The sequence below is a fragment of the Phyllobates terribilis genome, unplaced genomic scaffold, assembly GCF_046119375.1.
Source record: "Phyllobates terribilis strain yellow unplaced genomic scaffold, ASM4611937v1 Scaffold_1__5_contigs__length_1240528914, whole genome shotgun sequence".
Taxonomy (NCBI): domain Eukaryota; kingdom Metazoa; phylum Chordata; class Amphibia; order Anura; family Dendrobatidae; genus Phyllobates; species Phyllobates terribilis.
The window spans coordinates 173,752,494-173,896,672 of NW_027362761.1; the positions used below are offsets into that span (position 1 = coordinate 173,752,494).

The 144,179-nt window shown below is 45.7% G+C and overlaps 1 protein-coding gene across 3 annotated transcripts; it reads left to right on the top strand.

Moving 5' to 3' along the window:
* Positions 1-7,264: 7,264 nt before the first annotated feature.
* On the top strand, positions 7,265-117,686 carry FXN (frataxin). Of its 3 annotated transcripts, none has more exons than XM_073652600.1 (6): positions 7,265-7,505; positions 20,324-20,415; positions 55,355-55,501; positions 83,057-83,177; positions 112,402-112,499; positions 117,355-117,686. In XM_073652600.1, exons 1-6 carry the CDS (start codon positions 7,401-7,403, stop codon positions 117,494-117,496), a joined length of 705 nt encoding a protein of 234 aa, XP_073508701.1. In that variant the 5' UTR covers positions 7,265-7,400; the 3' UTR covers positions 117,497-117,686. The 3 variants fall into 3 exon arrangements, with proteins under 3 accessions (XP_073508701.1, XP_073508711.1, XP_073508721.1); XM_073652610.1 differs by lacking the exon at positions 55,355-55,501 and adding an exon at positions 81,233-81,295 and having other exon boundaries at positions 117,355-117,685; XM_073652620.1 differs by lacking the exon at positions 55,355-55,501 and having other exon boundaries at positions 117,355-117,676.
* Positions 117,687-144,179: the final 26,493 nt, after the last annotated feature.

Sequence of the window (144,179 nt, forward strand, 5' to 3'; positions counted from 1 at the left end):
TGCCAGATAATCTTCTTCTCTCATGATGCCATCCATTTTGTGAAGGGTACCAGTCCCTCCTGCAGCAAAACAACCCCACAACATAATGCTGCCACCCCCGTGTTTTACAGTTGGGATGGTGTTTTTAGGCTTTCAAGCTTCTCCCTTTTTCCTCCAAACGTAATGATGGTCATTATGGCCAAAAAGTTCAATTTTAGTTTCATCAGACCACAGGACATTTCTCCAAAAATGAAGGGTTTTTTATGTTTCTTTTGGAGTAATGGTTTCTTCCTGGCAGAGTGGCCCTTCAGCCTATGTTGACACAGTACTAGTTTCACTGTGGATATTGACACAATCTTACCAGCTTCCGCCATCGTCTTCACAAGGTCTTTTGCTTTTGTCCTTGGGTTGATATGCACATGTTGGACCAAAGCACGTTCATCTCTGGGACACAGAACCCGTCTCCTTCCTGAGTGTTATGATGGCTGAACATTCCCATCTTGTTTGTACTTGCGTATAATTGCTTGTACAGATGAACGATTGCACCCAAGGATGAGCCAGACTTGTGCAAGTCCACAATTTTCTTCCTGATATCTTGGCTGATTTCTTTAGACTTTCCCATGATGCTACACAAAGAAGCAGTGTGTTTCAGGTATGCATTAAAATACATCCACAGATGTGTCTCTAATTAACTCAGATGCTTCTAAACACATGACATCATCATATGGGCAGTCCAGAATTGTTTAAAGGCATAGTAATCTTAGTGTATGTAAACTTTTGACTTTGCAGTAATAAAAATGCCTTAAAATATTCTCTCTCTTTTATTATTCTGGCATTTGGCAAATATTAAAAATTATGGTAATCCTAATTGACCTAAAATGGGAAAGGTTTATTCTGATTTCATGTTAGATATTGATAAAAACATGCATATGTGTCTTTTATATAGTGTATGTAATCTTCTGTTTTCAACCGTATACATATCCCTTGACCTGGGCTGGGCCCCATAGAGAGATATTGTTATGATCTGCAACAAGTACTAAGGAAAGAAAGGGAAAAGCTATCCCTACAGTAAGACTAAGCTGAATCCCTACGATGTAGCGGGCTGCCTGTTCCTTGCGAACAGACCCGCCTTAGTCCGCGGATAGTCTGAACGAAGACCTATAGCATAAAGGAAGGGGTCCCTAAAAGAACTAAAGATTGGAACAAAAATGGGACACCTCCTGAACAGAGAAGGTTGTTGCAGAACACAAAAAGATAAACTGACAAAAAGGTACTAAAGGTCCCAGAAGGACCAAGCAAACTAACTGAGATAGGCACAGAAGCACCTGGCTAGCAAAACAGTCAAACAACACTGAAGTCCAGCACAGCCAAAAGGGCGGAGCTGGAATATATAGGCAGATGGTCACATGACCGCAAAACACAAGATGGAAAAAACAAACAGGAGTATTCTAACAGATATATATATATATATATATATATATATATATATATATATATATATATATACTGTATATATACTGTATATATATATATATACAGTACAGACCAAAAGTTTGGACACACCTTGTCATTTAAAGATTTTTCTGCATTTTCATGACTATAAAAATTGTACATTCACACTGAAGGCATCAAAACTATGAATTAACACATGTGGAATTATATAGTTAACAAAAAAGTGTGAAACAACTGAAAATATGTCTTATATTCTAGGTTCTTCAAAGTAGCCACCTTTTGCTTTGATGACTGCTTTGCACACTCTTGGCATTCTCTTGATGAGCTTCAAGAGGTAGTCATCGGAAAGAGTTTTCACTTCACAGGTGTGCCCTGTCAGGTTTAATAAGTGGGAATTCTTGCCTTATAAATGGGGTTGGGACCATCCGTTGTGTTGTGCAGAAGTCTGGTGGATACACAGCTGATAGTTCTACTGAATAGACTGTTAGAATTTGTATTATGGCAAGAAAAAATCAGCTAAGTAAAGAAAAACGAGTGGCCATCATTACTTTAAGAAATGAAGGTCAGTCAGTCTGAAAAATTGGGCAAACTTTAAAAGTGTCCCCAAGTGCAGTTGCAAAAACCATCAAGCGCTACAAATAAACTGGCTCACATGAGGACCGCCCCAGGAAAGGAAGACCAAGAGTCACCTCTGCTTCTGAGGATAAGTTTATCCGAGTCACCAGCCTCAGAAATCGCAGGTTAACAGCAGCTCAGATTAGAGACCAGGTCAATGCCACACAGAGTTCTAGCAGCAGACACATCTCTACAACAACTGTTAAGAGGAGACTTTGTGCAGCAGGCCTTCATGGTAAAATAGCTGCTAGGAAACCACTGCTAAGGACAGGCAACAAGCAGAAGAGAGTTGTTTGGGCTAAATAACACAAGGAATGGACATTAGACCAGTGGAAATCTATGCTTTGGTCTGATGAGTCCAAATTTGAGATCTTTGATTCCAACCACAGTGTCTTTGTGCGACGCAGAAAAGGTGAATGGATGGACTCTACATGCCTGGTTCCCACCGTGAAGCATGGAGGAGGAGGTGTGATGGTGTGGGGGTGCTTTGCTGGTGACACTGTTGGGGATTTATTCAAAATTGAAGGCACACTGAACCAGCATGGCTACCACAGCATCTTGCAGCGGCATGCTATTCCATCCAGTTTGCGTTTACTTGGACCATCATTTATTTTTCAACAGGACAATGACCCCAAACACACCTCCAGGCTGTGTAAGGGATATTTGACCAAGAAGGAGAGTGATGGGGTGCTACGCCAGATGACCTGGCCTCCACAGTCACCAGACCTGAACCCAATCGAGATGGTTTGGGGTGAGCTGGACTGCAGAGTGAAGGCAAAAGGGCCAGCAAGTGCTAAGCATCTCTGGGAACTCCTTCAAGATTGTTGGAAGACCATTTCCGGTGACTACCTCTTGAAGCTCATCAAGAGAATGCCAAGAGTGTGCAAAGCAGTCATCAAAGCAAAAGGTGGCTACTTTGAAGAACCTAGAATATAAGACATATTCTCAGTTGTTTCACACTTTTTTGTTAAGTATATAATTCCACATGTGTTAATTCATAGTTTTGATGCCTTCAGTGTGAATGTACAATTTTCATAGTCATGAAAATACAGAAAAATCTTTAAATGAGAAGGTGTGTCCAAACTTTTGGTCTGTACTGTATATACAGTATATATATATATATATATATATATATAATATATACCCCTTGTCCTAGGCTGGACCCGCACCATGCCGCATCCACAGAAGAAGTACAAAAAGGCTTACCTGCCTGCTCTCCCAGCGGTGTTCTCTTCCTTCAGGTCCGGTGCCGTTGTGTTGAAATGGTCGCCGGCAGCGCCGTGCATCTGTCGCAGGCAGCGCATGACAGTGATGTCATACGTCGGTAACGTCACTGTCATGCGCCGCTTGCGATGGGCGCACTGACGTCAACTGCCGGCAGCCATGTTAACTATTGCGGTGCAGTCTTTCTGCTCTGCAATACATTTCAACGGACACACATTCAGTTGAAACCAGCGGGCCCCCTCTACATATTGCTCGGGGGCCCGGTGAGCCATTCCGACCCAGTACCTACCTGTTGTCTTTCTTTATATCCAGTGTTAATATAATGAGATTTGTTACTGTTCCTTTGCTAACTAATGTATTTATGTACATTAGACTCACTTCTCCATACCTGTGTCTAACATTTGCCTCTATCCCCTAGAGCCAAATCTAAATCCCAGTCCTCCACTGACTCCCATCCTACTGGTGTTCTCCTCCTTTGGTTCCTATACCCATCCCCGTCCAGCTCCATCATCTGTGTGCAATGCTATACCATTCACAATCTCTGTGGAACGCACCCCTGTTATTGATACACAGTGGAACGCTAAAATGCCAATCACGTGTCCTTCTAGGACCTTCCACGCTACCCGCAAAATCACTTCCAGTCGTGCAGGACCTTCCGACGTCACACACCATGTCACTTCTGGTGACGCAAATCACTCCCATAGGCCACAAGCTCTTCACTGCTCCTGCCCCATTGTTTTTTATACTCGGGCTTTCATTTCCACACCACATGCCACAGAACAAGCTGTAGATGCAGTGCTCCGAATGCTGTCTCCTCTCTTTTTCAGATCACATGGCTGGTATGTTCCTAGACTCACACTCTGTATAACCTATCTTACTTGTATTTACTCACTTATGGTCAATTTACTTATTATCCACAGAAGATTATATTATTGACAACAGCACACACACCTTTGCTCACAACTAGCCTTGAGCTACCGGGTATGAACCTTATATATGTTTTATTCTTTATTTTCTCTTTAGCTTCATCCTATTCCAGACTCTTTAGCAATCCTTTGAGATTATCCACCGCATTTTTGTTTGTTTATATCTGATTGACAGATTTATTTTGTATATTTATTTATTTTTCTTTATGTTCATAAATTTTCATTTCATTTGATTGCAGTACTGATGAAGGTCCTTGTGGACTGGAACGTTTCTTACTCTGCACCATTTTCTATCATTAAATTACTCAAGAATTGCAAAATCCTTTGAGTGCCAAGTTTCTTCTACACATTATAAAGTCTTGAGACCCTACTTGTGCACCACCTTAACAGGAAGTGCTGTAGTTTTCTACTTAAAGGGGTATTCCCATCTCCAAGATCCTATCCCAATATGTAGTAGGTGTAATAATAATAATATTAGCAAATACCTCCAATTAGAAATGTAGTATATTTTTTTCTGATTCGCTATGTCTCTTTCCTCATGTGCAGGCATCGCAGGACCTTAGGTATCCATGGTTACGTCCACTGATAAAGTAACAGTTAGTTAGCTGCTAGTGGTCGTAACCATGGATACCTAAGGTCCTGCGATGCCTGTACGTGCGGAAAGAGAGATAGCAAATCAAAAATACTATACTACATTTCTAATTGTAGATATTTGCTAATATTATTATTATTACACCTACTACGTATTGGGATAGGATCTTGGAGATGGGAATACCCCTTTAATATTTACACAGACATGGCCATGTACAGTGCTCTCTGGCTGTGTCTGCTAGTAATGACGCGGCCGGGCCAACACACAAGCAAAATTAAAGATGCAGTGGCGACCTGGCCAAATCAGTACTAGCAGACAGAGCTGCACACAGCACTGCGCGCGGCCATGTCTGTTTAAGTGACGGCAATCAAGCAGCGCTCCCTGCACAGCCACATGCCAGAGAAGCTAGACGGGAGACAAGCCGGGGGGAGGTGAGCGAGGCTTGTTGCCTGCTTCCCCATATTACAAATATTTCTAATGTGTCTGTGTGTGCAGATATGATGTTTATATCTGTGTTTGTCAGTGTGCATGACTATGTATATATTTATATCTGTTTATGTGTTTTTGTGAATTTTTCTTAAAACAAATATATGTACGTACCTGTGTATGTTTGTGAATGTGCATGTCTGCATACCATGTATACATGTCTGCGTACTGTATGTGCGTGCATGTCCGCGTACCGTGTATAAATGTCTGCGTACTGTATGTGTGAGCATGTCTGCGTACCATTTATACATGTCTGCGTACTGTATGTGTATGCATGTCTTTATATGTGAAGGATGAGGGGGCAGGTTGGGTCCTGTGTTGTATACCTATATTTCTCCGCCGTATCTGTGCATCATGAACTGAGGCATGTGTTAAAGGGGCTCACTGAGACTCTTTCGCCCGGGGCCCACGAAAACCCAGAGCGGCTGTCATGGGTGTTTCAGGTGTAATAGACAGTCTCTCTGGATCTGGCTGTAGAACGTCACTGCGCTTGGCATTGCAGACACCTTCTTAATCCTTCTTCCTTTAAGACTCAGCGGCGACCTCCCTCCTGCTGCTGATTGACACACCCTTGCATGGGAGTTAAAAACTCTCAGTTTCCTGAAGGGAATCGCCGGTGATACTTCTACGTACCTTTGTGCATGCTTGGAGCACTAGTTGTTGGCTGGCTTCTTCTCTGGTGCCCTTGGAAGACAGTTGGTATTACTCCTCTGGTGTCTGCTCAAGCTAAGTTTATCCCCCTTGTTTGTCTCCCTTGTTGTCTTTAGTTTGCTTTGGGGCCTGATCAGTGCTCACCCCTCTCCCTCCCTATCTAGGGCCAAGCTCTAGGGACATACAGGGTTTAGGGTCCTGCTCGGCAATAGATGTGGAACCTATATAGGGACGGTAGGGTGGGCAGGGTGTTATTAGATTTGCCTAGCGGTCTCCACTCCCACTTTCCTTAGTGTTTGGGCTTCCTCCCCCTCTTCCCCTCGTGTTGCACTTTGTCTTTCCCTCACCTTGTATGACACCGGCCCTGATGCTCGGGTCAGGAGAGCCGACGGCCACTCTGAGCATTGCAATACAATTGTCGTCTGTGTTATACGGCCGTCTGACTGCACCCTATGATCACGTTCACACGTTCAGTATTTGGTCAGTATTTTATAAGCCAAAACCAGGAGTGGGTGATAAATACAGAAGTGGCGACGTGTTTCTATTATACTTTTCCTCTGATTGTTCCTCTCATGGTTTTAGCTTACACATACTGATGTAAAATACTGACCAAATACTGAACGTGTGACCGTGGCCTAAGATCTAAGCTGATAATTGCCTTTTGTCCTGTACTGTACAGAAAAAGGAACTGATATATCAATAACAGTAGCGGAATTTGATAGAAATGCATTATGTAGTCATAATAAACTACCAGAGATTGTCCAGAAAGTGGGATAAGTTTAATCGCAGATATAATCAGAAAATATATAAAATAGAACTGTGCAGATTAGTATTAAAAAATGATTGATTGATTGATTGATTGATTATTCCATTTAGCAATCCATTACCAAGTGCAAAGAGAATAATACCAAAAGGATGAATGTGTGTGAGGTGAAAACACATCCAATATGTATTTGGGCACAATTATCCTGAACTTGTGTGCATACACACGTGGAGGACATCCCAAAACACACCGGTGACATAGGTAGGTACATGGAGACAGTATATAATAGTGTCCACAGAATATGTTCTGGTCACAGACACTGAATATACTGTATATTTGTTATCCTGCATGTACAATAATTACAAATATCTCCTTTTGAGTTCTGGTAACATGACAATTCTCCATATTTTACTTGGTTTTAATCCAGTAACTAATACTATAATGAAGATTGATTATTTGTATCACTTTTTGTTTGGCGAAGCCTTGTTATAGGTTTCTGTAGCCAGCTGTCTGTGACATTCATATCACCTCCTATTCTGATGTAAAGAACTGGCTATTCTGCAAATAGCCACTAGATGTCAGCAGAGAAAAGACTATGCTCATTTCATGTTCAGGCATAATAAGTGGAGCAGGATAATGTCTACCAGTGACAGACACAGACAATCCATTTCCGATATGAGGCTGCGTGACACCGTGTCTGCCCGGTAGTATCATGTGGGCTCTGTTTAGGGCACCGAGAGTGGTCACCTGCGTCATGAGGGCTCCCTGCCACCCAAGAGCTGCAGTGACGTGTGTGCAGCGCTGTGTGACACTGAGGGTGAGTACTGCTGGCAATGAGAGGACATGCGTAATGTAACAACATGCTGGTAGCACATGGACACTCATAGACTGACGGGGGGCACTGCCGCTGATGTCATAGGCTGAGGCAGGCACCCTGCATGGCAGCTCGTCACATGATGGGAATCTCGGAGCTAACAGCGCCGCCTGCTGTGTGTATACCAGTACTACAGCTGTGTGTATACCCGGCGCTACAGCTGTGTATATACCCGGCGCTACAGCTGTGTATATACCCGGCGCTACAGCTGTGTATATACCCGGCGCTACAGCTGTGTGTATACCCGGCGCTACAGCTGTGTATATACCCGGCGCTACAGCTGTGTGTATACCCGGCGCTACAGCTGTGTGTGTACCCGGCGCTACAGCTGTGTATATACCCGGCGCTACAGCTGTGTGTATACCCGGCGCTACAGCTGTGTATATACCCGGCGCTACAGCTGTGTGTATACCCGGCGCTACAGCTGTGTGTATACCCGGCGCTACAGCTGTGTATATACCCGGCGCTACAGCTGTGTATATACCCGGCGCTACAGCTGTGTATATACCCGGCGCTACAGCTGTGTATATACCCGGCTCTACAGCTGTGTGTGTACCCGGCGCTACAGCTGTGTATATACCCGGCGCTACAGCTGTGTATATACCCGGCTCTACAGCTGTGTGTGTACCCGGCGCTACAGCTGTGTGTATACCCGGCGCTACAGCTGTGTATATACCCGGCGCTACAGCTGTGTGTATACCCGGCGCTACAGCTGTGTATATACCCGGCGCTACAGCTGTGTGTGTACCCGGCGCTACAGCTGTGTATATACCCGGCGCTACAGCTGTGTGTATACCCGGCGCTACAGCTGTGTGTATACCCGGCGCTACAGCTGTGTATATACCCGGCGCTACAGCTGTGTATATACCCGGCGCTACAGCTGTGTATATACCCGGCGCTACAGCTGTGTATATACCCGGCTCTACAGCTGTGTATATACCCGGCGCTACAGCTGTGTATATACCTGGCGCTACAGCTGTGTATATACCCGGCGCTACAGCTGTGTATATACCCGGCGCTACAGCTGTGTATATACCTGGCGCTACAGCTGTGTATATACCCGGCGCTACAGCTGTGTGTGTACCCGGCACTACAGCTGTGTATGTACCCGGCTCTACAGCTGTGTGTGTACCCGGCGCTACAGCTGTGTATATACCCGGCGCTACAGCTGTGTGTGTACCCGGCTCTACAGCTGTGTGTGTACCCGGCGCTACAGCTATGTATATACCCGGCTCTACAGCTGTGTGTGTACCCGGCGCTACAGCTATGTATATACCCGGCTCTACAGCTGTGTGTATACCCGGCGCTACAGCTGTGTGTATACCCGGCGCTACAGCTGTGTATATACCTGGCGCTACAGCTGTGTATATACCCGGCGCTACAGCTGTGTATATACCCGGCGCTACAGCTGTGTATATACCCGGCGCTACAGCTGTGTATATACCCGGCTCTACAGCTGTGTATATACCCGGCGCTACAGCTGTGTATATACCTGGCGCTACAGCTGTGTATATACCCGGCGCTACAGCTGTGTATATACCCGGCGCTACAGCTGTGTATATACCTGGCGCTACAGCTGTGTATATACCCGGCGCTACAGCTGTGTGTGTACCCGGCACTACAGCTGTGTATGTACCCGGCTCTACAGCTGTGTGTGTACCCGGCGCTACAGCTGTGTATATACCCGGCGCTACAGCTGTGTGTGTACCCGGCTCTACAGCTGTGTGTGTACCCGGCGCTACAGCTATGTATATACCCGGCTCTACAGCTGTGTGTGTACCCGGCGCTACAGCTATGTATATACCCGGCTCTACAGCTGTGTGTATACCCGGCGCTACAGCTGTGTGTATACCCGGCGCTACAGCTGTGTATATACCTGGCGCTACAGCTGTGTATATACCCGGCGCTACAGCTGTGTATATACCCGGCGCTACAGCTGTGTATATACCCGGCGCTACAGCTGTGTATATACCCGGCTCTACAGCTGTGTATATACCCGGCGCTACAGCTGTGTATATACCTGGCGCTACAGCTGTGTATATACCCGGCGCTACAGCTGTGTATATACCCGGCGCTACAGCTGTGTATATACCCGGCGCTACAGCTGTGTATATACCTGGCGCTACAGCTGTGTATATACCCGGCGCTACAGCTGTGTGTGTACCCGGCACTACAGCTGTGTATGTACCCGGCTCTACAGCTGTGTGTGTACCCGGCGCTACAGCTGTGTATATACCCGGCGCTACAGCTGTGTGTGTACCCGGCTCTACAGCTGTGTGTGTACCCGGCGCTACAGCTATGTATATACCCGGCTCTACAGCTGTGTGTGTACCCGGCGCTACAGCTATGTATATACCCGGCTCTACAGCTGTGTGTATACCCGGCGCTACAGCTGTGTGTATACCCGGCGCTACAGCTGTGTATATACCTGGCGCTACAGCTGTGTATATACCCGGCGCTACAGCTGTGTATATACCCGGCGCTACAGCTGTGTATATACCCGGCGCTACAGCTGTGTATATACCCGGCTCTACAGCTGTGTATATACCCGGCGCTACAGCTGTGTATATACCTGGCGCTACAGCTGTGTATATACCCGGCGCTACAGCTGTGTATATACCCGGCGCTACAGCTGTGTATATACCTGGCGCTACAGCTGTGTATATACCCGGCGCTACAGCTGTGTGTGTACCCGGCACTACAGCTGTGTATGTACCCGGCTCTACAGCTGTGTGTGTACCCGGCGCTACAGCTGTGTATATACCCGGCGCTACAGCTGTGTGTGTACCCGGCTCTACAGCTGTGTGTGTACCCGGCGCTACAGCTATGTATATACCCGGCTCTACAGCTGTGTGTGTACCCGGCGCTACAGCTATGTATATACCCGGCTCTACAGCTGTGTGTATACCCGGCGCTACAGCTGTGTGTATACCCGGCGCTACAGCTGTGTATATACCTGGCGCTACAGCTGTGTATATACCCGGCGCTACAGCTGTGTATATACCCGGCGCTACAGCTGTGTATATACCCGGCGCTACAGCTGTGTATATACCCGGCGCTACAGCTGTGTATATACCCGGCTCTACAGCTGTGTATATACCTGGCGCTACAGCTGTGTATATACCTGGCGCTACAGCTGTGTATATACCCGGCGCTACAGCTGTGTATATACCCGGCGCTACAGCTGTGTATATACCTGGCGCTACAGCTGTGTATATACCCGGCGCTACAGCTGTGTGTGTACCCGGCACTACAGCTGTGTATGTACCCGGCTCTACAGCTGTGTGTGTACCCGGCGCTACAGCTGTGTATATACCCGGCGCTACAGCTGTGTGTGTACCCGGCTCTACAGCTGTGTGTGTACCCGGCGCTACAGCTATGTATATACCCGGCTCTACAGCTGTGTGTGTACCCGGCGCTACAGCTGTGTATATACCTGGCGCTACAGCTGTGTATATACCTGGCGCTACAGCTGTGTGTATACCCGGCGCTACAGCTGTGTGTGTACCCGGCGCTACAGCTGTGTATATACCCGGCGCTACAGCTGTGTATATACCCGGCGCTACAGCTGTGTATATACCCGGCGCTACAGCTGTGTATATACCCGGCTCTACAGCTGTGTGTGTACCCGGCGCTACAGCTGTGTATATACCCGGCGCTACAGCTGTGTATATACCCGGCTCTACAGCTGTGTGTGTACCCGGCGCTACAGCTGTGTGTGTACCCGGCACTACAGCTGTGTATGTACCCGGCTCTACAGCTGTGTGTGTACCCGGCGCTACAGCTGTGTATATACCCGGCGCTACAGCTGTGTGTGTACCCGGCTCTACAGCTGTGTGTGTACCCGGCGCTACAGCTATGTATATACCCGGCTCTACAGCTGTGTGTGTACCCGGCGCTACAGCTATGTATATACCCGGCTCTACAGCTGTGTGTGTACCCGGCGCTACAGCTGTGTATATACCCGGCGCTACAGCTGTGTGTGTACCCGGCGCTACAGCTGTGTATATACCCGGCGCTACAGCTGTGTGTGTACCCGGCGCTACAGCTGTGTATATACCCGACGCTACAGCTGTGTATGTACCCGGCGCTACAGCTGCGTGTGTACCCGGCGCTACAGCTGTGTGTGTACCCGGCGCTACAGCTGTGTGTGTACCCGGCGCTACAGCTGTGTGTGTACCCGGCGCTACAGCTGTGTGTGTACCCGGCTCTACAGCTGTGTGTGTACCCGACGCTACAGCTGTGTGTGTACCCGACGCTACAGCTGTGTGTGTACCCGGCGCTACAGCTGTGTATATACCCGGCTCTACAGCTGTGTGTGTACCCGGCGCTACAGCTGTGTGTGTACCCGGCGCTACAGCTGTGTGTGTACCCGGCGCTACAGCTGTGTATATACCCGGCTCTACAGCTGTGTATATACCCGACACTACAGCTGTGTATATACCCGACGCTACAGCTGTGTGTGTACCCGGCGCTACAGCTGTGTGTGTACCCGGCTCTACAGCTGTGTGTGTACCCGGCGCTACAGCTATGTATATACCCGGCTCTACAGCTGTGTGTGTACCCGGCGCTACAGCTATGTATATACCCGGCTCTACAGCTGTGTGTGTACCCGGCTCTACAGCTGTGTATATACCCGGCTCTACAGCTGTGTGTGTACCCGGCGCTACAGCTGTGTGTGTACCCGGCGCTACAGCTGTGTGTGTACCCGGCGCTACAGCTGTGTATATACCCGGCTCTACAGCTGTGTATGTACCCGACGCTACAGCTGTGTGTGTACCCGACGCTACAGCTGTGTGTGTACCCGACGCTACAGCTGTGTGTGTACCCGACGCTACAGCTGTGTGTGTACCCGGCGCTACAGCTGTGTATATACCTGGCGCTACAGCTGTGTATATACCCGGCTCTACAGCTGTGTATATACCCGACGCTACAGCTGTGTGTGTACCCGGCACTACAGCTGTGTATATACCCGACGCTACAGCTGTGTGTGTACCTGGCGCTACAGCTGTGTGTGTACCCGGCGCTACAGCTGTGTGTGTACCCGGCGCTACAGCTGTGTGTGTACCCGGCGCTACAGCTGTGTGTGTACCCGGCGCTACAGCTGTGTGTGTACCCGGCGCTACAGCTGTGTATATACCCGGCTCTACAGCTGTGTGTGTACCCGGCGCTACAGCTCAGCGTATACCCGGTGCTACAGCCCAGCCCTGTGGCAGTGACCAAATCTGTGATCTCACTATGTAATATACAGCTGTAGGGTGCAACCACCACTGATTACTCCTAGGCTATGTACATTGGCATGTAAGGCTATGTGCCCACGATGCAGAAATGCTCAGGATTTTTTCCTGAGCGTTTTTGCATCTCCCTGGCAGAAAAAAACACATGCGGATTGTACATGCGGATTGTACATGCGTTTTCCTGCCAGGGACATGCGGAAGTGAAGCGTTCTTCACATGCATTTCCGCATGCGGGTTGTCAAGCGCTTTCCAAGTGATTTTAGCATCACCTGGAAAGTGCTTGTCAACTTGGTCACACTATATAAATCCATGCAAACGGCATGGATTTATATAGTGTGACCCGAGACAATGTAAAAAAATAAAAAAATAAATCTATACTTACCCTCCGATGGCCCGCGCTGTCTTGATTTCCTCCGTCCCGGCAGCGATAGAGTGAAGGACCTGCCGACGTCAGCGTCGCGTGACCCGTCACATGACTCTGACGTCAGCGCAGGTCCTTCATTCCATCGTGAACTGCTGCCAAGCAAGGAGGAGCGCACCGCGGGCCACCAGAAGGTAAGTATATATTTATTTTTTATTTTATTCTTTTTTTTACAGTTTTCAGTGGTACCCAAGTCCGGAGGAGAGTCTCCTCTCTTCTAGACCTGGGTACCATCCGCACATTAGAACGCATGGAATGCGCATCTACTTATGCAGTGATGCGTAATCCATGCGATCTAATGCAAGTCAATGGCGGCGAAAACGCAGCACTTCTGCAAAATAATTGGTAGTGCTGCATGTGCACAGCACATGCGGATTATCATTGGGGAACATGGCAGGCCTTCTACCATGCATTTTTTAAGCGTTTCTGCAGCGTTTTTGCCGCTGCGGAAACGCTTAAAAAACGCATCGTGGGCACACAGCCTAAAAGTTTGGGCACATCTGGTCAAAATTGCTATTGTGAACAGTTAAGCAAGTTGAAGATTAAATGATCTCTGAAAGGCCTAAAGTTAAAAAACAAACAAACATATTTTCATCTTTTACATTTTAAAAATTCCAAAAAGTAAAACGGGCCAATGCATAAGTTTTGGCACCATGCATGGCTAGTATCTAGTAGCACCCCCATTTGAAGGTATCACAGCTTTTAAATGCTTTTTGTAGCCAGCCAAGAGCCTTTCATTTTTGTTTTGAGAGATTTTCATCCATTCTTCATTGGAAAATTCTTCCAGTTCTGTGAGATTCCTTGGTCGTCTTGCATGCACTGTTATTCTGAGGTCTGGCCACAGATTTTCAATGATGTTCAGATCAGGGGACTGTGAGGGCCATTGTAAAACCTTCAGCTTGCGCCTTTTGAGGTAGTCTATTGTGGATTTTGACATGTATTTAGGATCATTATCCATTTGTAGAAGCCATCCTCTTTTCAACTTCAGCTTCTTTACAGATGGTATTGTGTTTGCATCAAGAATTTGTTGAAATTTCATTGAATCCATTCTTCCCTCTACCCATGAAATGTTCCCCATGCTATTGGCTGCAACACAAACACAAAGCATGATTGATCTACCCCTATGCTTAATTGTTGGTGAGATGTTCTTTTCCTGAAATTCGGTGCCCTTTTTTCTCCACACATTTGATCATTGTGGCCAAAGAGTTCTATCTTAACCTCATCAGTCCAAAGGACTTGTTTCCAAAATGCATCAGGCTTGTTTAGATGTTCTTTTGTATACTTCTGATGCTGAGTTTTATGGTGAGGATCCAGGAGAGGTTTTCTTCTGATGACTCTTCCATGAAGGCCATATTTGTGCAGGCGTCTCTGAACAGTAGAACAATGTACCACAACTCCAGAGTCTGCTAAATCTTTCTGAAGGTCTTTTGCAGTCAAGCGGGGGTTCTGATTTGCCTCTCTAGCAATCCTTCAAGCAGCTCTCACTGAAATTTTGTTTGGTCTTCCAGACCATATCTTGACCTTCACTATTCCTGTTAAATACCATTTCTTAATTACATTTCGAACTGAGGAAAGGGCAACTTTAAAACGTTTTCCTATCTTCTTATAGTCTTCTCCTGCTTTGTGGGTCTCCACCATTTTCATTTTCAGAGTGCTAGGCAGCTGCTTAGAAGAACCCATGGCTTCTGTTTTTTGGCACAAGGTTACAGGAGGCTGGGTTTTTATAAAGCTGGGCAATTTGCATCACATGGCCTTTCCTAATGATGATAGTGAACAAACCATAACCCTAAGGCTACTTGTCCACCATCAGCAATAAGCACAGTGGATGGGATTTATTGAAATCCCATGCCCACTGTGCTTCTACTTAACGCTGTGTAAACTCACCCGTGGTGCTGGTTTACGAGCCGCAGCATGTTAATTTCTGCAGTGGAGACGCAAGTCTCCTCTGCCTAGTTTCACCCATAGCCATTCATTAGATGCGATAAATCCGTAAGGTTCACTGAACACATATGGATTTAACTGCATGATTAGAACGCAGCGTTTTGGACGAAGCGAAAATATGCTGCGTCCAAAATGCTGCTATTCCTGATCGTGGGCACATAGCCTAACAGGCTAATTAAGGTCTGAAACCTTGGTCGAAGTTATATGACCACACATCTCCCAGTGTGCCCAAACTTTTGCATCGGCCCATTTTCCTTTTTTTAATTTTTAAAATGTAAAAATTTTATATATATATAATATATATATATATATATATATATATATATACACACACACAGTACAGACCAAAAGTTTGGAGACACCTTCCCATTTAAAGATTTTTCTGTATTTTCATGACTATGAAAATTGTACATTCACACTGAAGGCATCAAAACTATGAATTAACACATGTGGAATTATATACTTAACAAAAAAGTGTGAAACAACTGAAAATATGTCTTATATTCTAGGTTTTTCAAAGTAGCCACCTTTTGCTTTGATGACTGCTTTGCACACTCTTGGCATTCTCTTCATGAGCTTCAAGAGGTAGTCACCGGAAATGTTTTTCACTTCACAGGTGTGCCCTGTCAGGTTTAATAAGTGGGATTTCTTGCCTTATAAATGGGGTTGGGACCATCAGTTGTGTTGTGCAGAAGTCAGGTGGATACACAGCTGATAGTCCTACTGAATAGACTGTTAGAATTTGTATTATGGCAAGAAAAAAGCAGCTAAGTAAAGAAAAACGAGTGGCCATCATTACTTTAAGAAATGAAGGTCAGTCAGTGCGAAAAATTGGGAAAACTTTGAAAGTGTCCCCAAGTGCAGTTGCAAAAACCATCAAGCCCTACAAAGAAACTGGCTCACATGAGGACCGCCCCAGGAAAGGAAGACCAAGAGTCACCTCTGCTTCTGAGGATAAGTTTATCTGAGTCACCAGCCTCAGAAATCTCAGGTTAACAGCAGCTCAGATTAGAGACCAGGTCAATGCCACACAGAGTTCTAGCAGCAGACACATCTCTTCAACAACTGTTAAGAGGAGACTTTGTGCAGCAGGCCTTCATGGTAAAAAAGCTGATAGGAAACCACTGCTAAGGACAGGCAACAAGCAGAAGAGACTTGTTTGGGCTAAAGAACACAAGGAATGGACATTAGACCAGTGGAAATCTGTGCTTTGGTCTGATGAGTCCAAATTTGAGATCTTTGGTTCTAACCACCGTGTCTTTGTGAGACGCAGAAAAGGTGAACGGATGGACTCTACATGCCTGGTTCCCACCGTGAAACATGGAGGAGGAGGTGTGATGGTGTGGGGGTGCTTTGCTGGTGACACTGTTGGGGATTTATTCAAAATTGAAGGCATACTGAACCAGCATGGCTACCACAGCATCTTTCAGCGGCATGCTATTCCATCCGGTTTGCGTTTAGTTGGACCATCATTTATTTGTCAACAGGACAATGACCCCAGACACACCTCCAGGCTGTGTAAGGGCTATTTGACCAAGAAGGAGAGTGATGGGGTGCTACGCCAGATGACCTGGCCTCCACAGTCACCAGACCTGAACCCAATCGAGATGGTTTGGGGTGAGCTGGACCGCAGAGTGAAGGCAAAAGGGACAACAAGTGCTAAGCATCTCTGGGAACTCCTTCAAGATTGTTGGAAGACCATTTCCGGTGACTACCTCTTGAAGCTCATCAAGAGAATGCCAAGAGTGTGCAAAGCAGTCATCAAAGCAAAAGGTGGCTACTTTGAAGAACCTAGAATATAAGACATATTTTCAGTTGTTTCACACGTTTTTGTTAAGTATATAATTCCACATGTGTTAATTCATAGTTTTGATGCCTTCAGTGTGAATGTACAATTTTCATAGTCATGAAAATACAGAAAAATCTTTAAATGAGAAGGTGTGTCCAAACTTTTGGTCTGTACTGTATATATAATTTTTATTATTTATATATGCCTAAAATACAAAGGAAATGTGTAATCTTTAACTGGTTGGGCCTCCTTTAGCAGCAACAACTGAAATCAGGCGTTTGCGATAACTGGCAACGAGTCTTTTACGCTCTGGAGGAATTTTGGCCCACTCCTCTTTGCAAAATTGTTGTAATTCAGCCACATTGGAGGGTTTTAGAGCATGAACCGCCTTTTTAAGGTCATGCCACAGCATTTCAATTGGATTAAGGTCAGGACTTTGACTAGGCCAATTCAATTTTGTTTTTCTTAAGCCATTCAGAGGTGAACTTGCTGGTGTGTTTTGGATCATTGTCCTACTGCATAACCCAAGTACACTTCAGCTTGCGGTCACGAACAGATGGCCCCACATTCTCGTTCAAAATTTTTTGGTAGAAATCAGAATTCATGATTCTGTTTACCACAGCATGTCTTCCGGGTCCTAAAGCAGCAAAACAGCACCAGACCATCACACTACATCCACCATATTTTACTGTTGGTATGATGTTCCTTTTCTGAAATACTGTGTTACTTCTACGCCAGATGTAATGGGACATACACCTTCCAAAAAGTTCAACTTTTGTCTCCTCAGTCCACAGAGTATTCTCTAAAAAGTCTTGGCGATCATCAATATGTTTTCTGGCAAAACTGAGACGAGCCTGTGTGTTCTTTTTGCTCAGCAGTGGTTTTTGTCTTGGAACACTGCCATGCATGCATTTTTGCCCAGGCTCTCTCTTATGGTGGAGTAATGAACACTGTACTTAACTGAGGCCTGCAGTTGTTTGAATGTTGTTGTGGGGTCTTTTTTTGACGTTTTGGATGAGTCGTCCCTGCGCTTTTGGGGTAATTTTGGTCGGCCGGCCACACCTAGGAAGGTTCACCACTGTTCCATGTTTTTTGCCATTGGTGGATAATGGCTCTCACTGCGGTTCGCTGGAGTCCCAAAGCTTTAGAAATGCCTTTATAACCTTTTCCAGACTGATTGAGCTCATTTACTTTGTTTCTCGTTTGTTCCTAAATTTCTTTGGCTTGCAGCATGATGTCTAGCTTTTGAGGATCTTTTGGTCTACTTCACTTTGTCAGGCAGGTCCTATTTAAGTGAATCCTTGATTGAGAACATTGAGCTCTGCTTCCCAAAGATGTGATAGCCACAGTTAACTTATGTTTTAGGCTGCGTGTCCACTATGCGTTTTTCAAGCGTTTTTGCCGCGGAATTTCCGCAGCGAAAACGCTTGGTAATACGTGTCCCAATTATCATTGCGGAAAAATACGCAGCATGTCCATTAGTTTTGCAGACACGCAGAGTAATTGCCGCCATTGACTTGCATTGAATCGCTTAATATCCGCATGACTACATGTGCACATGCAGATATTAAGCGATTCAATCTGCGGATGGTACCCGGGTTTGGAGAAGAGGAGACTCTGCCCAAGACCCGGGTACCATAGAACCTGTAAAAAAAAAAAAAAAAAATTAAAATAAAAAATATACATTATACTTACCTTCTGATGGCCCCCGCTCTCCTCTATGGTGCGTCCTGGGTTCCCGGCAGCTCGCGATGGTCTAAAAGGACCTGCTATGACGTCATTTAGTCACATGACTAAATGACGTCACCGCAGGTCCTTTTAGGCCATCGTGAGCTGTACAAGACACCGGACACAGCAGAGAAAAGACCGGGGGCCATTGGACGGTAAGTATAATGTTTATTTTTTATTTTTATCATTTTTATTCTTTTTTTTTAACTATTAACTTGTTCACAATATATAAACATATGCCGGTTGCATGGATTTATATAGTGTGACCAAGTTGTCAAGCACTTTTCCAAGTGATGCTAAAATCGCTTGGAAAAGCGCTTGATAACCCGCATGCAGAAATGCATGCAAAAATGCTTGACAAACGCTTCTACCTGGCAGGAAAAACGCATGTAAAATCTGCATGCGTTTTTCCTGCCAGGGAGATGCGGAAAAAATCTGCAGCATTTCTGCATCGTGGGCACTTGGCCTCAAGGAGGGGGAATGCAATAATTTTTTCACACAGGGCCCTGCAGGTTTGGATTTCTTTTTCCCTTAAAGGGGTATTCCCATTTCCAAGATCCTATCCCAATATGTAGTAGGTGTAATAATAGTAATATTAGCTAATATCTCCAATTAGAAATGTAGTATATTTTTTCTGATTCGCTATGTCTCTTTCCTCATGTGCAGGCATTGCAGGACCTTAGATATCCCTGGTTACGTCCACTGATATAGTGACAGTTATCTAGCTGCTAGTGGTCGTAAACATGGATACCTAAGGTCCTGCGATGCCTACACATGAGGAAAGACAGAGCGAATCAAAAATACTATACTACATTTCTAATTGAAGGTATTTGCTAATATTATTATTATTATTATTATACCTACTAACCTACTACATATTGGGATAGGATCTTGGAGATGGGAATACCCCTTTAATAATAAAGACCTTCATTTAAAAAACTGCATTTTGTGTTTACTTGTGTTATCTTTGTCTAATATTTACATTTGTTTTGTGATCTGAAACATTTAAGTGTAACAAACATGCGAAAGAATAAGAAATCAGGAAGGGGGAAAACACTTTTTCACACCACTGTATATACGGTGCTGCCTGCTGTGTATGTACCTAGTACTACAGCTCCGCCATGTGGCAGTGCCCATTTGTATGGTATCTCGTTATGTAATATACAGCTGTAACATTGCTCCTAGGAAATGTATACAGCGCTGCCTGCTGTGTATATACTATACCTAGTACTACAGCTCAGCCATGTGGCATTTCCCAAATGTGTGGTATCTCAGTATGTAATGTACAGGCACCACTGATTACTCCTAGGCCATCCATGCTGCAATGCTCTCTATATGTAACTACAGCATGCACATGTTTAAGTTGCCCCCTATGCTTTATCATGCTGAGGCTACACCTGGGCACACTAGTGTTGCATAAATGTGGACTGGTGTCACGTCAGATTGCAAACACATTGATAAGTGACCAACATTTTTCTGACATATTTGAGTTCATCAACAAAAAATAGTGGTGTTGTGTGTAAATACATTTTTAAATCTGTCCCTCAGGGTACATTACTTCTAAATAGGCCTCAATTGTAACTTCATAACCACAGAAATGTATGTAAAGTGGAAAACTTGAATTACAATTTCTTTTTCTTTCTAGAGTCAGATATGTTCACACCTGCAGGTACAAGCTGTCCACAACAACGTTTTACTAGCTATAAGCAGAACAGCCGGGACACTGACGAGTACCAGGTACAGTAAATTTGGGGTTTCTTTTCGTGGTTATGTCACAAAATTGATTTGAAGGAGGTCAGTCTTTAAAAGGAGTTTTCCCAATAAATACATGTATCACTTATTAAAAGGAGAGACGATGAATGTATGCTCATGAGACCACACTGATTCTGACAGTGGGGGTCCCAATCTTCTGTGTGTGTGAATGGAGCAGTGGTGTGCACCCCTTTATTGTTGCAAATAATATGTATTAATCTACTGAGCCAGGGATTTATTCTGATTGTAAATTTAGGTCCCATTTGTACAGGCCGATAATCTGAAAGGAGCATTGATAATCGTGTAGTCAAACAGGCCGCCAATCTCCCATTAAACAAGCAAAATATTTATTTTTAAGCTTACTTAAAAATGATGTGTAAACGTGATATACTGCCGATAACATTATGTTCTATACACGGACATATCATATTAACAACCGTTCTGTGTGCATGTGAGTGTGGTCGGCTTGTCAGGCCTTTAACAACCAACTTGCAAGTTGTTTAACGGCTGTGGTCAGCCAATCTAAATGCAGCATTAGGCCTCTTTCACACTTCGTGATATTTCCGGTACTGGAAAAACCAGAACCGAGATATCCTTGTCCGTGTGTACCTGTGTGGCACCCGTGTGCCGCATCAGAATCACATGTACCCCCGCCTGGGAATCAGTGGTAGAGTTTGCACTGTTCCCAAGCGCCTGGTGCTGAATGCATCTCTCATCATTGTTCCCTGCTTGCGCTGCGATCAGCAAAAGCAAGGGACAATGTTGAGAGAATTATTCTGCCCTCGCTGTCTTCAACAAGTGTAAAATTAAGAATAAAATAAAAAACACATTATACTCACCTTTACACCTAATTCCTTGAAGTCATTGTCCCCTGTAAACAAACCAAAAATAAAAAAACACTATCACTCACCTGTCCGAAGATGAAATAATGCAGTGTCCCTTGTCGTAATCCATCTGTGTGACAATTCTTGATCAGCATGTGTGGTGGATTGAGGTGATTGCACATGCTGAGGAGCAAGGGAGAATGATGCGCTGTAGCCATAACGAGTGGGCCCCTGAACTGCGCTGAGCTCTCTGAGTGACAGGACACCGCTCAGTGAGCTCAGTGCAGTAAAGATGGATTACGGCGTGGGACACTGGATTATTTCATTTTCGGACAGGTGAGGGATATTGTGTCTTTTTATTTTTGGTGTTTCAGTTGTAAAGGTGAGTATGTGTTTTTTATTTTATTCTTATTTTTACACTTGTTGTAGACAGCTGGAGCTGAATACATCTCTCAACATTGTCCCTTGATTGTGTTGATCTCAACGCAAGCAGGGGACAATGATGAGAGATGCCTTCAGCACCCGGCAATGGAAACAGTGCTAATTGTACCGCTGATTCCCAGGCGCCGGTACGGTCCACACAGGTGACACACGGATGTCATCAGTGTGCACGTGTGTGGGACGTTTTGCAGCCCGTGCGGCGTGCCAAAAACTGATATGTCTGCGTGTTTTGCCCACGGACACACGGTCCGTGGAAACACACTGACATGTGCGCAGACCCATTGATTTGAATGGGTCTACGTGTGTAAGTGTCTCCAGTACATGTGAAAACTGACCCGTGAATGAGGCCTTAGGGTCAAGTAGGGAGTGGCTAAAAGGGCAGAGCCTGAGAGAATATGGTTAGAGGCAAGGCTGTGGAGTCGGTAAGCCAAACCTGCGACTCCGACTCCTCAATTTCCCTTACACCGACTCCACGACTCCGACTCCCACATATATTGCTTATATTTAAGTGGAAAATTTATTGTAGTACAATGTGAACATCAGACATTTAATCATTTTTATGATATAATAATCAAGATATTTAGATAGAACATAATATATTTATTGGAATACAACTTTAAAACACAAAAAACTGTAATAAATTGTAAATATGTAATACACTATGTAATATCGAATATATATATATATATATATATATATTAGTACAGACCAAAAGTTTGGACACACCTTCTCATTTAAAGATTTTTCTGTATTTTCACGACTTTGAGATTTGTACATTCACACTGAAGGCATCAAAACTATGAATTAACACATGTGGAATTATATACTTAACAAAAAAGTGGAAATAACTGAAAATATGTCTTATATTCTAGGTTCTTCAAAGTAGCCACCTTTTTGCTTTGACTGCTTTGCACACTCTTGGCATTCTCTTGATGAGCTTCAAGAGGTAGTCACCGGAAATGGTTTTCACTTCACAGGTGTGCCCTGTCAGGTTTAATAAGTGGGATTTCTTGCCTTATAAATGGGGTTGGGACCATCAGTTGTGTTGTGCAGAAGTCAGGTGGATACACAGCTGATAGTCCGACTGTTAGCTGATTTTTTTCTTGCCATAATACAAATTCTAAGTAAAGAAAAACGAGTGGCCATCATTACTTTAAGAAATGAAGGTCAGTCAGTGCGAAAAATTGGGCAAACTTTGAAAGTGTCCCCAAGTGCAGTTGCAAAAACCATCAAGCGCTACAAAGAAACTGGCTCACATGAAGATCGCCGCAGGAAAGGAAAACCAAGAGTCACCTCTGCTTCTGAGGATAAGTTTATCCAAGACACCAGCCTCAGAAATCGCAGGTTAACAGCAGCTCAGATTGGAGACCAGGTCAGTGCCATACAGAGTTCTAGCAGCAGACACCTCTCTACAACAACTGTTAAGAGGAGACTTTGTGCAGCAGGCCTTCATGGTAAAATAGCTGCTAGGAAACCACTGCTAAGGACAGGCAACAAGCCGAAGAGACTTGTTCGGGCTAAAGAACACAAGGAATGGACATTAGACCAGTGGAAATCTGTGCTTTGGTCTGATGAGTCCAAATTTGAGATCTTTGGTTCCAACCACCGTGTCTTTGTGCGACGCAGAAAAGGTGAACAGATGGGCTCTATATGCCTGGTTCCCACCGTGAAGCATGGAGGAGGAGTTGTGATGGTGTGGGGGTGGTTTGCTGGTGACACTGTTGGGGATTTATTCAAAATTGAAGGCATACTGAACCAGCATGGCTACCACAGCATCTTGCAGCGGCACCTTATTCCATCCGGTTTGCGTTTAGGTGGACCATCATTTATTTTTCAACAGGACAATGACCCCAAACACACCTCCAGGCTGTGTAAGGGCTATTTGACCAAGGAGGAGAGTGATGGGGTGCTACGCCAGATGACTTGGCCTCCACAGTCACCAAACCTGAACCCAATCGAGATGGTTTGGGGTGAGCTGGACCGCAGAGTGAAGGCAAAAGGGCCAACAAGTGCTAAGCATCTCTGGGAACTCCTTCAAGATTGTTGGAAGACCATTTCCGGTGACTACCTCTTGAAGCTCATCAAGAGAATGCCAAGAGTGTGCAAAGCAGTCATCAAAGCAAAAGGTGGCTACTTTAAAGAACCTAGAATATGACATATTTTAAGTTGTTTCACACGTTTTTGTTAACTATATAATTCCACATGTGTTAATTCATAGTTTTGATGCCTTCATTGTGAATGTACAATTTTCATAGTCCTGAAAATACAGAAAAATCTTTAAATGAGAAGGTGTGTCCAAACTTTTGGTCTGTACTGTATATATTATATTGTAAGGTAGCGCTATTCACCACCCTGGGGTACTCGCTTCACCGGGTCAATTAAAGCACACATGCAACGTTTTTCCAGTAAATCACAGTCCAGCAGTTTATTACATATCATAAACTGCCTATAACATAGTCCATCTCAGTGGCTCGCAGGAATGGTACACATATAATATCCAAGAGCCTTTCCAGTGATAGATATGCCCACTTGGCTCTAGATACAGCCTCAGCAAGGTAACAATATCCACCTTTGCTGGGTCTTAGTTGCTTGTATCAGCTCTGTTCTGCCACAGCTGTGGCTTTAAGGCTTCCCCGTTGTGGCCTCCGGACCACGTGCCTTCCAAGGCTACTGGTATCTCAACCACAAGGATCCAGCCACTGCCTTCCAGGCTAGTGGAGTCCCACACAGAGACCAGGCCTCTCGCCTTCCAAGGCTACTGGCATCTCAAACACAGGGATCCAGCCTCTGCCTTCCCGGCTTCACCAGGCCTCTCTCTCTCTCCCAGTTTCAAAACCACCAGGATTTATATATCCTTCTGTACACACAGGACTTGTGATGATGTCACAGTCATGTGATCAGTCACCTGAGGGGGAGGTAAATGGTCAGCCAGAACACACCCCCTGGACATTTTAGCAATGCAGCAAGCCGCTGCATTACATATCCCCCCCTCTGTTCAAACATGTGGGGTTAAACACATAATATACACAATCATTATAACCCACAGTTCACACAGAGACCATGTACTTGACATTTGCGCTGCTCAGCCCCTGGAACATTAGTCATCAACATTAGCCCATTCCTTAGGTACCTACCCTCTGTCATTGTCACAAACTTCATCAAGTCACATTTCTGAGTCTTAACCTTGTCAGACCTCCCCCGCTCCCAGCGGTCAGTCGTAACCTTGTCAGACCTCCCCTGCTCCCAGCGGTCAATACAGCAGTGTGACTCACTTGCCCTTGTATCTAAGTTCAGGTCTGACTTCGTGCTGTCCCGTACTCTGTTGGGTCGTTTGTATAGGCCTCTCAGACCTGAGTTACTGGAGGTCTCACTACCTCTAAACCCACGCCCACTATCCTCAGGACATCTTGAAAGGTCTCTAACTTCTACTGTAGCCGTCCTATTATTTGAAGGGCCCTTTCTCTGTCTGGTCCCACAACTTATAGACGGCTGCCTTCTTCTGCTGCTCAGACGATGCTGTCTTTCCATTCGCAGTCTGGCGAGATTCAACTGTTCTACCTCTCGCAGGTAGGTCACTCGGTACTCCATCAGCATGCGTATATATGCAAGATTTTCTTCCGTTCCGACAGCGGAGAATGACACCATGCGGTCTTCATCTGGTATCCAGTCCTGACGATCACGTGGACTGCTTACTTTCATCACACCAGACTTCTTTACCATCATTTGCATGGTTCGGCCACTTCTCCCAATGAGCTTTCTTACCAAAGCATGAGGCACCCGGATGACTTCTTCCCGCAGACTTTGAGCTTTTCTCATAAGCTCCAGTTGTCTAATGGCTTGTTCCATTTTCAACCGGACAAACCTCTTCGTGTGAACACATCGCTAGTGCATGTCACTTAGGATAGCCACCCTCTTCACTGTGAGTTCGGTTGTGGACAGGACCACCAGCTGTTTAGCTTCTGAGGTCGAGTACACCTTACAGGCTCCCACGGCCTTCTTAAACTCTTCATGCACTGACTCTCTGGTGCATTCTTCTCTCAAATCTTCGGGTACATCTATGAGACACTTGTACCGAGACGTTTCTGTCTCACCAGTGGTCTCCAAATGATCATCTGGCTCAGGTTTCAGGGACAACTGACTTTCAGCTTCTTCACCCTGCAGAGTGGTCTCAATCACTCGGCGCTTATGCTCTGCATCCGCTTTATCATCCTCTAGTTTTTCCTTAACCTTGAGGAGATCCTCATAGTCTCTCTTAATTTGTTGCAGATCATTACTGAGTTCACTATACTCCTTCTTGGATTCACACAGCTCCCGGTTGAACTGTTCGCACAGTCGTTCTAGGTTTTGATCACGTCTAAAAACTTCATCCTGCAGCGCCTCTTTTAAGGCAAACAGCTCTAATTGTACCAGGGAGAAACGATCTTTCATCTCGCACAGCTCATCTTCAAACTTTGCTTTGTCAAGCTCCAACTGAAAAACCTCCTCTTTATTTTTCTGGAATTTTTCCTTCCAATTGTTGACTTCCTTGCTGCTTTCCTCCAGTTCTCGCTGTAAGTTCCTCACAACCTCACAAGGTTTTTCCTTAGTTGCTGCACGTCACTCTTATACTGCTGCCTGACAGGCTCCAGCTCTTGGTCATGATTGGCCACCTCATCCTTCAGGGCTGTCGGTTCCTGATCCTTCTGTCTCAGTAGTTCATCCTGCTTGTAACTAATCTGCAGAACTGCACCTAACTCTTCCTCCTTATCTTCTACTTCTAAAGGAGGATCCACACTTGGAATAAAGGCACACAACATTGCATTTTCTTTATTTGCCCTTTCAGCAAAGTCTACAGGAGCAACTTTTTTGTGGCCCTTGCGCCGTCGACGACGAGAGGGGGGCTTTCTCACCTCGTCTAGCTTCTCCTGACTGAACTCTCTTTCTACTTTCGTAGTGTCACCATCAGCTATGGGGTCTGTGTCACTCCCCATGGTGTTGTGGACCAACAAGTCACCTCCCACTTTGACGTCAACCCCTTCTACTGGAGCTACCCCTTTATCAATGGTCAAATTGTCATTTTTAGGCGGTACCAACCCACAACCAGTAACCAATTTTGGTTTTCTATACTCCACGCCCTTTTGAAACTCCGCCCCCTTTTGAGACTCCGCCCCCTTTTGGACAACCACACCTGTTGGGGGTACTTTAAAAAAACAAAAAAAAAACGCAATAGTCTTAGGACCCCGTTCACAACATATCTTACTGCCTCCCTGTGATAGTACCGGCGCCACAGGAGAACTCAACGAATGGTCTGCTGCCACCTTTCTGTAAAGGGCCAACAGCTCCTGCCCTTCCTATACCAAGACCTGTTGTCGTTTCTCAAATGCCTGCTGCGAGTCCTGTTGTCGTTTCTCAAATACCTGCTGTTGTTTCTCAAATGCCTGCTGCGAGTCCTGTTGTCGTTTCTAAAATACCTGCTGTTGTTTCTCAAATGCCTGCTGCTGCGATTTTAACAGGCACTTTAATCGTTCAACTACTTCAGTCTCATTTGCTGCTCCCTTCACAGCCATCTTTATCAGCTCCTGCATTTCTTCAGGAAACTCTATTTTGCTGCAGACCGTTTGCAGCCGGTCATCTAACCACTTCTCCATTCCGTCTGGGGATACTGCTCCATTCATAGCCATCGCGGTACACTGGTCACACTAGACACTTCACACCGCTCTCCTCGGAAAATTTTCGTGGCCCCACCAAGCAACAGCAAACCAGGTTTGAGTGCGACGACAATTTTCGTAACCCCGCTGAGTTACAGCCAGATGCTTTAATCTTCGTGACCCCGCCGAGCCACAGCAAGATGCTTGCATCCACAATCGTCGTCCTGTGCCGTTACCCCTAGCAACCAGGCTGCAGTTGCCCGCATTCTCCACCACATGTAAGGTAGCGCTATTCACCACGCTGGGGTACTCGCTTCACCGGGTCAATTAAAGCACACATGCAACGTTTTTCCGGTAAATCACAGTCCAGCAGTTTATTACATATCATAAACTGCCTATAACATAGTCCATCTCAGTGGCTCGCAGGAATGGTACACATATAATATCCAAGAGCCTTTCCAGTGATAGATATGCCCACTTGGCTCTAGATACAGCCTTCAGCAAGGTAACAATATCCACTTATAGCGCCGATTTACCTTTGCCGGGTCTTAGCTGCTTCTATCAGCTCGGTTCTGCCACAGCTGTAGCTTTAAGGCTTCCCCGATGTGGCCTCCGGGCCACGTGCCTTCCAAGGCTTCTGGCATCTCAAACACAGGGATCCAGCCTCTGCCTTCCAGGCTTCACCAGGCCTCTCTCTCCCGGTTTCAAAACCACCAGGATTTATATATCCTTCTGTGCACACAGGACCTGTGATAATGTCACAATCATGTGATCAGTCACCTGAGGGGGGGGGTAAATGGTCAGCCAGAACACACCCCCTGGACATTTTAGCAATGCAGCAAGCCGCTGCATTACTATATATATATATATATATATAATATATATATATATATATATATATATATATATATATATATATATATATATATATATATATATACATACATCACACATATATATATATATATATATATATATATATATATATATATATACACATACATCACACATACAGTACAGACCAAAAGTTTGGACACACCTTCTCGGTTAAAGATTTTTCTGTATTTTCAAGACTATGAAAATTGTACATTCACACTGAAGGCATCAAAACTATGAATTAACACATGTGGAATTATATACTTAACAAAAAAGTGTGAAACAACTGAAAATATGTCTTATATTCTAGGTTCTTCAAAGTAGCCACCTTTTGCTTTGATGACTGCTTTGCACACTCTTGGCATTCTCTTGATGAGCTTCAAGAGGTAGTCACCGAAAAAGGTTTTCACTTCACAGGTGTGCCCTGTCAGGTTTAATAAGTGGGATTTCTTGCCTTATAAATGGGGTTGGGACCATCAGTTGTGTTGCGCAGAAGTCTGGTCGATACTCTGCTGATAGTCCTACTGAATAGACTGTTAGAATTTGTATTATTGCAAGCAAAAAGCAGCTAAGTAAAGAAAAACGAGTGGCCATCATTACTTTAAGGAATGAAGGTCAGTCAGTGCGAAAAATTGGGAAAACTTTGAAAGTGTCCCCAAGTGCAGTTGCAAAAACCATCAATCGCTACAAAGAAACTGGCTCACATGAGGACCACCCCACGAAAGGAAGACCAAGAGTCAGCTCTGCTTCTGAGGATAAGTTTATCCGAGTCACCAACCTCAGAAATCGCAGGTTAACAGCAGCTCAGATTAGAGGCCGGGTCAATGCCACGCAGAGTTCTAGCAGCAGACACATCTCTTCAACAACTGTTAAGAGGAGACTTTGTGCAGCAGGCCTTCATGGTAAAATAGCTGCTAGGAAACCACTGCTAAGGACAGGCAACAAGCAGAAGACACTTGTTTGGGTTAAAGAACACAAGGAATGGACATTAGACCAGTGGAAATCTGTGCTTTGGTCTGATGAGTTCAAATTTGAGATCTTTGGTTTCAACCACCGTGACTTTGTGCGATGCAGAAAAGGTGAACGGATGGCTCTACATGCCTGGTTCCCACCATGAAGCATGGAGGAGGAGGTGTGATGGTGTGGGGGTGCTTTGCTGGAGACACTGTTGGGGATTTATTCAAAATTGAAGGCATACTGAACCAGCATGGCTACCACAGCATCTTGCAGCGGCATGCTATTTCATCCGGTTTGCGTTTAGTTGGACCATCATTTGTTTTTCAACAGGACAATGACCCCAAACACACCTCCAGGCTGTGTAAGGGCTATTTGACCAAGGAGGAGAGTGATGGGGTGCTACGCCGGATGACCTGGCCTCCACAGTCACCAGACCTGAACCCAATCGAGATGGTTTGGGGTGAGCTGGACCACAGAGTGAAGGCAAAAGGGCCAACAAGTGCTAAGCATCTCTGGGAACTCCTTCAAGATTGTTGGAAGACCATTTCCGGTGACTACCTCTTGAAGCTCATCAAGAGAATGTCAAGAGTGTGCAAAGCAGTCATCAAAGCAAAAGGTGGCTACTTTGAAGAACCTGGAATATAAGACATATTTTCAGTTGTTTCACACTTTTTTGTTAAGTATATAATTCCACATGTGTTAATTCATAGTTTTGATGCCTTCAGTGTGAATGTACAATTTTCATAGTCATGAAAATACAGAAAAATCTTTAAATTAGAAGGTGTGTCCAAACTTTTGGTCTGTACTGTGTATATATATATATATATATATATATGTATATATATATATATATATATATATATATATATATATATATATATATATATATACACATACATCACACATATATATAATATATATATATACACATACATCACACATATATATAATATATATATATATACACATACATCACACATATATATAATATATATATATACACATACATCACACATATATATAATATATATATATATACACATACATCACACATATATATAATATATATATATATATACACATACATCACACATACATATATATATATATATATATATATATATATATATGTGTATATATATATTATATATATATATGTATATACACACACATACATCATATATATATATACACACATGCATCACATATATATATATATATATATATATATATATATATATATGTATATATATGTGTGTATGTATGTGTGTGTGTATACACACACACATAACATATATATATATATACACACACACACACACATACATCACATATATATATATATATATATGTGATGTATGTGTGTGTGTGTGTGTATATATATATGTTATGTGTGTGTGTATACACACACACATACATACACATATATATATATATATATATATATATATATATACAGTGCCTACAAGTAGTATTCAACCAACCCCCTGCAGATTTAGCTGGTTGACACATGCGGAATTAACTTGGCATTGTGACATTTGTACTGTAGATCAGCCTGGAAGTGGGAAATGCACTGCAGCAAATTTTTTTTTTTTTTTTAAACGTTAAAAGTTAATTCAGAGTGTCATTTATTATTCAACCCCTCAAACCACAAGAATTCTGTTTGGTCCCCCTAAAGTATTAAGAAGTAGTTCAGGCACCAAGAATAATGAGCTTCACATGTGTGGATTAAAGATCTCTTTTGCCAGCCTTTTCTGACTATTTAAGACCCTCCCCAAACTTGTGAACAGCACTCAGACATGGTCAACATGGGAAAGACAAAGGAGCATTCCAAGGCCATCAGAGACAAGATCGTGGAGGGTCACAAGGCTGGCAAGGGGTACAAAACCCTTTCCAAGGAGTTGGGCCTACCTGTCTCCACTGTTGGGAGCATCATCCATAAGTGGAAGGCTTATGGAACTACTGTTAGCCTTCCACGGCCTGGACAGCCTTTGAAAGTGTCCTCCCGTGCCGAGGCCAGGCTTGTCCGAAGAGTCAAGGCTAACCCAAGGACAACAAGGAAGGAGCTCCGGGAAGATCTCATGGCAGTGGGGACATTGGTTTCAGTCAATACCATAAGTAACGTACTCCACCGCAATGGTCTCCGTTCCAGACGAGCCTGTATGGTACCTTTACTTTCAAAGCGTCATGTCAAGGCTCGTCTACAGTTTGCTCATGATCACTTGGAGGACTCTGAGACAGACTGGTTCAAGGTTCTATGGTCTGATGAGACCAAGAACGAGATCTTTGGTGCCAACCACACACACGACGTTTGGAGACTGGATGGCACTGCATACGACCCCAAGAATACCATCCCTACAGTCAAGTATGGTGGTGGCAGCATCATGCTGTGGGGCTGTTTCTCAGCCAAGGGGCCTGGCCATCTGGTCCGCATCCATGGGAAGATGGATAGCACGGCCTACCTGGAGATTTTGGCCAAGAACCTCCGCTCCTCCATCAAGGATCTTAAGATGGGTCGTAATTTCATCTTCCAACAAGACAACGACCCAAAGCACACAGCCAAGAAAACCAAGGCCTGGTTCAAGAGGGAAAAAGTCAAGGTGTTGGAGTGGCCTAGTCAGTCTCCTGACCTTAACCCAATTGAAAACTTGTGGAAGGAGCTCAAGAATAAAGTCCACATGAGACACCCAAAGAACCTAGATAACTTGGAGAAGATCTGCATGGAGGAGTGGGCCAAGATAACTCCACAGACCTGTTGTCACGGGTGTGTCGCCACGAAGATCGTCACGATTACACAGCCTGACTTCTCGCAGCTGAGTTTTTGGTGCTTTGTGTTTTTCGGCAGTGAGGGAGTTAACTCTCTCTCTCTCTCTGTGCTAGACAAGGTCCAGCCTCGCCCAGCTGCAATCAATGCTGCTGTAGTGGGACTCCTTCAAATGCCTGCCGGTCTGTTAGGGAAGTGTCGGTGAAAGCATTTCATGCAGACTAACAGAGCGGATCGTGGTATTTGGAGTTTCAGAGCTAAGTGCATTTGGAGTGTTTTTTCCCTTCCTCGCTTTATCATTTATCTCCTTTCCCGTTGGTGTTCCCTCTGTTGTAGTTGTGTAGTTTTTGTATGCAAGGTGGTTTTGGTTTTACCCTTGTACTGTCTCGTTCGTCTAAGTACTGAGTGTGGGCATATTATTACCTGTCCCCTTTTGTTGTGATCAGGGGTCCTTCTCAGGACTAGATTACTTAGGTGCAGGGATCCTCAGGAGGTAGGGGTTACGCTGGCGGCCTGGACCTCTGTACCTTTAACAGTACCTCCAGGTAGAGGGATTAGTCAGGGCCCCAGCTTAGGGTCAGCTTAGGCCCCCTACCTCCAGTACACAGAGACAGCGTGACATTTTCACCGACCACTTAGATTTTCTCCAGCTACCATGGATCCAGTAGCCGGTCTAGCTCGGCAGTTGCAGAGTTTGTCCATGGAGCTGGCGGACGTTAGGTCCAAGGTTTTGTATCCTCAGGAGCAAGCCGGACCAGAACCTAAAGTAGCTCTCCCTGACAGGTTCACTGGAGGGCGGAACAAGTTTTTTGTTTTCCGGGAGGCATGCACGCTGTACTTTCGGCTGCGGCCTCGGTCATCGGGGAGTGAAGAACAAAGAGTGGGAATTGTCATCTCGCTCCTACAAGGGGACCCACAATCTTGGGCGTTCTCTCTTCCCCCGGGCTCCCCGGCTCTCCAGTCAGTGGATAGGTTTTTTGCTGCTCTGGGTCTTGTATATGATGACCCGGATCGGATCTCCCTTGCTGAATCTAAGTTACGCAGGATCCAGCAGGGAGATCGTCCGGCGGAGGAATTCTGTTCGGAGTTCCGTAGATGGGCCACTGACACCCAGTGGAATGACCCGGCTCTTAGGAGCCAGTTTTGTCAAGGTTTATCCGACAAATTACAGGATGTGTTGGCACAGTATGACTCTCCTGCGTCACTGGAAGCCGCTATGGCCCTTGCTATTCGCATTGACAGACGGCTTCGGGAGAGGTGCGGGATAACTCCAACCCCTGTGATGACTCCACCTCCTACAAGGTCCCCTCATATGGTGGTTCCCCTGGTCAGTCCAGAGGAGCCTATGCAATTAGGAGGGACATCATTTTGGGGGAGGGGACCGGTGGTGCGCCATAAGACAGGAAGGTGTTTCTTCTGCGGGAGAAAGGGACATTTTATTGGGGGGTGTCCATCCCGTCCCTTGCAGAGTGAAGAGTCGTCGGAAAACTGTTGATCCCAGGTTGTGTGGTGGACGGCAATCTGGGAGTAGGTATTTCGTCCCTAGGTTCGTCTCAGTTTCTCGTTCCGGCGGAGGTGGTGGTGGGTACGAGAACTGAGAGGATATCTGTTCTTCTGGATAGTTGGGCCGGGGCTAATCTGGTGGACGCTCGGTTTGCCCGGGTTCAAGGTATGCGATTGAGTGAGTTGGCTAAACCCATCCCCATATTCTCGATCGATGCCAGGCCTCTCGGTCAGGGAAGTTTTTTGCAAGCTGTGCATAACGTAAAACTTCAAGTGGGGGCGATACATAAAGAACTGTTGTCTTGCTACGTGTTGGAGGGTCTTCCCACTCCTATAGTGTTGGGCCTTCCTTGGTTAACTAAGCATAACCCGGTTATTAATTTGTAATCCAGAGAGATAAGCCAATGGAGTAAATTCTGTAATAAAAACTGCATGAATACGGTCATCGGTGCGGTTACTCCTAGGGTCTTACCTCCATTTCTGGCGGACTTTGAGGATGTATTCTCGGAGAAAGGGTGTCAGGAACTACCTCCTCATCGCGAGTATGACTGTTCTGTAAACCTGCTCCCTGAGGCCAAGTTACCTAAAGCTAGGTTGTATAACCTTTCTGGTCCTGAGAGGCAGGCCATGAAGGATTATATTTCAGAAAGTCTGGCTAAGGGGCATATTAGACCTTCATCTTCACCGGTGGCCGCGGGGTTCTTCTTTGTTAAGAAGAAAGATGGAGGCCTACGCCCTTGCCTGGATTTCCGTGAACTTAATCGGATTACGGTCCGAGATCCGTATCCGCTCCCACTTATTTCCGATCTCTTTAATCAGATCGTGGGCGCCAAATGGTTCTCTAAGTTGGATCTCAGGGGGGCGTACAATCTGATTAGGATGAAGGAGGGGGATGAGTGGAAGACGGCGTTTAACACTCCGGAGGGGCATTATGAGAACCTTGTCATGCCATTCGGTCTGACTAATGCCCCGGCGGTGTTCCAACACTTTGTTAATGACATTTTTCGCCGCCTGGTGGGACAGTTTGTTGTCATATATCTGGATGATATCTTAATTTACTCGCCGGATCTGGTGTCTCATCAGTAGCACGTTAGGCAGGTGTTACAGATCTTGCGGGATAATAAACTGTATGCCAAATGGGAAAAGTGTGTGTTCGCCGTACAGGAACTCCAGTTTTTAGGCTTCCTGGTTTCAGCGTCCGGTTTTCGTATGGACCCTGGGAAAGTGCGGGCAGTTCTTGAGTGGGATCGGCCAGAGAATCTTAAGGCACTACAACGTTTCCTGGGGTTTGCTAATTATTACCGGAAGTTCATTCGTAATTTCTCGTCCATGGTTAAGCCTTTCACAGACATGACTAAAAAGGGGACGGATTTTTCTAGGTGGTCTGACAAGGCTTGTCAAGCATTCTCCTCCTTGAAAAAATGTTTTGCCTCGGCACCCATACTCATTCAACCTGATGCGTCACAGCCATTCATTGTAGAGGTAGACGCTTCCGAGGTAGGGGTGGGAGCAGTATTGTCACAAGGTTCGTCCCCTGGTAAGTGGCATCCGTGCGCCTTTTTCTCTAAAAAACTGTCGTCCGCTGAGAGGAATTACGATGTCGGCAATAGGGAACTCTTGGCCATTAAGTTAGCTTTTGAGGAGTGGCGCCATTTTTTAGAGGGGGCAGTCCATCCGGTCACCGTCATCACCGATCACAAGAACCTGCTATATCTGGAGTCCGCGAAACGTCTGAATCCCAGACAAGCTAGGTGGTCATTGTTTTTTACCAGGTTTAATTTTGTCGTTACATATCGTCCTGGGTCAAAAAATGTAAAGGCGGATGCCTTATCTCGTAGTTTCCCTGGGGCCGGGAATACGGACGACCCGATTCCTATCCTTCAGGAGGGGGTGGTGGTTTCGGCAGTATGCTCTGAGCTGGAGGAGGAGGTATTGGAGGCTCAGGGGGACGCCCCTGTTGGACCTCCGGGGAGACTGTTTGTTCCAGATCAGTTGTGACAAAAGGTGATCGAGGCACACCATAACTCAGTTTTTGCAGGACACCCGGGGAGTAAAGCAACTGTGGATCTCCTCTCGCGTCGGTTTTGGTGGCCTAACTTACATAAGGAGGTGGTAACTTTTGTCGCGTCCTGTGGGGTTTGTGCGCGCTCTAAGACCTCACATACCCGTCCGTCTGGGGCCCTCTTGCCTTTGAAGATCCCGGAGCGTCCTTGGACTCATCTGTCTATGGACTTTATTACGGACCTCCCTCCGTCTTCGGGTAAAACAGTCATACTCGTTGTAGTGGACAGGTTCAGCAAGATGGTACATTTTATCACTCTTCCTGCTCTTCCTAATGCTAAAACTCTTGCGCAGGTGTTCATTGGGGAGATTGTGAGGCTTCACGGGGTACCCTCCGAGGTGGTGTCAGATCGGGGGTCTCAGTTTGTGTCCAAATTCTGGAAGGCGTTTTGTACACGGCGGGGGATGCATTTATCGTTCTCATCGGCTTTTCATCCTCAGACCAATGGTCAGACGGAACGTATGAACCAGAGCTTGGAGACATATATCCGGTGTTTTGTGTCAGAGAACCAGGAGGACTGGGCTTCTTTCTTACCTCTGGCAGAGTTTGCTCTTAATAATAGGCGGAGCGAGTCCACTGGTAAGTCCCCGTTTTTTGGGGCATATGGTTTTCACCCCCAGTTTTGTACTTTCAGTAGGGGGGGCTCTTCGGGGGTTCCTGAGGAGGAACGATTTTCCTCATCACTCGCTTCAGTATGGAGAGGGGTGCTGAAGAATCTGAATACTATGGGGAACCGATACAAACGTATGGCTGATAGGAGGAGAGTGTCTGGTCCGGACCTAAGTGTGAACGATCGGGTATGGTTGTCTACCAGGAATATAAAACTTAAGGTTCCCTCCTGGAAACTGGGTCCCAGGTTCATCGGGCCGTACAGGATCAGTTCTATAATTAATCCGGTGGCATTCCGTCTTGACCTCCCCCCTACGTTTAAAATTCACAACGTGTTCCACAGATCGTTGCTTAAGAGGTATGTGGCGCCGGTGGTACCGTCACCTTTATCTCCCCCTCCAGTGGTGGTCAATGGTAACTTGGAGTTCCAGGTATCGAGGGTCATCGATTCACGCTTTAATCGCCGGTCCCTTCAGTACCTGGTTCATTGGAAGGGGTATGGTCCTGAGGAGAGGTTGTGGGTTTCTGCGTCGGATATTAACGCAGACCGATTAGTTCGGGCCTTCCACACGACTCACCCGGATAAACCTGGCCCTGAGGGTCCGGAGGCCCCTCGTAGAAGGGGGGGTACTGTCACGGTGTGTCGCCACGAAGATCGTCATGATTACACAGCCTGACTTCTCGCAGCTGAGTTTTTGGTGCTTTGTGTTTTTCGGCAGTGAGGGAGTTAACTCTCTCTCTCTGTGCTAGACAAGGTCCAGCCTCGCCCAGCTGCAATCAATGCTGCTGTAGTGGGACTCCTTCAAATGCCTGCCGGTCTGTTAGGGAAGTGTCGGTGAAAGCATTTCATGCAGACTAACAGAGCGGATCGTGGTATTTGGAGTTTCAGAGCTAAGTGCATTTGGAGTGTTTTTTCCCTTCCTCGCTTTATCATTTATCTCCTTTCCCGTTGGTGTTCCCTCTGTTGTAGTTGTGTAGTTTTTGTATGCAAGGTGGTTTTGGTTTTACCCTTGTACTGTCTCGTTCGTCTAAGTACTGAGTGTGGGCATATTATTACCTGTCCCCTTTTGTTGTGATCAGGGGTCCTTCTCAGGACTAGATTACTTAGGTGCAGGGATCCTCAGGAGGTAGGGGTTACGCTGGCGGCCTGTACCTCTGTACCTTTAAAAGTACCTCCAGGTAGAGGGATTAGTCAGGGCCCCAGCTTAGGGTCAGTTTAGGCCCCCTACCTCCAGTGCACAGAGACAGCGTGACACCTGTGCCGGCCTGATCAGGTCTTATAAAAGACGATTATTAGCTGTAATTGCAAACAAGGGTTATTCCACAAAATATTAAACATAGGGGTTGTATAATAATTGACCCACACTTTTATGTTTAAAATTTAATAAAATTCAACGGAGCAACATAACTTTTTGGTTTGTAAGATTTATGCTTCTGTTCATAAAACCTACTCTCGTTTGCCGTTTCAAGGCTCTAACTTATTTGCATCTTATCAAACCAGCTAAATCTGCAGGGGGTTGAATACTACTTGTAGGCACTGTATATATATATGTGTATATATATATATATATATATATATATATATATATATATATATATATATATATATATATAAACACATCAGTACAGACCAAAAGTTTGGACACACCTTCTCATTTAAAGATTTTTCTGTATTTTCATGACTATGAAAATTGTACATTCACACTGAAGGCATCAAAACTATGAATTAACACATGTGGAATTATATACTTAACAAAAAAGTGTGAAACAACTGAAAATATGTCTTATATTCTAGGTTCTTCAAAGTAGCCACCTTTTGCTTTGATGACTGCTTTGCACACTCTTGGCATTCTCTTGATGAGCTTCAAGAGGTAGTCACCGGAAATGGTCTTCCAACAATCTTGAAGGAGTTCCCAGAGATGCTTAGCACTTGTTGGCTCTTTTGCCTTCACTCTGCGGTCCAGCTCACCCCATACCATCTCGATTGGGTTCAGGTCTTGTGACTGTGGAGGTCAGGTCATCTGGTGTAGCACCCCATCACTCTCCTTCTTGGTCAAATGGCCCTTACACAGCCTGGAGGTGTGTTCGGGGTCATTGTCTTGTTGAAAAATAAATGATGGTCCAACTAAACGCAAACTGGATGGAATAGCATGCCGCTGCTAGATGCTGTGGTAGCCATGCTGCTTCAGTATGCCTTTAATTTTGAATAAATCCCCAACAGTGTTAACAGCAAAGCACCCCCACACCATCACACCTCCTCCTCCATGCTTCACGGTGGGAACCAGGCATGTAGAGTCCATCCGTTCACCTTTTCTGCGTCGCACAAAGACACGGTGGTTGGAACCAAAGATCTCAAATTTGGACTCATCAGACCAAAGCACAGATTTCCACTGGTCTAATGTCCATTCCTTGTGTTCTTTAGCCAAAACAAGTCTCTTCTGCTTGTTGTCTGTCCTTAGCAGTGGTTTCCTAGCAGCTATTTTACCATGAAGGCCTGCTGCACAAAGTCTTCTCTTAACAGTTGTTGAAGAGATGTGTCTGCTGCTAGAACTCTGTGTGACATTGACCTTTTCTCTAATCTGAGCTGCTGTTAACCTGCGATTTCTGAGGCTGGTGACTCGGATAAACTTATCCTCAGAAGCAGAGATGACTCTTGGTCTTCCTTTCCTGGGGCGGTCCTCATGTGAGCCAGTTTCTTTGTAGCGCTTGATGGTTTTTGCAACTGCACTTGGGGACACTTTCAAAGTTTTCCCAATTTTTCGCACTGACTGACCTTCATTTCTTAAAGTAATGATGGCCACTTGTTTTTCTTTACTCAGCTGCTTTTTTCTTGCCTTAATACAAATTCTAACAGTATTCAGTAGGACTATCAGCTGTGTATCCACCTGACTTCTGCACAACACAACTGATGGTTCCAACCCCATTTATAAGGCAAGAAATCCCACTTATTAAACCTGACAGGGCACACCTGTGAAGTGAAAACCATTTCTGGTGACTACCCCTTGATGCTCATCAAGAGAATGCCAAGAGTGTGCAAGCAGTCATCAAAGCAAAAGGTGGCTACCTTGAAGAACCTAGAATATAAGACATATTTTCAGTTGTTTCACACTTTTTTGTTAAGTATATAATTCCACATGTGTTAATTCATAGTTTTGATGCCTTCAGTGTGAATGTACAATTTTCATAGTCTTGAAAATACAGAAAAATTCTTTAAATGAGAAGGTGTGTCCAAACTTTTGGTCTGTACTGTATATAAATAATACAGTTAGGCTCATATATATTTGGATAGAGACAACATTTTTCTAATTTTGGTTCTAGACATTACCACAATGAATTTTAAACAAAACAATTCAGATGCAGTTGAAGTTCAGACTTTCAGCTTTCATTTGTGGGTATCCACATTAAAATTGGATGTTTAGGGTTTAGGAGTTTCAGCTCCTTAACATGTGCCACCCTGTTTTTAAAGGGACCAAAAGTAATTGGACAATTTGTCTCCAAGGCTATTTCATGGACAGGTGTGGGCAATCCCTTCGTTATGTCATTCTCAATTAAGCAGATAAAAGGCCTGGAGTTTATTTGAGGTGTGGTGCTTGCATTTGGAAGGTTGTGCTGTGAAGTAAACATGCGGTCAATGGAGCTCTCGATGCAGGTGAAACAAGCCATCCTTAAGCTGCAGAAACAGAAAAAACACATCCGAGAAATTGCTACAATATTAGGAGTGGCAAAATCTACAGTTTGGTACATCCTGAGAAAGAAAGAAAGCACTGGTGAACTCATCAACGCAAAAAGACCTGGGCGCCCACAGAAGACAGCAGTGGTGGATGATCGCAGAATAATCTCCATGGTGAAGAGAAACCCCTTCACAACAGCCAACCAAGTGAACAACACTCTCCAGGAGGTAGGCGTATCAATATCCAAATCTACCATAAAGAGAAGACTGCATGAGAGTAAATACAGAGGGTTCACTGCACGGTGCAAGCCACTCATAAGCATCAAGAATAAAAAGGCTAGACTGGACTTTGCTAAAAAACATCTAAAAAAGCCAGCACAGTACTGGAAGAACATTCTTTGGACAGATGAAACCAAGATCAACCTCTACCAGAATGATGGAAAGAGAAAAGTATGGCGAAGGCGTGGTACAGCTCATGATCCAAAGCATACCACATCATCTGTAAAACACTACGGAGGCAGTGTGATGGCTTAAGCATGCATGGCTGCCAGTGGCACTGGGTCACTAGTGTTTATTGATGATGTGACACAGGACAGAAGCAGCCAAATGAATTCTGATGTATTCAGAGCCATACTGTGTGCTCAGATCCAGCCAAATGCAGCCAAACTGATTGGTCGTCGTTTCATACTACAGATGGACAATGACCCAAAACATAAAGCCAAAGCAACCCAGGAGTTTATTAAAGCAAAGAAGTGGAATATTCTTGAATGGCCAAGTCAGTCACTTGATCTCTGTAGCGTCGGTGTCCCTGCCTCCTGCTAGGCCGAGACGCCGTTCCTCTCACCTCCCTGCTCCGTCCTCGGCGTCCTCTTCCCGCGCTGCTGGCAGCACTCGCCGCTTCCCGGGCACTGTGCTTAGGGCGCGCGCGCTCCCTCTCAAAGGGGCCGCGCGCGCCTTCCTAAGGAGTCCCCGGCCAATTGCCGTTGGAGCTCCCATATATCAGGCACCTCCTCCAAATTGGAGGTGCCCGAGCAAAGTTGTTGCAAAGCCTTTCACCTCTGCTTCAGCCCTCAGGTCCCGTTGCCAGTCTGCTTTCCAGCTCTGTCTACCTGCTTGCATTCCTGCGGTCCGCCAGTCTGTCTACCTGCATCCGCCAGTCTGTCTATGGACCAGTCCGCCAGCGGATCAGGAAGCACCTGCCTGATACCTGCCTGATACCAGTCTGATACCTGCCTGATACCTGCCTGAGACCACCTGCCAGCCAGCCGAGAGACTCTTACCCGCTCACCTGGGAGCGCTCACCTGCTACCCGCCAGCTAGCCTACCTGGAGGCTCTGCCAGCCAGCCGAGAGACTCTTACCCGCTCACCTGCTACCCGCCTGCTAGTCTACCTGGAGGCACTGCCGTCACTTGCCGTGACCACCTGCCTGTCTAGAGACTCTTACCCTGCTGTCACTTCCCGTGACCACCCGCCTGTCAAGAGACTGTTCCCGTCACTTGCCGTGACCTCCTGCCCTTCTACCCAGAGACTGTTCCTGTCACTTGCCGTGAATACCTGCCCGCCTTCCCTGGGAGCCACCCGCTTCCTTACAAGGACTGCCCCTTTGTATAGTAGCTCAGAGGTTCCACCTCCCAGACCCGTTACAGTTTGCTCGGGCCATGGAACCCGGTGGCACCCAAGCTCCCTCGCTCTCGGACCTATGTCATGAACTTTCCCGTCAGACGTCCCAACAGGACTCCATCTTGGGCCACCTGCGTAGTGTTCACTCTTGCCTGGACACAATGACTGCCTCGTCGGGAGCTGCTTCCACTCGCACAACTACTACCCCGGCAGCGCCGCTGCCCATCAATACCATGGCATCCCTTCCCGGTCCCCGCCTTTCCGCCCCGCCTCTATTTGGTGGAGATCCCGGTCAGGCACGGGGCTTCATAAACCAGTGCACCCTGCACTTCGAACTTTTGGCACACCAGTTTTCCACCGACCGAGCCAAAGTGGCCTTCATCATGTCCCATCTCACTGGGGAGGCGCTGGCTTGGCTAAATCCTCTATGGAACAGAGGAGACCCCCTGGTGTCCAATCTGCCAGCCTTTCTCACGGCCTTCCGGAAAGTCTTCGACGAACCAGGACGAAAGACCTCATCCGCCTCATCTCTGCTACGCCTCCGTCAAGGGAGTCTCACCGTGGGCCAATATGCCATACGGTTCCTTACCCTTGCTTCTGAGCTTGCCTGGGATACCGACGCCCTGGTGTCCGTCTTCTGGGAAGGTCTGTCCGGCCGGATTAAGGATGAACTTGCCGGTCGGGACATTCCTACCACTCTCAAAGATTTAATAACACTTCCACCCGGATTGACATCCGGTTCCAGGAGCATACCAAAGAGGCCACCCATGAGAGGAGGTTTCCTCGCCTTGCTCCTACCTTCCGGAATCCCGTCACTTCCTCTGTTACTCCCCAGGCGCACTCACCCGAGCCTATGCAGGTCGACCAGACCAAGATGGTCAAAACCCGTCAAGAGTCACGCCGTGCCGAGGGGAGCTGCTTCTACTGTGGCAGTAAGGAGCACCGGATCCGTTCCTGCTCGGAGAGGTCGGGAAATGCCTGTGTCTAGGATCGCTCAGAGAGGTCGTCCTAGACAAGAATAAACCCTCTCCATCTCTGATGTTGTCGGTCTCTATCATCTGCGGGGAGAACCGTTACTTTGAACTAGCTCAACTTGATTCTGGAGCTGCCGGAAATCTTATTTCTCAGTCCCTGGAAGAGAAATACCGCATTCCCACCAAACCTCTGGCCGAACCCTTATCTGTCGCCTCCGTGGACGGGGGTCTCTTACCGCATCCCATCCAACTTATCACCGAACCCATAACTCTGCAGGTGGGAATGCTGCACTCTGAGAGCATCTTCTTTCATGTTCTACCTGGACTCTCTCATGCCCTTTTGCTTGGCCTACCTTGGCTCCAGAGACATGCACCCGTGCTTGATTGGCAGACCGGAGAAGTCCTTCGCTGGGGACAGGACTGCCATAAGACTTGTTTAGTTCCCATTCGTCCTGCCCGTCCTTCTCCTCCCCCAGCCAATCTACCCGGCCTGCCGGTACCCTATTGGTCTTATGCTGATGTCTTTAATAAAAAGGAAGCAGAGACATTACCTCCTCATAGACCATACGATTGCCCTATCGACTTGGTACCTGGCGCTACTCCGCCCCGAGGGTGTATCTACCCTTTGTCCGCTGCTGAAACCCGGTCCATGTCTGAATATATCGAGGATAACCTGGCCCGGGGATTTATCCGGAAATCTACCTCCCCGGCGGGAGCAGGCTTCTTCTTCGTTAAAAAGGACGGCTCACTTTGTCCCTGCATAGACTATAGAGGCCTTAACCAGATCACGGTGAAGAATAAATACCCCCTTCCGCTCATTCCTGAATTATTTGACCCTCTGAGGGGTGCAAGAATCTTCACCAAGCTGGATCTCCGTGGGGCCTATAACCTGGTTCGTATCCGTCAGGGGGATGAATGGAAGACGGCATTCAACACCTGGGACGACCACTATGAATACCTCGTAATGCCCTTCGGTCTCTGTAATGCTCCCGCCGTCTTTCAAGAGTTGGTCAATGATATCTTCCGTGACCTTCTCTACTCCTGCGTGGTGGTATACCTGGACGACATCTTGGTCTTCTCTCCAGATCTCCCTACACACCGGAGGGACGTTTGTCAGGTCCTGCTCAGGCAAAACCACCTCTACGCAAAATTTGAGACGTGCCTCTTCGAGCAGACCTCGCTTCCATTTCTGGGCTACATCATCTTTCAGACCGGTCTACGAATGGATCCTGAGAAACTTTCTGCCATCCAGAAGAGGCCCCGACCGGAGGGGTTGAAGGCTATCCAGCGGTTCCTGGGCTTCACCAACTACTACCGCCTCTTCATTCCGCACTACTCTTCCCGGACTGCCCCTATCTCGGCGCTCACCCGTAAGGGCTCTAATCCCAAAGAATGGCCGCCTGAGGCAGAGGAGGCCTTCCTGTCTTTGAAACAAGCTTTCTCCTCCGCTCCTGTGCTGCACCGTCCGGACAGCAACAAACAATTCTTCTTAGAAGTAGACGCTTCCTCCTCCGGAGCCGGAGCGGTGCTCACCCAAAAGTCGTCATCCGGAAGAATGGTAACCTGCGGCTTCTTCTCCAAACTCTTCTCCTCATTTGAGCGCAATTATTCTATAGGAGACCGAGAATTGTTAGCCATTAAGTTGGCACTGGAGGAGTGGCGTTACCTGCTTGAGGGGGCTCTTCACCCGGTAATAATCTACACGGATCACAAAAACTTGGCTTATCTCCAGAGTGCCCAAAGACTTAACCCGCGCCAAGCCCGGTGGTCCTTGTTCTTCGCCCGCTTTGATTTCATTTTTCATTTTCGCCCGGCAGACAAAAATATCAAAGCTGATGCCTTGTCCCGATCCTTTTTGTTCTCTGATCTAGAGGAGGAGCCAAAGCACATCATCGACCACCGCCAAGGTAATGCTGGTGGCTCCCGTGGATCTAAATCGTCTTCCACCCGGTAAGACGTTCGTAACAGTACCTGATAGTGAGAAAGTCCTACACTGGGGACATTTGTCTAAGCTAGCTGGCCATGCTGGCCAGAAAAAGACCCTCCTGCTTATTACCCGGCATTACTGGTGGCCTACCCTGCACAAGGACGTAATAGACTTTGTCTCAGCCTGTGCGTCCTACGCCCGCAACAAGGTTCCTAGACATCTGCCAGCCGGCCGCCTTCTGCCTCTTCCCATACCTGCTGCCCCGTGGCAGCATATAGCCATGGACTTTATAACGGATCTCCCTGTCTCTGCTGGTTGTACGGTCATTTGGGTGGTCGCTGACCGCTTCTCTAAGATGGCTCACTTCATTCCCCTGCCGGGCCTTCCGTCTGCATCTGAATTGGCTAAAGACTTTATCCATCATATTTTCCGTCTTCATGGTCTTCCTCTCCACATCGTATCCGACCGAGGAGTTCAGTTCACCTCTCGCTTCTGGAGAGCCATGTGTAAATTGCTGGGGGTCACCTTGGACCCACAGTCCAATGGTCAAGTAGAGCGGATCAACCAAATTTTAACCAGTTACCTCCGGCACTTTGTTAATGCCCACCATTCCAACTGGGTGGATCTTTTACCGTGGGCCGAATTTTCCTATAATAATCACGAAAGCGAGTCTTCCTCCAAATCCCCGTTTTTATTGTCTACGGTCAACATCCTCGGATCCCGTTTCCCGTCTCCGCCTCGGTGGATAATCCGGCCGCGGAATCTCTTGCTAGCGAATTCTCCTCCATTTGGGAGAGTACCAGATCCGCACTTCTTCAGTCCTCCGAGCGGATGAAGAAACAGGCTGACAAAAGACGTCTGGATCCGCCCCAATTCCGTCCTGGAGATAAAGTCTGGCTCTCGTCCAAGTTTGTCCGGCTCAAGATTCCTTCCTACAAGTTAGGGCCTCGGTTCATCGGCCCACTGGAAGTTATCAAACAAATCAACCCGGTGGCCTATAAATTGAAACTCCCGGCCAACTTGCGGATCCCTAACTCCTTCCATGTATCTCTCTTCAAACCTGTGGTACTTAACTCTTTTTCCAAGTCTACAGGTACGCCTCCTGCTCCGGTTTCCGCTGAAGACGAGTTTGAGGTAGAGAGCATTCTGGCCACCAAAAGGGTAAGAGGAAAGACCTTTTTTCTAGTGGATTGGAAGGGGTTTGGTCCTGAGGAGAGAACGTGGGAGCCCCGGGAGAACATCCATGCCCCGTTCGTCCTTGATAAATTTCTCTCCGGCCTAAGAAAGGGGGGGCCTAAAGGGGGGGGTACTGTAGCGTTGGCGTCCCTGCCTCCTGCTAGGCAGAGACGCCGTTTCTCTCACCTCCCTGCTCCGTCCTCTGCGTCCTCTTCCCGCGCTGCTGGCAGCGCTCGCCGCTTCTCAGGCACTGTGCTTAGGGCGCGCACGCTCCCTCTCTCTTAAAGGCGCCGTCCTAAGGAGTCCCCGGCCAATTGCCGGTGGAGCTCCCATATATAAGGCACCTCCTCCAAAATGGAGGTGCCCGAGCAAAGTTGTTGCAAAGCCTTTCACCTCTGCTTCAGCCCTCAGGTCCCATTGCCAGTCTGCTTTCCAGCTCTGTCTACCTGCTTGCATTCCTGCGGTCCGCCAGTCTGTCTACCTGCATCCGCCAGTCTGTCTATGGACCAGTCCGCCAGCGGATCAGGAAGCACCTGCCTGAGACCACCTGCCAGCCAGCCGAGAGACTCTTACCCGCTCACCTGCTACCCGCCTGCTAGTCTACCTGGAGGCTCTGCCGTCACTTGCCGTGACCACCTGCCTGTCTAGAGACTCTTACCTTGCTGTCACTTGCCATGACCACCTGCCTGTCAAGAGACTGTTCCCGTCACTTGCCGTGACCTCCTGCCCTTCTACCCAGAGACTGTTCCTGTCACTTGCCGTGACTACCTGCCTGCCTTCCCTGGGAGCCACCCGCTTCCTTACAAGGACTGCCCCTTTGTATAGTAGCTCAGAGGTTCCACCTCCCAGACCCGTTACAATCTCATCCCAATTGAGCATGAATTTCACTTGTTAAAGACTAAACTACAGACAGAAAGGCCCACAAACAAACAGGAACTGAAAACCACCACAGTGAAGGCCTGGCAGAGCATCAAAAAGGAGGAAACACAGCGTCTGGTGATGTCCATGAGTTCAAGGCTTCAGGCAGTCATTGCCAACAAAGGGTTTTCAACCAAGTACTAGAAATGAACATTTTATTTACAATTATTTAATCTGTCCAATTACTTTTGGTCCCTTTAAAAACAGGGTGGCACATGTTAAGAAGCTGAAACTCCTAAACCCTTCATCCAATTTTAATGTGGATACCCTCAAATGAAAGCTGAAAGTCTGAACTTCAACTGCATCTGAATTGTTTTGTTTAAAATTCATTGTGGTAATGTCTAGAACCAAAATTAGAAAAATGTTGTCTCTGTCAAAATACATATAGACCTAACTGTATATATTGTGTATATAACACTGTAATAAACTATGTAATTGGCAAAAAAACTGTTTTCAACAAAAACATACTAAATAACATTTGTGCAGTCTATGAATGTGTTCTAAGAAATAGAATTGCCTCCATCAGATCCTCCTTCATAGATGACCTCAAATCTGACCTAATAATTTTAAGGCTAGAGAACAACCTCTCTACACTAACTTGGGTTGGAGGCAAAGCCGTAACCACATGGGCAACATCTCTAACAATTTCCGGGTATAAAGGAATTGCCTCATGCACAGTCAGTTTTGATGAACGGTTGAATTTTTCTATTTCTTTGAGAGCAAGTGAGACATTTTGCTGAAATATGGTCAATCTGCTTGCTATAGGAGACGGAGTGAAATCTTTTTCCTTGCGGCAACGCTTTGCCTGCTCCATGTCATCCAAATACTTGTGAAAGTCAAACTCCTCATCTGATGAGGATGAAGATATGCTGCACCAATAGAGATAAGGCAAACAAACAACCACACAGCCCAGGTTGAAAATTGCCAAAGCTTTAATAATAACACATAAAAGCAAGTACACACAACAATAATAAAATCAAAGACACACCACAGATGGAAAGAGTGGAGTGCCTGGACTAAATAGTATAAAGGAAGCCATTATAATCTAACATAAAGCTCCCACAGGTAATATGTGATAATAAAACCAAGGGCAAAAAATAATAATCACATGGAAAATAATGAAGGTACCCAACAAATATTTCATATATATATAAATATATTAATATCACAAATAGTTAATAAGATCAGAATATAAATATATGCAGTGACACTGTCTCAAAGATACATACACAGATACATAAATATATATGAACCACTAGATAGCCTCAACAAAATACCTTATCCTAATATAGCTGCATATATAAATGACTAGTGTCAATAAAAGTGGCCCAAAAATGGTTTACAAGATGGCCATAATTACCCAAATAGCATAGATCAACAGTCCAGGCACCCACCACGCACCTGACGCGCATTTCGCATAGGAAATGCTTCGTCCAGGGGTGATGATATGCTGGAGTGAATAAGTATATAAAGGATCCTGGACAATATTATGCAAATTGATAATTATCCACAGCTGTGCATGAGCACTTAGCCTGACCTCTGCTGGGTGTTACCATGGGTACCTGTGTGTTATCTTACCCCTGCATGGAGACGCCACCGCCGCGCCATCTGTCATGTTGCGGAGTTACCGGAAGGACATAATGAAGAGAAAGTACTTCCCGTGACGTGATCGCGAGCGGTCACATGATCGGAACCAAATCAGGTGATTTAGTATAACAGCAGAGCGCGTGCGCGATGACTGCCATTCAAACTGAAGCCGAATCTCCGGAGCATACAGGGGAGAATATAAAAAAGACAGGCACCCTAAAGGATTACCACCAAGAAATAGAGAAAAAAAGAAAATAGAAGAGAAAAGAAGAGTGTGCCAGTGAACCAACAATGTGCAAGTGAAAAAAATAGAAAAAAATAAAGTGAAAAAAGGCACAGAAAAAGTCCAGAGAAAAAAACAAATATATTTAAATTTTTATTACAAAGCAAACACATTGCATACCATGTAAGAGAGAAGAAACACCACGTGTGTGAATAGAATAGTGCAAAATATATTGTTTAAACATAATAAATGTGTAAGGTGATAAATAGTGTATGATTATATGGAAAAATATATATCAACAAGATATATATATATATATATATACAATATATATATATATATATATATATATATATATATATACATATATATATATATATATATATATATATACACAATATATATTGATGATAAAGTGTGATGTGCATAGTATAAAAAATAAATAAAGAAAAAGAGAAAAAATATCTCATAATAATGTATATCAAATATATAGTGACATGTGCGTAAACTACATACGTGATATACGTATGCGAGTAACACTAAGTGTAAAAACTTCATCAAAGGATATGATGAAAAAGTGTCATGTGCATAGAATAAAAAATAAAATGAAAAAGAAGAAAAATTAATGAGTATCAGAGAATATGCATATACCAGATATATCTATACCAAATATGTATATACCGGATATATATCTGCCATAATAAAGTGACGAGTGCCCCGAAAAAAAAAAAAGAAAAAAGGGAAGGAATCCTCGCAGAAGGCCAAGACCAATCCAGGACCAACTAAACAAACATCTAATCAGTAGCACATATAAACAAACAAACAAACAAACAAGACCGTTAAAAAACACAATATATAATATTAAAACCAGCACGATTAGGACTCTGATCAAAAGGCGGACAAGAAATAGAATCCAAAAAATGTAACAAACACATATACATGTGTATGTATACCCACATATGTATAGATACTTGCAGACATGGAGGGCGACTGGATAACTTAGAGAAAGGGCACAAAACTATTGTGGTCATTTAGTCCAAGGGGTGATATGGTCTTTAACTTATAAATCCACTTTGTTTCTTTTTGAGCCAATAATTTCTTCCAGTTACCCCTTCTCGAACTCAAGAAAACCCGGTCAATACCCCTAAAGACCAGCCCAGTAGAGTCACAGTTATGGGTCACTTTGAAATGACGTGGGATTGGTTTCAACAAAGATAAATCATCCACTTGTCCAGCCCCTTCAATATCCAAAACATGTTCACGAATTCGCCTCCTGAATTCACGTGTCGTCATGCCTATATATATGTAAGACCGCACGGACATGTGGCATGATAGATAACTGCCTTAGTAGTGCAATTGATATTATAGGTGATTCTGTATCTTGCGCCCTTAGAATCAAGGAAATATTCCGCTGTGTCCACATTCTTGCAGGCAACACATTTGTTACATGGTGAACATCCCCATTTTGGACCTTTTGAGCCAAAGATAAATTCTGTTCCAGGTCCCTTATGATAACTATGGACCAAATGGTCACGTAGATTTTTAGCTCTTCTGTATGTAATAGATGGCTTTGTGTTGATACATTGGGAGATGGTTTTGTCCAATGATAGGACACCCCAATGTTTCTGCATGATTGCATATACATCATCGCTGTGGGTGTTATAATCAAAGACACAGCGTACCCTTGAGTCCGAAGGAACAGAACGTGGTTTATTCTTTAAAAGATCAATTCTCTCAATGTGGCGAGCTCTTGTATAGGCTTTGCAAATGGACTTCTTTCCATATCCCCGGTATTTAAACCGACTGTGTAGATCCTCTGCCTGTTTTTCAAAAAGAGAAATACTAGAACATATCCTTCTGGCTCTAAGGAATTGTCCAACCAGTATGTTATTGATCAAATGTTTCGGGTGCTGTGATGAAGCATGGAGGAGAGTGTTGGCAGAAGTACTCTTCCGTAACAGGTCAGTCTCGATATATCCATGACAGTCCACCTGTATGAGAATATCAAGAAATTCAATACACTCTCTACTGCTTTTGTAAGTCAACTTGACATTCAAATTGTTGTTGTTAAGATCACTAAAGAATGAACATAATTCATCTTGTGAACCCTGCCAGATAAAGAGTACATCGTCGATGTAACGCCACCATGATATCACTCGATCCGCAAAAACCGAGGGACAGGACTGAAAAATGTTGCGCTCCCACAGCCCCAGGAACAGGTTAGCATATGAGGGCGCACAAGACGCCCCCATTGCTGTGCCCTGGAGCTGCAGGTAAAACACATCCTGGAACATAAAAAAATTGTGTGTTAACACAAACTTCAATGAAGCAAGAAGGATCATGCACATATCACTGTCAAGCCCACTGGAACTCAAGAAAAACCACACGGCATCAATGCCGTCACTGTGTCAAATCGATGTGTACAGTGACTCGACGTCACACGTAACCAACCACATGTTGGGCTCAAGTTGAATATTATCTAATTTTCTTAATGCATCATTAGTATCCCTCAAATAGGACGGGAGCATCTCAACTATGGGTCATAGATAGTGATCTACAAGTTTGCATAATGGATCACAGATACTGTTGATCCCCGATACTATCGGCCTACCTGGAGGTAACCGAGGATCCTTATGAATTTTCGGGAGGAGGTATATTCCGGCTACAGTCGGTTCATTAATCCAAAGACCTTCTATTTGTTTCAAAGTGATAGTCCCTTTGTCCACCGCCTCCGATAACAAAATGTGCAGTTCACTCCTAAATTTAGACAGTGGGTTAAATGTCAACCTACGGTAACAATCATTGTTTCTAAGTAATCTATACATCTCCTTCTCATACATGGCCGTCGGCCAAATGACCACATTGCCCCCCTTATCGGAGGGTTTAATAACCACTCCTTTAAGGGATTCAAGTTCCCTTAGGGCCTGTCTTTCTTGTTTACTAAGGTTATCACCCTTGATAGTTTCAGGTACCTTTTCAAGATCCTGTATGACCAATCGCATGAAAAGATCGATTTCAGGAAATCCTGATATTTGAGGAAACTTCTTGGATCTTGGAAGCAGTTGTTGTGGGTATGTATTGCTTCGGATACCTGATGATTCTTCCTCCAGTTCCTCCAAAATCTTCAAAGTCTCGATTTCCGTGGGTGTGGACAAAGAGGATTTGTTAAAGTACAGCTTCCTGAATATCAATTTTCTAGCGAACAGCTGTAAATCCTTAGCGGCTGCAAATCGATTAAAACTGCACGATGGAGAAAAAGAAAGACCACGGCTCAAAATCGAGATCTGATCACGTGATAATGTAACATCCGACAAATTAATTACCTTAAGAGAAGTCTTTTGTTGGTTACCACCTCAAGTCTCCTGACGTCTCTTACCATTAAATCGACGGTATTGATCGGTGCGGCCCTTGTTGTATCGAAGATAGTATCCTTCATTGTCCGTAGATGAAGTACTAGATGCACCAGTGATAGATATGAAGATATGGCAGCAGTAGCACTGTCAGGACCCAAGTCCTCTTGCGCCTGGCAGTCCTTCTGTAGGCCACTCATCTTAACTGCTACCTCTGTCAGAGCTTCTTTTCCTTTAGTAAGCTGTTGATCATCAAGCAGTATATGATGACTTGGGTCCACTGAAACAGCTGCCAGAAAATTTTTATTTTCCAATAGCTGTGTCTCTCTCCGTTTCATTGAAGCAGAAATGCCATCTGCGATTAAACCTCCTCTTTGGGACAGGCAAAATAGCAAGTTCTTCCACTCCCTTATAAAAATGCCAGGAGTTAAATCCTCAGCTTGTAATTTTTTAGTCACGGTAAATGGGTGATTAAGCAATTCCTTCAATTCAGCCACCTGTGTCCATTGACCTTCATTTAGGGTTACCTGAGGGTTCGCCATATCTATAAGAAACGGTTTTAGTTCAAGCAATCGCTCAATCATTAAATAAGTGCTGCCCCACCGAGTGGCTTGTTCGACAATTGCCCCTTTCCCAGCACGTCTCTTCAAGATTGAATCAATTTTAGGGGTTCTGGCGGCAATAACCAATTTCCTCCCTTTTCCAATCAGATTTCCAGCATGTTCCTCTTGCAGACTATCTCTTATTGCCGGCTGCAGCGTGTGCACAGCACAGCGCATGTGATGAATAGGAAAGTGTTTTGAAGCCGCTTCAACAAGATCCTCTATTTCTAAAGTATAATTTTGCTGTTCTTCTGTTGTAATATCTGTTCCTCAGTTACATGAACAGCACTGTGGCCTTCCATCTCAAACACACTGAATCCTACATTTTCTTCTAGCTGTTGTTCATTACTCTCATTCATCAGTGTAATTGTACTTATCATGATTGAAGTATTGTCCGTTACAATAGCAAGAACCTGTTCTTTTTTGAGTTTGTAATCTTGCAGAACTTTTTCCACTAAGGCCTGGAGAAACTGGCTGGTGTGATGAGCTTTAGGATCTTTTACTGCCAGTGTCTTGGTAATAATTTCTTTGTTGTCACAAACATATCGAACATTGATGGCAAAATAGTTCACTCTGTGACGTGTGCAGGCATCCATTTTAAGAAACATGAAGCGTCTTTTGAGAGTCTTTTTAAGATCTTCCTTTTGTTTAAGGGCTTCTTCAATCACTGATTTACTAATACTTTCTCTTTCCAGAGAAACACCAAGTTTGCGGGCCATTTCTCCATTAAGAGCTGTAAAAGCTGGTCGTGCAAATAATGATAATGGTACACCGTCCTTCACAACAAGCTGGATGAGCGGTCTTTTAAACATATCTGGTGTCATTGTTAAAGTAACTTTGTCACTTACAAAATATCTTGTTAATGATGTTTGAGATGCTCTTTCCTCCTCCTTTGCCTCGCAGGAAGTGCTGGGCCGGGTTTCTTGGTGCTGCTGTTATCTTTCTCAGTCACAGCTTTGAAAACTTCTGGGTGGAAGCGTTATAAATGTCTTTTTAGATTGGAAGCTCTTGTAGGAGCATTTTTATCACTGCCTGAGTATGCATTGATTTTGGCATCACAGCATTTGTTTTCCTCTGGGTCACTTGTCATATATTGACACACAAAATATTTTTCATCTGGAGTCACTGTGAAATGCTCAAATACAGCTGACTTCAGGGGGGGCTTCTTGGACATTTTGTAATCATATGAATTCACTCTTAAAATAATTTTGTCCTATAAAATAATGTATATTATAATTCCAGCAAAAACAGGGAACCATGTACAGTGGGGAAAATAAGAATTTGATGCACTGACAATTTTGCAAGTTTTCCCACCTACAAAGAATGGAGAGGTCTGCAATTGTACACTTCACCTGAGACAGACTAAAAAAAATCCAGAAATCACATTGTATGATTTAAATAATATGCATTTTATTGCATGAAATACGTATTTGATACAATAGAAAAACAGAACTTAATATTTGGTACAGAAACCTTTGTTTGCAATTACAGAGGTCAGACATTTCCTGTAGATTCTGTTTCTCACAGGTGAAGTGTACCTATGATTAAAAATTTCAGACCTCTCCATTCTTTGTAGGTGGGAATCGACAGTGTATCAAATACATACTTTCCCCACTGTATAATTTTAGATAGAAATGAAACAAACTTTGCATAAATCAATAGTACAGATGACAAATATAAAGTTTGTAAAATATGTTTTTAGATATTTTTAGTTTGAATTTCCAATCTCAGGCTTTTCTTAGGGTACAGCTCACTAAATTCTTCACAGCCTATGAAGAGGGGAGGAGGGAGGGAGCAAGTTTGTTGTGTATCATACTCCAGGAACAAAGAAACTGATAACAGAGCTAATAACTTGATGTTTTGGCTTCTAGACCTATACAAGTCCTCATATAAGTCCTCATCAATCCTGTTGCTGTATTTTCCCTGTATATTGTATGTATATTGTATAGAAGCTAGCTTCCCAAAAGTATATGAGCTCAAAGAAAAAACAAACAAGCATACAGAGAGAACATACAGTATACTGGACTATTGATTTATGCACAGTTTATTGAAAGTTTAAATATGCTTTAAGAAGTAATTACCTTAATCTTGTTATCCTGTTCACTCTAGCAATTCTTCTGAGATGAGTGCAGGCCTTCCTTCTTTTTGAGTGTGTTTACTTTTTACCCTTGTCTGTAGAGGAGGAGCTTCACTGGTGCTGGAGTTCAGCACTGACTTATCTCAGCTAAGACAAAGCCTAGATCCTCAGGCTACATTCACACCATGGGTGTAGCCAGGATCAAAACTAGGGGGGGGGGGGGGCAGAGCCTCATACTGTTCCGCAGAACCTCATACTGCACACCCCTACACTTGAAAATAAAGCCTGCACCTTAAGAAGATGTGGTGAATGCAGTCTATTTATTCCAACTATCAATTGATGTTGATGTGTTACTGAAGACGAGCAATGCCTGTCCTGGGCGTCCTTTTGTGCTATGAGGTGTACCTGACTGGTGCTAAAAAAAAAAAAGGAGTGTTAGTCTGTGTACTACCCGGCTTTCATTCTTTTTGGTACAGATAAGATATGGATAGACAGATATGGATAAATGGATGGATGGATAGATAGATAGATAAAGTCGTAGAGGGATAGATAGATAGTGGGATAGATAGATTGATAGTGGGATAGATAGATTGATAGTGGGATAGATGGAGGAAAAGATAGATTAATAGAGGGATGGATAGGTAAATAGAGGGATGGAGAGATAGATAGATACAGGGATTGATGGGTAAATATATGGATAGATAGTCATATGGATGGATAGATGGAGGGATAGATGAAAGGATAGATAGATAGATAGATAAAGTCATAGATAGATGGAGGGATAGATAGATTAATAGAGGGATGGATAGATGGAGAAATAGATAGATACAGGGATGGATGGATGGATAAATATATGGATAGATATATGGATGGATAGATGAAAGGATAGATAGATAGAGGGATAAATGAAAGGATAGATGAACGGATAGATAGATGGATAGATAGATGAATACATGGAGGGATAGAGTGTGATAGACAGATGACAGCTATAGAGAGCAAATAGTACATTGCCCATATCGCACATATAGTTCACATATTGTACCGAGAGCACATAATAATCACCTACAATATTAGCATTAGTTACCTTCATGTGACATAGATGAGCAGTAGTACTTTCACTTTCTCACTTTCTCCAGCTCGGGGCCCAGGAATCGGATCCTGTGCAGGGCAGGCACCCCTCCCCCTCCTCTCTCTGGTGAAGACGGCAGAAGACAGGACAGAGGAGGGGAGATTGCCCCCTGCAGTCTGGAGCCGGTGCAGCACGGGAGCACTGCAGCATACAAGTGAGTTTTGATAGGTGCGTGCCCCTGCTTCTAGGGGGGGGCAGCCTGCCCCTTGCTGGCTACGGCCATGATTGACACACAGCGTTTTTGCGGATCCGTTTTTTGCAGTAAAATGCAGTGACTCTGGGCATCCCAGCGAAGTCAATGGGTTTCAAGAAATGACATTCAGACACATCGTTTTGTGAGGATCCGTTTTTGGGCTCAAAAACAGATCCTCACAAAGAATGAGCATGTCAGTTTTTGTAATCTGCTTTTGCTATTGAAAACATTATCTATGAGCTCACAAACCTTTCAGGTGATGCGGTTTTTTAAAAAGCTGATCTGCTTTTGCAGCTGAAAAACGTATCCTCAAAAAACGCAGCAAAAACGCTGTGTGTGAATGTAGCCTTAGATCAGGAATAGAACAGCCATTTATAGGACATTTCATAACTTTCCCGAATTCCTATGAAAAAATATTCAGCACATTCTGCATTGAACTATTGTACCCAATGTATTATATATTTTAGGAGTCGGAGTCGGTCCATTTTATACCGACTCCGACTCCACTAAAATGAGCACCGACTCTGACTCCACGACTCCGACTCCACAGCCCTGGTAAGAGGGGGCAGTTAAAACACCTGTTCAATTTTTGTGCAAAGCATGCAGAAATAAAGTAAGTTATGTGTGGGAGGTTTGTTAACCTCCCTGAGAAGAGCCGGATTGGCCATCTGGCAATTGCCAGATTGGCTGGTACCTACGCTGGGCCACTTTGTCACTTGGTGTCTCCTAGTATCTTTCACTGCGCAGGGATCAATGCCGCACCCCTTCTCCCATGAGTGCTACGTGACGTCCTTTTCTTCACATTCACGTTATGCACGTTATGAATGATGAAAGAGTAGATGACTCCTCAGCCAGTCACCATGATCTTTACTTACAGCCAGCCTCGCAGGACCAGGCTGAGGTACGTAGCTTCCACACATTGAAAGTGTTAGTGCATGAACCCTCCCCCAGTCCAGCTGATGAGGACCTTTTTCCCGGTGTGCGGAAGGACATGTTAGTTGAAACACTTGTCCTCTGTTCTTTACAGCAGCTCCTGCCTCTGATCTGCTGCTCCCATCTTGCTACACATGATCTTCAGCGTGTGAGCCATGGCATATGACGTCACTGCCAAGTTCCCTCAGACAGGGGCACGCCATCGTCAGCTGCCAGCCTCTGATTGGCCAGCGGCGTATATCGCAGTGTAGGGAGCTGGCGGGTTCACTACAATCGTAATACATTTCTGTGGGTTGTGCGTCGTTGTCGCTGGACCCCTTCAACTCTGGGCCCCGGTGCAGCTACATCGGCGATATGTCCACCCCTGCCATTACTGATCCCTGTGGCACCCCTCTGTTAACTGTGACCCAATCTGAGTGTGTTCCATTAATAAGCACTTTTTGTTTCCTGTCACTGCGCCAGTTAACCCAGTTACACATAGTTCCCCTGGTCCCATTGCTTTCATTTTTTCATTCAACCTTTTGTGTGGCATCGTATGAAGTGCCTTTGAAAAGTCTAGATAGACAACATCCACTATGTTTCCCTGGTCCAATCTAGAACTTACCTCCTCATAGAATCTGATCAGATTACTTTGCAGGACATATCGCTCATAAACATATGTTGATATTGAGATATTAGGTTCTTTTTATTGAGATACTCCAGGATTGCATCTCTTAGAAAACCCTCAAAGATGTTGCCCACAGTAGAGGTTAAACTTACCAGCCTATAAATTCCAGGCTCAGATATTGTCCCCTTCTTAAATATTGGTACCATATTTGCTGTGTGGCTATAAAGCTGGTGGGTGAGGACCCACTGCGCCACGGGCTGGGCTTACCCTGGAGGGATGTGACTAGGTGTCTACTGAGTCTTCATTAGAGCCTTTGGTGATGAGGATAGGCTGGGCTGCCGGTAAACACCAGGTACCACTCCAGGGCAGTCCCGAGACTGCAGCAGCAGACCGGAGGGTCAGAGGCACAGGTATCAGCAAAAACATGCAATGATTAAGACAGTCGCCTGAAATGCGTTTGCATACATTTTTAATGGTTTTTAGAGATGACATTGCGACTTCCTTTCTCTATTTTTGCACAATGAAGTATGGCTTTTAATAGAAGATCATAGAATCATAGAATGGTAGAGTTGGAGGGGACCTCCTGGGTCATCTGGTCCAACCCCCTGCTCAAAGCAGGATTCACTAAATCATCTCAGACAGATGTCTGTCCAGCCTCTGTTTGAAGACGTCCTTTGAAGGGGAACTCATCACCTCTCGTGGCAGCCTGTTCCACTCATTAATCACCCTAACGGTCAAAAAGTTTTTTCCAATATCTAATCTGTGTCTCCTCCCATTCAGTTTCATCCCATTGCTTCTAGTCTTTCCTTGTGCAAATGAGAATAAAGATGATCCTTCTTCAATGTGACAGCCCTTGAGATATTTGTAGACAGCTATTAAGTCTCCTCTCAGTCTTCTTTTTTGCAAGCTAAACATTCCCAAATCCTGTAACCGTTTCTCATAGGACATGGTTTGCAGACCGGACACCATTCTTGTCGCTCTTCTCTGAACTTGCTCCAGTTTGTCGATGTCTTTTTTAAAATGTGGTGCCCAAAACTGTACACAGTATTCCAGATGAGGTCTGACCAAAGAGGAGTAAAGTCCGATAATGACTTCACGTGATCTAGACTGTATGCTTCTGTTAATACATCCCAGAATTGTATTTGCCTTTTTTGCTGCTGCATCACAATGATGACTCATGTTCAGTCTATGATCTATTAGTATACCTAAGTCTTTTTCAGATGTACTGTTGCTTAGCTCTATTCCTCCCATTTTGTATATGCTTTTTTCATTTTTATTGCCCAGATGTAGTACTTTGCATTTTTCCCTGTTAAAAACCATTCTGTTAGTTACTGCCCACTGCTCCAGTTTATTTAGGTCTTTTTGAAGCCTCTCTCTCTCTTCTCTAGTGTTAGCTATCCCTCCTAGCTTTGTGTCATCAGCAAATTTAATCAGTTTACCCTCAATTCCTTCATCTAAATCATTGATAAAGATGTTGAACAATACAGGTCCCAGGACAGAGCCCTGTGGTACCCCACTTGAGACATTCATCCAACTGGATGTGAAGCCATTTACGACCACTATTTGAGTCCGATCACTAAGCCAGTTATGAATCCACCTAACAGTTGCCTTGTCCATTCCATACTTGGTCATTTTTTCAATAAGGATGGTGTGAGATACTTTGTCAAATGCTTTGCTAAAGTCAAGATATACTATATCTACAGCATTTCCCTGATCCACCCAGTCAGTGATTCTATCATAGAAGGAAATTAAGTTAGTCTGACATGACTTGTTAGTTACAAACCCATGCTGACTCTGGTTAATCACTTCATTCTTATCCAGGTACTTACATACATGTTGTTTAATAATTTGTTCAAAGATCTTTCCCTGTATAGAAGTCAGACTCACCGGCCTATAGTTCCCTGGGTCCACCTTCTGCCCCTTTTTGAAGATAGGAACAACATTTGCTCTTCTCCAGTCTTCTGGGACTTCTCCTGTTCTCCAAGAATTTTCAAAGATTATGGAGAGTGGTTCTAAAAATTCTTCTATGATCTCCTTCAGTACTCTGGGGTGTAATTCACCTGGAGACTTGAACTCATTTATGTTAGCTAAATATTCCCTCACAATCTCTCTGTTTACAGATAACTTGGATTCTTCTATTCCTTTAATAGGACAGTGAAGATCAGTTGATGTTACATTTTCTTTCTGAGAGAAAACAGATGCAAAATAGGAATTAAAAAGTTCGGCCTTCTCAACATCCTTTCTTACCATTTCACCATTTTCATCCTGTAAAAATCCTATAGCATCTTTGACTTTTCTTTTACTTTTGACATTCTGAAGCTGGATCACTGTTTTTTGCTTCTGCCTACTTCTCGCTGCATTACAAGTCTCCGTGCATGGATCTTCTTATGGCTGAGCTGACTTTTATTCGTACTCCCATGACAGCACCACGAGAGAGAGGATCCGCCCATCATGGACAGGAAACCTACAGGTTAAAAAGGGCGGCACCTCTCTCCCGCCTCAGTTTAGGTTTCCTGTCCATGATGGGAGACCTATCAGGTACCTGCAGGAGGAATATTGGAGCGGTCTCTTGCCCAGAGGGATAGACAGGGTACCTGGAGCGGTGAAGCTCCTCCCCTGGTCGGTCCTCTTCTTCCTGGAGACGCCACGGCAGGGCTCATTGGGGCACCTCCGTGTGTGTTGCGGTCAGCGTGGCATCCCCTCGCTGGAGCCGGATGGTCCGCTGTGTGTGTGTGGAACCGCATGTGGGTAAGCCTTTCCCCCCCACTTTACTACAAGAGATCGGGGCCGCGCCGGCGGGGAACGTGTCAGGCGCGGCCCTGTTGCGGCGGGCCTATGACGTATTTCCTGTGTGCCAGCCTCCACCGGAAGTGGGCGCAGTTCGCGCGCGGCCAGGAAGTACGGGCCGCATGCGAGCAGTGGGGACGCCGGAGCCCGGAACAGTATGGGCGTCCCGCAAGTACTGCTACATGCAGTGTTCTGCCCACCCCGGGGAGGGGGGAGGAGAAAAAGAGCCCCCCCCCCGTAAGGAAAAAAAAAACGTCCACACAGGTACCTGCATGGCCAGTATAAAATAGGCCTGGTTACATGCAGAGGTGCTTCCCAGCCCTTTTGATTTTTCATAACAATGGGAGATACGCAGGAGCTTTCACCTCAGCAAGAAAAACTGCTTCAGGAGCAGCCCTCTGGGGAGCCCTCTCAACAGGCGGTGCAACGTCGTTCCCGGACCGGGTCCAGCCGTTCGACTAAGAGGTTCACCTCTAAGAGCAGGAAGGAAGGTCCTGTCGTTCGGCGTGATCCTCCGCCGGTTAAGAAGGATTCCTCTGCTTCTACGGTACCGCATATGCCAGGGGGTAAGTGGAATCTTCGTGAAAGTTCTACTAATTGCTCCCCTTTTTTCTTCTCTGTCTATGAAATCTTTCAGAGCAAGAAATGTTTGTTTAAATCAAAGCATAAAGAATGTGCCCTATGCAGAAGCCCGCTCCCTAATGCATATATTAAAAAATTGTGGCCGCCTTGTATTGACAAGGTGATGGTGGAAGAAACCCCGGGGTTTTCTTTGGGCCCAAAAACTCTAATGAAAGAAGAAGTAAGCAAGGCTTTGCGAGAGAATTCTGAGGTCAGGCATTCCCCTCAGGACCCTCGACCAGGCTCAGATTCTGACATCTCAGAAATTTCTTCCTCTTCCCTATCCTCCTCTGATAGCGAATCTGAGAGTCAATGTTTTCCTTTAAATGAGGTGGATGCCTTGGTGAAAGCTGTCCTTTCTACTATGGGCATTGTGGACACTAGACCAGAGAAGTCCCTGGAGGATATTATGTTTGGAGGTTTAGGTCAAAGAAAGAAAAGATCCTTTCCCGTGAATATAAAGATTAAGGATCTCATTGAAAGAGAGTGGCAAAAGCCGGACAGAAAGGGCAGCATCCCTCCCTCTTTCAAAAGGAGGTATCCGTTTGATGATACCGCATGCTCCTCCTGGTCAAAGGCACCAAGGCTTGATGTGGCCATTGCTAAAGCATCAAAAAAGGCTTCCCTCCCCTTCGATGACATGGGAGCTTTAAGAGACCCCCTGGAAAGATGAGCAGATACCTTTTTAAAGGGTACCTGTGAGACCACTACAGGAGCCCTGAAACCAGCAGTGGCTGCCACCTGCACATCCAGAGCCCTGATGGTCTGGCTGGAACAGCTGGACAACCAATTGAAAGAGGGTGTCTCCAGAAAGGAGATTATTTCTTCTCTCCCCCTAGTCCAGGGTGCAGCGGCCTTTCTTGCTGACGCATCTGCGGACGCAGACTAGCAGCGAAATCGTCAGCTCTTTCAAATGCTGCTTGGCGAGTCCTTTGGCTAAAATGCTGGCCTGGAGATGTACAAACAAAATCTAGACTCTGTACAATTCCTTGTGAGGGTGAATATCTTTTCGGCCAAACCATGGATGATCTGTTGGAAAAAGCAGGAGATCCTAAGAAGGGCTTTCCGTCTGTACCTCTACCCTCTTTTAAAAATCCTTTCGGAAAAAGAAGTTTGTCCGTAGACGATTCTTTAGAGAACAGGAGAAATTCGAGAAAGAGGTTGCAAAGGTAGAGGCCTACTCTTTGGGTCTTCTTCCAGAGATGAGCGGAAGCCAGGGGAATCACAATCCACCCAGGTGGGAGGGAGATTGTCATTGTTTTTTCCGGCTTGGGAACGTATTTCACATAGCAGTTGGATTTTAGGCCTAATTAGGTTTGGTCTTAAATTTCAATTTCAAGCCCTTCCTTACAGGAGATTCGTAATTGTTCCCTCTAGTTCCTCCCCAGAGCGGCAGGCTGCCCTCATATCGGAAATACAAGACCTAACAAAGAAAAACGTCCTGATTGAGGTTCCGAAAACAGAAGAAGGAGACGGATTCCACTCCTCGCTCTTCTTGGTTGTAGCGCCGGCGTCCCTGCCCTCTGCTAGGCAGGGACGCTGTTCCCCTCACCTCTCTGCTCCGTGCCCGGCGTCCTCCTCCCGCTCTGCTGGCAGCGCGCGCTCCTTCCCGGCCACTGTGCTTAGGGCGCGCGCGCTCTCCCTCCCTCTTAAAGGGGCCGCGCGCGCCGTCCTAAGGAGTCCCCGGCCAATGGCCGGAGGACTTCACCATATATAAGGCACCTCCTCCAAAATGGAGGTGCCCGAGCAATGTTGTTGCACTGTTCACTACTCTGCTTCAGCCCTCAGGTCCCGTTGCCAGTTACCTGCCAGATACCTGCCAGATTCCTGCCAGCTTGCTGTCTTATTCCTGCCTGATATTCTGCTACCTGCCTGCTAGCCTGAGGTCCGACGGTCTGCCTTACTACTCCTGTCAGTCTGTCTAAGGACCAGCTTGCCCGCTCACCTGGGAGCGCACATCAACTACCTGCCTGCTTGCCTGAGGTCCGACGGTCTGCCTTCCAACTCTTGTCAGTCTGTCTATGGACCAGCTTGCCCGCTCACCTGGGAGCGCACATCTGCTACCTGCCTGCTAGCCTACCTGGAGGCTCTGCTGTCACGTGCTGTGACCACCTGCCTGTCCAGTGACTCCTGCCCGCTCACCTGGGAGCGCTCATCTGCTGCCTGTCTGCTATCCTACCTGGAGGCTCTGCCGTCACGTGCTGTGACCACCCGCCTGTCCAGAGACTTCTGCCCGCTCACCTGGGAGCGCTCATCTGCCGCCTGTCTGTTGGTCTTCCTGGAGGCTCCGCCGTCACATGCTGTGACCACCCGTTTATCCAGAGACTCTCGCCTGCTCACCTGGGAGCTCACGTCTACCATCAGCCGCCACAGGTCGTACCAACCCTTTACCCAGAGACTGCCCCGGTCACTTGCCATGACCATCTGCCCGTTCACCCAGAGACTGCCCCGGTCACTTGCCATGACCATCTGCCCGTTCACCCAGAGACTGCCCCGGTCACTTGCCGTGACCATCTGCCCGTTCACCCAGAGACTGCCCCGGTCACTTGCCGTGACCATCTGCCCGTTCACCCAGAGACTGCCCCGGTCACTTGCCGTGACCATCTGCCCGTTCACCCAGAGACTGCCCCGGTCACTTGCCGTGACCATCTGCCCGTTCATCCAGAGACTGCCCCGGTCACTTGCCGTGACCTCCTACCCGTTCTTCTAGAGACTGTCCCGGTCACCTGCTGTGACTGCCTGCCTGGTCGCCACCCGCTCCCTTACAAGGACCGCCCCCTTGTATAGTAGCTCAGAGGTTCCGCCTCCCAGACCCGTTACAGTTTGCTCGGGCCATGGAACCCGGTGGCACCCAAGCTCCCTCGCTCTCGGACCTGTGTCATGAACTGTCCCGTCAGAGGTCCCAACAGGAGTCCATCCTGGGTCACCTGTGGAATGTCAATTCTCGCCTGGACACTCTGACTGCTCCGCCAGCAACCTCCGCCAGTGCCATGACTCGCAATCTGGCAGCTCCGCTGTCCACTAATACCATGGTATCCTACCCCGGACCCCGGCTTTCTGCACCTCCTCGCTTCGGAGGCGACTCCGCCCAGGCTCGGGGCTTCATAAATCAGTGCACCCTGCACTTTGAACTCCTGTCCCACCAGTTTAACTCCGACCGGGCCAAAATTGCCTTCATCATGTCCCATCTCACCGGGGAGGCCCTGGCCAGGCTAAATCCTCTATGGGAGAGAGGAGACCCCCTGGTGTCCGACTTGCCTGCCTTTCTCATGGCTTTCCGGAAAGTCTTCGACGAACCCGGACGGAAGACCTCATCCGCATCATCACTGCTACGCCTCCGTCAGGGAAGTCTCACCGTGGGCCAATATGCCATACGGTTCCGTACCCTTGCCTCGGAGCTGGCCTGGGATAACGACGCTCTGGTATCCGTCTTCTGGGAGGGTCTGTCCGGCCGTATTAAAGATGAACTTGCCGGTCGGGACATTCCTACCACTCTCGATGACCTAATAACTCTTGCCACCCGGATTGACCTACGGTTCCAGGAGCGTGCCAAAGAGGTCACCCGTGAGAGGAGGTTTCCACGTCTAGCTCCTACTTTTCAGAAATCCGTCTCTCCCCAGGTACACTCTCCTGAGCCTATGCAGGTCGACCAGACCAAGATGGTCAAAACCCGTCAGGACTTGCGCCGTGCCGAGGGGAGCTGCTTCTACTGTGGCAATAAGGAGCACCGGATCCGTGCCTGCCCGGAGAGGTCGGGAAACGCCTGTGTCTAGGTTCGCTCAGAGAGGTCGACCTAGACAAGAATAAATCCTCTCCATCTCTGCTGCTGTCAGTCTCAATCGTCTGCGGGGAGAACCGTTATTTCGAACTAGCCCAACTTGACTCTGGAGCAGCCGGGAATCTTATTTCACAGTCCCTGGTAGAGAAATACCGCATCCCCACCAAACCTCTGGCTGTACCCTTGTCTGTTGCTGCCATGGATGGGGGTCTCTTACCACGCCCCATCCAACTCATCACCGAATCCATTACTCTGCAGGTGGGAATGCTGCATTCTGAAAGTATCTCCTTTCATGTTCTGCCTGGACTCTCTCACGCCCTCTTGCTAGGTCTACCTTGGCTCCAGAGACATGCACCCGTGCTTGACTGGCAGACCGGAGAAGTCCTTCGCTGGGGACAGGACTGCCATAAGACCTGTCTGGTTCCCGTCCATCCCGTCCGTCCTTCTCCTACCCCAGCTAATCTACCTGGACTTCCGATTCCTTATTGGTCTTATGCTGATGTCTTTAATAAAAAGGAGGCAGAGACACTACCCCCTCATAGGACAGTCGTATGGTCTATCGACCTGTTACCTGGTACTACTCCTCCCCGTGGGCGTATTTATCCATTATCCGCTGCTGAGACCCGGTCGATGTCCGAATATATTGAGGAGAATCTGGCCAGGGGATTCATCCGGAAATCTACCTCCCCGGCGGGAGCAGGCTTCTTTTTCGTCAAAAAGAAGGACGGCTCTCTCCGTCCCTGTATAGACTATAGAGGCCTTAACCAGATCACGGTGAAGAATAAGTACCCCCTTCCGCTCATTCCGGAGTTATTTGATCGTCTGAGGGGGGCTAGAATCTTCACCAAACTGGACCTCCGTGGGGCGTACAACCTGGTTCGTATCCGTCAGGGGGATGAATGGAAGACGGCATTCAATACCCGGGACGGCCACTATGAATATCTGGTAATGCCCTTTGGTCTCTGTAACGCTCCTGCCGTCTTTCAAGAGTTGGTCAATGACATCTTCCGGGACCTTCTCTACTCCTGCGTAGTGGTGTACCTGGACGACATCTTGGTCTTCTCTCCGGATCTCCAGACTCACCGGAGGGACGTTCGTCAGGTCCTGCTCAGGCTCAGGCAGAATCACCTCTTCGCTAAATACGAGAAGTGCCTCTTTGAGCAGACCTCGCTTCCGTTTTTGGGCTACATTATTTCTCAGACCGGCCTACGAATGGATCCAGAGAAACTGTCTGCCATCGAGAAATGGCCTCGACCGGAGGGGTTGAAGGCCATTCAGCGGTTCCTGGGCTTCGCCAACTACTACCGCCTCTTCATACCGCACTTCTCTTCCCGGACTGCCCCAATTTCCGCGCTCACCCGTAAGGGTACTAATCCCAAAGAGTGGCCGCCCGAAGCAGAGGAGGCCTTTCTTTCCTTAAAACAGGCCTTCTCTTCCGCCCCGGTGCTGCATCGCCCGGACGGCAACAAGCAGTTCTTCCTGGAAGTTGACGCCTCCTCCTCTGGAGCCGGAGCGGTACTTACTCAAAAATCATCTTCCGTGAGGATGGTAACTTGCGGCTTCTTCTCTAAACTCTTCTCCTCCTCAGAGCGCAATTATTCCATAGGAGACCGAGAGTTATTGGCCATCAAACTGGCATTGGAGGAGTGGCGTTACCTGCTCGAGGGGGCTCTTCACCCGGTAATAATTTACACTGACCACAAGAACTTGGCTTACCTCCAGCATGCCCAGAGACTTAACCCGCGCCAAGCCCGGTGGTCCTTGTTTTTTGCTCGCTTTGATTTTGTTCTTCATTTTCGCCCGGCTGACAAAAACGTCAAGGCGGACGCCTTGTCTCGATCCTTTCTGGTGTCTGATCTCGAGGAAGATCCGAAACACATCATCGATCCCGCCAGAGTAATGCAGGTGGCTCCCGTGAGTCTAAATCGTCTCCCTCCCAGAAAGACGTTCGTATCAGTACCTGATCGGGAGAAGATCCTTCACTGGGGTCACTCGTCTAAACTGGCTGGCCACGCCGGTCAGAAAAAGACCCTCCAGCTTATTACCCGGCACTACTGGTGGCCTACCCTGCACAAGGATGTAATAGACTTTGTTTCTGCCTGTGTGTCCTGCGCCCGCAACAAGGTTCCGAGACATCTGCCAGCCGGTCGCCTCCTTCCGCTTTCTGTACCTGCTGCCCCCTGGCAGCATATAGCATTGGACTTCATAACTGACCTCCCAGTCTCTGCCGGTTGTACGGTCATTTGGGTGGTCGCTGACCGCTTCTCCAAGATGGCTCATTTCGTTCCCCTGCCAGGCCTCCCGTCTGCACCCGAGCTAGCTAAAGACTTTATTCGTCACATCTTTCGTCTTCATGGCCTGCCCCTCCACATCGTGTCGGATCGTGGGGTACAGTTCACCTCACGCTTCTGGAGAGCCACTTGTAAACTGCTAGACGTCACCCTGGACTTCTCTTCCGCTTACCACCCACAGTCCAATGGTCAAGTGGAGCGGATCAATCAGAACCTGACCAGTTACCTCCGGCACTTCGTTAATGCCCATCATTCAGACTGGGTGGATCTCCTACCATGGGCCGAGTTCTCTTATAACAATCACGAGAGCGAATCCTCCTCCAAATCCCCGTTTTTTGTAGTCTTCGGTCAGCATCCTCGGATTCCTTTTCCTGTCTCCACCTCTGTGGACAACCCGGCTGCGGAATCTCTCGTTAGCAAATTTTCCTCCATTTGGGAGAGTACCCGATCCGACACTCCTTCAGTCGTCCGAACGGATGAAAAGACACGCTGACAAAAAACGCCTGGATCCTCCACAATTTCGTCCCGGAGATAAAGTCTGGCTCTCATCTAAATATGTCCGACTCAAGATACCTTCTTACAAGTTAGGGCCTCGGTTCATCGGTCCTCTGGAGGTCATCAGTCAGATCAACCCGGTGGCCTATAAATTGAAACTCCCGGCCAACTTACGGATCCCTAACTCCTTCCATGTATCTCTCCTCAAACCTGTGGTACTTAACTCTTTTTCCAAGTCTACAGGTACGCCTCCTGCTCCGGTTTCTGCTGAGGACGAGTTTGAGGTAGAGAACATTCTTGCCACCAAAAGGGTAAGAGGAAAGACCTTTTTTCTAGTAGATTGGAAGGGGTTTGGTCCTGAGGAGAGAACGTGGGAGCCCCGGGAGAACATCCATGCCCCGCTCATCCTTGCTAAATTTCTGTCTGGCCTAAAAAAGGGGGGGCCTAAAGGGGGGGGTACTGTAGCGCCGGCGTCCCTGCCCTCTGCTAGGCAGGGACGCTGTTCCCCTCACCTCTCTGCTCCGTGCCCGGCGTCCTCCTCCCGCTCTGCTGGCAGCGCGCGCTCCTTCCCGGCCACTGTGCTTAGGGCGCGCGCGCGCTCTCCCTCCCTCTTAAAGGGGCCGCGCGCCGTCCTAAGGAGTCCCCGGCCAATGGCCGGAGGACTTCACCATATATAAGGCACCTCCTCCAAAATGGAGGTGCCCGAGCAATGTTGTTGCATTGTTCACTACTCTGCTTCAGCCCTCAGGTCCCGTTGCCAGTTACCTGCCAGATACCTGCCAGATTCCTGCCAGCTTGCTGTCTTATTCCTGCCTGATATTCTGCTACCTGCCTGCTAGCCTGAGGTCCGACGGTCTGCCTTACTACTCCTGTCAGTCTGTCTAAGGACCAGCTTGCCCGCTCACCTGGGAGCGCACATCAACTACCTGCCTGCTTGCCTGAGGTCCGACGGTCTGCCTTCCAACTCTTGTCAGTCTGTCTATGGACCAGCTTGCCCGCTCACCTGGGAGCGCACATCTGCTACCTGCCTGCTAGCCTACCTGGAGGCTCTGCCGTCACGTGCTGTGACCACCTGCCTGTCCAGTGACTCCTGCCCGCTCACCTGGGAGCGCTCATCTGCTGCCTGTCTGCTAGCCTACCTGGAGGCTCTGCCGTCACGTGCTGTGACCACCCGCCTGTCCAGAGACTTCTGCCCGCTCACCTGGGAGCGCTCATCTGCCGCCTGTCTGTTGGTCTTCCTGGAGGCTCCGCCGTCACATGCTGTGACCACCCGTTTATCCAGAGACTCTCGCCTGCTCACCTGGGAGCTCACGTCTACCATCAGCCGCCACAGGTCGTACCAACCCTTTACCCAGAGACTGCCCCGGTCACTTGCCGTGACCATCTGCCCGTTCACCCAGAGACTGCCCCGGTCACTTGCCGTGACTATCTGCCCGTTCACCCAGAGACTGCCCCGGTCACTTGCCGTGACCATCTGCCCGTTCATCCAGAGACTGCCCCGGTCACTTGCCGTGACCTCCTGCCCGTTCTTCTAGAGACTGTCCCGGTCACCTGCTGTGACTGCCTGCCTGGTCGCCACCCGCTCCCTTACAAGGACCGCCCCCTTGTATAGTAGCTCAGAGGTTCTGCCTCCCAGACCCGTTACATTGGTTCCCAATCCGGATGAGTGTTTCAGGACTATCATAAATTTAAAATCCTTAAATAGGTTTCTTAGAATAGACACCTTCAAAATGGAATCGTTAAAAACAATAATAAGATTGCTTTTTCCCGACTGTTATATGGTAGTCCTGGATCTTAAAGATGCTTATTACCATGTCCCCATTCATAGGGATTATCAAAAGTATTTAAGATTAGCCATCGAAATTAAAGGGGTGGTAAAGCACTACCAGTATACCGCTCTTCCCTTTGGGTTGGCTATAGCCCCAAGAGTTTTTACTAAACTGGTGGCAGAAGTGATGGCCCACATAAGAGAAAAAGATATTTTAATATTCCCGTACCTCGATGATTTCCTTATAGTGGGGAATTCCTTTGCACAATGCGAGGCCCACCTTCAGGTAACAATTTCTGTCCTACAAGACCTAGGTTGGTTTCTAAATCTAGAAAAATCTAGGTTGACTTCACAAAAAGCCCAACAGTTCCTGGGGGTCATTTTAGATTCAGATAGGCAGTTATGTTATTTATCAGATGAGAAAATTGCAAAAATTCAGGGACTAGTGAAACATTGTATGGATAGACCCTCCATGACACTGCGCAAAGCCATGTCTTTAATGGGGACCCAGACCTCAAGTTTTTCGGCAGTGCGCTGGTCCCAATTTCATTCAAGGGCTCTTCAATGGGATGTGTTATATAATGACTCAATCCTAGATGGACATCTAGACCGGGAGTTTACATTGGGCCTTCGCTCCTTACAATCCCTTCGCTGGTGGTTAGTTTACACTAATATTTCTAGGGGAGTCCCTTGGGAAAGTAAACCTACGACAGTTTTAACTACAGATGCAAGTGCTACAGGTTGGGGAGCTCATTTTGAAAACAGCTTAATTCAGGGAACCTGGTCAGAAAATGAGGTACAGTTTTCCTCGAATGTTAAGGAGCTTTTGGCGGTTGATTATGCGCTCAATGGGTTCCTTGTATATTTACAGGGCCAGGATGTCCGTATACTCTCGGACAATCAAGTCTCAGTAGCGTATATAAATCATCAAGGGGGGACCCGTTCAAGAGACTTAATAAGAGTAGCAGACAGACTTCTTCAGAAAGCAGAAGATCATTTTCTCTCCCTTTCTGCGGTTCATCTAAGAGGAAAAGAAAACATCAGGGCAGATTTTCTCAGCCGCAATTCCCTAAAAGAAGGAGAATGGTCCTTGAACCCTGAAATATTCTCCAAGATCGTGGCAATGTGGGGTCTTCCAGCAGTGGACTTGTTCGCGACGAAGTCCAGTCGGAAGGTGAAAACATTTTGTTCTCTAAACCCCAGAAAAAAGCCCCTGGCGGTGGATGCCTTCATGATTCCCTGGGAGTTTCCTTTGGCGTACGCCTTCCCTCCTATGGTCCTGCTTCCGTCAGTCCTAAGATAGATCAGGACAGACGAAGCCAGAATGATCCTCATATGCCCCTTTGGGCCCAAGAGGCCATGGTTCTCTTGTCTCCGCAGGATGTCAATATCAGACCCCTGGATCCTTCCGGAAATCCCGGACCTTCTTACTCAGGGTCCAGTTTCCCATCCTCCAGCTCCAAATCTCCATTTAACGGCATGGAATTTGAAAGGGCACTGTTAACCAGCAAAGGGTTTTCCTCAAATTTGGTAAACACACTCTCTTAAGTAGCAGAAAACCTGTTACTACCCGCATCTATGCTAGAACTTGGAGAAAACTCCTATCCTTTGCAGAATTCAAACTAGAGGATGGGATCCCTATTGGGAAGATACTAGTGTTCCTACAGCGGGGTTTAGCATGGGGTCTAACCACTAATACTTTGAAGGTACAAGTTTCGGCTTTAGGAGCCTTATTTGTGTTGGATATAGCAGCAAATTATTGGGTAGCACGGTTTATAAAGGCCTCTTTCAGATGTAGACCTATCATTAAATCCAAACCCTCTCCCTGGGATTTAAACCTGGTCATAAATGCCTTGACTAACCCCCCCTTAGAACCTCTAGATTCAGCCACCCATAAAATTATTTTTCTTAAAACATCCCTGTTAGTGGCCCTGACTTCGGCCAGAAGAGTAAGTGACATACAGGCCTTTTCTATATCTCCACCATTTACCCAAATTATGGATGATAGAATTGTGTTAAAGCCTGATCCAGCTTTTCTCCCAAAAGTAGTCTCACGGTTTCATAGAACTCAGGAGGTAAATCTTCCAACCTTTTGTTTCCCCCCTAAAAATCAGAAAGAGGAGAAACTACATACATTAGATGTTAGAAGGTGCATGCTTAAATATCTGGAGGTTTCACACAGTTTTAGGAAAGATAGTTCCCTATTTATATGCCATCAGGGGGCTAGAAGGGGTTGTAAAGCTTCAAAATCCACAATTGCGAGGTGGATTAGAGAGGCCATCTCCCTCGCCTACTCCTTGGGGGATAGGGAAGTAGGGAAGTACCGGAAGGGTTGAGAGCACACTCCACCAGAGCAGTAGCAACTTCCTGGGCCGAGAAGACGGGTGTTTCCATCGAATACATATGTAAGGCTGCTGCTACCTGGTCTTCTCCCTCCACCTTCTATAGGCATTATAGATTGGATTTGGGTGACTCTTCTGATCTCACCTTTGGGAGAAGGGTGCTTCAAGCGGTGGTCCCTGCCTAATCTCCTTTCGTCTCTGTAATTCTCTTGTGGTGCTGTCATGGGAGTACGAATAAAGCCTTAGTTACTTACAGGTAACGGGATTTTTCGGAGCCCATGACAGCACCCTTATATTCCCTCCCTACACTGGTGTTTTTGCACTCCCGTAGAGTTATTTTTTCTTTTTTGCACCTTCGGGGGAAGTTACTTAAAGTAATTGGTTTAAGATGAATTTGTTTTGTTGTTATTAACCTTGGTGGTCCTCTCATGCTCTGTTAACTAAACTGAGGCGGGAGAGAGGTGCCGCCCTTTTTAACCTGTAGGTTTCCTGTCCATGATGGGCTTATCCTCTCTCTCGTGGTGCTGTCATGGGCTCCAAAAAATCCCGTTACCGGTAAGTAACTAAGGCTTTTTGCCTTTTTGATTATATACATGTCATCCACTTTGCTGGAACTGTTATACGCTGTAATATGTTTTGTTTTGTTTTTTTTGCATGAAAATATGCAGCAGAACTTAGACTAAATGAGTGCGTCTCAAACTCAGATGCAGTAGCTGGTTGTAAGTGAGGTGAGGATAGGGAGGCAGTTATCATAGAAGGGATCATATGCTGCACAGTCTTTCCTGGGAAGGGTGAGGAAAGTACAGTATGGCTACCGGGGGACATGAGATTTTGAAACCAGGAAACTCCTTTAATGCTTGCAACCTCTGCTGCTTCTCTGCAACTCAAATGTGAAATCAGTCAGTAAGGATTTAGGGCGCTTTTACATGGCGATATTTTTCATCAGTATTTGTTAACAGATGCCAGGAGTGAATCCAAAACACAGAAGAGGTGAAAGTGTTTGTTATTATTTTTCTCTGTGTTTGTTCCTCTCTGGTTGTTAGCTTACAAATGTAACAAATTTACTGATGTAAATTACTGCCCAAAATACTCACTGTGTGAATGAGGAAGCTGCGTGTAATACTGTAATATAAGTCCTTATTCCGAGGATGAGTGCACACTTGCAGGTGCTGTAATGCTTGTCTTCTCTGCTCCATCATACTCCCCAGAGCAGGAGCAACCCTGGGGCAAAACTGCTGGAGGCAGATATCCACACGTATCACTCAGTGACCTTGATGGACCCCTACTCCCAAACAAAATGAATCAGACAGAAGCATACAAAATAAATACACGAAACATTGCAATTGGATGTCAAACGTTCTCAACTTTATTTAAATTCACATGGCACCGAAAATAGCACAACCCCCGACTCACAAAGAGTCACCCTCCAGCACTCAGGAGAGGAAAAACCCCTGTGGAGGAAACCTCTAGGAAACCATGGCTGGAGGATTGTCCTTCCCTTGGGCTTAGAGAGATGGTGCCGACATAATAGTTTTAGAACTTGTACATTTTACCAGGTTTACAGAGAGAAACATAAATATAGACTATAAATGTGATAAACTGGATGTGGGGGAGATCTGACTGCGATATCTGCCACCACATTGAGTGCTAGAATGAATTTGGTTGATCGGATTGCCCAGATGGATGGACCTGGATCTGTTAATGAGAAATGGTACAAATCTCAAGACGTTGGACACTCGTTTACAGTTCGTTATAGATAATTCCTTATTCCTCCTCGTCCCTCCCCCTTTCCCCTGCCCTCTTCGCCCTCCTTGCCCTCTCTGCCCTCTCCTTGCCCCTCTTCCTTCCTCCTTGCCCCTCTTCCTTCCTCCTTGCCCCTCTTCCTTCCTCCTTGCCCCTCTTCCTTCCTCCTCGCCCCTCTTCCTTCCTCCTCGCCCCTCTTCCTTCCTCCTCGCCCCTCTTCCTTCCTCCTCGCCCCTCTTCCTTCCTCCTCGCCCCTCTTCCTTCCTCCTCGCCCCTCTTCCTTCCTCCTCACCTCACCCAATTTATCACCCATTAAAGATATAGATCCATCCATGAACACCCATAGGAGAGCAGTTCTATGTAGAGGGTAACAGAAGGGGATCCTGTGCTAGGTACCTCTCTGTTACCTTCCCATGTCCTCTGGGTGTCTAAAGCAGACAACCCCTTTCCCTGCTAGAACCTCCAAATTAGACCAAGGTCGGCACATTACCTGGGGTGGTCAATCTCAAGGTCCTCTGCATCAGTAATGGCGCTGATCATGGCAGAGCGCTGTTCTTTTATGGAATCTTCTTTATGACACTTGTTTATCATCTCATAACAGTTGTCATGGTTACTACAGGGGCTATTACTGATGTAGGGCCCAAGTAGTAACCCTTTCATCATTGGTAATTTGCTTTCACTGTAGAGGCAAATAACTGCACTTGTTACCAAGCAGGCTCCTTATCATTATGGCTTCCTTTGGGCACCATAAGAAATACAGATGACAGATTAAATGTGCAAGTTTTTCAGGAGTGTTTTGCACTTTTTATATCCAGTGATTGGTCTTATAACTAGCACATTACAAAGGAAAAAAATTAAGAGGAAATTACTTGTAAAATAATATTATAGGGAATTGCATTTGAAGCATTTTTCTAATGTACATTCTACATAGTTGCATAGTTATATAGGTTGAAAAAAGACCTAGGACCATAAAGTTCAAAGTATCTTCAAAGTTATGCATTTTCTATTACTAGATTATTTATAACTCACAATATTCTGTTTTGTTAAAGTATCCAGACCTTTTTTAAATTCTGCTATAGTGTCTGCCATTACTACCTCTTGTGGTCGTCATTCCACATGCTGACTGCTCTAACTGTAAAGAACCCTTTCCTATTTAGCTGCCAGAATTAGTCATCAGAAGCACATAACCTTGAAATATGCAGTGTTTATACACTACCCATTATAAAAGGGTCTAATGTGCTACTTATTACCATGTTTTAGCGAAGATACAAGACATACTTGTAAGAAGAGATGAAAAAGGTAATGGGGGATGGCATTAATTTATTGAGGAACTCTATATAACATAAAATATAAGCAAAAAAGAAGGGGAAGAATGGCCGGCACATCTATTCTTAGCCGTATTATAGCCACTCTTTTAAAAATGGTTATAGCCGTTTAAACGGTTGTTTCACCCTAAAGGAAGCTTTCAGCAAGCAGTACAGCTTACGGAATAACTGAGTGTGCCGTATATACAATGTTAGGATCTCGCTCTGCTTGTTGGTTGGAACAGTTGTCACTTAGAATGTGATTTGTGTTAAATTTGGTCATGTTCTCACTAGATTTCCATCCGCTTTACTCAGCAGAACATTGAGGGAAGATGATGAGAATCTATTCAGCACGTAACTGCAACTGTGGAAATCCCATACTTACAGTTACATGACAAAGTGGTGGAAAGTCGCTTTAATGGCTGCTGTCGGCCGGTGTAACTGCACCTTTCTCCTGTTCAAGATAATTGTTGAAGTCAGTATCTAGTAAAGATAACAGCCCATAGTCTGCAATGTTTACTGAACATCATATGGCACGCGTATTTGCTGCAGACATTTCTGCACCAATAATGTTTTCTTGGCAGGAAAATCGCCTTGATATTGCTGCGTTTTTTAAGAGATTTTTTCCCGTTCTTTAGAAAGGGTGAAAAACGCTGCAAAAATGCTGAAAGATTAGACGCTGCAGACATGAAACGGCTTCAAACCTGGTTTTCCATGAGATTTCAGAAATCTCGTTCACTTTTCTGGTACTATCAAACGTTTTTGGGATTATGGAGCCCTATATTACAAATATGTCCATCCCTCCAGCTGAAAGAAATTAACTTTTTCATGGAGGGAAATTTATATTTTACATTATGTCAATTCAGTTTTGTCTGTCAATGATGAGGTGAAGTTTGCAGCAATTTTTATTTAAAAATTGTGCCGAAAATATTTCACATTCACCACGCACTGGGTGGGCCTGTGTGCTTCCAAATGCCAGGGCTAAGTTTCCGTTCCAGTCCAGTCCTGTCCCCGAGTGTATCATGGTTTTATTTTCTGTAAAATTGGGAACAATTAGCAACTACCTTTTATAGGAGATGCTTTGCCTTTCTCTGGATTAATACTTCAGGAGAATCGGGTTGACCTAAACGGACTACATCTCTGCTATGGCTTCTGTGTATAATGGCCGCTACTGAAATTTGGCAGATTTGGAATGGTACACAATTTCAGCAATTAAAGGGGTTATCCACTTGGACAATCCATTGTTAAATGCTGTACTTTCCAGTGTAGAATAAAAAAATGCAGATTCTCGCCTCCCACATTGGTGCCATTCCACTGATATTAGCACATGTGGCATAACAATCAGTGGATGCTAATGGGTGAAGAGGTTCTCACATTTCCCTTGGACTTCTGAGTTTAGCCCAAGGGAAGTGTGAGCAAAGCAATCTATTAGGGGTTACTGACTGGCTGCAGTGCTCACGTGGCATAACAATGTCATTCGAGCCCTGAGAGAGTCGGCTCTGACATCGCTGATGCTGGAGGTATCTGTTATTTTTGTTTTATAATGGAGAATACAGTATTTAAGAAGAGTTTGTCCAAGTCCCTTTAATTTTCAATAGGGTCTATTACAGTTCTAGTTAAGTTTCTGTTGTTTTGATTGAACACAAGAATAGTGCTGCTTCCTAACATGTTCTCATTAGGGACAATGCTCGCAAGGGACAGAAAGCCCCAATGCAGATGTAAACAGAGCTTTGTCATTTTTTACCATGTAATATATATATATATCTCCAATGCCTACCATAGCAACCTGAACACATGAGATGCTACGCTGCAGACTGTAACATACCTGGCGGCGTCCTTGCATGGTGGTCCATCTCCCACTGTGCAAGAGGGCGCACTTGATCTCCTGTCCAGAATGTCTCTCTGGCTTCCCTCCATGCTGTCTGTTTGTGTCTGTTTCTGCTGCTTAAGGGCGGCGCCCGATCACTTCCTGCCTTTTGTACCTGCTGTGGGTCACACCCCTTGTGCGTCCTCAGCCTATTGCTGTCTGTCACTTGGTATATAGCTCAGCAGCTCCCTTCTATCCCTGCCTGAGCATAGTGTTTCCTTCAGTGTGTGCTTGCACTCTGAAGGTGCCAGGTCCCGTCTCTTGTCTCCTGCTTTTTGTATCAGTTCCCGTGTCTGAACTGAGTCCTGTATGTCTCCTGCTTTGCGGTATCAGCTCCCGTGTCTGAACTGTGTCCTGTATGTCTCCTGCTTTGCGGTATCAGCTCCCGTGTCTGAACTGAGTCCTGTATGTCTCCTGCTTTGCGGTATCAGCTCCCGTGTCTGAACTGACTCCTTTCTGTGTTCTCCTGTGTCTGGTCTGTCCTGTCTGAACACGCTCCTTGCCTGTTCGTTCCGCCTTCTAGTGGCCGATTTCCTAGACCCGCTCCTGCGTCTGGTCTGTCCTGTCTGAACACGCTCCTTGCCTGTTCGTTCCGCCTCTCTGGGGGCCGTATTCCCAGACCCGCTCCTGTATCCCTCTGCAGTGTCGGTCTCCTCCGTACACTCAGTTCCAGTCTGAACTCTCTCCTGTCCTTTACCTGTTTTGCCTCTATGTCCGTTCCCTTCCTTTTTCTGCAGAGTCTGTACTCGTACCTAACTCCTGCTTGTTGTCTCTGCAAGTACTGTGTGAGTATCTGGCTCTGTCTTTCCCTTCCTGTCTGTTCCGTGTGAACAGAGCCCTGTCCTCCCTGCTCAGCCTTGTCTGCACTCTAGCTGTGCTTGCCTGTAACCCTCTGCCTGTATTGTTCCTGAGTCCCGGTGTGTACTGGGTCCTATCCCGCCTGTGTTCCTTCCTGCTAGTGCCTCCCTGTCTGCACTCTAGCTGTGCTTGCCTTTACCCCCCTGCCTGCATACCCGCCTGCCTGCATACCAGTCGTGCCTGCCTATACCCTCCAGTCTGTGTGCCAGCCTACCAGCCTGTTCCTGTATTCCCCTGTGTGGGTCAACAGCCGTGTCCGGGGTCTGTCCTGGAGTAGCACCTGGTCCCTCTGCTCGGTTCCTCCTTGGTGCACTGGCGTCGTATGCCGTCGTGCGACCCTGGTCGGATCGGGTGAATACTTAGTCACGCCCCTCCAGGCATTCACTCTCCGGCACGGTCCAGTGGAATCACTACCAATCCCACGCACACGCCGCTTAGCCCGGGCGTGTGCATAACAGCATGCTCAGGCCATGGTTCCCGTTGAGCCCCACGGCCTTCGCTCTTTGAGAAGTTTTTCCAGCGAATACATGCATTAAAATAAAATAAATAAATTTTTTTTTCCCCCTTTAGCTGAGTTCCAGGCGAATTACGCACCCGTCCAGATGGATCTATCAGCTCTCGTTCCTGCGGATCCGCCACGTTACTATGGGGATCCAAGACAGTGTCGTGCATTTGTGGAGCAATGCATGCTACACTTTAAGGCCTACCCTCTCTATTTTCCTTCCGATTGGGCTAAAGTGGCCTTTATGATTGACTACCTAGCGGGTGATGCCTTGAAATGGGTCACCCCCCTATGGGAAGCATGGGATCCTGTCATCCTTGACCTGCAGGCCTTCCTGGTGGCCTTTCGTATGGTCTTCGAGGACCCTAACTCTGAAGCCCCTGCTGAAGCTTCACTTCCCAATATCCCAGAGCAGCCCCGACGGGTAATGTGTGTGGGTAGCGCAATAGTCCTCCAGCCCAATGAGACTACTGCCCACCCAGAATCCTCACAGGGTGACTACGCTTTCCGGAATACTTCTCTCAACCTCAAGAGGCAGTCCAGACGTGCTAGACTTAGAGGCAAGCCGTCACGCCAGGGTCTGTCCTCCCTGAGACCTCCTGACCCCAGCCCTGGAGTCCCTACTGAAGCTTCATCTCCCTGTATCCCGGAGAAACCCCAATGGGTAATGTGCGTGGGTAGTGCACCAGTTCTCCTGGCCGAAGAGACTTCTGCCCATCCAGACTCCACACAGGAGAACTTCCTGCACCCGGCATCAGATGCTTCTTTCTCTTTAACCGGTGTGCATGTCCAAGGATGCTCCAAAGCTGTGGTTACCTCAGAGTCTGTGCACCTCTACTACCTGGCGGAGGATCCCCTGTTGCCTCCTGAACCCTCCGGGATACCACTCGATGACAAATGGAGAGAGACTTCTCTACACCCGGTACTCAATACTTTGTCCGCTTCGTCCTGTGAGCCTGACAATGGGTACCCCAAAGTGGTAGTTACCTCCGAGTCTCTACACCCCTCCGACCAGGCGGAGGATCTCCAGTTGTCTCCTGAACCCTTCGGGGTGCTACCTGGTAGCGAAAGGACAGAGACTCTCCTATACTCTGTACCTGATACCTCGCTCGCTTCGTCCAGTGAGTCCAACTTAGTGTACTCCGAAGCAGAGGTTACTCCTGAGTCTCTACACCCCTCCGACCAGGCGGGGGACCTCCAGTTGTGTTCAGAATCCTTCGGGGTGCCACCTGGTGGTGAATGGACAGAGACTTTCCTATATCCTGGATCTGATACCTCGCTTGCTTCGTCCAGTGAGTCCGACCTAGTGTACTCTGAAGCAGAGGTTACCCGTGAGTCTCTACACCCCTCTGACCAGGCGGAGGACCGCCAGCTGTCTCCAGAACCCTTCGGGGTGCCACCTGGTGGTGAATGGACAGAGACTTTCCTATTCTCGGTACCCGATACCTCGCCTGCTTCCTCCAGTGAGTCCGACCTAGTGTACTCTGAAGCAGAGGTTACCCGTGAGTCTCTACACCCCTCTGACCAGGCGGAGGACCGCCAGCTGTCTCCAGAACCCTTCGGGGTGCCACCTGGTGGTGAATGGACAGAGACTTTCCTATACTCGGTACCCGATACCTCGCCTGCTTCCTCCAGTGAGTCCGACCTAGTGTACTCTGAAGCAGTTGTTTTCTCTGAGCCTCTGCACTCTTCTGACCCGGCGGAGGACCTCCAGTTGTTTCCTGAATCCTCCGGGATACCACCAGATAACAAAGAGACAGTGACTTTTCCTCATTATGTACGTGATAACCCGTCTATTTCTTCCTGTGAGCTTGACAAGATGTACCTCGAAGCAGAGATTACCCTTAAGTCTCTGTCCCCCTCCAACCCAGTGAACGACTGGCCTTCGAATTCCCTGCGGAAGATTCTGGCAGGCCTGAAGAAGAGGGGGCGTAAGGGGGGAGGTACTGTAACATACCTGGCGGCGTCCTTGCATGGTGGTCCATCTCCCACTGTGCAAGAGGGCGCACTTGATCTCCTGTCCAGAATGTCTCTCTGGCTTCCCTCCATGCTGTCTGTTTGTGTCTGTTTCTGCTGCTTAAGGGCGGCGCCCGATCACTTCCTGCCTTTTGTACCTGCTGTGGGTCACACCCCTTGTGCGTCCTCAGCCTATTGCTGTCTGTCACTTGGTATATAGCTCAGCAGCTCCCTTCTATCCCTGCCTGAGCATAGTGTTTCCTTCAGTGTGTGCTTGCACTCTGAAGGTGCCAGGTCCCGTCTCTTGTCTCCTGCTTTTTGTATCAGTTCCCGTGTCTGAACTGAGTCCTGTATGTCTCCTGCTTTGCGGTATCAGCTCCCGTGTCTGAACTGTGTCCTGTATGTCTCCTGCTTTGCGGTATCAGCTCCCGTGTCTGAACTGAGTCCTGTATGTCTCCTGCTTTGCGGTATCAGCTCCCGTGTCTGAACTGACTCCTTTCTGTGTTCTCCTGTGTCTGGTCTGTCCTGTCTGAACACGCTCCTTGCCTGTTCGTTCCGCCTTCTAGTGGCCGATTTCCTAGACCCGCTCCTGCGTCTGGTCTGTCCTGTCTGAACACGCTCCTTGCCTGTTCGTTCTGCCTCTCTGGGGGCCGTATTCCCAGACCCGCTCCTGTATCCCTCTGCAGTGTCGGTCTCCTCCGTACACTCAGTTCCAGTCTGAACTCTCTCCTGTCCTTTACCTGTTTTGCCTCTATGTCCGTTCCCTTCCTTTTTCTGCAGAGTCTGTACTCGTACCTAACTCCTGCTTGTTGTCTCTGCAAGTACTGTGTGAGTATCTGGCTCTGTCTTTCCCTTCCTGTCTGTTCCGTGTGAACAGAGCCCTGTCCTCCCTGCTCAGCCTTGTCTGCACTCTAGCTGTGCTTGCCTGTAACCCTCTGCCTGTATTGTTCCTGAGTCCCGGTGTGTACTGGGTCCTATCCCGCCTGTGTTCCTTCCTGCTAGTGCCTCCCTGTCTGCACTCTAGCTGTGCTTGCCTTTACCCCCCTGCCTGCATACCCGCCTGCCTGCATACCAGTCGTGCCTGCCTATACCCTCCAGTCTGTGTGCCAGCCTACCAGCCTGTTCCTGTATTCCCCTGTGTGGGTCAACAGCCGTGTCCGGGGTCTGTCCTGGAGTAGCACCTGGTCCCTCTGCTCGGTTCCTCCTTGGTGCACTGGCGTCGTATGCCGTCGTGCGACCCTGGTCGGATCGGGTGAATACTTAGTCACGCCCCTCCAGGCATTCACTCTCCGGCACGGTCCAGTGGAATCACTACCAATCCCACGCACACGCCGCTTAGCCCGGGCGTGTGCATAACACATGTTCAAACATTCATTTACAGTTAAAGGTGGTTGGCCTTACACGGGGTCATTAACATCAGAGCGGTGGGATTCCAACTCTTCCGTTAGTCAGCTGTTTTCAGCTTCAGTGCTGGCTACCTCTAAACTGTGAATGGGGTTAGAATTGATTACGAGCTGAGTTGCTGTTATGGCTCCGTTCACTGTTCTATATGGTCACTGCTCAAAACGGCTGATCAGTGTGGGTGTTGGAAGTTAGACCCCCATACACTCAAAAACTGCATATGCAAGGTATAATGTAAAGTACACAAGTCCGATTAGTTTTCAGAGCTGCTATTATTTACTTGTAGTAAGCAATCCAACAAGATAGTTTGGGGGTCATGGAGATCTCAAGGATAGGGAATGGGTGTGCAATCGCGCACCTTGTTCAACGTTTCGGGGGCAAGCTTGATGAAGTTCTGATGAAAATAATTAATTAAACCCAGTCATTTTTTCTCTTACAGTGGGGAAAATAAGTATTTGATGCACTGCCGATTTTGCAAGTTTTTTCTACAAAGAATGGAGAGGTCTGTAATTTTTATCTTAGGTACACTTCAACTGCAAGAGACAGAAACTAAAAAAAATTCAGAAAATCACATTGTATGATTTTTACATAATTAATATGCATTTTATTGCATGAAATAAGTATTTGATACAATAGAAAAACAGAACTTAATATTTGGTTCAGAAATCTTTGTTTGCAATTACAGAGATCAGACGTTTTGTGCAGTTCTTGACCAAGTTTGCACATACTGCAGCAGGGATTTTGGCCCACTCCTCCATACAGATCTTCTCCAGATCTCTCAGGTTTCGGGGCTGTCGCTGGGCAACATTGAGTTTCAGCTTCCTCCAAAGATTTTCTATTGGGTTCAGGTCTGGAGACTGGCTAGGCCACTCCAGGACCTTGAAATGCTTCTTATGGAGCCACTCCTTAGTTTCCCTGGCTGTGTGTTTCGGGTCATTGTCATGCTAGAAGACCCAGCCACCACCCATCTTCAATGATCTTACTAAGGGAAGGAGGTTGTTGGCCAAAATCTCGCGATACATGACCACATCCATGGTCCCTTCAATACGATGCAGTCGTCCTGTCCCTTTTGCAGAAAAGCACCCCCAAAGTATGATGTTTCCCCACATGCTTCACGGTTCGGACGGTGTTCATGAGGTTGTTTTCATCCTTCTTCCTCCTAACACGGCGAGTGGAGTTGATACCAAAAAGTTCTATTTTGATCTTATCTGACCACATGACAGTCTCCCATGCCTCCTTTGGATCATCCAGATGGTCATTGATGACCTTCAAATGGGCCTGGACATGTGCTAGCATGAACAGGGGAACCTTGTGTGCCCTGCAGGATTTTAATCCATGACTGCGTAGTGTGTTAATAACGGTAATGTTTGAGACTGTGGTCCCAGCTCTCTTCAGGTCATTGACTAGGTATTCCCATGTAGTTCTGGACTGATTCCTGACCTTTCTCAGACTCATCCTTACCCCACGAAGCGAGATCTTGCATGGAGCCCCAAACCGAAGAAGAAGTAATCTTGTATTTCTTTCAGTTGTACGAACAGTTGTTGCCTTCTCAACAAGCTGCTTGCCTATTGTCCTGTAGCCCATCCCAGCCTTGTGCAGGTCTACCACTTTGTCCCTGGTATCCTGTCCCTAGACAGCTCTTTGGTCTTGGCCATGGTGGAGAGGTTGGAGTGTGATTTGAGTGTGTGAGGACAGGTGACGAGTTCAAACAGGTGGAATTAATACATGTAATGAGTGCAGAGTAAGAGGGCTTTTTAAAGAAAAACTAACAGCTCTGTGAGAGCCAGAATTCTTGCTGGTTGGTAGGTGATCAAATACTTATTTCATGCAATTTAATTATTTAAAAATGCTTATATTCCCCACTGTATGTGGAAAAAAAATAGACGTCTGAATGAGCCCCTAGACTATGTTCACACAGTTTCTTTACGTGGATTTTCCTGCAAGAGAAATCTGTCTTGGAATCTTGTAGCCTTTTCTTTGCCACATGGTTTATGTATGGTCCTTTTTCTTCTTGCTTCTAGTTTATTGGCCTCAAGAATTAATATGTTGCTTTCTTTAACACATTGAAAAAAAGCACCATGATCGAGTTTTTCTATTGAAATCAGCTGGAAGTAATATGAAAAAAATGTGGGACAATACCAATAACATCCCGCAGAAATATGAAAGGGAGATTCTAGAGACGGTGGGCTTTTTTTAAGGAATTTTTTTTCTGTTTGTTGCCTTACTGCTTTATGCCTATATTAAACATGTTTTTTATTCGTAGTACTTTGGATGAAACTACCTATGAAAGGTTGGCAGCAGATACATTGTATTCCCTGGCAGAATTTTTTGAGGATCTGGCCGATCAACCATTCACACCAAGTGATTATGATGTTTCCTTTGGGGTATGTACCATATTTTATTATCTTCTCTTTAGGGTGTTTACGAAAATATCGGTCATTGTTTCTTCAACTTATGTTCAACTTTATCTTTTTATGTTCTCTTCTCTGGGTATACAATTACAGGGGTTGTCTCGCTAAGAGCTACTGTACATTCATTTATCATATTTAGGTTTATGAAGATCATATATAGTGCCTTGAAAAAGTATTCATAGACTGTGACCTTTTCCATGTTACACCTACAAACTTAAATGTTTTTATTTGGATTTTATGTGATCTACCAACACTAAGGTGAAGTATTTGTGAAGTGTAAAGGAAATGATACATGATTTTCTAAATACTTTAAAAATAAAAGTCTGAAAATTGTGACGTGCGTTTCTATTCAGCTCCCCTGAGTCAATACTTTGTAGGGCCATATTTTGCTGCAATTACTGTTGCAAGGCTTTTGTATGTCTCTACCAGCCTTTCACATCTAGAGGCTGAAATTTTTGCCTATTCTTCTTTGCAAGCTATTTCTAGCTCAGTGGAATTGGATGGAGAGCATCTGTGAACAGCAATTTTAAAGTCTTGCCACAGATTCTCACTGGGATTTAGGTCTGGACTTTGAATGGGCCATTCAAACACATGAATATGCCTTGATGTAAACCGTTCTATTGTAGCTCTGGCAGTAAGTTTTTGTTCATTTTCCTGCTGGAAGGTGAACCTATGCCTCAGTCTCACGTTTTTTGCAGCCTCTAACAGGTTTACCTCCAGTATTGCCCTGTATTTAGCTTCAATCATCTTTCCATCAACTCTTCCCAGCTTCTTTGTCTCTGCTGAAGAAAAGCATCCCCACACAATGATGCTGCTACCACCATGTTTGACGGTCGGATGGTGTTTTCAGGGTGAAGTGCAGTTCATTGGTAGATTTCTGCCATGCTTAGCGTTTTGCATTTAGCCCAAAAAGTTCTATTTTTTTCTCATCTGACCAGAGCACCTTATTCCACATGCTGGCTATGTCCCCTACATGGCTTTTTGTAAACTGCAAACAGGACTTCATATGGCTTGCAAAGTTTATTTCTTCTTGCCACTCTTCAATAATGGCCAGATTTGTGGTGTATATAACTATTAGTTGTCCTGTAGACAGATTCTCTCACCTGAGCTGTGGATTTCTGCAGCTCCTCCAGAGCAACCACGGGCCTTTTGGCTTCTTCTTTAATTAGTGGTATCGTTGTTTGGGATGTCAGTTTAGATGGCCGACCCTATGTTTGTAGGTTTGCAGTTGTGCCCTACTCCAATCCATCATCCAAAAATAGAAGAACAGTGTTCCTTGAGATGTTCAGAGCTTGGGCCGTATTTTTTTATTACCTAACCCTGCTTTACTCTTCTCGATAACTTTATCCCTGACCTGTCTGGTGTGTTCCTTGGTTTTTGTGATACTGTTTTATCCCTATTGTTCTGAAACAAACCTCTGAGGCCTTCACAGAACAGCTGTAGTCATACTAATAATAAATTACACACAGGAGGACTCCATTTACTAATTTGTTGACCTCTGGAGGCAATTGGTCACTGAGGATTTTATTTATCTGTAACCGACTACAGGAGGCTGAATACAAATGCACGTCACAATTTTCAGATTCATATTTTTAAAATTAGAAAACCATGTATAATTTCCTTTACACTTTGCAAATACTTTCTACACTGCTCAAAAAAATAAAGGGAACACTCAAATAACACATCCTAGATCTGAATGAATGAAATATTCTCATTGAATACTTTGTTCTGTAGAAAGTTGAATGTGCTGACAACAAAATTACACAAAAATAATCAATGGAAATCAAATTTATTAACCAATGGAGGCTTGGATTTACAGTCACCCCCAAAATTAAATTAGAAAAACACACTACAGGCTGATCCAACTTTGATGTAATGTCCTTAAAACAAGTCTAAATGAGGCTCAGTATTGTGTGTGGCCTCCACGTGCCTGTATGACCTCCCTACAACGCCTGGGCATGCTCTTGATGAGGTTGCGGATGGTCTCCTGTGGGATCTCCTCCCAGACCTGGACTAAAGCATCCGCCAACTCCTGGACAGTCTGTGGTGCAACGTGATGTTGGTGGATGAAGCGAGACATGATGTCCCAGATGTGCTCAATCGGATTCAGGTCTGGGGAACGGGCGGGCCAGTCCATAGCTTCAATGCCTTCATCTTGCAGGAACTGCTGACACACTCCAGCCACATGAGGTCTGGCATTGTCCTGCATTAGGAGGAACCCAGGGCCAACCGCACCAGCATATGGTCTCACAAGGGGTCTGAGGATCTCATCTCGGTACCTACTGGCAGTCAGGCTACCTCTGGTGAGCACATGGAGGCCTGTGCTGCCCTCCAAAGAAATGCCACCCCACACCATTACTGACCCACTGCCAAACCGGTCATGCTGAAGGATGTTGCAGGCAGCAGATCGCTCTCCACGGCGTCTCCAGACTCTGTCACGTCTGTCACATGTGCTCAGTGTGAACCTGCTTTCATATGTGAAGAGCACAGGGTGCCAGTGGCGACTTTGCTAATCCTGGTGCTCTGTGGCAAATGCCAAGCGTCCTGCACGGTGTTGGGCTCATACCACCCTCATGGAGTCGGTTTCTAACAGTTTGTGCAGACACATGCACATTTGTTGCCTGCTGGAGGTCATTTTGCAGCTTTCTGGCAGTGCTCCTCCTGTCCCTCCTTGCACAAAGGCAGAGGTAGCGGTCCTGCTGCTGGGTTGTTGCCCTCCTACGGCCCCCTCCACGTCTCCTGGTGTACTGGCCTGTCTCCTGGTAGCGCCTCCAGCCTCTGGACACTATGCTGACAGACACAGCAAACCTTCTTGCCACAGCTCGCGTTGATGTGCCAGCCTGGATGAGCTGCACTACCTGTGCAACTTCTGTGGGTTGTAGAGTCCGTCTCATGCTACCACGAGTGTGAAAGCACAACCAACATTCAAAAGTGACCGAAACATCAGCCAGAAACCATTGGTACTGAGATGTGGTCTGTCGTCCCCACCTGCAGAACCACTCCTATTCCATTTGCACAACAGCATGTGAAATTGATTCACAATCAGTGTTGCTTCCTAAGTGGACAGTTTGATTTCACAGAAGTTTGATTTACTTGGAGTTATATTCTGTTGTTTAAGTGTTCCCTTTATTTTTGTGAGCAGTGTACTTTGCTGATGGGTATATCATATAAAATCCCAATGAAATATATTTAGGTTTGTGCGTGTAACATGAAAAAATGTGGAAAAGTTCACTGGGTATGAATATTTTTTTTCAAGGCATTGTAGAAGGTGTCCTCTGCTTAGCACATTTGTCATTAGAGGAGCCACACTGGAGAGCTGTAAGGTGTCACCAGCTCTCATTCTGGAAGACCAATGCCATCTTTGTATTACGTTACATTCATTTAAATGGCTGACATGTAGTAATAAATTTTTGTATAGAAGAGTGTATCTTACCAAGGCGACAACTGAGAGCCAGGCGGCCTTAGGCTATGTGCACACGATGCAGAAATGCTCAGGATTTTTTCCTGAGCGTTTCTGCATCTCCCTGGCAGAAAAAAAACGCATGTACATGCGTTTTCCTGCCAGGGACATGCGGAAATGAAGCGGTCCCACTGACATTTCCGCATGCAGATTGACAAGCGCTTCCCAAGCGATTAGCATCACTTGGAAAGTGCTTGTGACAACTAGGTCACACTATATAAATCCATGCAAACAGCATGGATTTATATAGTGTGACCCGAGAGAGTGGTAAAAATAAATGTACTGTATACTTACCCTCCGATGGCCCCCGGTGTCCCGCTCACTCCGTTCTCCCGGCTGCCGGCAACAGTGAATTGAAAGACCTGCCGACGTCAGCGTCACGTGACCCGTCACATGACTCTGACGTCAGCGCAGGTCCTTCAACTCACTGCAAAGTGCCGGGAACCAAGCAGGAGCTGTGCGCGGGCCGACAGAAGGTAAGTATATATTTATTTTTTATTTTATTCTTGTTTTTACAGCTTTTTAATGGTACCTGGGTGTGGAGGAGAGTCTCATCTTCTCCACACTCGGGTACCATCCGCACATTAGAACGCGCCAATAACGCAAGTACAAATGCAGTCTTGCGGTATTGGCGCGTTCTAATGCAAGTCAATGGCGGCGAAAATGCCGCGTTTCCGCAAAATTAATAGACATGCTGCGGATTTTTGAGCGCAGCATAAACGCTGCGGAAACATCCGCAGCATGGGCACAGCACATGCGGATTTCCATTGGAGAACATTGCTTCCCTTCTACCATGCGTTTTTAATACGCTTACGCGGCGTTTCCGCAGCTGCAAAAAACGCCGCGGAAACGCATTAAAAACGCATCGTGTGCACACAGCCTTAAAGAGTAACCGTTGTTTACTTTTATTACATAAACTAATAGTACACATGAAAATAGGAAGCTTTGTAAGATATCAGAGAAATCTGCTTCTGTTTTCGCCAGGACTGATCAATCATTCTCAAAATTCTGAATTGACAGCTAAAATCTGCATTCAGTGAAGACAGATTATTACCTTACTGAGATGGGAGATGGCAGTTCCGACTATAAGATGATATATAGAAGGGTAGATGGAGGGAGGAGTTATTTCTAGCTCCTCTATCCTCCTCCTTTCTAAATTGAATCTTATCCGTAGTTACTGATTACAGATTTTACCTGTGAATTGAAAATTTTGAGAATGTATGACCGGTCTAGAAGTGGAAAGAAGGAGACGCATTATAAAGTTTCTTATCTTCATTTGTACTATTGATTTATGAAATTAAAAATTAAAACGATGGTTACACTTTAAGGTTCGTTTAGGCTGTGTGCCCACGATGCGTTTTTTAAGCGTTTCCGCAGCGGCAAAAACGCTGCAGAAACGCTTAAAAAACGCATGGTAGAAGGCCTGCCATGTCCCCCAATGATAATCCGCATGTGCTGTGCAATTTCCGCTGCGGATTATCATTGCGGAAAAAAACACAGCACTACCAATTATTTTGCGGAAGTGCTGCGTTTTCACCGCCATTGACTTGCATTAGAACGCGCCAATTCCGCAAGACTACATCTGTACTTGCGTAATTGGCGCGTTCTAATGTGCGGATAGTACCCGGGTGTGGAGGACAGGAGACTCTCCTCCACACCCAGGTACCATTAAAAGCTGTAAAAAAAGAATAAAATAAAAAATAAAGATTATATTCACCTTCCGACAGCCCCCGGACTCCTTCCCTGTGCTTGCTGATAGATTGCGGGCAGATCTGTAGGACCTGCGGTGACGTCATGTGGCGGCAGGTCCTTCAGTACAGCGTACCGCGACCTGCCGGCAGCCAGCACAGGAGCGCAGCAAGTCTCGGGGGCCATCGGAGGGTAAGTATACATTTATTTTTTTATATTTTGACATTCTCTCGGGTCATGCTGTTTGCATGGATTTATATAGTGTGACCAAGTTGTCAAGCACTTTCCAAGTAATGCTAAAATCGCTTGGAAAGCGCTTGTCAACCCTCATGCGGAAATGCAAGTGAAGAACGCTTCACTTCCGCTTGTCCCTGGCAGGAAAACGCATGCACAATCCGCATGCGTTTTTTTCTGCCAGGGAGATGCCGAAACACTCAGGAAAAAATCCGGAGCATTTCTGCATCGTGGGCACATAGCCTTATACTGCAAGTTTGTCATGTTTTATGATAAGCTTGCAATCCACTTATCACCAGATGAATGAACAAAATGTTTGTTCGTTGGGTGAAATGATCTTTTATGCTGCAGAAAGACCATTTTTCTCCACAGCGCATCATCCTGTGTAAACTGTACATGAGCTGCTGAGAACAATGGTAGCCTGTGCACATTGAAAGGATCGATTACAGATCATTCAATGCGCATGGTTACCAATCGGCGGTCATTTAATGCTGCAAGTCGGGTGGTGTAAATCCACGCTTAAAAGCCATATTCTTCATTTTCTTCATGATCTATCTACATTTATAGGACATGAAAATGGATTATAAATGCAATAATTTAAAAATGATTTGTTTAAAAACCCATAAAATAACAGCATTTTTACAATGTCTGTCTTTTCACATACTGAAATTTTGATTATTTTTTATGCATTTTTTCCCCAAAGCCAGGATTGGATTTGTCTTCTCCTTATAGATTCTTACAGGGAAAATCTCCATTTTATAGCGATGCATGAAAGATCCATAGATTTCTGTGTGTGCTGTATTAGGAAAGTTTACAGATTTGAAATATAGTTGAATCCTAGATGAAACCCTGAGCCTGCATGTAAGGCCACAGTCACACGTTCAGTATTCGGTCAGTTTTTTACCTCAGTATCTGTAAGCCAAAATCAGGAGTGGAACAGTCAGAGGAAAAGTATAATAGAAATATGTGTACCACTTCTACTTTTTGATTGGCAGAATAACATAGTATGTTGTGTTATTTTAAGCATTTCGATGCGTCCAAAGCGCTACATCCTATCATGCAGGTAAATCCGTATGTGTTCATTGAACACATGGGGAGTTACCGTACCCTATACATTCTATTGTGGAAATTTCTGTTGCGGAGACTCGTAAAGCCGTGGCGTCAAATAGAAGCATAGTGGGCATGGGATTTCTAAATCCCATCCACTGTGCTTCTAATATACAACGCAGCGGTTTGCACGCAGCTTTAGGTGAGCTGCGTCCAAAACGCTGTTATTACAGATCGTGGGCACACAATCTGCCAAGAAAAAAATGTGAAGCCATAAACAGTCATAGTGATACTGCTTACAAGATGGGAGGGAGGATTAGTTTAGGGAAATCAATGCCCTGCTGGTCTAGTCCTTCTAGATTTGGGTAGCGTAAGTGAGGACAAAACTTGATTTTACAGTTATTACAGCGAAGAAGAAACTTATTACAATGTAGAAAATGGGGTGCAGTAGAGACATTGTGGAAGTTTAGGGGGATATGGCAGCTGACAGGTTCCCTTTGAGTTGTAGTAGGCACATTTTCAATAGATGGCGCTGCAGTTACACTTGTGTGAGGTTATGTTCAAGTTAGGATGTAGTTGCTTTATTCAGAGAGCAGAAAAGCTATATTTTTTTCATATTGCACATGTATATATCAATATGTAGCATTTGTTTTATAATACCTGTGTGTGCACATGTGCTTTTAGAAATGTAATGGCAAACTGCTAGTTATATAAAAGACGTTAGTTTACAGTAAAAAAAAAGGTTTAATGTCTGTAACTGTTCAGTTTTGTGAAGGGACACATAATACAGATATAAGTTAGTCAAAAAATTAAGAAAATACTTGTTCAAGTCAATTTATCTTCAGGAATATTAATCTGCCCAGCTAGGAAGCATAAGCGATTGTGAATCCATTTCATCTGCTTTAGTATAAAAGAAAGTGACAACAGGTGCACTGGGGAGACCACAGCAAGACGAGCCCCAAAACGGGAATGGTACTGCGGGTGGTGGTCACAGACAGTTACTCTCTCCTTATATTTCCTGACCAATGCTTCCCTGGTTTTGCATGTGAAGGAGTCTGGAGATGCCGTGGTGAACATTATGCTGTCTGCAACTTCATATAGCATGATCAGTTTGATGGTCTCCAGAGGCATATCTTTGTAGGGTTGCACAAACCTCCACATGATGCCTAACAGTAGTCAGGGTACTTTTGGCTATCAGGATGAAATCCTCAGAACCACTGTCAGACATTATACTGATCCAATGGGCCTTGAATCCTCCTGGTGCAGGACCATGCCCCATGTGGCCAGAGTGTGTAGCCAATTCCAGGATGACAAAGGCACTGTTGTGACTAGCCCTCATGTTCCGCAGACCTGTATCCATTTGAGAACCTCTGGAACATTGTGCATCAATGCATTTGACAACGCCTAGCATAGCTCCCAACTGTCCCTTATGCAGCGGGACTGTCCCAATCTTGTCAAATCTTTTGTCCCAGTTTCTATACTCGCCTCTCTTCTCTCCTACGTCTTCATCGCTCCATAGATTCTCTTCCTCGGGTGAGGTGGGAGGGCGGGTAGGGACTTCTCTTTGTTCAGTACATATATTAAATTATATATTCACTGCTTCCCCGTCCTGTGATCTGGTCTCCCCAGTACTCAAACTCGCGTCTCCATGTTCGCAAGCTGTTACTCTACCTAGGAGCCACAGCCCACAGTGATGTAGTAGATAGGAGAATTTGGTAATCTTGATCTCTAGGTTATAGGCAAGCAGCTGGGTGAGAAAGCATCAACTTTTGGCACATTTATTAGAAAATGGAAGAAACACAATTTGACTGTCAATCTACCTCAGTCTGGGGCTCCATACAGGATCTCGCTTTGTGGGGTAAGGATGATTCTGAGAAAGGTCAGGAATCAGCTCAGAACTACATGGGAGGACCTGTTCAATAACCTGAAGAGAGCTGGGACCACAGTCTCAAACATTACCGTTAGTAACTCACTACGCCGTCAAGAATTAAAATCCTGCATGGTACGCTAAGGTCCCCTTGCTCACGCGAGCGCATGTCCAGGCCTGTTTGAAGTTCGCCAGTGATCATCTGGATGATCCAGGGGAGGCATGGGAGAAAGTCACTTGCCGTCTTTGGAGAAGGAAGGATGACTACACAAGAACACTGTCCCAACCGTGAAGCATGCTGGGGGAAACATCATACTTTGGGGGTGATTTTCTGTAAAGGGATCAGGACGACTGCACCGTATTGAAGGGAGGATGAATTGGGTCATGTATTGCGATATTTCAGCAAACAACCTCCTTCCCTCAGTAAGAAGATGGGTCGTGGCTGGGTCGTCTAGCATGACAATGACCCAAAACACACAGCCAGGGCAACTAAGGAGTGGCTCCGTAAGAAGCATTTCAAGGTCCTGGAGTGGCCTAGCCAGTCTCCACACCTGAACCCAATAGAAAATCTTTGGAGGGAGCTAAAACTCAATTATGCCCAGCAATATCCTCGAAACTTGAAAGATCTGGAGGAGTGGGCCAAAATCCCTGCTGCAGTGTGTGCAAACTTGGTCAAGAACTACATGAAATGTCTGACCTCTGTAATTGCAAACAAAGGTTTCTGAACCAAATATTAAGTTCTGTTTTTCTATTGTATCAAATACTTATTTCATGCAATAAAATGCAAATTAATTATATAAATATCATACAATGTGATTTTCTGTTTTTTATTTTTAGATTCTCTCACTCACAGTTGAAGTGTACCTATGATAAAAATTACAGACCTCTCCATTCTTTGTAGGTGGGAAAACTTGCAAAATTGGCAGTATATCAAATACTTATATTCCCCACTGTATGTGGAAAAAAAATAGACGTCTGAATGAGCCCCTAGACTATGTTCACGCAGTTTCTTTATGTGGATTTTCCACCAAGAGAAATCTGTCTTGGAATCTTGAAGCCTTTTCTTTGCCACATGGTTTATGTATGGTCCTTTTTTCTTCTTGCTTCTAATTTATTGGCCTCAAGAATTGATATGTTGCTTTCTTTTACACACTGAAAAAAAGCACCATGATCGAGTTTTTCTATTGAAATCAGCTGGAACTAATATGAAAAAAATGTGGGACAATACCAATAACATCCCGCAGAAATATGAAAGGGAGATTCTAGAGACGGTGGGCTTTTTCAAGGAATTTTTTTCTGCTTGGTGCCTATTGCTTTATGCCTATATTAAACATGTTTTTTATTCGTAGTACTTTGGATTTAGACATTTTTTTTGTTCCTATAAAAGTAGTAAAAATAATAAGCAATTACAAAGGTCACAAACCCACATCTTTAACATTACAGACAGGCGCTTAAGCTACTGAGCCACAAACTCTAATGATATCATGAGGAGAATTCTGTGTACTTGATCTGTATTGCAGGCTCTGAGTCCACAGACAGATTATACTGATATAAATACACTGCTATGTACAATTTATGTATTTGTATTCTAGAGGGAGAATAAGAGATTTTTCATCCTGGTGTCTCTTAATGATTGACAGCTTTATGTGTATGAGTGTGCATACTTTGTGCAGCACCCTGAGGCCATTGATTAAGGGTTTTTTTCAGTAGTGGACAACTCCTTTTAACTTTATTCTGTGAGTCAGTACAATTATGGAGATACCAAATTTATATGGTTTTGTTTTTATTTCATTACTTTGTGTAATAAATATGTTGTCCTGGCTAGAGATCAGCAGTTTGATTCGTGATGCACTGTTCCAGCATCCAGTCCTCCATGACAGCCGGTTATGACATCGGACCTTAGTTAACGCCAGAGGCACCTAGGGTGGTGGGCTCAGAAAGGAAGACTAGATGCCATAAAGAGTACTTGATCCTGGTCCATAGCAGCATGAATCTGTTAAATGTTTAAATCAACTGAGCTGTTCAGGGCTTATTTTTTGTGGGACTGAAGTTTTATTTTTACCATATTATCATATATATCTTATTGTCGTAAATACAACTTTGATAACTTTTTATTCCAGTTCTTGGGAGGTGGAACAAACAAAAAAAAAGTCTTCATTTTTTACTTATTTATTTTTGTAACACCATTAACTATTCAATAAAATTAACCATCTAACTTTTTTTTCCCTACATGTCGATGCGATTAGGCTATGTTCACACATCATGGTTTTTTTTATGCAAATTTTCAGCTGCGTTTTGCAGCACCAGGATAGTCTGAGATTCCAGAAATCTCATGCACACATCATGGTTTGTTTTTTTCGTTCAGGATTTTGTGCTTTGCATGATTTTTTGCAAGAATAGAACATGTCACTTCTTTCAGCGTTTTTTGTGCCTAAACCAGAATGAGATTTTTTTTTTTCACTGAACTTTATGTACACGCATAACAGAGACAAAGGGACAGTGAAAAAAACGCTGAAAAAAAGCACCAAAAAAAAGCAAGAAAACAGCAACAAAAATCCTGAACAACCTCCTGGCAAGAAATCAGGTTTTGCTGCAGTAAAAAACATTGTGTGAACATAGCCTTACAGTTATTCTGTATTCATAAAAGTTTTTTGTTTGTACATTTTAGGACTTTTGCAGAGGAAAAAAAATCACTAATAATAAAAAAAAAGTTGTACATGGCTTTTTGGCATATTAGATCACTATTCCATTTTTTGAGATGAGGCGAGATAAATAATGCAAGTGTTTTACAATGAGAGTTGGTTCAGATGAGTGAGTCTTTTTTTTGTCTAATAATAAAAATCTGTTTTAACATGAAATGGTTTAGTTATTTATTTTTTTTAACCCCTTCACACCCGAGCTTGTTTTCACCTTCATGACCTGGCCAAATTTTTACAATTCTGACCACTGTCACTTTCTGAGGTAATAACTCTGGAACGCTTCAATGGATCCCACTGATTCTGAGATTCTTTTTTGTGACATATTGTACTTCATGATAGTGGTAAAATTTAATTGATATGGCTGACGTTTATTTGTGAAAAAATCGGAAATGTGGCAAAAATGTTGAATCTTCCGCAATTTTCAAACTTTAAATTTTCATGCCCTTACATTAAAGAGATATGTCACACAAAATCTAATATATAATTGTCTTATCCCGTCTGTCTGTCCAGGAAATCCCGCGTCGCTGATTGGTCCGGCCGCGGCCAATCAGCGACGCGGGATTTCAGAAAAAGATGGCGGCCGTTAGCGGCTCATCTGCCGCACGGAGGTCAGCTGCGATGCAGTCGGGAGATGAGCGGTGCTAGCTGTTCATCTCCCGGCTGCTCACAGCAGAAGTACCCTGACCTCGCTCTCCGGTCCTCCCTTCACACTTGCTGCAGCCGCCGACCAATCAGCAATATTGGCGCCAAATTTAAACATCTCTCTGCTGATTGGTCGCGCCCGCGACCAATCAGCGATATTGGCGCGAAATTTAAAACCCCGCTTCTCTGATTGGTCGTGCCCAGCCGGCTGCGACCAATCAGCGACTGCCGCAGCCCCGCCGCGAATTGGCGCCGGATTTGAAACACGCAGGCCACCGTCAGGAAATTAGCGGCGACGCAGCCAGGATATGACCGGTGCGAGACGGTCATCTCCCGGCTGCTCGCAGCAGAAGTACCCCGACCGGCGGCCTCGCTCCCCGGTCCTCCCTTCACACTTGCCGTCGGGAGATCAGCGGCACTAGCCGCTGATCTCCCGACGGTAGCCGCATGGAGGTCAGCGGCGATGCAGCGGAATTGTCCCGCACAGGCAGCGCCACTCCCCGTCCTCACTAACACGGTTCGCTGATTGGTCGCGGCCGGGACCAATCAGCGATATTGGCGCCAAATTTAAACACGCTCTCTGGCCAATTGGCGCCGGATTTAAAATAAGTACGCCACCGTCGGGAGATAGGGCTGACTCCGCCCATGTGGTCATGTGACTCACCAACTGCCCATAGCTTACTGAATATGTTTTGTCAGTCACAGTGTGTGATGTACTTCTGCACGTTTACTGTACGCGTTCTGCCAGTAACAGCGCGCTGAACAGATACTTCTTTACGCTTCCTGTCTTCCAATGGGTCGTAAGCGAAAATACGCCACTGAGGATGACAGAAAAGCAGCACAAGCAGCAAGAAAACTACAACATCGAGAGCAACAGACACCACAACATACTGCCGCCAGACAAGGCCAGGATGCGGAATCTCACAGAAAACGTCGGGAACGGGAGACACCACAACACACTGCCGCCAGACAAGTCCAGAATGCGGAATCTCACAGAAAACGTCGGGAACAGGAGACACCACAACACACTGCCGCCAGACAAGCCCAGGATGCGGAATCTCACAGAAAACGTCGGGAACAGGAGACACCTCAATACACTGCCGCCAGACAAGCCCACGATGCGGAATCTCACAGACAACGTCGGGAACGGGTGACACCGCAACACACTGCCGCTAGGCAGGAACACGATGCGGAATCCCATAGACAATGTCGGGTGAATGAATCTCCAGAATCCAGGTCAAACAGAGAACAACACAATCGCCAAATTTATCAAAAACGAATGCTCTACCAACTAAGGCAAACCCAGCAGAATATTCAACAACTTGCACGTTACGTAACAGACTATGAAACAATAATTATTCAACACTACTGTGGGAATATGAATGTACTGTAGTTTGTTCTAAATGCGACTCTCTGAATTTCATTGAGGAAAAACCATCTAACAATCAGTTTACTCAATGCTGCCAAAAAGGAAAAGTTATGCTACCGAGACGTCACTACTCAGATCTGTTTGAGCAGTTGATGAAAGGAACACATGAACACAGTAGAAATTTTATGGAAAATATCAGAAGTATCAACAGTTCTCATGCGTTTGCTTTATTTGGTGCCAACATGGCACCGCCCCCTGGATTCGGACCATATTGTTTTAAAATTCATGGCCAGATCTACCACCGCACTGGAACACTTCACCCAGAAATAGGACAGCCACCAAAATTTGCACAATTATACATCTTTGATCCAAATGAGGCTACAGAACGAAGGATGAATCTGAAAGAAAATGAAAAGTGTAATGCTGAACTGATGAACCCAATTGCTGTACATTTACAAACAATCAGCCCATTTGCTGCCGCATATCGCATGCTAAAAGACGTTGAAGCTGAGGAGGAACAGAGGGCTATACAAAATGGGATGGAAATGCCTTCTATTATCATGGCCATTAAACAAGAACGTAAACAAGATCCCCGATGTTACAACAAACCACGTGTAAGTGAGGTCGCAGTTGTTTTTCAAAACTATGACGGAGAGCCTCCTTTTCAAAGGGATATATTAGTCCATCTTAAGCCAGACCAAAACAACCCTTTTGTTCCTAAAACACAACTAATTAGCATTTTGCACAGCAACCTTGATGCTCTTCTGTATCCTCTATTCTTCCAAGCGGTGATCAAGGGTGGCATGAAAACCTACACCAGCAAGGAACTTCAAGAAGAATTACACAACTGCAGTACTACAGTTTTCTTCTGTCTGTCCGAAATTACTTCAATCCTATTTTAAACGGTGGGAAACTGACACAACAGTACTTAGTCGACGCATACGTTAAAATTGAAGCTAATCGGCTCAATTTCATACGAATGAACCAAAAACAACTTAAAGTTGAAGACTACTGCGTTCTTCAAGAACATTTGCAAAAACAATCAATTCAAAAGGGAATTCCAATTGGAAAAACAGTAATTCTCCCGTCGTTGTTTGAAGGTAGCCCCCACAACATGCAACAGCGTTATCAAGATGCAATGGCAATAGTAACAAAGTATGGAAGACCTGACATTTTTGTAACAATGACCTGTAATCCTAAATGGCCGGAAATTACCGAAAATCTAGAACCCTGGCAGCAAGTTGAACACAGGCCGGACTTAGTTGCATGCGTATTTCGACTAAAACTCAGCAGCCTTTTTAAAGACATCAAAAATGGGCTTTTTGGAACAGTCGTAGCAGTGGTACATGTCATAGAGTTTCAGAAACGAGGTCTTCCTCCTGCGCATATACTAATTATCTTAGACACGGATTCTAAGTTTCGCACGGAGGAAGAAATTGACAACATAGTGTGGGCTGAAATTCCTAACCAAGAAAAGTATCCTGAATTGTATAATATTGTAATCTGTAATATGGTTCATGGCCCATGCGGTGTAGAAAATCCAAAAAGTCCATGCATGCAAAACGAAAAGTGTACAAAAGGGTTTCCAAAGCAGTTGAAACAGCACACTGTTAAAGATTTGGATGGCTACCCATCCTACCGGCGACAACTCATTGATAACATTATACACCACAAAAAAATTATAAATAACTCATGGATAGTTCCATACAACCCGTACTTATTAAAACGCTACAACTGTCACATCAACTTTGAAATCTGCGCTTCAATAAAAAGTGTAAAATATCTTTTCAAGTACATCTACAAGGGGCATGACAAAGCTAACGTTGAAATATAACAGAAAACAGTCAATCACGATGAATCATCAAGTTTTATTGACTCAAGATATCTGAGTGCTCCAGAAGCTGCTTGGATGATATTTGCGTTTCCAATGCATTCACAGTCCCATGCCATTATAAGTTTAGCTATTCATTTACCAAATCAACAGCAGCTTTATTTCTTTGAAAATGCTCAAGTCGAAGATGTCTCAAAAACTTTAAGCACGACGTCAACATTAATGGAATGGTTTTTGCTGAACCAACGTGACAAAAACGCAAGGTAGTATTTGTATCGAGAGATTCCAGAGTATTATGTTTGGAATAAAACTTGGAATCCAAGACAATGAGGACTTAGCAGAATAATTGGACGCATGTATACTGTTTGTGTCAAGGATCAAGAAAGATATTGCCTTCGGCTGTTACTACTGCATGTCAAAGGAGCTAGAAGTTACGACGATTTGAAAACCGTTAACGGAGTATTGCACGATACATTTAAAGCTGCAGCTTTGGCTTTAGGACTTCTATTGGATGATACTGTGTGGACACTTACTTTAGAAGACGCAGTTACCCTACATATGCCTAAGAAACTTCGTGAATTGTTTGCCTACATTTGTGTATTTGGACCGCCTACAAATCCGGCTCAACTTTGGACAAATTTCAAAGAACATATAATTGAGGATTACTGCTTACGTCTTCACAACAGAAGTGGAAATTGTCAAAATTGCAAATCTTATGCCATGCAAATGTCCAAAATGTCCTACAACTGCATCGGAAAACGTTTTCAGACTTTAATTTGCCACAGCCTGCAAGTCAAGTTCCACAAATTCAAAAGTATGACAAAGCTTATGAATTATTGTTGGCAACAGAGAAGAAAAACTCCTTAAATGAACAACAACGGATTGCATATGACACTATTGTGAGCGCTGTAGAAAACCAAGCAGATCCAACGCCAAAATGTTTCTTTATTGACGGTCCTGGAGGCAGCGGTAAAACATACCTCTATGAAGTTTTAATGCATTACGTTAGAGGGTTGGGAAAAGTCGTATTGCCATCGGCTACAACAGGTATTGCAGCAAACCTTTTACGAGGAGGTCAAATTATGCATTCAGTCTTTGGGATACCAGTTCCAGTCAATGAAATCTCCGTTTCCAGAATAAAACAAGACACATTTGCAGGAAGACAGTTAAACAGTGCAAATCTTTTGATACTTGATGAGTGCACCATGGCACCCAAATATGCTTTGAGCTTAATTGACAGACTTCTGCGTGAAGTTATGACTACAAATGTTGCTGGAAAAAATGAAATTCCTTTTGGAGGTAAAGTTTTTGTCATTGGCGGAGATTTTAGGCAATGCCTTCCAGTTATACCAAATGGAACAAGAACAAATATTATCGAGTCCACCTTTAAAAATGTCTGACCTTTGGAAAGAGTTTAATAAACTCCAACTAATTAACAACATGCGATCTTCTGACCCAGAGTACAGCAACTGGCTTCTTAAATTTGGTAATGGTGAACTTAGCTATGAATATAACCTTGGAGAAGACATTATTGAAATACCAGAAGACATGTTGTGCACTGACTGCATCCTAAGTGATGTTTTTTGACAACGTGTTGAAATTGATGTGAACGACCAAAGCAGTGTTGAGAGGGCCTCTTCCTATGCAATTCTCTGTCCCAAGAACGATGACGTAGCTCTGCTAAATTCCTGTGTGATGGATAGAATGCCTGGAGAGTATAAATTGTACAAAAGTGATGATTCGGTGGATGTAGACAATGAAGATGAACAAGGGCATTATCCAGTTGAATTTTTAAATAGTGTTACGCCATCAGGAATGCCATCCCACAGACTACAACTTAAAGTTGGAACAATCGTAATGTTGCTGCGGAATCTAAATACAAGAAATGGTCTATGTAATGGAACTCGCCTTATTGTTACTGGACTCCATTCCCACATAATTCAATCAAGAGTGATCACTGGATCAGCGAAAGGAGACGAAGTGTTCATTCCACGCATTGGTTTATGTCCTTCGGACACCGGTCTTCCATTTAGGCTTCGGCGTCGACAGTTTCCAATAAAACCAGCATCTGCCATGACTATAAACAAGTCACAAGGTCAAACGCTACACCGTGTTGGCATATATTTACCGGAGCCCGTTTTTGGTCATGGACAACTCTACGCTGCATTTTCAAGAGTTAAAATGAGATCCCACGTCAAGGTGCAAGTTTTGGATACCCATTTACAAGGAAAGTTGCTTAGAGATAGTCAAAAAGTATTCACAAAAAAGGTAGTGTACAAAAATATTTTGGGTTGATATTGTTAAGAAATATATTATAGGGTCGTACTTCTTTTGTCCGATGATTTATTTAAAAATATAGTTAGATATTCATGGAATAGTTTATATATTTTGATCATCTGTTTAATAATTTCGTTCAGTTGTATTAAGTTCTATAAGCAATAATATTTAATGATAAAGTATTATTTTACCCAGAAAATCCTGTGTATTCATTGTATTATTCTTAAATCTTCATAGCGGCATCTGCTACTAAAGTGAATGCATATTTGTGCCTCTCCACGCACTTAGTCCCGGCGTGGAGAGGAGCGAATCTACAGACAGCAGCAACTCAGGGCAGTATCTGAGAGCTCGTGCTGTGCCTCAGATCCTGCCAGGAGCTGCTGAAAATGGGACAGACAGCGCTGTAGCAGAGATAAGGAAACAAGGTGAGTATTAGTGTTTATTTTTTTAACTGTACTGTGGGGATGGGGGAATGAGTAGGTCATACAAAACCAGGATGAGGGGGCCATACAAGCCAGGATGAGGAAGCCGTACAATCCAAGATAAGGGAGCCATACAAACCAGGATTAGGGGAATGACGGAGCCATACAAACCACAATTAGGGGATGAGGGAGCCATACATACCAGGATATGGAAATTTAACAGTAGGTGCTGCATTTCCCAACCTAGGCTTATACTCAAGTCAATAAATTTTCCTTTTTTTTGGTGGAAAAATTATGGGTCTCGGCTTATACTCGGGTCACCGCGCACAGGCAGCATGTGACCCCCGGCTGCAGCTGGCTCTTGCTTCCGCTTATGTCACGACTATTTGCGGCTGCAGCCAAGGGGTCTCCTGTTTCGCGTTCCACGGTGAGTGATGGGCTGTGGGCGGGGTTATCCCCCATCCCGTCACACCCGGCGTTCACCGCACGCGCATTCATTGACAGAGCGCGCGGTGGATGCTGGGTGTGACACGATGGGGGATAAGCCCACCCACAGCCCGTCATTCACCGTGGTACGCGGAACAGGAGACCCCTGGCTGCAGCCGCAAATAGTCGTGATGTAAGCGGAAGCAAGAGCCGGCTGCAGCTGGGGGAATTACGTGCTGGCTGTGCGTGGTCAGCGATGTTGTCACAAGCAGTATTGACCACATAACGTCATTACAAAATTCATTAGGGGCCCCGGGGGGATACATTGATTTAAAGTAGTGCACAACCCATTTAAATACTGCTTTGCTGCTTAGTCGCGCCCGGTCGGCCGCATACATATTCTAGAATACCCGATGCGTTAGAATCGGGCCACCAACTAGTAGTTAATAAATAACATTTCCCATATGTCTACTTTACATCAGCACAATTTTGGAAACAATTATTTTTTTTCGTTAGGAAGTAATAAGGGTTAAAAATTGACCAGCGATTTCTCATTTTTCCAACCAAATTTACAAAATCATTTTGTTTAGGGACCACATCACATTTGAAGTGACTTTGAGGGGCCTTTATGACAGCAAATACCCAAAAGTGACACCATTCTAAAAATTGTACCCCTCAAGGTGCTCAAAACCACATTCAAAAAGTTTATTAACCATTCAGGTGCTACACAGGAATTTTTGGAATGTGGAAGAAAACAATGAACATTTTAACTTTTTTTCACAAAAATTTTACTTTAGACCCAAATTTTTTTTATTTTTGCAAGGATAACAGGAAAACAATGGACCATAAAATTTGTTGTGCAATTTCTCCTGAATAAGGCGATACCCCATATGTGAGGAAAACTACTGTTTGGTGCGTGCGTCATCGCTCAGAAGGGAAGGAGCGCCATTTGACTTTTTGAATGTAAAATTTGCTGGAATAATTAGTGGATGCCATGTTGCGTTTGGAGAGCCCCTGATGTGCCTAAAACCCCCACAAGTGACCCATTTTGGAAACTAGACCCCTCAGGGAACTTATCTAGATGTGTGCTCAGCACCTTGAAAAACCCAAGTGCTTCACAGAAGTTTATAATGGAGAGCCGTGAAAATAAAAAAATCCCATTATTCCTACAAAAATGGGTTTTTTTTAGCCCCAATTTTTTTATTTTCAAAGGGGTAACAGGAGAAAATGGACCCCAAAATTTATTGTGCAATTTTTTCCTGTGTACACCAATACCACACATGTGTTCGAAAACTACTTTTGATGCACAGTGCAAAGCTCAGAAGGGAAGAAGCACCATATTGGAGTTTAGATTTTGCTGGACTGGTCTGAGGGTGCCATGTCACATTGGCAGAGCCCCTGAGGTGCCAGAACAGCAGACCCCATATAAGAGACCACCTTTTACAAGCTACACATCTCAATGAGTTCATCTAGGGATGCAGTGATCATATTGACACCACGGGTTGGTCACAGAATTTTATTCCATTGGGCAGTGAAGAAACAAATTTTTACCTCCAAAAATTTGTTTTAGCCCCAGATTTTACATTTTTACACTAGGAAATGGGTAAAAATGGCACCAAAATTTGTCCCACAGTTTCTGCTGAATGTAGAAATACCCCATATGTGGCTGTACAGTACTGCTTACCCACTCGGTGAGACTCGGGAGGGATGATGCACTTTTTGCCTCCTGGAGCGCAGATTTTTCTAGAGTAGTATGCGGACTCCATATACAAAGCTCCTAAGTGCTAGAATAGCAGATTCCCCCCTCAACTGACCACATTTTGGAAATTATACCCCTTTAGGAATTTATCTACAGGTGTAGTGATGATTTTGAATCTATGGGTGTTTTCCAGAAACAAGCAGCAGTTGTAGTCCCCAGTACATTGTAGTGCCCAGTACGTTGTAGTGCCCAGTACGTTGTGCCCATCTCATGCTTCTGGAGACACGCATCTGTAAATTAGGCAGGCTGTCATCGCTACAGAAATGCCAAACATGTGGACGCTAACTGCAGTTTAGGCACACTGTGGAGCTCAGAAGGGAGGGGTGGCATTTGGATTTGGGAGTGTAAAATTTGCTGAATTTCTTTTGGGGGGGGGCAAGGAGCCATAGCGCTTTTCCAGAGCCTTTGTACTACCAGTAACGTGGAAGCCCCTTATATGTCCGACAGCGGATGACGGACCTGAGTGGGGGCTTTTTTTTGTGGATTGATTTGAAGCTTTTGTTAGGAACATTTTCCATAACATTTTGGATCACATTTATCCAGCACTCTATGCTGAGCCTTACATTGAGGTTTCCCTCTAAATCTCCGAATGACGTGATTCAGATAAACCCCCGAGGGGTCCATTCACTATAATGAGGCAGCAGAGTTACTCTGGACTCCGTTTGGCCTTTGTTCAGCAGTGTCCTTCTTTTCAGAAGTGCACAAAACTGTGGCCGACGGCACTTATATGCACGCTTAATAAAAAGACAGACACCGCTGGTTAACACAGTGCCTCCATCTGCCTCATTATAGGGAATCTTCCCCCGTCTGAATCCTGTATTTCAGATTTATTCATCGGGTCGGTATGATTACATGTATTTCAGCTTTATTTCTCGGGTCAGTACATTTACAGTGATACCACATTTGTATTTTTTTTTTATGTTTTGGCGCTTTTACACAAAAACTATTTTATAGATAAAATAATTATTTTTGCATCGCTTTATTCTGAGAGCTATAACTTTTTGATCGCGTTTTATTCCACTTTTTGTTCGGCAGTATCATGATAAAGCATCGTTTTTTGCCTCATTTTTATTCATTTTTTTATGGTGTTCACTGAAGGGGTTAACTAGTGGGACAGTTTTATAGGTCAGGTCTTTCCGGACGTGGCAATACCAAATATGTGTACTTTTTTTTTTCCATAAAAATATTTATTTATGGGTACTATATATATACTTTCTTATTATTTTTGTGATTATTTTTTTTTTTTTTAAATTTACAAATATTTTTTTTCACTTTGTCCCACTATGGGACTTTCACTTTTTGCAGGCTGCAGCATTCCTATGCTATGAAAACTGTCAGCCCTGCACTGACAGGCAAACTTGTCACCAGAGGAGATCCCACAATGATGTCGCAGGGTCTCCCATCCAAGGGCAGAGGGGCTTTCTTCCCTCTGCCGGCCCCTTTGCCTGCATGCTAAATGCTGCGATCGCAGGTGCAGGCATCGATCCTGGCACTGAGTCCCGGGTGTCAGCTGTCAGAATCAGCTGACACCTGGCGGCGATCGCCCGCACACAACCCCCTGTTCACGGGCGATCGCCATGACGTGTGTATATATACTGCATCGGTCAAGAAGTCCTTCCCGACGATTATGTGTATATAAATACTACAAATGTCTGGAAGGGGGTTAACAAAGTTTGAGGCCCACAGGATGAGTTTAACATCCATCTTATGTATTACAGTGTATTATCCCCACCCAACAGTGTTGTCTTGGTTGAATAACTTTCCATAAATGGCAAACCCAAATTGCATTGTTAGGCCTTCAATTGCCATAGCAACCCAGAGATGGCAATTGGGTTGGGTGGTTAATGGTATCTATTGGCTATGGTGTCTGAGGAGATACATAGGGTTGCAGCGGAGCTCTGCAGTATACTACAGGTAAAATCTACAAGAAACAAAATGAACATAAACCCTGCTATAACTAAATAAAAAGCAAAATTGCATTTAAATAACATAGGGTTCTTAGTAACACTGTTTTTGATCAAAAATGGCATAAAAGTCATCCCACCACAGCAAGGTGACCCTATTCAGGACAGTCCTACAGGTATAGTGTGTCCCACACAGTAAATAATGGGGATAAAAAAAACTGACTTCGGTAGGAAGGGGTTAAAGCAGGAAGACATTTAAGTTCTGTAATGTAGGATAAAGAATGATAATACTGTTTCTCGACAGCAACACTGGGTTCAGACTGGATCGTCCCTCACATCTTTAGTTACAAGAGAGAAGCCCAGCATTAAATGAAATGGTTATTATCCATGGCCAAACGTGTCCTGAACAGAGAACCATTGTATTAATTATCAAAGCTCTGGCTTCATTCTTTGTTCCATTTAATAGAGTACTTTATGATTACTTACATCATATAGACAGTAATTTAGTGTCATATATGCACTTTGTGTTTGGTATTAACGTAAAAGTATGAGTAAATTGTTATGTTGGCCATTTAATTTTTTTTTTTTTATTACATATTATGTAGGTTATGTACACTATCATGTTTGTTGTCCGATTCCATCTTCAGTAGAAAATTTGATAAAATTGATCTTCTGATGTATCAGATACATGTGAGAAGATCCCTTTAGGGAAGTTTGTGATTCGGACACAACTGATTTTTGGGCCATCTGTAGAGCCATTTTGTTATGAAAACCTTGTGCTTCAATATAATAACTTTACCAAAGGTGACCGTTGTATGTGTAAGATAGAACAGGTTGATTGTTTGGCCCCTTAAGGAGGTTCTCCAGGAATAAAAAAAAAGAATAAATAAATGTCATTATAAATTAATGACTGAATACCTAATCACACTCATGGCTGCCATCTTGTTACATCAACTGAGGCCTGTCATAGCATATTAGGACATGTGCCTCTGAGTATGTGCAGTAGGAAGCTCCATCCCTTCATGTGTGATCTCAGGAGATGTTCTTATCTATTGCTGAAGATACCAGTAATAATGTGCCAGAAAAAACATATATACCTACTACATATCCTACCCATCGGATACTGGCAAGTCTGAAGGTAGTCCGTGTCCTGCTTGGGCAGAACGACACAGTGGTGTTATCCTGCCACCTGTGGCAGGACTCTGATATCCTGTGTGTGCCTCTGTCATCCTATAGGCCACATGCCAAAGGAGACTTACGACCTACAGAACAGAGAGTGGTAGGGTAGGGAGACCATGACTTCTTGTTCTACCCTAGAGTTTAACTGTACTGGCATACAATGCACATTGATACAGTCAAGACTGGCGGTCGCTCCCTGTTTTCCCCACCATGTGAGTGCTACTCTGAACACATGGTTATTGCACATCCCTTTACTGTAGTTTTGTATGTCACACATCAGTTGCCTTTTATCTCTGATTCTCCTTGCTCTCTCCCTCCCCTTCTCCTGATCTGTGTGAGGATCATGTTTCCCATGCTGGGAAATAGCTCAGTACATTTGAGTTTAGTAGAAAAGCTACTTTATGTATAGACAGTGAGTAATTACAGTACTACCTTATAACAAGCCTGATACGCAAACAGCTGTAAGTAGAGGCTGTTATGATCTGCTACAGGGACTAAGGAAAGACAGGAGAACTGTCCCTACAATAGAACTAAACTAGATCCCTACGATGTAACGGGGAACCTGATCCTGCGATCAGACCCGCCAAAGTCCTCGGCTAGTCTGAACGAAGACCTATAGATGTGAGGGAGGGATCCCTACAAGAACTAGGGACTGGGATAAGTTGGACACCTCCTAGCAGAAATAGTAGCAGTCAAAGACAAACACACAACAAAAAGCATAGAGGTCAGAAGACCTAGCAAAACTAACAGAGAACGGCAACAGAGCACCAAGCTAGCTCAAGAGTAGTAAATACAATGAAGTCCAGCAAGACCAGGAGGGCGGAGCCGGATTAAATAGGCAAAAATGGTCATGTGACCAGCAAACTAAAAAAAAACTAACAGGAGAGTTCTAACAGTACCCCCTCATCTAAGAGGATCCTCCGGATCCCCTAGGCCCAGGCTTACCAGGAAACCTCCTGTGAAACGCTCTGACAAGTCTGGAAGCAGAAACATCATCCGCCCTCACCCATGAGTTATCCTCAGGTCCGAAACCCTTCCAAGCGACGAGATACTGCAAACTCCCTCTATACCGTCTAGAATTTAGGATGCGGGAAATTTCATATTTCCCGTCCTCCACCACCGGAGGAACAGTGGCAGAGGCGTCACCATCAGACACATCAGCTTTTTTCAACAGAGAAACATGAAACACCGGGTTAATCTTCCAGGACGTAGGAACCTCCAACTTAACAGCAGATTGGTTAACTATCTGAAGCACCTTAAAGGGCCCTACAAACTTGGGACCCAATTTTTTAGAAGGAATCCTCAATCGCAGATTCTTAGAGGACAACCAAACCATGGCACCAACAGCAAACAAAACCTCTTGCCGTTTCCTATCAAAGTACCTCTTAGATTTTTTGTTAGCCTCCTGAAGATTACCACGCACATCCGTCCAAACTCTCTCCAAATCACCGGAAAAACTCTCCTCCTCAGGCACAGCCGAAACCAATTTGGAGAATGACCCAAAAGACGGATGTCTCCCAGAACAACAAAAAAAAGGCGAACACCCAGCAGAAGAGGATGTATGGTTGTTAAGAGCAAATTCAGCAAATGGCAGAAACTCAGACCACCCCTCTTGATTGTCTGCCACAAAACAACGCAAGAACTGCTCAACATCCTGGTTCTTCCTTTCTGTCTGGCCATTAGACTCAGGATGATATCCAGATGAAAACGACAAATGAACTCCCAACCTGTCACAAAAGGCACGCCAAAAACGAGCCACGAACTGAGGTCCCCTATCAGAAACAATGTCAGTAGGAACACCATGTAGTCTGACAATTTCCTTGACAAAGGCCTTAGCGAGTGTCTTAGCGCAAGGCAGTTTGATGAAGGGAACCAAGTGACACATCTTGCTAAAACGGTCCACGACCACCCAGATGACCGTGAAACCTTCAGAGGGGGGAAGGTCAGTAATAAAGTCCATAGCCAGATGTGTCCAAGGTGCACTAGGAACCTCCAGAGGGCAAAGCAACCCCGCAGCAGGAGCATGCGAAGACTTGGATCTAGCACACACAGTACATTGGCGCACCCACTTAATGACTTCCTTCTGCCATCCAGGCCACCAAAAACTGCGACCCACAAGTCTCTTGATCTCAGAAATTCCTGGATGACCTGCCAACCGAGACTCATGACACTCAACAAACAAATCTCTCCTAAAGGTCCTAGGCACAAACAACCTCCCATGGGGAGTGTTAGATGGGGCATTCTCCTGGGCTTTAAGAATCTCATCCTCCAAAACGGAGTCCAAAGCAGCAATCACAACACCTTCTTGTAAAATGCTCTCCTCTTCCTCCTCAACACCGACCATGGGAGAAAAGCTGCGAGACAAAGCATCCGCTTTAACATTCTTGGTACCCGGGATGTAAGTAACGGAAAAATTAAACCGCGAGAAAAAAAGTGCCCACCTAGCCTGACGGGCATTCAAGCGCTTGGCAGCATCAAGATAGATCAGATTTTTATGATCAGTGAAAACCTGAATGGGAAATTCAGCACCTTCCAAGAGGTGACGCCAGTGTTCAAATGCGAGTTTAATCGCCAGCAATTCCCGATTACCAATATCGTAATTAAGTTCAGTCTCAGAAAAATTTTTTGAAAAAAAGGCACTGGGATGTACTCCATCCTTGTTTTCCTGAGACAACACCGCACCGACCCCCACCGAAGAAGCATCAACCTCAACCAAAAACGGCTTAGTCACATCAGGCTGCATAAGGATGGGAGCAGAGGTGAACCTCTCCTTTAGAAACACAAAAGCTTCAATGGCCTCAGAAGTCCACTGAACCGCATTAGCACCTTTCCTGGTGAGATCGGTCAGTGGTTTGACAATAATAGAAATTTTTTTTATGAATTTTCTGTAATAATTGGCGAAACCCAAAAACCTCTGTATCGATTTCAAACCAATAGGCCTAGGCCATTCCTGCACAGCTTAAACTTTAACCGGGTCCATCTCAAAACCTTCACTGGAGATAATGTAGCCCAAAAAACTAATTCTCTGTACAGCGAACTCACATTTCTCCAGCTTAGCAAAAAGCGAATTGTCCATTAATAACTGTAATACCTCACGTACGCTCCGCCAATGAGACTCCAGATCAGGCGAATAAATCAGAATGTCATCCAAATACACAACCAAATTTTTGCCGATCAAAGGTCTAAGGATGTCATTAATAAGATTCTGAAAAAATGCTGGAGCATTGGTAAGACCAAAAGGCATAACCAGATTCTCAAAATGACCCACAGGAGTGTTAAAAGCAGTCTTCCATTCATCACCCTCCTTCATGCGCAACAAATTGTATGCCCCCCGGAGATCAATTTTAGAGAACCACTTGGCCCCCACTAACTGGTTAAATAAATCAGGAATCAATGGCAGTGGGTAAGGATTGCGTACAGTAATTTTATTAATCTCACGAAAGTCCAGACAAGGACGTAAACCGCCATCTTTTTTTTTTTACAAAAAAAAATCCAACAGCCACAGGAGACTTGGAAGGCCTAATGTGACCGGCGGCCAAGCTTGTCTGTATGTATTCCTCCAAAGCCTTTTTCTCAGGAATAGTAAGATTAAATAAACGACTTTTAGGAAGAGTCGCTCCAGGGACAAATTCAATGGTACAATCATAGTCTCTATGGGGAGGCAAAATTTGTGACTCCTCCTCAGAAAAAACTCTCCAAAAATCCTGAATAGGTACAGGCAATTCCCCTTTATCCACAGCAGCAATACGTCCGTTACAACACTTGTCATAACACTTAGGGCTCCAGGACTTAATTTCATTGGTAGACCAATCCAGTACAGGATTGTGCAATTTTAACCAGGGTAACCCCAATATTACTGGAGAAGGCAAATTATCCAATACCACCAAATCCAAATTTTCTTGGTGAATACCATTAATAGTGAGGGGAAATTCACAGACCTTATGAGTAACACTCTTCAAGGGAGAGCCATCAACAGAAACCACAGCAATAGGGGATGACAAAGTTTTAGGTTCTAATCTAAGTTTTTCCAAGAATCCCCCATCAATCACATTCAGAGTAGAACCACAATCCACAAATACCCGAAATTCAATTAATTCATCCTGAGCAGCAGTAGTGGCAGATAGGAATACTCCCTTAGAATTTAAACAGGCAATACGGGCATAACTGACCATTTTTTTTTTCTTTCTTCAAACGAAGCACACAGTTCTTAATAAAATGACCAGAATTTCCGCAATAGAAGCACAAGCCTTCAGAAAGCCTGCAATCTTTTTCCTGAGAGCGGGGTGCCATCGCCCCAATCTCCATCGGCTCTCCATTGTCAGCACAGACCCTCTCAAGACTCGGAGCTGACATAGCAGAGGATTTGCTCTCATTAACCCTTGCATGCAGTCTCCTGTCCACCCGTATAGCTAATTGCATTGCCTCCTGCAAGTTTCCAGGTGTGGGATAAGCAATCAGTAAATCCTTAACCCTTTCACCTAGCCCTGCAAGAAACAAGCTTTTCAAAGCTGAATCGTTCCACCCCACCTGGGCAGACCACCGACGGAAGTGAGAACAATATTTTTCCACATTACCTGATCCCTGCCTCAAACGTCTCAATTCAGACTCAGCAGATGAGACACGATCAGGATCATCATACAACAAACCCAAAGCAGAAAAAAAACTATCCACTGATCTAAAGCACGGATCACTAGGTTGGAGAGAGAAGGCTCATCCCTGGGGATCTTTGCGCAAAAGTGACATTATGAACCCTATGCGCAGTGATTCATCACCAGAGGATCCGGGTCTCAAACGAAAATACAATAAACAAGCATTTTTAAAAGAAAAAAAATCTTGTTGTTCGCCAAAAAATAAATCAGGCAGACGTACCTTTGGTTCCACAAAATGTGCTCCAGAACAGCTACTCACGTGTTGTTGGAGCTTGGCCACCTCCAGAGAGAGTCCCTGCAAGCGTTGAGCCAAATCTTGAACCGAGACCATGATGGAAAACTGGAGGTCTTTCCTTAGAGAATTTTTTTTTTTTTTTTCTTTTAGGGCTGGACTTACTGTTATGATCTGCTACAGGGACTAAGGAAAGACAGGAGAACTGTCCCTACAATAGAACTAAACTAGATCCCTACGATGTAACGGGGAACCTGATCCTGCGATCAGACCCGCCAAAGTCCTCGGCTAGTCTGAACGAAGACCTATAGATGTGAGGGAGGGATCCCTACAAGAACTAGGGACTGGGATAAGTTGGACACCTCCTAGCAGAAATAGTAGCAGTCAAAGACAAACACACAACAAAAAGCATAGAGGTCAGAAGACCTAGCAAAACTAACAGAGAACGGCAACAGAGCACCAAGCTAGCTCAAGAGTAGTAAATAAAATGAAGTCCAGCAAGACCAGGAGGGCGGAGCCGGATTAAATAGGCAAAAATGGTCATGTGACCAGCAAACTAAAAAAAAACCTAACAGGAGAGTTCTAACAGAGGCATTGTATTTAGAGGGGTGGGGAATCATGGGAACTGTAGTTCTTTACATGGTAATCCCACTACGTGCCGGTAGCATGAAACCATAGCAGTATCACTGAGCTGGGCAAGATAATAAAATATATATAGTTTATTTTTTTGCTATTTTTTTTATAAAGACACAGAGCATACAAACCACACCAACCCCCTCTACTCCCACAAAGAAAATTCCCCACCTTCAAAACACTGTGCTTTGCTACAGTAAGAAAGGTCTAACATAAAGCAGAAAAAGGGCTGTTGTAATGCATACAGTAAAAAGAGCCATAAGACAAATTATTTATACACATACAGTACAGACCAAAAGTTTGGACACACCTTCTCATTTAAAGATTTTTCTGTATTTTCATGACTATGAAAATTGTACATTCACACTGAAGGCATCAAAACTATGAATTAACACATGTGGAATTATATACTTAACAAAAAAGTGTGAAACAACTGAAAATATGTCTTATATTCTAGGTTCTTGAAGAACCAAGAATATAAGACATATTTTCAGTTGTTTCACACTTTTTTGTTAAGTATATAATTCCACATGTGTTAATTCATAGTTTTGATGCCTTCAGTGTGAATGTACAATTTTCATAGTCATGAAAATACAGAAAAATCTTTAAATGAGAAGGTGTGTCCATATATATATATCTATCTGTACAAAAACCGCACCTCCCCTCCCCCCCTTTTCAACTTATTCCAAAGTACATAAAAATTTGGTAAGCTCCAAAAAGAGGTATTACAGGTATATTGCATTACATCTTCCTTTCTCCTGATTGGAAAGTCAAAATATTCTGTTAATAATGTGGTTTGGCCTCAGCTGTTGATTGTTTGCTATGACTCCTGTATTATAAATTCTAATGCCAAATCTTTATTTTGCTTCCATTGCCAGAATGGGGTTCTTACAGTTAAAGTGGGAAAGAACTTTGGAACATATGTAATCAATAAACAGACCCCAAACAGACAGATCTGGCTGTCATCTCCCACCAGGTAAGGACAGCTGGAGACTGATAACTAGCTATGTTAAAGATGCTATTGTTTGTCATCTTTTTGATGAATGTGTTTATCTTCATGGATTTCTCTTTATTGTACTGCACTATACATTTAACAGGCTTGAGTAAAGTCCCTTTTCCTCTATTACCTGTAACAACGTTACAGTTGCTCATATTATGGTAACTGTTTCCAACAATTCCTCTCTGTGAATTTATTGGCTGCATTAAACGACTGTTTAAAAGCCTTTTTAGACAGGCAGACCATGCTTAAAGGGAATCTGTCAGCAGGTTTTTGCTACCTCAACTACATACCACAGCATGATGTAGGTAAAGAGAAGCTGAATCCAACAATGTATCACTACTGGGTGCAGCCGTTCTGACACAATCAGAGCTTTTAGATTTAGAATGAAGCAGAGCTGAGAAAGCTAACCCCGCCGACACCAGGCTCTGTATATACAATGTCCATAGACCGTGAGGTGCTGGACTAGTCCGGCAATGTTAATCTCTTAGTAATAAATCCTTCAGTTAGTAAACAACAGCACTTTGACAAGTGACACATCCCTGAATTCTGTGTCTCAGCCTCCTGCTGTCTTCAGATTATATAGCAATAACCTGCTGATAAATTCCTTTTAACAGTGTGTATTGAATCACATTTAATAGATCATTCAGTCTACATGGGCTGCCATTGTTTTCCTGCTTGCACAGGAAGATGCGCAGCAGAGAATGATGATCTGTTGGGCAGCACAAAAGATCATTTTGCTCACTGAACGTATGATTGGCAGCCTGGAATACTTATTCACAATGATTTTTCATTTTAAATGCAACTGAACATTTTTTTTGCAGTGGGAGGGAGGGGGGTCGGTTTCTTTGGCACGGCATTTATCAGACTGAAGCCCAATGGGATACCCATTTATGTTTAGACAATTCGGATAAATGGCACTCACAAAAAGTTGGTTCCATCTCATACTACAATATAGTGAAGATAACCTGGCATTCAGTTTTAGATGCTGAATAAAGTGTTAACTTTTTGCAAGACAAGATGGTGCATATGTGACATTGTGGCCTTGATAAAGAGACTTTCCTCAGACATACGGATTGCATATAAAAGAAAGGAGAGAAAGAGAAGATCTTCCCCTTTCCTTTATATGTGATCCGCTTTCTTGCACATATACAGTTATATGAAAAAGTTTGGGCACCCCTATTAATCTTAAGCTTAATGTTTTCTTAAAATTGGTGTTTTTGCAACAGCTATTTCAGTTTGATATATGTAATAACTGTTGGACACAGTAATGTTTCTGCCTTGAAATGAGGTTTATTGTACTAACAAAATTTGACAGGTGCATAAGTATGGGCACCCTTATCATTTTCTTGTTTTAAATACTCCTACCTACTTTTTATTGACTTACTAAAGCCCTTTTTTTGGTTTTGTAACCTCATTGAGCTTTGAACTTCATAGCCAGGTGTATGCAATCATGAGAAAAGCTACTTAAAGTGGCCACTTGCAAGTTGTTCTCCTGTTTGAATCTCCTCTGAAGAGTGGCATCATGGGCTCCTCAAAACAACTGTCAAATGATCTGAAAACAAAGATTATGCAACATAGTTGTTCAGGGGAAGGATACAAAAAGCTGTCTCAGAGATTTAACCTGTCAGTTTCCACTGTGAGGAACATAGTAAGGAAATGGAAGAACACAGAGACAGTTCTTGTTAAGGCCAGAAGTGGCAGGCCAAGAAAAACATCAGAAAGGCAGAGAAGAAGAATGGTGAGATCAGTCAAGGACAATCCTCAGACCACCTCCAGAGAGCTGCAGCTTGCTGTAGCTTTTAATGAGTTCCTGGATCCTGGATGAAGGTATTTTTGACCATTCCTCTTTACAAAACAATTCCAGTTCAGTTAAGTTTGATGGTCGCCGAGCATGGACAGCCCTCTTCAAATGATCCCACAGATGTTCAATGATATTCAGGTCTGGGGACTGGGATGGCCATTCCAGAACATTGTAATTGTTCCTCTGCATGAATGCCTGAGTAGATTTGGAGCGGTGTTTTGGTGCAAAAAAGCTTGCTGCAGATGGTGTCACTGTGCATCGGTCAACTATACAATGCACTTTGCACAAGGAGAAGCTGTATGGGAGAGTGATGCGAAAGAAGCCGTTTCTGCAAGCACGCCACAAACAGAGTCGGCTGAGGTATGCAAAAGCACATTTGGAGAAGCCAATTTCTTTTTGGAAGAAGGTCCTGTGGACTGATGAAACCAAGATTGAGTTGTTTGGTCATACAAAAAGGCGTTATGCATGGCGTCAAAAAAACACAGCATTCCAAGAAAAACACTTGCTACCCACAGTAAAATTTGGTGGAGGTTCCATCATGCTTTGGGGCTGTGCGGCCAATGCCGGCACCTGGAATCTTGTTAAAGTTGAGGGACGCATGGATTCCACTCAGTATCAGCAGATTCTTGACAATAATGTTCAAGAATCAGTGATAAAGTTGAAGTTACGCAGGGGATGGATCTTTCAGCAAGACAATGATCCAAAACACCGCTCCAAATCTACTCAGGCATTCATGCAGAGGAACAATTACAATGTTCTGGAATGGCCATCCCAGTCCCCAGACCTGAATATCATTGAACATCTGTGGGATCATTTGAAGAGGGCTGTCCATGCTCGGCGACCATCAAACTTAACTGAACTGGAATTGTTTTGTAAAGAGGAATGGTCAAAAATACCTTCATCCAGGATCCAGGAACTCATTAAAAGCTACAGGAAGCGACTAGAGGCTGTTATTTTTGCAAAAGGAGGATCTACTAAATATTAATGTCACTTTTCTGGTGAGGTGCCCATACTTATGCACCTGTCAAATTTGGTTTGAATGCAGATTGCACATTTTCTGTTAGTACAATAAACCTCATTTCAAGGCAGAAACATTACTGTGTCCAACAGTTATTACATGTATCAAACTGAAATAGCTGTTGCAAAAACACCAATTTTTATAAAACATTAAGCTTAAGATTAATAGGGGTGCCCAAACTTTTTCATATAACTGTATGTATTACACACGTGGTCAAAATTGTTGGTACCCCTCATTTAATGAAAGAAAAACCCACAATGGTCACAGAAATAACTTGAATCTGACAAAAGTAGTAATAAATTAAAAATCTTTGAAAATGATCAAATGAAAGTCAGACATTTCTTTTCAACCCTGCTTCCACAGAATTTTAAAAAAAATTAAACTCATGAAATAGGCCTGGACAGAAATGATGGTACTCTTAACTTAATATTCTGTTGAACAACCTTTTGAGGCAATCACTGCAATCAAACAATTCCTGTAACTGTCAATGAGACTTCTGCACCTCTCGACAGGTATTTTGGCCCACTCCTCATGAGCAAACTGCTCCAGTTGTCTCGTGTTTGAAGGTTGCCTTTTCCAGATGGCATGTTTCAGCTCTTTCCAAAGATGCTCAATAGGATTTAGGTCAGGGCTCATAGAAGGCCACTTCAGAATAGTCCAGTCTTCTCCTCTTAGCCATTCTTGGGTGTTTTTAGCTGTGTGTTTTGGGTCATTATCCTGTTGCAAGACCCATGCAGCAAAGCAGCCCCAGAACATAACAGAGTCTCCTCCATGTTTCACCGTAGGGACAGTGTTCTTTTCTTGATATGCTTCATTTTTCCATCTGTGAACATAGAGCTGCTGTGCCTTGCCAAAAACTTCCATTTTTATCTCATCTGTCCATAGCACATTCTCCCAGAAGCTTTGTAGCTTGTCAACATATAGTTTGGCAAATTCCAGTCTGGCCTTTTTTATGTTTTTTTTCAACAATGGTGTTCTCCTTGGTCGTCTCCCATGAAGTCCACTTTGGATCAAACAACGATGGATGGTGCGATCTGACACTGATGTTCCTTGAGCTTGAAGTTCACCTTTAATCTATTTAGACTTTTGTTACCATTCGCATTACCCGTCTCTTTGATTTGTCATCAATTTTCCTCCTGCGGCCACGTCCAGGGAGGTTCATAAGTTAAATTTTTTTTTAAATTCTATGGAATCAGGGTGGAAAAGCAATAACTGACTTTGATTTGTTCATTTTCATAGATTTTTAATTTATTATTACTTTTGTCAGATTCAAGTTATTTCTGTGACCATTGTGGGTTTTTCTTTCATTAAACGAGGGGTACCAACAATTTTGACCACGTGTGTATATTGTTTAGCAAAAATATAATAAACTTTATTCAGCATTTATAATCGAGTGCCATGTTCTCTTTGTTATATTATGGGAGCTTATATTCTTTTTAATTGTTTGATCCTACATGTGTTATTTTGAATACAGCTTATTTCTATAACCCTCTTTTTTCCTATTTGGCTCAGCTAGTTCTTTTTTCATTATGTGGAGTTTTAGGCTCTGATCACACAGGCGAGTCTTGTTGCTTCTTTAAAGCTTTTTTGTCATTCTTACAAAAATTTTGTCACAAATCAAAATTGTATCCAAACCTTGGAGAGAGCTCCTGCATAGTGCTCTGCTAGGATGCAATTGAAACCTGTGCTGGGCATACTAACATGGCAACCAGGTCACGCTATGACCTGTAGATATCACAATGTACTGACAGCATATTGAACTCCAGACCATGTCAATGTCTATGACCAAGACAGTAGGAGACTAAGCTTTGTAATCACTGAAGCAGGAGGTAAGGTCATTTGATGGACACATGCAGAGAAGAAGCTATTTGCAGTAGAACAAGGCCGCAGACAGAAAAATGAATTGTTGTCCTGCCTTGTAACTGTTAACATCTGACAAGTATATCTTCTCATTCTATTCTTCTAATACTTTTGAACTCCTCTCTAATTGTGGAATACTTTCTTTTTAACAGTGGACCTAAAAGATATGACTGGACAGGAAAAAGTTGGGTGTATACACATGATGGCGTATCTCTTCATCAGCTTCTGGAACAAGAACTTTCCGTTGCACTAAACGCTAAATTAGACCTTACTGTCTTGTTGTATTCATCATGATGCATGATGGAGAGTTTTGAAACTTCCTTATACCATGGAGTGAAAACCTCTCATAAATGACTATTTATTTTTCATCTTTTTATGTGACTTTGATCATAAAATCTTCAGATGTTGTAGAGTGGTCTATACATCCTCTGTTTCATTTCCATTTTTACTGCTGACTCCCTTTGTGCTGTAATAAAATGTTTATTAAAGTTCTCAAAGTACTAAAGAATTTAATAAGAACAGAGTTATTTTAAGCATCATCACAGGAAGAACAAAACAAAAGCAAACATTGAAATCTGGCCGAATGTCAGAATATGCCACCAATGTGGGTTCAGTGGTGGTAGCATATATTGTTGCCGACAGAGCGAACGTGTGCTCTGACGTGCATCGTTTTTGGGCATGTACACCTACTGGAGGCGGACACTTAGGACTCATACTCATATGCAAGGAAAACGTATGTCGGATTGCACTCTGACTAATGTTAATCAATGAGTGACATCTCATCTGTGATATTTTTTTTTTTTTCTCTGCTAAAATCGGACTGAGAAAAAATTCACAGCATGATGCGATTTGCCACGTATCTCGGACGAGACTCGCCAATGCAAGTCAATGGGTGCGTGAAAAAAATCGCTCAGCACTCAGACCATGCAATTGCCGTCCAATTTTTACACACCCATCTCCTTGAAACCCGGCAATTCATTAGCCGCGTACAGTTACAACACAGCGGTACCTGACCATTTAGAATAGAGAGAATAGATCTACACACACAGAATAGTTAGATAGATTTCAGTGACATATGTAATTAGTACAGTGACTGATTTGGTTACTGTACTTGTCATTTATTGTTAAAGAATTTCTTAAAACAAAAGGGAGTGGGGTCCCCCGTAATTTTATACTCTAACAAAGGTTAAGCAGATAGCTGGGGCATATGTTTGAAGCCTGGAAAGGGGGTAATTCCCACGGAGCTTCCCAGGCTACTAATATCAGCCCCCAGCTGAATACTTAGCCTTTCCTAGCTAATAAAATGGGGTCCCCCTATTTTAACAGCTAGCAAAGGCTAGGCAGACAGCTGGCGACTGATATTAATAGCTGTAAGGGTGGCTAATGGTCGCATAGTCGATGGGAGGTATGTGTCACAGAGATGGCTGTCCTCTGTGATGTAACCCGAGAATGTTTCTCTAGTGCACGGAAGCACTAAGAGGATTGTTTGGTGCACCAGGTTATGGGTAGCTTAGAGAGTTGGGCGGGTCTAGCTACCCACATACCTCATCTCTGGGTGTGGTTAACAGCCTATAAAATGGAGGCCATTGTTTGGCACATGGTCTTTGTGTCGGGAGGGACAAGGCCTCCTGTGTGGTTGTCTCCAGACTGGGCCGTGTACTGGATGCCTGCCAGCCTGTGTGACCACAGTGCTGGCTAACCAGAGACTTTGTTCAAAGGACTGTTTTCTTTGTGTTTGCCTGAACTAAAGGCTGTTTGCTTTTCCTTTTGGTTTCTGGGTTTATGAAGTAGTAAACCGACATGAACTTTTAAAGGAACATGCTTCCTGTTTTCCTCCCGTCACACCCAAGTGAGTAAAACCCCTACATGAATATTGGCCCCCTTCCAGGCTAGAAACACCAGCCCTCAGCTGCCTCAGAAATGGCGCATCCATAGGATGCGCCAATTCTGGCACTTAACTTCACTCTGCCCATTGCCCTGTGGTGGTGGCAAGTGGGGTTATAGGGCTGGGGTTGATGTCAGCTTATAATGCCAGCTGACATCAAGCCCAGGTTAGTAATGGAGAGTCTATAAGACGCCCCCATTACTAACCCCATAGTGAAAGTGATATGTGAAATGAAAACACCCACACCGATAATAAAATATTTTATTTGAAATAAACACTCAGGCTCCTTTAATATTCTAAATTAAACCCTACTTACCATTACGCCCATTCCTCTCAATCCAATGTCACCTGTAATAAAATTAAAATAATAAACCAAAATCCTTCCATTTCCGACGTGAAGAACATAATCCATGTGTCCCGCGACGGGTCCAGCTCTGCTACATCTTGATGTCAGGCTGCATAGTAGCTTGGCACGACCATCCAGCCTGCCATCCTGCAGAGACACGGAGTAGCGCATGCTTGCGCTCCTCAGTGACTCGCTGTGACAGCATCAAGTTGAGCTGAGTTCATGTCAAGCGAACTCAGTTCAACTCCTTGACGTCAGCGCGACCGTGGGAAAGTTCACACGCTCGCGGTGCCGGCAAATGACGTCAGCACATGCAAGATGTGACTTCTCACATTTCAGGCACCTTCTTCATCTATCCCCAACCTGCACAAACTCCTTATCCTGCTGATATTCCAATGCTGAGCCGCTGCTGCCGTATGTGTCCCTATTACTGCACCAAGTATGTGCCTTCTAATTTTTGGTCCTACTGGAGCCCTAGATCACCCTTTGCACTCAAAGTATGATATCAACAAAAGTGCCCCACAACCATGGTAAGATACCCCCACAGTGAATTCTTCCACAGTACCCTCCACACAATATGATGACCCTACTGTACCCCACCCCTCAACTCCCCTGGAAAAGTATGGTGACCCAAACACAGTATGATCCCAACACAGCTCTCCATGCAGTATAATGGGCCTACATACAGTATAATTGCCTCACACTTCTCCACCACACTGTATAATGGTCCCCACATAGCCCTCCACACAGCATCATGGACCCCACACAAACCTTCACACTGTATAATTGCTTGCATACAGTATAACGGCTCCCATATAGCCCTCCAAACAGTATAATAGCCTTCCATATAGTATACTGCACCCCATAGTCCACCATATAGTATAATGCACTCCCCATAGTCCTCCATATAGTATATTGCATACCCCATAATCATCCATATAGTAAAATGCACTCCCCATATTCCTCTATATAGTATAATGCACTCCCCATAGTTCGCCATATAGTATAACACTTTCCACAGTCTTCCATATAGTATAATGCACCCCATAGTCCTCCATATAGCATAATTCACTCCCCCATAGTCCTCCATACAGTATAGTGCACTGCCCATAGTCATCCATATACAGTGAGGAAAATAAGTATTTGATACACTGATGATTTTGCAAGTTTTCCCACCTATAAAAAATGGAGAAGTTTGTAATTTTTATCGTAGGTATACTTCAACCGTGAGAGACAGAATTTAAAAATAAAAAACACAAAATGACATTTATATGATTTTTAAATAATTAAATTGCATGAAATAAGTATTTAATCACCTACCAACCAGCAAGTATTCTGGCTTTTACAGACCTGTTAGTTTTTCTTTAAGAATCCCTCCTACTGTGCACTCATTACCTGTATTAATTGTATCTGTTTAAACTCGTTACCTGTATAAAAGACACCTGTCCACACAATCACACTACAACCTCTCCACCGTGGCCAAGACCAAAGACCTGTGAAATGACACCAGGGACAAAATTTTAGACCTACACAAGGCAGGGATTGACTAGAGTGGCTAGTCAAGCAGTTTGTTGAGAAGGCAACAACTGTTGGCACAATTAATAGAAATTGGAAGAAACACAAGATGACCGTCAATCTTACTCAGTCTGGGGCTCCATGCAGGATCTCGCCTCGTAGGGTAAGGATGATTCTGAGAAAGGTCAGGAATCAGCCCAGAACTACACTGGAGGACCTGGTTAATTACCTGATTAGAGCTGGGACCAGAGTCTCAAACATTACGTTAGTAACACACTACGCCACATTGGATTAAAATCCTGCAGCACACGAAAGGTCCTCCTGCTCATTTCAACATATATCCAGACCCGTTGGAAGTTCACCAATGACCATCTGGATGATCCAGAGGAGGCATGGGAGAAGGTCATGTGGTCAGATGAGAACAAAATAGAACTTTCTCAAAACGCCTTCCACGACAGCATTGGAGGATGTCGTCCACACCCTATTGAAGGACAGGAATACAGAGAGGTTAAAAGCCCCTCCCCACCGTCAATCACCAGTGTTTTCCTGTCCCCCTTGGGGCATGGAGAGGTCCTACAGTGCTGTCTGGCCGGCAGGGCAGCATTGTGTTAAAGGTTTTATACTTGCCGGGCAGTTGTCGGTCGGAGTGCTCCCTCCATGCTGCTCCCGATGGGGACCGTCCCGGTCTTCTTGCGCCCCATAGAGGGTAAAGCAGGTCGGGCAATTTTCATGCCGGAGGCCTGTTTCAGCTCTCCGGCATCTCCTCCTTCCTCCGGCGGTCTGGGTGCGCGCGCAGGAAGTGACGTCATCAAAGGTCCTAGTCACTTCCGGGCTATGCGTTCCACGCTAGAACGCACAATGTTTGCACGCTTTCCAGAGCTGGCATACAGGGGAAGACGCGCAGGTGACCGGAAGGAGGAGGGAACAGGTGTTCCTTGCTGGGGGCGCGTTTTTTTCCTATAAAAAGCCGCCAGAAGACGTCACCAGGTAAGGCTATCTCCATCATGGAGGGTAACAGAGCCAGTATTCCTGCATCTGCGGAGCCCAGCATGTCCCCGGCTACAGTGAGTAGTACTGGGGTTGGTCACTAAGGGGTTAACTCAGCCTCTCTTTTTAAGATGACACTAGTTTCCCCTCCTAGTTACATGGGTTCCCTTCTCTTCCCCTCTCTTAGGAAGACAAGGCCCCCGCTACTAAGAAGGATAAGAACCAGTCCCGTAGATGTGGTATCTGCGCTAAAAAACTGCCCTCATCCCATAGGAAGAAATTGTGCCAACCTTGCACGGATAATCTAGTTAAAGAAGAAAACCCCTCGTTGATAGAGGAGCTTAGGTCACTGGTTAGACAAGAAGTCCAGGTCGTCAAGCAGGAGGTCCAGGCATCCATTGCTGCCCTGCCCAACTACACCTTCTCTAGACCATCTCCCCCTAAGAAGAGAAGGATTCAGGAGGTAGATTCAGACGTGTTTTCCATTGAGGCCAATAGTTCTGCCTCAGACGATTTTGAAGAGAAAGCATCCTTAGGCCCGTCAAAAAAATGGAGACTGGTAGATATTATTTCTCATCAGACAACTTGGAGGAGTTAATTGATTCCGTCAGGGGCACTATGGGGCAAGAAGAGGTTGAGGTTCCCTGTTCTGTTCAAGATGAAATGTTTAGGGGCCTTAAATCAAAGAAGCAAACTGGATTTCCAGTGCATGAGGTCATTAGAGATCTCATTCGCCAGGAATGAGAAGCCCCGGAAAACCGTCTCACCCCCCCCTTTCGGAATTAAAACATAGATTTCCGCTGGAGGGTGAAGAATTCGAATGGGACATCCCTAAGGTAGATATCCAGGTGGCAAGGGTAGTGAGGAAAACTTCGCTCCTTTGTGAAGACTTATCCCAACTAAAGGACCCCTTGGACTGTAAAATGGAAAGCGTCCTTAAAAAATCATGGGAAACCTCTTCTGCCTCTCTCAAGGTCAATATCTCTTCAACTTGTGTGGCCAGATCCCTCTTCAAGTGGCTAGCCCAACTGGAGGATCATATGTCCCGGGGCACATCTAGAGAAGATCTGCTAGATTCTGTAACGGGTCTGGGAGGCGGAACCTCTGGGCTACTATACAAGGGAGCGGTCCTTGTAAGGGAGCGGGTGGCGACCAGGCAGGCAGTCACAGCAGGTGACCGGGACAGTCTCTGGGTGTACGGGCAGGAGGTCACGGCAAGTGATCAGGGCAGTCTCTGGAAGAACGGGCTGGAGGTCACGGCAAGTGACCGGGGCAGTCTCTAGGTAAAGGGTAGGTACGACCTGTGATGGCTGAACCTCCAGGTAGGCTAGCAAGGCAGATGGAGGATGTGTGCTCCCAGGTGAGCAAGCGAGAGTCTCTGGAATAGCAGGTGGTCACAGCACGTGACGGCGGAGCCTCCAGGTAGGCAAGCAGGCAGGTAGCGGAGAAGCGCTCCCAGGTGAGCGGGCAAGAGTCTGGAATAGCTGGTGGTCACAGCACGTGACAGCGGAGCCTCCGGGCTGGCAAGCAGGCAGGTAGCGGAGAAGCGCTCCCAGGTGAGCGGGCAAGAGTCTGGAATAGCTGGTGGTCACAGCACGTGACAGCGGAGCCTCCGGGCAGGCAAGCAGGCAGGTAGCGGAGAAGCGCTCCCAGGTGAGCGGGCAAGCTGGTCCATAGACAGACTGACCGGAGTTGTAAGGCAGACCGTCGGACCTCAGGCAGGCAGGCAGGTAACAGGAAATCAGGCAGGATTAGGACAGCAAGCTGGCAGGAATCTGGCAGGTAACTGGCAGGTAACTGGCAAGGGACCTGAGGGCTGAAGCAGAGTAGAACGGTGCAACAACATTGCTCGGGCACCTCCATTTTGGAGGAGGTGCCTTATATATGGTAAAGTCCTCCGGCCATTGGCCGGGGACTCCTTAGGACGGCGCGCGCGGCCCGTTTAAGAGGGAGGGAGGGCGCGCGCGCGCGCCCTAAGCACAGTGGCCGGGAAGGAGCGCGCGCTGCCAGCAGAGCGGGAGAGGGACTCCGGGCACGGAGCAGAGCGGTGAGGGGAACAGCGTCCCTGCCTAGCAGAGGGCAGGGACGCCGGCACTACAGTACCCCCCCTTTAGGGCCCCCCTTTTTTAGGCCAGATAGAAATTTAGCTTGGATGAGAGGGGCATGGATGTTCTCCTGGGGCTCCCACGTTCTCTCCTCAGGACCAAACCCCTTCCAATCTACCAGAAAAAAGGTCTTTCCTCTTACCCTTTTGGTGGCAAGAATGTTCTCTACCTCAAACTCGTCCTCAGCAGAAACCGGAGCAGGAGGCGTACCTGTAGACTTGGAAAAAGAGTTAAGCACCACGGGTTTGAGGAGAGATACATGGAAGGAGTTAGGGATCCGTAAGTTGGCCGGGAGTTTCAATTTATAGGCCACCGGGTTGATCTGACTGATGACCTCCAGAGGACCGATGAACCGAGGTCCTAACTTGTAAGAAGGTATCTTGAGTCGAACATATTTAGATGAGAGCCAGACTTTATCTCCTGGACGAAATTGTGGAGGATCCAGGCGTTTTTTGTCAGCGTGTCTTTTCATACACTTGGATGACAGAAGGAGTGCGGACCGGGTACTCTCCCATATGGAGGAAAATTTGCTAACGAGAGATTCCGCAGCCGGGTTGTCCACAGAGGTGGAGACAGGAAAAGGAATCCGAGGATGCTGACCAAAGACTACAAAAAACGGGGATTTGGAGGAGGATTCGCTCTCGTGATTATTATAAGAGAACTCGGCCCATGGTAGGAGATCCACCCAGTCAGAATGGTGGGCATTAACGAAGTGCCGGAGGTAACTGGTCAGGTTCTGATTGATCCGCTCCACTTGACCATTGGACTGTGGGTGGTAAGCGGAAGAGAAGTCCAGGGTGACGTCTAGTAGTTTACAAGTGGCTCTCCAGAAACGTGAGGTGAACAGTACCCCACGATCCGACACGATGTGGAGGGGCAGGCCATGAAGACGGAAGATGTGGCGGATAAAGTCTTTAGCCAGCTCGGGTGCAGACGGAAGGCCTGGCAGGGGAATAAAGTGAGCCATCTTGGAAAAGCGGTCAGCGACCACCCAAATGACCGTACAACCGGCAGAGACGGGGAGATCAGTTATAAAGTCCATTGCTATATGCTGCCAGGGGGCAGCAGGTACAGGAAGCGGAAGGAGGCGTCCGGCTGGCAGATGTCTCGGGACTTTGTTGCGGGCGCAGGACACACAGGCAGAAACAAAGTCTATTATGTCCTTGTGCAGGGTAGGCCACCAATAGTGCCGGGCAATAAGCTGGAGGGTCTTTTTCTGACCGGCGTGGCCAGCTAGTTTAGATGAATGGCCCCAGTGTAGGATCTTCTCCCGATCAGGTACTGAAACAAACGTCTTACCGGGAGGGAGACGATTTAGACTCACGGGAGCCACCTGCATTACTCTGGCGGGATCGATGATATGTTTAGGTTCTTCCTCGAGATCGGACACCAGAAAGGATCGGGACAAGGCGTCTGCTTTGACGTTTTTGTCAGCCGGGCGAAAATGAAGAACAAAATCAAAGCGAGCAAAAAACAAGGACCACCGGGCTTGGCGCGGGTTAAGTCTCTGGGCATGCTGGAGGTAAGCCAAGTTCTTGTGGTCAGTGTAAATTATTACCGGATGAAGAGCCCCCTCGAGTAGGTAACGCCACTCCTCCAACGCCAGCTTGATGGCCAATAACTCTCGGTCTCCTATGGAATAGTTGCGCTCAGAAGAGGAGAAGAGTTTGGAGAAGAAGCCACAAGTTACCATTCTCCCGGAAGATGATTTTTGAGTAAGTACCGCTCCGGCTCCAGAGGAGGAGGCGTCAACTTCCAGGAAGAACTGCTTGTTGCCGTCCGGGCGATGCAGCACCGGGGCGGAAGAGAAGGCCTGTTTTAGGGAAAGAAAGGCCTCCTCTGCTTCGGGCGGCCACTCTTTGGGATTAGTACCCTTACGGGTGAGCGCGGAAATTGGGGCAGTCCGGGAAGAGAAGTGCGGGATGAAGAGGCGGTAATAGTTGGCGAAGCCCAGGAACCGTTGAATAGCCTTCAACCCCTCTGGTCGGGGCCATTTCTCGATGGCAGACAGTTTCTCAGGATCCATTTGTAGGCCGGTCTGAGAGATAATGTAGCCCAGAAACGGAAGCGAGGTCTGCTCAAAGAGGCACTTCTCATATTTAGCGTAGAGATGGTTCTGCCTGAGCCTGAGCAGGACCTGACGAACATCCCTCCGGTGAGTCTGGAGATCCGGAGAGAAGACCAAGATGTCGTCCAGGTACACCACTACGCAGGAGTAGAGAAGGTCCCGGAAGATGTCATTGACCAACTCTTGAAAGACTGCAGGAGCGTTACAGAGGCCAAAGGGCATTACCAGATATTCATAGTGGCCGTCCCGGGTGTTGAATGCCGTCTTCCATTCATCCCCCTGACGGATACGAACCAGGTTGTACGCCCCACGGAGGTCCAGTTTGGTGAAGATTCTAGCCCCCCTCAGACGATCAAATAACTCCGGAATGAGCGGAAGGGGGTACTTATTCTTCACCGTGATCTGGTTAAGGCCTCTATAGTCTATACAGGGACGGAGAGAGCCGTCCTTCTTTTTGACGAAAAAGAAGCCTGCTCCCGCCGGGGAGGTAGATTTCCGGATGAATCCCCTGGCCAGATTCTCCTCAATATATTCGGACATCGACCGGGTCTCAGCAGCGGATAATGGATAAATACACCCACGGGGAGGAGAAGTACCAGGTAACAGGTCGATAGGGCAGTCGTATGGTCTATGAGGGGGTAGTGTCTCTGCCTCCTTTTTATTAAAGACATCAGCATAAGACCAATAAGGAATCGGAAGTCCAGGTAGATTAGCTGGGGTAGGAGAAGGACGGACGGGATGAACGGGAACCAGACAGGTCTTATGGCAGCCCTGTCCCCAGCGAAGGACTTCTCCGGTCTGCCAGTCAAGAACGGGTGCATGTTTCTGGAGCCAAGGTAGGCCTAGCAAGAGGGCGTGAGAGAGTCCAGGCAGAACATGGAAGGAGATACTTTCAGAATGCAGCATTCCCACCTGCAGAGTAATGGATTCGGTGATGAGTTGGATGGGGCGTGGTAAGAGCCCCCCATCCACGGCAGCAACAGACAAGGGTACAGCCAGAGGTTTGGTGGGGATGCGGTATTTCTCTACCAGGGACTGTGAAATAAGATTCCCGGCTGCTCCAGAGTCCAGTTGGGCTAGTTCGAAATAACGGTTCTCCCCGTAGACGATTGAAACTGACAACAGCAGGGATGGAGAGGATTTATTCTTGTCTAGGTGGACCTCTCTGAGCGAACCTAGACACAGGCGTTTCCCGACCTCTCCGGGCAGGCACGGATCCGGTGCTCCTTACTGCCACAGTAGAAGCAGGTCCCCTCGGCACGGCGTAAGTCCTGACGGGTCTTGACCATCTTGGTCTGGTCGACCTGCATAGGCTCAGGAGGGTGTACCTGGTTAGAGACAGAAGGAGTGACGGGTTTCTGAAAAGTAGGAGCTAGACGTGGTAACCTCCTCTCACGGGTGACCTCTCTGGCACGCTCCTGGAACCATAGGTCAATCCGGGTGGCAAGAGTTATTAAGTCATCGAGAGTGGTAGGAATGTCCCGACCGGCAAGTTCATCTTTAATACGGCCGGACAGACCCTCCCAGAAGACGGAAACCAGAGCGTCGTTATCCCAGGCCAGCTCCGAGGCAAGGGTACGGAACCGTATGGCATATTGGCCCACGGTGAGACTTTCCTGACGGAGGCGTAGCAACGATGATGCGGATGAGGTCTTCCGTCCGGGTTCGTCGAAGACTTTCCGGAAAGCCGTGAGAAAAGCAGGCAAGTTGGACACCAGGGGGTCTCCTCTCTCCCATAGAGGATTTAGCCAGGCCAGGGCCTCCCTGGTGAGATGGGACATGATGAATGCAATTTTGGCTCGGTCGGAGTTAAACTGGTGGGACAATAGTTCAAAGTGCAGGGTGCACTGATTTATGAAGCCCCGAGCCTGGGCTGAGTCGCCTCCGAAGCGAGGAGGTGCAGAAAGCCGAGGTCCGGGGTAGGATATCATGGTGTTAGTGGACAGCGGAGCTGCCGGATTGCGAGACATGGCACTGGCGGAGGTTGTTGGTGGAGCAGTCAGAGTGTCCAGGCGAGTATTGACATTCCGCAGGTGACCCAGGATGGACTCCTGTTGGGACCTCTGACGGGACAGTTCATGACACAGGTCCGAGAGCGAGGGAGCTTGGGTGCCACCGGGTTCCATGGCCCGAGCAAACTGTAACGGGTCTGGGAGGCGGAACCTCTGGGCTACTATACAAGGGAGCGGTCCTTGTAAGGGAGCGGGTGGCGACCAGGCAGGCAGTCACAGCAGGTGACCGGGACAGTCTCTGGGTGTACAGGCAGGAGGTCACGGCAAGTGATCAGGACAGTCTCTGGAAGAACGGGCTGGAGGTCACGGCAAGTGACCGGGGCAGTCTCTAGGTAAAGGGTAGGTACGACCTGTGATGGCTGAACCTCCAGGTAGGCTAGCAAGGCAGATGGAGGATGTGTGCTCCCAGGTGAGCAAGCGAGAGTCTCTGGAATAGCAGGTGGTCACAGCACGTGACAGCGGAGCCTCCAGGTAGGCAAGCAGGCAGGTAGCGGAGAAGCGCTCCCAGGTGAGCGGGCAAGAGTCTGGAATAGCTGGTGGTCACAGCACATGACAGCGGAGCCTCCGGGCTGGCAAGCAGGCAGGTAGCGGAGAAGCGCTCCCAGGTGAGCGGGCAAGAGTCTGGAATAGCTGGTGGTCACAGCACGTGACAGCGGAGCCTCCGGGCAGGCAAGCAGGCAGGTAGCGGAGAAGCGCTCCCAGGTGAGCGGGCAAGCTGGTCCATAGAGAGACTGACCGGAGTTGTAAGGCAGACCGTCGGACCTCAGGCAAGCAGGCAGGTAGCTGATGTGCGCTCCCAGGTGAGCGGGCAAGTTGGTCCTTAGACAGACTGACCGGAGTTGTAAGGCAGACCGTCGGACCTCAGGCAGGCAGGCAGGTAACAGGAAATCAGGCAGGATTAGGACAGCAAGCTGGCAGGAATCTGGCAGGTAACTGGCAAGGGACCTGAGGGCTGAAGCAGAGTAGAACGGTGCAACAACATTGCTCGGGCACCTCCATTTTGGAGGAGGTGCCTTATATATGGTAAAGTCCTCCGGCCATTGGCCGGGGACTCCTTAGGACGGCGCGCGCGGCCCCTTTAAGAGGGAGGGAGGGCACGCGCGCGCGTCCTAAGCACAGTGGCCGGGAAGGAGCGCGCGCTGCCAGCAGAGCGGGAGAGGGACGCCGGGCACGGAGCAGAGCGGTGAGGGGAACAGCGTTCCTGCCTAGCAGAGGGCAGGGACGCCGGCACTACAGATTCCATTCCCCTCCTTCAAAAAGCCACGGGCTTCTTGGCGGACGCCTCGGCTGAGTCAGTCCGAATCGCGGCCAGAGCAGCTGTTTTATCCAATACCACTTTCCGCGCACTGTGGCTTAAAACATGGAGTGGAGATATCACCTCTAAGGTAAAACTCTGCTCCATCCCCTTTCAGGGGAAATATGTATTCGGCCTAGCCCTGAATGATATCCCTGAAAAGGCCTCGGACAGAAAGAAAACCCTTCCTGAGCAGAAACAAGCTAAGAAGTGTTCCTTTCGCCATCCTCAGAATCATCCCTCCCAATATAAGGGGAAAGGAAAATCTGGGCGCTGGGGCTACCCTAATGGAGGCAAGGGCTGTAACATCCTTGTACCTCAACAACAGCACCAGCAGCAGGAGAAGCAATGGCTTGATCCGTGTCGGGGGGCGTCACTCAGGTTTCTTTCCCCAGTGGCAGGCAATATCTTCATGCCAGTGGTTCCTCAATACCATCAAAAAGGGTCTTCTCTTGGAATTCGAGACTCATACCCCTCAGGTCCTACGGGTCACTTCTCTTCCTTCTCGGAGAGCTCAGGAACTGTTATCAGTCGGTCTACAGGACCTTCTGAGCTCTGGAGTAATATCTCCAGTCCCCCCTGGCAGGGAAGGGACGGGTCATTACTCAAAACTGTTTCTAATACGAAAACCTTCGAGACTGGGCGCATCATAATCAACCTGAAGTCCCTGAACCATCACATCAAGTACAGACGATTCAATATGGAATCCATAAGATCAATTATCCCACTAATAAGGAAAGACTATGTGATGGCAACTATAGATTTAAAGAACGCTTATTACCATGTACCAATCCATCCGTCCCACAGGAAGTTCCTGTGCTTCGCAATCTCCCGAGACAATATGACGAAACACTACCAGCACAATGTACTGCCATTCGGCATCTTTTCAGCACCTCGGGTGTTTACCAAGATTATGGCCGAAGTCATTGCGCTCATTCAAAAACAGAGTGTCTATATAATACCATACCTGGACGACATGTTGACATGTGATTGTAGCCCCTTCCGTGGTGACCCTCAATCTCCATATGTCCAGAACCTTAGAAACTCTCCGCTCTTTAGGGTGGATTCTAAACACCAAAAAATACGAGCTCCTTCCTTCATCAAGGAGAAGATTCCTGGGTGTCCTACTAAACTCCAACAAACAAACTTCTTTCCTTCCACTAGAACATCAAACAGCTCTCAGAACCAAGGTTTCGATTTTCAGACACGAGGAAAACCCAACCTTGAGAACAGCCTTGTCATTATTGGGGTCGATGACAGCTTGTATCCAGTCAGTATCATGGGCTCAGGCCCACTCCAGGCTCCTTTAGGATCATATCCTGAAATCCTGGAACAGACGGGGGGAATCGCTAAACAAACTGACCAGGAGCCCGGTCGGGTAAAGGCTTCTCTTTCTTGGTGGCTAAGCTCCCAGAATCTTCAGAGAGGGATCTCTTGGACCCAAGACCCTCTAATTACAATTACTACCGATGCCAGCATACGAGGTTGGGGGGCCATGGTGGCTCACACTCCTTTTCAGGGCAAATGGAGTCACGAGATGAGTATCAAATCCTCCAACTTCAGGGAGCTAAAAGCAGTAGAAGAAGCGCTCAGAGCCGCAGTCAACCTGGTCCAGGTGGCTCACATCAAAATACCTTCGGACAATATGACTACAGTCCCCTTCCTTCGTCATCAAGGAGGGACGAAGGTAGACAGTTTGAAACAAGTCACGGGTCGAATATTGTCCTGGTCAGAACATCATTTTCTCTCACTTTCGGCAGTTCACCTGAAGGGCTCCGACAACACACAAGCAGACTTTCTAAGTAGGAAAGACATCCATCCAGGAGAATGGAGCCTGAATCTTCAGGTGTTCCAGTCACTGGTATCAAAATGGGGTCTCCCCGAGGTGGATCTCTTTGCCAGTCGCCTAAACGCAAAAGTTCCTCTCTTCTTCTCACTGGACCGAAGAGACAATGCCATAGAGTTGGACGCATTAGCTCATCCCTGGTACTTCAAACTGGTTTATGCATTTCCTCCAATTCCCCTGCTGTCAAAAACTATCCAGAAAATCCAGTTAGAGAAGGTTGCCACAATTCTGGAGGCCCCTCTGTGGCCCAAGAGGCCCTAGTTTGGAGCCATCACAGAACTTTGCCTGGACGATCCAATGATACTTCCACAGGTCAACAACCTTCTCTCACAGGGCCCACTATTCCACCCAAATCCTCAGTGGCTAAACCTTGCAGCCTGGTTACTGAAGCCAAGATCCTAAGATCCAAAGGTCTCTCGGAGAATGTCATAAGAACTCTTCAAAGTAGGAAACCAGTAACCAATACCATACACAGCAAGATATGGAAAAAAAAATCTATTTTGATGTGCTCCACACACTCCTGATCCCCTACATCCTAACATAGCTCGGATCCTTGATCCTAGGATTGGAGTTAGGACTTAAACCTAGTATTCTTAAAGTGCAGATTTCAGCCCTAAGTTCTGTGTTCGATCAAGATCTAGTCTCTCACAGATGGAACAAGAGATTCATGACTTCATCCGAGAAGTCAGATTCATGTCCCAACTTGGGATCTTAACATGGTGCTCAAGGGTCTAATCTCTCTCCCTTCGAGCCACTATCCTCCAGCACGATACAATCTCTCTCTCATAAGACTGCCTTTTTAATAGCTTTCACTTGAGCTCGAATAGTGGGAGAACTGCAGGCTCTCTCTATCAGAGAACCCTACATGAATGTGACTGAGGATAGAATTACACTTTGCCTGGATCCTTCATTTCTCCCGAAGGTGGTCTCAGATTTTCATCGCTCTCAGGAGGTCTTCCTTCCCTCCTTCTGCCAGAACCCTACTAATTCAAAGGAATCAGAGTTTCATCTCCTAGATGTCCGCAGAGTTGTTCTTCACTATCTTGAACAAACCGAGTCTTGGAGGCTGGACCAGAATCTCTTTATCCAACACTCAGGGCATAACAGAGGAAGATGGCAGCTAAATCCACTATAGCAAACTGGATTAAGAAGGTAATCAGCGAAGCCTACATAAACCAACAGCTAGCTCCTCCGATTGTTCTGAAGGCACATTCTACCAGATCTACATCAGCTTCCTGGGCCAAAAGAGCGGGAGCATCTTCAGAGCAGTTCTGCAGGGCAGCTGCATGGTCTTCCCTTCACACATTCTCCAAGCATTATAGATTAGATCTGTCATCTAGTAGGGATTTAGACATTGGTAGGAAAGTCCTCCAAGCTATTGTCCCTCCCTAATGAAATATCGTTGGTATTCCTCCAATGCTGTCGTTTTGAGAAAATAGAATTAGTCCTTACCGGTAATTCGTTTTCTAGGAGCCTTCCACGACAGCACGAATTTCCCTCCCTACGTGGTTCTTGGATTTCCATATAACTGTCAAGTAACCATTTCCAGGTAATCTTGGTAAACACTGGTGATTGACATTGGGGAGGGGCTTTTAACCTGTGTTCCTGTCCCCCAATAGGGTGTGGACGACATTCTCCAATGCTGTCGTGGAAGGCTCCTAGAAAACGAATTACCGATGAGGACTAATTCTATTTTTTGATATCAACTCCACGCGCCATGTTTGGAGGAACAATAATGAGTACAACCCCAAGAACACCGTCCCAACCGGGAAGCATGGTGGGAGAAACATCATAATTTGGGGGTGCTTTTCTACAAAGGGGACAGGACTACTGCATCGTATTGAAGGAAGGATAGATGGAGTCATGTATCACGATATTTTGGCAACAACCTCCTTCCTTCAGTAAGAACATTAAAGATTGGTTGTGGTTGGGTTTTCCAGCATGACAATTTCCCGAAACACACAGCCAGGGACACTAAGGAGTGGCTCCAAAAGAAGCATTTCAAGAACCTGGAGTGGCCTAGCCAGTCTCCAGATCTCAACCCAATAGAAAATATTTGTAGGCAGCTGAAACAGCCCCGAAACCTGAAATATCTGTATCTAGCCAGTCTCCAGACCCCAACCCAATAGAAAATCTTTGTAGGCAGCTGAAACAGCCCCGAAACCTGAAAGATCTGTATAGAGGAGTGGGCCAGAATCCCTGCTGCAGTGTGTGCAAACTTGATCAAGAATTACAGGAAACGTCTGACCTCTGTAATTGCAAGCAAAGATTTCTGTACGAAATATTAAGTTCAGTTTTTCTATGGTCTCTCACAGTTGAAGTGTACCTACAATAAAAATCACACACCTCTCCATTCTTTGTAGGTGGGAAAACGTGCAAAATCGGCAGTGTATCAAATACTTATTTTCTTGACTGTAGTATAATGCACTCCCTATAGTCCTCCATATAGTATAATACACTCCCCATAGTCTTCCATATAGTATAATGCACTCCTCATAGTCCTCCATAAAGTATAATGCACTTCACATAGTCCTCCATATAGTATAATGCATCCTGCATATTCCTCCATATAGTATACTGCACACACCATAGTCCTCCATACAGTATAATGTCCTCCCCATAGTCCTCCATACAGTATAATGCACCCCCCATAGTCCTCCATACAGTATAATGCACCCCCCCCCCCATAGTCCGCCATACAGTATTTTGGCTACCACAATTTTCTCACTGATTAAAATAAAAAAAAATACAATGCTCGCCTCTCCTCCTCCTTTGCCCGCTGCTCCGGTCTCTGCAGTGAGCGTTCTGGAACACCGCACATCTCAGCATAGCGAGTGCCACGTATCATTGATTTCAATGACGCCGATACAGTTGAATTTGTGAAATGGGCTACGCACACTGATGCAGTTAAAAGTAGTATAGTTCCAGCTGGGCCCCTCAGAGCGAGGGGCCCGGAACAACCCCTTCAGTGATTATAAGCAAATAAAAAAACTATTAAAAATAGCAGTAAAAAAAAATGATAAAATTATATGGAAATTCAAAGTATGTCATTGCTTTATAAACAGGAAAATAAATCAAAGATTGTAACAGCCTGTTTTATTATTTCTCTCTTCATAATTTTTTACATTTTAGACTGAACCAAGACGCATTGTAATTGGGTTCGTATCTCTGTTGACTTGGGAGAAAATGTTTCTAAAAAGATCCGCTGACACTGCTTTATGATGAATGTGCTCTTGATGTTTTACTAATCTGCACTAGCATAATATTTGTAGCTGGTAGCTGTATGCTCTGTTTATTTTCTTCACATATTTCAGATGGTTTTATCAAGTGAATGCTCATTTCTCTTGCCAAAAATATGAGTCATGAACAAAGGAATTTGTCCTTGTTATAGTAGAAAATCTGCAATCAGCTAAATGCATACAAAATATGGTCATAAAAAAAAGAATAGATGTAAAAAAAAAAAAGTTTACTGGAAAACGTTGCTTTAATTGACCCAGTGAAGTGAGTGCCCCTCAACATGATCAATAGCGCTACCTCACAATTGGTTAGAGAATGCACAGGACGACGAACGTGGATGCAAGCATCTGCCTGTGGCTCGGTGGGGCCACGAAAATTAAAGCATCTGGCTGTAACTCGGCGGTGTTAGGAAAATTGTCGTCGCACTCAAACCTGGTTTGCTGTGGCTTGGTGTGGCCACGAAAATTTTTCCGGGGAGAGCGATGTGAAGTGTCTGGTGTGAACAGCGTACCGTGATGGCTATGAATGGAGAAGTATCCCCAGACAGAATGGAGAAGGGGTTAGATGACCGGCTGCAAACGCTCTTCAACAAAATAGAGTATCCTGAAGAAGTGCAGGAGATGATAAAGATGGCTGTAAAGGGAGCCACAAATGAGACTGAAGCTATTGAGCGATTAAAGTGCCTGTTAAAATCACAGCAGGTATTTGAGAAACAACAACAGGACATGGTACTGGAACGGTTGAAGCTGTTGGCACCTAACAGAATAGTGGCAGCGGACCATTCCTTGAGTTCTTCTGTGGCACCGGTACTATCCCAGAGTGCCCAGGGAAGTAGTAAGATTTGTTGTGAACTAGGTCCTAAAACTATTGCGGGATTTTCTTTTTAAAGTACCCCCTACAGGTGTGGTTGTCCAAAAGGGGGCGAAGTCTCAAAAGGGGGTGGAGCATACAAAACCAGAATTGGTTACTGGTCGTGTGTTGGTACCGCCTAAAAATGACAATTCGACCGTTGATATCTGGGTAGCTCCTGTAGAAGGGGTTGACATCAAAGTGGGAGGTGACTTGTTGGTCCACAACACCATGGGGAGTGACACAGACCCCACAACTGACGGTGACACTACGAAAGTAGAAAGAGAGCTCAGTCAGGAGGAGTTAAACAAGGTGAGAAAGTCCCACTCTCGTCGTCGAAGGCGCAAGGGCCACAAAAAAGTTGCTCCTGTAGCCTTTGCTGAAAGGGTAAATAAAGAAAATGCAATGCTGTGTGCCTTTATTCCCAGTATGGATCCTCCTTTAGAAGCAGAGGAGATCAGGATGGAAGAGGAGGTGGCCAATCATGACCAAGAGCTGGAGCCTGTCAGGCAAGCAGTATCAGAGTGACATGCAGCAACTAAGGAAAAACATGGAGAACGTGTCCCAGGACCAGCTGAGCCTGGAGTCTGAATGGCAGAAAATAAACCAGGTTGTGAGGAACTTGCAGCGAGAACTGGACGAAAGCAGCAAGGAAATCAACCAATGGAAGGAAATGTTCCAGAAAAATAAAGAGGACCTCCGCAAAACCAAGGAGGAGGTTTTGCAGTTGAAGCTTGAGAAAGAGGAGTCTGAAGATGAGCTGAACGAGATGAAAAATCGTTTCTCCCTGGTGCAGTCAGAGCTGAACCAAGTGAAGAAAGGCTCTGTGGATGCGGAGGAAGCAGAGGTCACAAGAAGGGAAGTGCAGAGATTCCAGGAGCAGGTGAAGCATCTGATGCAGGAGAAGCAAAGGCTGGATGAGGGTCTTCACCAGAGGGATAGGGAGCTATCTGCCTTAAAGGGGGCGCTGAAGGATGAAGTTTCTGGATGTGATCAAGACCTAGAACAACTGCGCGAACAGTTCAACAGGGAGCTGTGTGAATCCAAGAAGGAGTATGATGAACACATGAGGGAGCTGCAGCAATTCCAGGACCAAGTAAAGCCTCTAATGCAGGTGAAGGATCGGCTGGAGGACTCTCTGTAATAGCAAAACCGGGAGCTATCTGCCCTGAAAGGGGCATTAAAAGATGAAGTATCTGGTCACGACCGTAAGGCAGAATAGATGCGTGGAAAATTCAATAGGGAACTGCAACAAACCAAGAGAGACTATGAGGATTTCCTCAAAGTTAAGAAAAAACTAGAGGATGATAAGGCTGATGCAGAGCACATGCGCCAAGTGATTGAGACCACTCTGCAGGACACCCGTGATGAGAATGATGATCTCCGCAGAAAAATCCTAGGACTGGAAGATCAGGTTAAGGAGCTGAAGACGTTCTGTGATGATCTCCAGAGGGCAGAGACGTGCCTTAAGGATAGAATCGGCAGGATGGAAGCTGAACGGAAAAAGATGGAGGAGTCTATCGGATAAGCCACAGACCAGGGTCAGGAGTTTGCCACTGGAGAAGGGAGGTATGAAGCAAATACCTCCTCGAATAATGCGAGCTTGGATGATTCGGTGGATGTAAGAGCCGAGATCAAGGAGCTCAAGGAGACGCTACAAGCCCATTTGAAGCAAGAGAGGCTTCAGACTGGCTCTCGAGAGCCGAGTGGACGCATTGGAGACAGAGAGGGCTGAGAGAATTCTGCTGATAAAGGAGCAGTTGAAGCAGGAAGAGCTTCAGAGATGGGCTGCTGAGAGGCGAGTAGCTGAGCTACAGGAAGAAGTTTTCGAGCTCAAAGGTCACCTGGCAAAGTACCAATCAGTGAAAGAGGCCGCCTTGCAGAAGGAAAAGGGCAAACCAGTTGCGCTTAATCCTTTATACCATGAGAAGGTGGACCTGAGGAGAGCTGAGGAAGTGTTAAAAGAAGATCAGTATGGGATGGAAGATGTCAAGAGGAGAATTCTTAAGTTCATAGCTGTGAGTCAGCTCAGGGGAAGCATACAGGGTGAAGAATCTGAAAGTCAGTTTTCCCTGAAACCTGAGCCAGATGATCGTTTGGAGGCCACTGGTGAGACAGAAACTTCTCGGTACAAGTGCCAAGATTTGAGAGAAGAATGCATCAGAGAGTCAGTGCATGAAGAATTTAAGAAGGCCGTGGAAGCCTGTAAGGTTTACTTGACCTCAAAAGCTAAACAGTTGGTGGTCCTGTCCACAATTAAAGTCACAGTGAAGAGGGTGGTTGTCCTAAGTGACATGCACTGGCGATGTGTTCGCACAAAGCGGATTGTCCAGTTGAAGACGGAACAAGCCATTAGACAACTGGAGCTTATGAGAAAAGCTGAAAGTCTGCGGGAAGAAGTCATCTGGGTGCCTCATGCTCTGGTAAAAAAGCTCATTGGGAGAAATGGCCAAGCCATGCAAATGATGGTAAAGAAGTCTGGTGTGATGAAAGTAAGCAGTCCACGTGATCATCAGGACTGGATACCGGATGAAGACGGCATGGTGTCATTCTCCGCTGTAGGAACGGAAGAAAATCTTGCATATATACGAGTGCTGATGGAGTACGGAGTGACCTACCTGCGAGAGGTAGAACAGTTGAATCTCGCCAGACTGCGTATGGAAAGACAGCGTCGCCTGAGCAGCAGAAGATGGCAGCTGTCTATAAATTGTGAGACCAGACAGAGAAAGGGCCCTCCAAATAATAGAACGGCTACATCAGAAGTTAGAGACCTTTCAAGATGTCCTGAGGATAGTGGGCGTGGGTTTAGAGGTAGTGAGTCCTCCAGTAACTCAGGTCTGAGAGGCCCATACAAACGACCCAACAGAGTACGAGACAGTACGGAGTCGGACCTGACCTTAGATACAAGGGCAAGTGAGTCGCACTGCTGTATTGACCGCTGGGAGCGAGGGAGGTCTGACAAGGTTACGACTCGGAAATGTGACTTGACGAAGTTAGTGACAATGACAATGTAAAAGACCGTGCTTGATATGGACAGTAGTGTTGTTACTGTTATGTTCTGCAACTTAGAACTAAGGAATAGGAGGGAAAAGCTATCCCTGAACTGAGACTAAGCTTAACCCTACGCTGGGGTGGGTGCCCTATTCCTTGTGAATAGCCCCACCGAAACTCCTGCACTGAACTCAAACGAAGACCTGTATGAAGGGAAAAAAGGGGTCCCTAAATGATCTAAGGACTGGGAGCAAAAGCAGGAGACCTCCTAACAGAAAAGCTAGTTGCAGAAACGAAAATAAAAGAAAACAAAACTGGTGGAACTAGAAGTCCCAGGATAACTATAGTCAAAAGCAAGAAGAACCAAACAAGGCTACTTAGCCAGAGCACAAGCGAAACAACACTGATGTCCAGCTGGGAATGGGGGCCAGGTGCTGGGTAATAAAGAGTGCAGAGATCACGTGACCAAGAAACCCAGCACCAGAGGAAAAGACTAGAAACAAGCAAACCACAAGATGGCCGATGGTAAAACAACATAGATTCTAACAGTACCTCCTCTTTTACGAGGCTCCTCCGGATCCTCTAGGCCAAGCCTTACCAGGAAATCTCCTGTGAAAAGCCTTAATTAGCCTTGAGGCCGAGACGTCCTCGGCCTTCACCCAGGAATTATCCTCGGGATCGAAACCTCTCCAGGACACAAGATACTGTAATCTTCCTCTATGCCACCTGGAATCCAAAATGCGAGAAATCTCAAATTCACCGTCCTCATCAACAGGAGGAACAGTAGGCTTCGCCTGTTTATCAGGAGTGTGCGCCTTCTTAAGTAACGACACATGAAACACAGAATTAATCCTCCAGGATGAGGAAATGCCCAACCTCACAGCTGCCGAGTTGACAATCTGAACCACTTTGAAAGGACCCACAAATTTAGCCCCAAGTTTTTTAGTAGGAATTTTCAAACGAAGATTCCTAGAGGAAAACCAAACCATATCCCCAACAGCAAGCAAGGACGCCTTTCTTTTTTTTGTCAAAATACCTTTTTGATCTCCTGTTAGCCTCTTTAAGGTTCAGGAGTACAATGGTCCAAACCCTCTCCAAACCACCAGAAAAATTGTCCTCCTCCGGTACAGCAGCCCCAACTTTGGAAAATGGACCAAAAGATGGATACCTACCAGTACAACAAAAAAAAGAACAACCAGCCGAGGAGGAAGTATGATTTTTAAGGGCAAACTCCGCAAGTGGTAGAAATTCAGACCACATTTCCTGATTGTCTGCCACAAAACATCTCAAGAACTGCTCGACATCCTGGTTCTTCCTTTCAGTCTGTCCATTGGACTCTGGATGATACCCCGACGAGAATGACAAGTGAATTTTCAATATATCACAAAAAGCACGCCAAAAGCAAGCTACAAACTGTGGTCCTCTATCGGAAACAATGTCCATGGGAACACCATGGAGCCTGACAATCTCCTTCACAAAAGCCTCAGCAAGAGTCTTGGCGCAAGGTAACTTGTTGAATGGAACCAGATGACACATTTTACTAAACCGGTCCACAACAACCCAGATGACAGGAAATCCCTCTGATAAAGGCAGATCGGTGATAAAATTCATGGCAAAGTGCGTCCATGGCGAACTAGGAACTTCCAAGGGGCATAGCAACCCCGCAGCCGGAGCGTGAGAGGCCTTCGACCTAGCACACACAGAACACTGACGCACCCACTTGATGACTTCCCTTTGCCACCCTTGCCACCAGAAAGTCCGACCGATAGACTTCCTAGTTTCCGAAATCCCTGGGTGACCCGCCAACCGAGACTCATGACATTCAACAAACAACGCTCTCCTCAAGGCTCTAAGCACAAACAATTTAGCACACGGAGTGTTAGTTGGTGCCGCACTCTGAGCTCCTAGGATGCTATTCTCCAACTCAGAATCCAATGCGGCCACCACCACCCCTTTCTGCAAAATACACTCCTCCCTCTCAGCATTCACCCCTGGAGAGAAACTACGAGACAAAGCATCAGCCTTAACATTCTTAGTCCCCGGAACAAAGGTTACGGAAAAATTGAACCGGACAAAAAACAGTGCCATCTAGCCTGACGGGCATTCAAACGTTTAGCTGCGTCCAGATAAATCAAATTCTTATGATCAGTGAAAACCTGTATAGGATGTCGAGCCCCCTCAAAAAAATGTCGCCAATGCTCGAACGCGAGTTTAATAGCCAACAACTCACGATTCCCAACATCATAGTTGAGCTCTGTCTCAGAAAAAAATTTTGAAAAGAAAGCACAGGGATGCACCCCATCCTCACCCTCCTGGGACAGAACTGCCCCTACGCCTATAGATGAGACATCCACCTCAACCAAAAATGGCTTGGTCTCATCCGTCTGGATAAGAACAGGAGCAGAGCTGAACCTCTCCTTGAGATACTCAAAAGCTTCAATAGCCTCAGTGGACCATTGGACTGTTTTAGCACCCTTCTTGGTGAGATCAGTAATGGGTTTAGCTATGACAGAGAAATTCTTTATGAATTTCCTGTAGTAATTGGCAAACCCCAAAAACCTCTGTATGGACTTCAAACCCTCAGGCCTCAGCCACTCCAGCACAGCCTGAACTTTCACCGGGCCCATCTCAAAACCATCACAAGAGACAAAGTAACCCAAAAAACTAATTTTCTGGACAGCAAACTGACACTTCTCCAATTTAGCAAAGAGTGTGTTTTCTCTCAGTATCTGAAGAACTTTGCAGACTCTCTGCCAATGAGACTCAAGATCCGATGAATAAATCAAAATGTCATCCAGATAAACAATAACACTCCTACCGATCAAGGGTCTCAGAATGTCATTGATGAAATTTTGAAAAAATGCAGGGGTGTTAGTAAGCCCAAAAGGCATCACCAAACACTCAAAATGTCCTTCTGGGGTGTTAAAAGTTGTCTTCCATTCATCTCCGTCCTTCACCCGCAGCAAATTATATGCCCCACGAAGGTCAATCTTAGAAAACCATTTAGCTCCGGTCAATTGGTTAAACAAATCCGGAATAAGTGGTAACGGGTTAGGATTGCGCACAGTGATCTTATTAATCTCCCGAAAATCCAGACATGGTCTAAGTCCCCCATCCTTCTTTTTGACAAAAAAGAACCCAACCGCCACAGGAGACATCAAAGCCTCCCTCTTGGGAATTGTCAGATTAAACAACCGGCTCTTAGGGAGCTTAGCATCAGGGACGAAGTCAATAGCGCAATCGTAATCTCTATGAGGTGGTAAAGCTTTCGACTCCACCTCTGAAAAAACCCTCCAGAAATCCTGAATGGGTTCAGGTAACTCCCCCTTCACAAGAGCCGCAATGTGAACATTACAACACTTACCATAACACCCCCGACCCCAGGATCTTATGGAACCAGACGACCAGTCCAGCAAAGGATTATGCACTTTTAACCAGGGCAACCCCAGGACGACCGGGGAAGGCAACTTAGCAAGTCCAAATAAGTCAATCTGCTCCTGATGTTCCATATTTATAGCAAGCGGAAACCCAGTGACCTTTCGAAGGGGAGTATTATCAATCGCCACCACAGGAAAAGGAGACGACAAAGGTTCAGAATCAAACTTATACTTTTCAAGAAATTGTTGATCAATCAAATTAAGTGCAGAACCACAATCCACCATAACCTGAAACTCAATCAAATGACCCTGACAGGTGGTATTACCAGGAAAAAACACCCAGCAGAACGTAAAAACGCAATGCGAACGGGAGTGTTATTTCTACTGACCATTTTTTCTTCTTTCCTTAAGCGAACCTCACATTGCTTTAAAAAATTATCAGCCTTACCGCAATACAAGCAAAGTCCCTCAGAGAACCTCCTGTCCCTCTCCCTGGAACGGAATGACATTGCCCCGACCAGCATAGGGTCCCCAGTGTCGGCAGGAATCCAACAATCCAACAATACACGCAACTTCTCATTCTGTTTAGCCCTCAACCTTCTATCCACACGGATAGCTAACTGCATGGCAACTTGCAGAGTATCTGGTGCAGGGAATGCAATGAGCAAATCTTTAACCCTTTCACTCAAGCCTGCCAGAAACTGAAACTTGAGAGCAGGGTCATTCCACCTGACCTCTGCAGACCATCGTCTGAACAGGGTGCAATAACTCTCAGCATCAAGAGAACCCGGTTTGAGACGTCTGAGCTCTGCCTCAGCTGATGCAACCCGATCAGGATCATCATACAGCAAACCCATGGCATTAAAAAATGCTTCCACAGACCTCAGACAATGATCATCAGGAGTCAAGGAAAACGCCCAGATTTGAGGTTCCTTACGCAATAGAGACATAATAATTCCTACACGTTGTAGTTCATTACAAGAAGATCTAGGTCTGAGCCGAAAATACAACAAACAAGCATTTTTAAATGAAGAAAAATCCTGTTGTTTCCCTGAGAAACACTCAGGTAATCCTACCTTAGGTTCTTCATAGCGTTCTGAAGGGTAGTTACTCACGTACTGCTGAAGATCGGCAACCTCCAAAGTTAACCCTTGCAAGCGTTGAGCAAGTTCCTGGAAACCCGGAAACCATACTGAAGAAAATCCAGGAAGAGGAGAGGGAGAGAAAAAAAAAAAAAAACACTTTTTTTTTTTTTTTTTTTTTTTTTTTTATAAACGTGGCTGGACATACTGTTAAGTTCTGCAACTTAGAACTAAGGAATAGGAGGGAAAAGCTGTTCCTGCACTGAGACTAAGCTTAACCCTGCGCTGGGGTGGGTGCCCTATTCCTTGTGAATAGCCCCACCGAAACTCCTGCACTGAACTCAAACGAAGACCTGTAGGAAGGGGAAAAAGGGGTCCGTAAAAGATCTAAGGACTGGGAGCAAAAGCAGGAGACCTCCTAACAGAAAAGCTAGTTGCAGAAACGAAAATAAAAGGAAGCAAAACTGGTGGAACTAGAAGTCCCAGGATAACTATAGTCAAAAGCAAGAAGAACCAAACAAGGCTACTTAGCCAGAGCACAAGCGAAACAACACTGATGTCCAGCAGGGAATGGGGGCCAGGTGCTGGGTAATAAAGGGTGCAGAGATCACGTGACCAAGAAACCCAGCACCAGAGGAAAAGACTAGAAACAAGCAAACCATAACAAGATGGCCGATGGTAAAACAACATAGATTCTAACAGTTACCTTGCTGAGGACTGTATCTGAAGCCAAGCGGGCATAGCTGCCACTGAAAGGCTCAAGGATGTTACGTGTGTAACATTCCTGCGAGCCACTGAGATGGACTATGTTATAAGCAGTTTATGATGAGTAACAAACTGCTGGACTTTAGATTACTGGAAAACGTTGCTTGTGTGCTTTAATTGACCCGGTGAAGTGAGTGCCCCTCAACATTATCAATAGCGCTACCTCACAGATGTCCTTGTCAAACAAAGAATAACCCTCCAGATCATAAATGGGCAGTCAAGTGGCAGTGCAAATAAAGGGGTTGTCAACTACTTGGACAACCCCTTCTCATACCCCACGTGTCGCTCCATAAAATAAGAAAAGCCTATACTCACCTCCCGTGCCGGTGCCGTTCCCGCTGTGTCCGCACTCCCGGTTCCTGGGCTCTCGTGCTGTTGTATAACACGTGATCCCGGCACCCAATCAGTGCTGGCATCACTGTCTCCGCCTTTCGAACAAATTGAATGTGAAGACGAAGTCCGGGCTGCAGCTGATCTCTGACTTCCTCTTCATGTTCATTTCGACAGGAGGCGGAGACAGAGATGCCAGCGCTGGACACGCAATCTGGTGATGGGCCACCCTGGAGCCTCGGGCCCCGGGCGGTAGCCCAGATTGCCCTCATTATAATACGCCTATGC

What these genes read in the sequence shown, in the direction of transcription:
- FXN (XM_073652600.1), top strand. Translation starts at nt 7,401, where the DNA reads ATGTGGGCTCTGTTTAGGGCACCGAGAGTGGTCACCTGCGTCATGAGG. An exon ending in AGCGCTGTGTGACACTGAGG is followed by an intron (nt 7,506 to 20,323) that starts GTGAGTACTGCT and finishes TTTTCTTTCTAG; the next exon opens with AGTCAGATATGTTCACACCT. An exon ending in GGGAGCACTGCAGCATACAA is followed by an intron (nt 55,502 to 83,056) that starts GTGAGTTTTGAT and finishes TTTTATTCGTAG; the next exon opens with TACTTTGGATGAAACTACCT.